Source organism: Saimiri boliviensis, chromosome 11, assembly GCF_048565385.1.
Source record: "Saimiri boliviensis isolate mSaiBol1 chromosome 11, mSaiBol1.pri, whole genome shotgun sequence".
NCBI lineage: Eukaryota > Metazoa > Chordata > Mammalia > Primates > Cebidae > Saimiri > Saimiri boliviensis.
In genome coordinates this window covers 85,074,425-85,218,603 of record NC_133459.1, presented here as the reverse complement: position 1 = coordinate 85,218,603, position 144,179 = coordinate 85,074,425, and the positions used below count along the sequence as shown (strand labels likewise).

The 144,179-nt window shown below is 39.0% G+C and overlaps 1 long non-coding RNA gene and 2 pseudogenes across 1 annotated transcript; 2 read left to right on the top strand and 1 right to left on the bottom strand.

Moving 5' to 3' along the window:
• The first annotated feature begins 7,230 nt into the window (after nucleotides 1-7,230).
• LOC101032287 (Y-box-binding protein 1-like) lies at nucleotides 7,231-40,895 on the top strand (annotated as a pseudogene).
• A 36,306-nt stretch (nucleotides 40,896-77,201) lies between these two features.
• Nucleotides 77,202-132,562, bottom strand: LOC141580410 (uncharacterized). The gene is made up of 3 exons (XR_012512619.1): nucleotides 132,511-132,562; nucleotides 80,745-80,848; nucleotides 77,202-77,798 (listed from the first exon to the last, which is right to left on the bottom strand). It is a non-coding gene; the product is annotated as an uncharacterized LOC141580410 (long non-coding RNA).
• LOC101051369 (glyceraldehyde-3-phosphate dehydrogenase pseudogene) lies at nucleotides 113,271-114,302 on the top strand (annotated as a pseudogene).
• Nucleotides 132,563-144,179: the final 11,617 nt, after the last annotated feature.

The window sequence follows — 144,179 nt, the reverse complement described above, 5'->3', positions numbered from 1 at the left end:
CCAGATGAGGCAAAGAGAGGTCATGGAACTTCTGGAAATTCCACAGCAGAGCCAGAATCTGAACCCAGATGTTCATGTTCTTAACCAATATGTAATGTTGCTTTTTAAACTCCCCAGAGTTTAACAGGCCAGCTCCACTGCCCAACCTGAGCATATATGAATTGCCCCCTCACATAAATGGTACACTGCTCCTTATAGTTGTCACTTCTTTTAGCTCAGCTCTTCCCTTTTCTAAAGATCCTCTTCCACCTTTTCCCAAGGGGTTATGCAGGCATCTATTCACCCTGCAAGATCCTGATCAAGTTCTATGTCCCTTGCAGCCACTTTCTGACTTTTATAACCCCTAACATAGCTGAGCTCTTTCTGAACACTCCCTGAATCCTTTATTCTGTAATCCTGACGTGTGTGTGTGTGTGTGTGTGTGTGTGTGTGTGTGTGTGTGTGTGTGTGTTTGTGTTTCCCCTGGGAGCAGATCCCATGTCCTTTCATTTTTTCATCCTCAAACTTGACATGCAGAAGGTGCTCAAGACATGCTTGTTGGAATAAATTGAATTGAATTAACTAGATGCTTCCTGAACTCCCTTCCAGTCTAAAGTGCTATAATTTTTATTTATTTATTTATTTATTTATTATTTGAGACACTCTTACTCTGTTACCCAAACTGGAGTGCCGTGGCATGATCTTGGCTCATTGCAACCTCTGCTTCACAGGTTCAAGCGATTATCATGCCTCACCCTCCCAAGTAGTTGGGATTACAGGCAGGTGCCACTAATCTCAGCTAATTTTTTGTATTTTTAGTAGAGATGGGGTTTCGCTATGTTGTCCAGGCTGGTCTCTGGCCTCAAGTCATCCACCTGCCTTGGCCTTCCAAAGTGCTGGGATTACAGGCATCAGCCACCGTGCCCATCCTAAAACTCTATAATTTTTAGATATACGTGTGTGTGAAGCATGTATGCCTGTGTTTGAAATGCTCTTATTCTGTGCAACTTTTATAATTTTTTTATCAATTCCTTTTAGTTTTAAGTTTTTCTTTACCCATGTTCATAATCAAGGAAATTGTTTTTCCGTCAGATGTGTTATTTATTTTCAGGGGTTGAGGAGAATTGAGGATGAAGATTGGCCTAAGAAGGAATGCTTTGTCTAGGTATTCTATCAGTCTAGAGGCTTGAGGTATCTGGAATTCTCTTTTTCACCTGAGTGGGATATTGCTTGTTCTTAATTTTTTCACATATCACTTCGGTCACTTTGAGGTTTTTTTTTTAACAACCCATAAAATAAAAACAGAAATTCGGAGCTGGTCTGAGTGGATGCAATCTTCACAGAGGCCTTTCTCAGTGAGCAGTATTATCTTGCAAAGCCCTTCACTGAATGCCTCCTTTTATAAATGGACTCTGCTTGGTTCAACAGCGTCAGTGTGCAAACCAGCCTGGGAAGGGTGCTGGGTTGAAAGGCATCATGTCAACACAGTGCTTTGCTGCCCTTGTCACCATGGGATACACGTGCCTCTCAGAAGTTGGGGATGAGCATATAATGAAAGGACAGAATTCAGTATCTGGGGAGGAGATAGGACGACAGAGAAAGGGAAAAATAAAAGATTTTTGCCATGTTTCAGCCATTTGTTTCTGCTTGACAAGTCCACCAAATGTCTCATCAGATAATAACTTGTGTTGGGTAGCAATGTATTTTTTCAGAGTACTACCATATACACTATCTGATTTCACCATCAGTGTAAGTTTTTATAAAGTATTACTATTCTTATTAACATCCTCATTTTATAGAATTTCAGAGGTTTGAAGACATGCCCAAGATCTCAGAGCCAATTGAAGAGTAAAGCCAGGATTTGAAGTCAGAGGATCTAACTTCAAATCCCATACTCTTCCCATGATACCAGTGTCTCAGATTTACCATGGTCAATTGATTGACATTTCATTGTCAGCTATTCCCGTTGGTCTCCTCTGACAGCAAGATGATCAAAAAGCAGGCCAACAGGAAGAGCATAAAAAAGATTCAGATGATTCCAAAACTAAAAATCCAGTGTCTGAGGAATCCAGAGCTACCTGGGTAATAATTAGGTTATAATGGTAGTGACAACCAGAGAATTTTCCATTACCATCATATTAATACTGATATCTCTACCTCTTTGAGAAGCCACCATTTGAATGATTCCTTTAATCTTAACCTGGTCACTGCACCTGGTGCTTTTATAGGATTCACAATGCTCATGACCATGTCTGACCATAAGTATGTATAAAATCCAGTTGGAATGTGGCACTGTGGAAAATGAAAGGTTGTCCTGAGTCAAATGATATGCCTGCAAGAAGTGTTAGACTTTCAATCTAGGCAAATTGGTTACTCAGTAGGCTCTGCCTGTGCACCCCTCCACCTGCTCTTTATATCTTGTTAGCTTTCACTACATTGTATTAAAACAAATATTTTAAAGCCTCTATGTTGCTTATGCAGCTTTTCTATCAGGGACTCTGTTATATTCATTCTTGTATTGCCATTATATAAATTTTGTCTGCTATTGGAAGAGCACTTATTCCTCCACTTCTCCTGTTCCCACATAGCGATGTTTAACGAATGCAACTCTCCAGGCTTCTCTGCGGCCCTTCGTTCACTGCTCTTCCTCTCCCAGGCTTCCCTGGAAGAAGAGAAACTTCTCTAGTTGACAGGCTGGGCAGAATGAACCCAGAACACATCAGAAGGAGTCAGCCTGCCTTCAGGAACCTGCATTCTCTTTCCACTGTACTGAAAGCTTAGTAAGTGAGTTGGGAGAGAAATTTAATTCAGAGACTGCTGATTATCTTAGCAAGTCTATATGGCCATTTCTCCAATCAGCTTTATTGGTAAAGTTGACATTTTGATCTGCGTATCTCTGACTATGCATTTATCTTTGAAATGGTCCTAAGTATGAGTCAGGGAAGGGTGGTGTTATTTATTGAAACTTTAAAACCCTAATGAACGTGTTTAAGAAGGGTTTGTGGATGGAAGAAATTAATGAATATATAGCAGAATGTCTGACCAACACCCTTTATAATGGTACAGCTTTCACAGGGAAGATGGTTTAGTGCTTTTCCATAGGAATTGAATCTAATGGTCAGAAACTTGCATGCTTGAGTCTCAAAAATGTATATGCAGAATGTTGATCTTAAAAAAAAAAAAACCTTAGCAGTATGAATAATTAGAGCAGCCTCTAATCTTTAATGGGCAAATATTATATGTGATTCCATAGGCATCCACATCTTTAAATTTCCATATGCATCAATACTTGACTGATAGCTAATCTTACTCCTTTGTAATGGCCAGCCTGACATACTACCTGTGCTTCTCTATGACTGTGCTGTGGCTCAGTGACCCTATTTTTTCTGTATATATGTTTATGCGCAGGGAAAGTGGAAAATGAGAGAAAGAAAGAAAGTGTATGTGCATGTGATTAGAAAAACGTGAGAATTTCCTGATTAATTGGTGGAAGGAGCTTGGTAATTTACCCTGAGGTACAATCACAGTAATTCCCCTTATCTGTCAGTTTCATTACAAAAAGAATTAGAACAGTGACCAACATGAAGTGACAAGAATCCCCCCACACTCAAAAAAAAAAATTTCCAGAATATGAGAGCTAAAGGACATTAATGCCCCCAAGAAGCCAGTAAGAGCAAGTCACTCTAATAAGTTCACTCTCGTTTACATTATCTGACCAGTAGGGAAAAGGAGGGAGGACGGGAGAAACGAACAGAGAGAGGAAGGGAGGAGAAAGCTACACAAAACATCCAGGTTACACGTAAAATCACTTTGGGTTATGAACAATTTACTTCCAGTTATTGAAATGGAATTTCAAGGGTGATCATTAATTATGATGACTCAAGAGCAAAACTTCTTTCCCTCCTTCATTGTGCAGAAATCCAGTATTCTATTCCAGCAAGGCGCCTATTCAGGGGCCTACCCCCTAGCACTGCCGCTAATGATAACTTCCTTGCCGGGAGAAGCGCTGCTACTACAGCCGCTGCCAGAAATGTCTGGCACCAGACTCCTCTCCAACTCAACGCCTAATGCTATTACATGTTCTGCAACAGCTGCACAGATACCTCAGTGAGCCATCTGAGCATTTCAGAACGGATGAAGAACTGCCATTTACTTATGCCCAACACTAATCCAAACATGGTCTTTCACAAGATGATCTAAATAAAATGGCCAACTGGGCTGATCGCAGAAAGTTTATAAATGAAGCTTTCAGGCAGAACTTCTTCCCACCCCCTTGTAAAACTACGTGCTACAGATATCACACGTATAGAGGACAGAGAGCAAAGACATCATTCTAGTTTCTCCCCCAGGCATAATACAGTGCTTTGCTTTCTTTCTTGTCTATATGATCACTTTTAGCTGGCTTCCTTCTAGTGGATAATCTGTTTAATCAAGTGGTCACACAGTCATAAACTATCATCCACAAGCAGTCATTATGCACCTGCTTAGCAAATACCTAGTGTACAGAAACAATCAGTAACATCCCCCTTCCTCCTCCTCAACAGCCTACTCAGTGATACAGATATTTAAACAGAGATGTGCAAACATGCTTTAGGTACTACGCCGATGTCTGCTTGGAGGACAATGGGGTTCAAAAGAGAAAGTGACTGATTGTCTTTGGGAAGAGGGACAGAAGGGAGTAGCTCAGAGAGGGTTCCACCTTAAAGATGATCTCGTCCAGTAGTTTCCATCAGGTTCTTCTGAGCGCTTAAGTGCCTCAGAAAGTGAAGTGTGCTCCTTCTGCAGTTCCAAACAGAAAGCTTCACTCTTGATCCATTCTATACATTGAAATGTGAAATGACGTGTTGTTAAAAAAATTTTTGTTAACACCGGCTGCCCAAATTCTTCAAGATAGATATTTTATCTGGGAGAAAAAGAAAAAAGAATCCATGATGTTCAGAGAGAAAAAGAAGGAGAAGGGGGAAGGAATGAGGGGAGAAAGGGCAACAACCAGAGGCTACAGTCCAAGTTTCTAAAATGGACAAAAATGTCTAGCAGCACCTGATAGAATTTTTAATTTAATTGCTTGTAAATTCCGCCATCTTCTCAAAAATATTTGGCAAATCCTTCTACACACAAAGACTTGCATGCATGTCAATCCATACTCAGTGGAAGTGAGCCCATAAGATGAGAGTCCCCAGAATTGCACTTTCACCAGGTGGAGGCTGAGGCTTGACTCAGCTTTCCTAGAACTTAAAGGTCAAGGAGGCCCTAACACCTGGGCCGGATGACTAAAATTCATTTGAAAAATACAAGTGGGTTAGAGCTGCAGCTAAAGCTGGTTTGAAAGCCATTTGTTTAATCCAAGGCCTTCATTTTATTGATGAAAAACCCAGGCTCCAGAAAAGTGAAAGGATCTATGTGAGGTCATCTCTCTACTTTTAAAGGGCAGAGTCAGGACTGGAACCCAATTCCCCTCACCCAGGAGAAGCCAGGCCTCTACCCACTCTGCAAAGGTCTGTTCAGCAATCTGCGATAACCATGGTACTTGGTGGGAGCAGATAGGTTACACGCCAAGTCCCAGTTTCAATCCCACAGCATAGCATGGTGCAGCAAGAAGACTATGGACCCTGGAATCAGAGAAAATCCATGGACTTTGCTGCATAACATTGGGTAAGAGATTTAATCTCACTGAGCCTCAGGTTATCATCTATAAATGGAACAATAACAATGCAGGATTTTTTAAAACTCTAATAAAGCAATGTATGTAAAGTATATGCCACAGATACTTTACATATATCCATATGCAATGGATAAACCGGAGCAATCATTGTTGCTGTCAAATGGAGATCTTGATATGTCCCACAGATTTATTTTAAAACGCTTTTTAATTATAAGATTAATACATTTTCATTAGCAATAATTGAGGAACTATAAAGAAAAAAAAAACTTTTTAAGGATTTCTCACATTTCTACTACCCTAAAACAACCACTGTTAACATGTTGATGTATTTCAACAAGAATGATTTAGAATGTGTCATTTCTTGTGCCTTGTAACCTTCCAATAGCACTCAATTTAGAGTAAAAAATGGGCGGGAATGCAGTCCGTTCTAAAACCAATTTCTTGTTTGTTTTGTATTTTAGGGGATAGTGGTATAAACTATGTCAATACAAACATTATCATATTCTAAAATCATATTTTCATCCTTTTTAACAGTTGTATTTGCAGAGTGCTTTATGGTCCTTTAAAAACATTCCCATGTACTATCCTTTTTTCTCTTAACAGCCCAGGGTACTAAGTACTATTATTATACACATTTTACAGATGAGGAAATTGAGGATCAGAACAGTTAAATGCTTTCCTGCAGGTCTTTCAGGTAGTGAGAGTTTGGACTGAAGCCTAGGATTTCTGATTCAAAGCTGGTACCTCTCTGCTAATTATCCTTACCAAGGAGAACTCTCTCTAATTAGCCTAATAATTTGAACAACCTCAAAGATATATTAGGAAAGAGCACACTGAGCTTGTGAAAGCACCAGAGTGCGAGTCAGGAGATCTAGGCTGAATGCCTGGTTTTGGTGTTGGCAAATTATTCACTCTCTCTGGGTTTAAGGGTTCTTCATTTGTTAATTGAGAGGAGACGGTCCCTTGGGGAAAGGAGCATACCTTCTAAGACTAAATCTTATCATTCTAAATCAAATAAAAAATCTTTAACATGTGAAACATTTCTGATATGATGCTTTTTAAAAATAGCCTCTAAAACACTTTTTAAAATCTACAGTGAGATACCTTCCACCTAAAATGTCAAGAATCTCCAATCTGGCCTAGGCCTGGACCACCAGTTGCCCCCAAGAGAATCTACTTTCGAGAATCTACTGCTCTGTAGGACTCCATTTGGCAGACAGAACTCAGCCAAATATGAATATCTGAAGTGGAATTCCAAATATGGATATCTTTTTCTAAGAGCATAGCGTTCACCCAGTTGAATCCTGATAACTGTTTTATGATGTGCTACCTTGTTATTAGCTAGATGTCATTTGGGGATTTTCAGAACACATATATCTTTTAAATCAGATTTTATGAGAGATTCTAAGAGATTGTCTAAATACTGTTTTGCAAGAGAAGGGAAAAGAATCACTGAAATTAGCTGAATTCTCTGATTCCAATATGGGAGACTCAGTTCTTAATCCAAGAAATGCATGTGTTATAGTCACCAGTATCTAGGACTACCAGCCAAGTAAACTCAGGGCCCAGCCCCTGCTAACTAGAGATGAATGGCTGCTCATATCCTCCTGATCTTTAGACTTTGCAGGCCTCAGAAGTCTCAGGAAGGACATGGGACCAGCAGCTGTGTTGCAGAGGAAAGGTGAGTATAGCTCTTTCCCATGCTAAAACAGGAAGGCCCTTCTTCTGAACACTGCATTTCCTAGATTGTTGAACAAATTTGAAAAAGATGATTTTCCAAGCCATACATTTAACCAGATCATCATAATTTTTCTTTTTCTTTGAGACAGAGTCTCACTCTGTCACCTACGCTGTAGTGCAGTGGTGCAATCTCGGCTCACGACAACCTCTGCCTCCCAGGTTCAAGCGATTCTCCTGTCTCAGCCTCCCAAGTAGCTGGTACTATAGGCGCGTACCACCACGCCCTGCTAATTTTTGTATTTTTAGTGGAGATGGGGCTTCACCATGTTGGCCAGGACGGTCTCAATCTCTTGACCTTGTGATCCACCCGCCTCTGCCTCCCAAAGTGCTGGGATTACAGGCGTGAGCCATGGCACCTGGCCCTGATTTTTCTTTGAGTTCTATTTCTATTTCTCAGCCTGGCTTTCAAGGCCCCTGCCTCCCTAGATGACTTGTCCTACCGTTCTTCTGTCCAGGTTTCCCTATGCTGCCAGGATGAGTGCTGTCCTTCTTTCCTCCTTCCCCACAATAGAAATAACTCCCATTTCCTTGCCACCTATCCAAGGCTTTTACATTCTTGAAATCTCAGAAACAGTGACATTTCTGAGAAGTCTTCCCAGGTTAGCATGCTAACATACATTGATAGCTGCCATTTTAGATGCTTCTAGCAACTATTATCCCTGACATACCTTTAGTTCTTAATCACATCGTCCTTTATTACACAGCTGTGTCACATGTGAACTGTAGAGCTCATCAGCTCAACTAAGTTTTAATTTTTTTAAGAACAGGAACTCTGTCACAGACTCACTTGGTGCACATTTAGAGAAACAGAAGAACATGGGGTTGAGAGGCTGGACTTTGTTGACAGATGCCTTCATGTGAATCCAGCCACATTCTTTACTAGTGTGTGACCTTGGCCAGCGGCCTAATATCTCTGTTTTCTCATCTGCAAAATGGGGACTATGATGGTACTTACCGTTTCAGGTTGTTGGGAGGATTTTAGTAGTGTTTTCAGGTAACATGTTCAGAATATGATCTGGTGTGTCTTAAAGCACCCAATAGGTGTTGGCTACAACCACGTAGGAAGGGCTCAATCTCCCGTGTGCTCTGTACTATGGGCTACAGAATACACATATATGCAAATTAGCCTGTACCATCAAGGAATGGGGATTGGGGAGTGGGGGACAGATCTGGACTCAAATATGTGATAAAACTATACTGTGGTCAGCGGGATCATAGAGGAAAGCACAGAGAACGGCACAAACCCCGCAGCGCCTGACACCCGGCATTGCTAAACGAGAACTAGGTACACAGTCCATGAGGAATGATGATTTAATTTGAGTGGTGTTGGTTGAAATCTATTAAGTTAGTAATCACATACACAGTACCTCAAAAGAGTCCTTTAGTAGCTTTATAATGCAGAAACCACAGACGGGTTCAATTTGGCAGTGTTATTAAGCAAATAAATGGATTTTAGATGTTTAACTTCTAATCATATGTGAACTTCAGGAAGCTAAATGCTCCAATGACACCGCTAAATACCTCTTTGTTATAAAGCCATGGTTTGACTTTTGAGGCAAAGTCGAGAGCCTAAATTCAACCCCATTAGTTCATATTTTGTCCAAAATGCAGTTATAACGAAACCAGCAAATTAGGTCCCTTGATCATAAACCTCACAGAAGGAAAGCAAACAGAGCATGAATCAAAAAGTCTTTAGACAGAAGTTAGCTATCAGTAACATATAAATTAAGTGTAAAATCAAAGTTGGGTGGGGGATTAAGTTCGGTGGTTATGGTCTGTCTCAATGTAACCTAACAAAGGCAACCTGAGCACAAATAAAAGTAATTATAAACATACTGTAAACTCTTTCATTATGTTCTTACAAAATAACAAGCTCCAAAAATTAGAGTAAGCCTCATTTTTAACTCACTGCCACCATCCTTAACTTGTCACGTTGTACCAAGTTCTTATAGTCCACATGGTGTCAAAACATCACAAGCTTTTCCCAGACCTCATCTGTATTTTTGAACAATGGAGTGAGTCACTGTTAGCCACAAGTGTGACTCTGTTACCACTGGCAGTTTGTACACCAAGCTTGCACAACTCTGGCTTAATCACATTAAGTTTTGAGTGCTGCTATTTAAAGTTATTTAATTCTCCCCTAGCATTACATAGAGTGGGATCTTGGCCCATTGTTTTCAAAGGAGTTTGAAAACTTCGACACGGGCCCAATTGTTTTCCTACATATTTAGAGAATGTTAGAACACACTGCAGCTGCTCCAAGAACTATGGAAGCTTTTCCCAGTCTCTGCGGTCTATTGGCCAAATTTATATTGACGGATACCTCAGAGCATGGATTATTGAGCTAATAGACCACAACGACTCACTATTGTGTACATCAGAACTGTCACACCCATTTATAAGGAAGATCTGTTCCATGTGACTGAAGAGAAAGAGATATAACAGAAAAGACTCCTTTGAAAAGTCAGCTCATAAGCACTGATGACGTGAGTCTTAGAAAATCATCTGTCTAGAAAACCTGTAGTACTCCAAGAACATTCATGCCCCATAATGGCCTATAAATGTTTTCGTAAGAGTTCCAGAAAAGTATACAACCTGTACATTTCTGTTTTCTATTTTTGTGCCTTCAATAAATAAATAAATAAATGAAAATAGCCAAAGGATTGGGTTTTTTGCTTTGACAATTTGTGAAACAGCAAAAAAAAAGTTCGCTTTAAGGCTGAAACTTTGTTTGCCAAGTTTTTGTTTGGAACTAATTTTTATGGCTGAGTTACAAAGCCCCTGAAAAAGGGGGTTTCTAGTGGAAATGCTGACACAGCTTTACCCGTAGTGGCAAGAAGGGTGGGGGTTCTTTGCTGCCTCTTTATACCTTGTTTGCATTTTTGTGGTTTTAGAAAGAGAAATCTTGACGCTCAACCCTGGGCACTATACACTATGCTTAAAAGCATGTGTCTGTTCATATATTCTGTCTGTGGTTTGCCAAGAAGCTAGCACTGAAGCCTTCTCTGAAATGAACCTAGTAACCCATTGTGAAAGAGGACAGACTTATTTCCTGACTTTCAATAGATTTCATGATACCAGAGACTCACCTTCCCCTGGATTTAACAACAGTAACTACTCACAGAAAGCAGGGAACAGTCCGAGCTTCCTCTTTAATAGTTCTTTAAATCTTAATTTTCAACAATTGTCTGCTGATAAAACTAGAAAAGCTAATGATGAGCTGTTTGTGCAGATTAAACGATAATGTGAATTACTTGGACACAAGGATGTATGAGGATCTGAATTACTTTTAGTCTACATCAGCATTACAGTTTTAAGGTGGATATCTAATGAACTTACTCAGATTTAAAGTAGAAAGGCTGTAGTGGGGAAAGCTTTTGAGAGAAGCATGATTCTTTTCATTTCTTCCTCCTGAGGGATGCTCTCCAAAAAACACTCCGTTACAGCTATAAACAGACTGAACTTTAGAACAGTGCAGCCTGCTCATAGTCCAAAACAACAACAACAAATAACTATTCATTTATGTCGAGAAAACCCATCAAATCTATGGAAACTATTCTCCAATGTTCCTGTGGATTCCACATTATCATTCAAAATTCCTAGGTGTGGACAGTATAGCTTTGCACTGTATGGTTGTTGCTGAACTAAAGGAGCCCATTGAGCTTCTTGGACCTGGGGTACACTCTAACTTTGGTGGTTATGTTAAAATTACCAAACTACAGTTCACAAAGGCATCGTATTTTTATAAGGGGGACAAAACTTGCTTCATTTAATTTTTCCAGAGAGGCTTTATTCCATTAAATAAAAGAAAAAAGGCTTTTCTGAACTTCAGTGTTTTGTAGCTTGGGCTTTATTTCCACCTTAAAATCTTTACCTGGCCGTGATCTGTTGTTCCATTACTGGAGGGCAAAAATGGGAGGAATTTTCTGGGCTAAATTGCAATTAGGCAGCCCTGAGTGCGGCTGGCACCAGTTAACTTAGGATATTGGAGTGAAAAGGCCCGTAATCAGCCTTCGGTCATGTAGAACAATGCATAAAATTAAATTGACATTAATGAATAATTGTGTAATGAAAATGGAAGAGGAGAGTTAATTGCATGTTACAGTGAGTGTAATGCCTAGATAACCTTGCATTTAATGCTATTCTTAGCCCTGCTGCCAAGACTGCTACAGAACCTCTCTCAGCAGGAAGTCATTAAAGCTGTGAGTAGATAATGCAGGCTCAGTGAAACCTAAGTGGCAACAATATAACAAGAGTTTCTTTCAGACCTTAGTGTTTTCTGAAAAAAGGGGCATGTTGAGGTAATTTGTACACATCTGAATGAAAACAGGAAACTCCTAGCAATCTATTTGCAGTTTGTCCAGTCCCACAGATTGCCCAGCTCTTGTAGAGACCAAGGTCAGCGCCTATAATCAAAGACAACCCTAAACCACCAGGGCTTACAAGGCAATAAGCACCCAGCTGTCTACCAGCTACAACTTAGTTTTGTTAATCACTTAGTGTGGCAGAGTCTGTGAAATGTTTGACCTCAGACTTAAAAGACCAGGGGAATATGTCCTCAGGACCAGTTCATGGGCACCACCTGCTCAAACAGATAATCATTTCAGGAGCCCCAACGTTCTAAATACCCACCCTGAAACTTTCATTTAAAGCTATGTGTACTTTGATCGTGGCCAACAGTAAGATCTTTCTAGACCTGCATCTTAAGAAAAGGTTTCTCAAAATTTGCAAGAAGAAAATACACAATATTCTTCTCCTGACCATATTTCTTTTCACCATGATTGTTTCTTTCAGTCATTGCAAGGTTTTTTTTAGTCATTTTGGAGTTTTGTGTTTCTCTTTAATCTATGGACTGTCCAGAGGGAGTCTACTCTGACAAAAGGGCACCTTTTTCAGCCTGAAGGACAAGAGGTAAACAGCATGCTGCTCGATTGATCACTGTGGAATCGCCCCTGGCCAGTGGTCCTGGGTGGAATGTACATATAGCATGCATGTAGTTAAAAAGACCAGATAAAAACAGATCCTAGGGAAAGTGCTTGAAGGAGGTGGAGGAGTTTAAATACCTGTCATTTTGCATTTTTACAAAATACAGCTTTAAACCTCATTTGGAAAACAAAACTCAGTGCTACCAACAGTAGCCAAGATTTATTAATTGAAAGGAGACTCTAATTCTTTTTCAGTCTCTCTTTTTTTTTTTTTTTTTTTTTTTTGGCAAATCCAGGTGGCAGTACATATTTCAGCCAAAGTGATTTTTGATTGAGGAATTATTTCATCCTGAGGGCTTCATTTTGTTTTTGATTTGTGCAGAATGTGTTTCTCTCACATCATTCAGGATGGATCTTCAGTGTTGCTAGTTGGATGCCCTGTGCTTTGCAGTCCGTCACTCATATTCCCTAGTTCTGCTGTGCATGGGGGCTATGTGGAGCCCATGCTCACAGGTCCCAAACGATAAAAAGATGCTTCTTCCATCAAGAAATTCTCGGAAATAACATATCTCTGAGAAGAAGATAACCAGCCCAAAACAGGTAAGTCCCGGGTATTGGGAAATGTGTCTAGAATACAGTCCATAACATTGCCTACTATTGACCAAGTTAATACTCAAACAATTGGAATTCTCAGATTAAAAATATTAATAACAAAGAGGAGGAAGAGGAGGGAACAAAGGAAAAGGGCCAGAACTTTTTCTTACAGCAGAGTCAAGCCACTGGCATTTTTTGCTCCCAGAGCTTAATCTGTCAGATGGTTCTGTTCCTTACTTACACTGTCATTTTGGCAAATTCTTGTCCTCTCTGAGCCCTCAGATTTTAGACAGCAATGGTACTCACCTCCAGAAGTGTTGTGCAGGCTAAGTGTGATCATGCTTGTAAGTGCTGCAAAAATACTGCTTTTATTGTTTATCATTGCCTTCATCAATTCTAAGAACCTTGCTCTGCCCAGGCCACCTTCCTTCTTGACCACCGCAGAGACCACACCTATCTCTGAATAGCTTTGATACCTGTAAACTTTGAACCTCTTGTCAGAACAATTCAACCCATCCTGGAATCTCCCTATACCATTCTTATTTGAAATGATCTTTCCCTGACTAATTTCCATTGACTTGCATGTCTCATCCTGGAAACATTTTATTTCCTGATATTCAGGGTTAAGCCTTGTTTTATAACATTCCACTTGTGTTCTTACGAGATTTGAGTAAATAGTAGGGCTTCATATATGTCTTGTTTTCAATGTGCCTTACCTCTAAAATCAAAGTGCAAGTTATAAAAAATATTCACACATGAAAAAAGAAACACAATAGTTCAAACCATACTTAACTAGAATTTTCAGGCTGAGTGTGGTGACTCACACCTGTAATTCCAACACTTTGGAAGGCCAAGGTGGGAGGATCACTTGAGGCCAGGAGTTCAAGACAAGCCTGAGCAACATACTAGGATCTCATCTCTATATTTAAAAAAGAAAAGTAAAAAGAAAAAATAAACAAAAATAGAATTTAATGGGCTGGGTGCAGTGACTCATGCTTGTAATTCCAGCACTTTGGGAGGCCGAGGCAGGCAGATTGCCTGAGCCCAGGAGTTTGAGACCAGCCTGGGCAACACAGTGAAACTCCATCTCTACTAAAATATAAAAAATTAGCCACACATGGTGGCACACACCTGTAATCCCAGCCACTCAGGAGGCTGAGACAGGAGAATTTTTTGAACCCAGGCTGCAAAGGTTGCAGTGAGCTGAGATTGCACCACTGCACTCTTGCCTGGGCAGCAGAGTGAGACTCCATCTCAGAAAAAAAAAAAAAAAAAAAAAAAAAAAAAAAAGGAGAATTTGCAGAGAATATAGAATTTTGATTAATAGAATTTCTAACTACATGGAAAAATTATTTCAAAGCTTTCTATAAAGACTTTAAAAATGTACAAATTTCTTATCTTTAGTTAAGGATAACAGTGATATATAGTGATATATCAATGTTTATTTGAGGAATAGGGATTTTTAAAATGCATATGGCCATATGCTAATCAATTATTATTATTATTTTGAGATGAGGTCTTGCTCTGTTGCCCAGGCTGGAGTGCAATGAAGTCATCTTGCCTCATTGCAGCCTCCACCTCCCAGGTTCATGCAGTTCTCCCACCTCAGCCTCCCAAGTAGCTGGGATTACAGGGGTGCACCACCTCACCCAGCTAATTTTTTTTTTTTTTTTTTTTTTTTTTTTTTTTTTTTTTTTTTTTTTTAGTAGGAACAGAGTTTCACTATGGTGTCCAGGCTGGTCTCAAACTCCTCACCTCAGGTGATCCACCTGCCTCAGCCTCCCAAAGTGCAAAATGCTGGGATTACAGGCGTGAAACATGGTACTGGGCCAATGCTAAACAATTATAAATACAGGATAGATTGAGACAGAAAGAGTAGGTGAAGTATATTCTAACTTTTAAACAGATTTTCACTGGTATGAGTAATTTTTTTGTATTTTCTTTTTTAGGGAGATAGAAGTATTTTACTGGAAGAGAAGGAATGGTTAATCAGTTTTACTATTAGATACAATCACTTAGGAAAAAAGAGGTTTTGCTACATGTAGATAAAGAGGCTTCAAAGTTTATTGTTAAAACTGATAAAAGACAATGATCAGAGGAATATTTCATTTGTTTCTTGTGAGTCCCTTTGAAAATATGGAAAGAATTCAAAGTTAAGAGGTAACATGACGTAGAAAAAAAGAGCTCCACTTTATCAGTGCTGCCACTTCCAAGCCACAAAACCTAGGGGAGAAAAGTTATCTCACTTTGCCTTACTTTCCTCACCTGCAGAGTGAAGGGTTTTCAAAGTCTTCTCCAGGACGATAGTCTAAGAATACTTTGCAAAATTAAATATGCATTTATTGATAATTTACTATGTGGTATAGGGTAGAGAAATGCAAAAACAGTAAGTGCTTTCAAAAAACACTTATAATCAGGAGCCAGTGTATGGACCTCCAAAAAGTTTTTAAGTCGTAAACTGTTTCCCTTCACAAGTGGCCATTCTGATGCAGGCGGGGGGGGGCTCCCAAACTGGGGCTTATCCTGGGAGGGTTATTGGCTTCACTCAGAAAGAATTCAAGGTGAGCTGGTGGTATCAGACAGCAGCTTTTATTGAAGCAGCAGTGTACGGCAGCAGCAGAGGTATTGCTCCTTGCAGAGCAGGCCTAACCCACAGGCAGTGTGCCCAGAATAACAGCTCTGAAGCAATTCTGTAGTCATATTTATACTCACTTTTAATTATATGCAAATTAAGGAGCAAGTTATGCACAAATTCCTAGTCAAAAAGTGGTAACTTCCAGATTGATATAGTATGGCTCTGTGTCCCCACCCAAATCTCACCTTGAATTGTAATAATTGCCATGTGTCATGGGAGGGACCCTGTCGGAGATAACTGAATCATGTGGGTGGGTCTTTTCTGTGCTGTTTTCATGGTAATGAGTACGTCTCATAAGATCTGAGGGTTTTATAATGGGGAGTTCCCCTGTACAAGTTCTCTTGCTTTCCTCCATGTAAGATGTTAACTTTGCTCTTCCTTCATCTTCCGCTAAGATTGTGAGGTCTCCCCAGCCATGTGGAACTGTGAGTCTATTAAACCTCCTTTATAAATTACCCAGTCTTGTGTATGTCTTCATTAGCAGTGTGAGAACAGACTAATACGCAGATCTTTGAGTCATTGCCATGGCAAGGGATGGTAACTTCCAGGTGTTGCCATGGCAATGGTAAACGGACATGGCAAACTGGTGTCCAGGTCTTACAGAAAGGTGCTTTCTCTTCTTCCCTGTTTTAGTTAGTCCTCAATCTGGTCTGGTGCCCAAACCTTGCTTCTGGAGTCAAGTCTCACCTTCTACCTCAATTCCATATGATGCTAATCTGTTGATGAGCAATAGTAACATGCCTTTACCCTGGAGGAATGAACCACCAATCCCTGTACAGGTCTTCAAACAGTGAGCATTTTCTTCTCTTTCCTGTGCATTTGCTTTGGATTCCTCTAAGCAGTTGGAAAGCAAAAAACAATTAATCTATATTTGGTTAAAAATCACAGTTTAATTGCTGATAATAATCATGGTAATGAGAACAGTAACAAAAAGGGAATCCACCTGTGAGTTATTTGAATTCACGTATAAATTTAAACTAAAAATCACCTTTGAAACTAAGCATGGAATAATGTGTTCTGGATATTCTTTATAAAGGGTGATGACCTGTTAACCATCTAGACACAGATCTGCAAAGATGCATATGGGAAGTAAAAAATAAATATGGGAAGTAAAAAATAAAGCTTAAGACTTTTTTTCTTTTAACTGATGTTTTGCCAGTGTGTTATGGGCTTCATCAGAGAATGCAAACACAAACTTTTGTTTGGACTTCAAAGCATTTTTCAATTCCAGCTTAAGTAATGAAATAAATGTGTAAAGTCACAGATCCAGGGACTGCTTTGTGTAGCTGGTTGTTTTATCACAACATTGTTTTTTAAAAAGATAGCTCTGTAGATTTAACTTTAATACCTGAAAAAAAATTGGAAAGCCATCAAGAGATTGATTTGCAAACAAAGAGAAGATACTAGCTAGTGCTTAGCATGGCTTATTGAGAATAAATTCCACTGGATTAATCTGATCTCATGAGACAGTGACATACTTGACAAATGTCGGGCTGTGGGTATATGAGAAAAGGAGGCAAAGATAGAGTATGTAAGTTTATGCCAATGATCAGTGTACATTTAGAACTAGCTTCATGTTAGTTTATTCTAGACACATGAACATATACCACTTTTCAAAATCATTCTCTTTGTAGCCTGGCTGGAGGTTCAGTTGTCTCATCTGTAATGAGTGATAAATCGGTTCAGTGTTTTTCAAAGCATGGCATGGCTTTTCTAAGGGTCATGAGATTAATCTATTACAGTAGGTAACAACTAGCAAATTTTGAAAACATATAGTAGAATAAATTAGAATAGAAACCATCAGAGTTCATTGCATGTAGAAAGGGTAGGTCCTGTTTTGTATAACTTTTGCTTCAGTTATGTACTCTGTGTGTGTGTGCGCACATGGGGTGTGTGTGTGTGTGTATGTGTGTGTGTGTGTGTGTGTGTGTGTGTAGTGGGACATAATATGAAATGTATTTCTTACTGTGAGTTGAAATCGAAAACAGTCAAAAGCCTCTGGACTTGATATCTGTGGTCCCATCTTATCTTTTTCTTTCCCTCAGCAAACATTTAGTGCACCTATCATGTGTTTGTAGTCCATTCTGGCTCTAACATTTTATACTCTTAAGGAAAGTCAAGGCACCTAACAACACGTAAATATTGAGATTAGCAGTTGGATAGATTATAATTCTATCTTGACTCTTCTTATAACAATAAAGTATGGATGAATTACACTACATATGCACTTAACTTATGTGGGTTCACCTATACATGTTTAGCAAACACAAAATAAAAAACATATTTATTTAAAATGCTTTGGCTCCTAAATGCAAACCAAAAAAAAAAAAAAATCATTTGGTGGTCTCCTGGAAAGCAAAACAAAAACAGTAATCTTTTCCAACACTGCAAGGAAAACAGACTATTTAGAACTGATTAAGAGTGGGTAAGTAAACCCAAAGCCATATAGATGGTTATTAAGAACAATTGGAAATACAATTTTGCATAATCGACCTTAGAAACTAAGCCCTGTGTGGAACTCCATGATAAATGGGAACTTAGGTGACTTTCCTTCTCCTCTTCCTTCTGAACAGTAGAAATTGTCTTTCTCTTTTCCTCTTCCTTTTTCTTCCTCTTCCCCTTCCTCTTCTGTCTCTATCCACAACTGAACTTTAACCATTTTTATGTAATGTTAATGTATTTAAAAGATCCTATATTCATATATATATATATAAGTTTTAAAGCACAGTAATAAACCTATCACCAATTTAACAGCAAGAAACAACATGGGTTCTGCCCTACCCAGTCCTACCCACCTCTCTCTAGAAATAACCAGGAGTCTAAATTTTACATTATTTCTTTATTTCTTCTTGCCTGTTTCATTACATATACGTATCTCTAAGCAACATTGTGTTTTGCTTTGATTTGTAATGACATTTGTAAAAATGGTACTGGCGTGCATCTTTTTTTGCAACTTGATTTTATCACTGAAGTACATTTGACAATTCATCAATGTAGCTAGAATTTATCCATGTGCTACAAAAGTGCTGGGTAGAGAAGAGTGTGGTCCCTTTAAGTGACAGAGAAGTGGTGCAGGGAAGTACTGAGTGGAAGAGGGTGTGGTCCCTGGCGAGGGCTCCCTCATAGACCTAGGTGAAGACAGGCATTTTTGTTTTCCTGCCCAAATGTTGCATTTCCCAAGACCACCCTGGCCTGCCACGCCCCCACCCTGTGCCTATAAACCGCCTTCAGCAGGCACAGCAGACAGCCGGCTGGACGTGGAGAGGAAAGCCAATAGGCATCGGCATGCTGGCCGGCCACCAACTGGCAGAAGCAGAACAACGCAGAATTTGGCCAAAGGAAAGCCCAGGCCTCTGAGCAGCCGGACACCAGACTCCAGGTGTCAACATCCTTACTACATCCCCTTCTGACTTCCACATTCAATAAAACCTTGCACTTATTCTCCAAGTCCATATGTGATCCGATTCTTCTGGTACACCAAGACAAGAACGCAGAATACAGAAAGCCTTCTGTTCTTGAGAGAAGGTAGGGGATCTAATTGAGCCAGTTAACACAAGCCACCTATAGATGGCAAACAGAGCACACGATAGCACACGCCCACCGGGGCTTCAGGAGCCTTAAACATTCACCAGTAGACTCTGCCATGGGGTCAGAGCCCCATAACCTGCCCGTCTGTATGCTCCCTAGAGGTTTGAGAAGCAGGACACTGAAGAAGCAAGCCACACCCCCATTGCACACCCTGCGAGGAGGACAAGGGAACTTTTCCAGTTTCACATTTTCAATGCTGTGTAATATTCCAGTCTATGACTATACCACCATTTTTATTTAATTCTCCTTTTTCTAGTGAGCTGCTTTGCATGTCCTTTGAAGATCTCCTCCTGTACACATGCCAGGAATTCACTCAGGTGAAGCTTCCCAGTCTGTTTGACATTACAGCACTGTCAGACCTGCATTAATCTGAACTGCAGCTGGTCCCAGCCCTACTCAGCAGACCCAACAGCACACTATGGCTTCTTGACACATCATTTCACCACTGTGCACAGGTTAAAACTTACTCTGCTGTAAGGAGTACCTTATCTAGGTGAAGAATTACCAGATCCTCAGGTATAAGAATGTTTGATTTCACTATGTGGTTTCCTAAAGTGGTCATGCCAGTTTTTAGTTTGAATAGCAAAATATGTCTATTTTCCCATATCCTCACTTATAGTTGATATTATCAGAACTCATAGTTTTTGCCGATCTAGTGTATATGAATTCTATTTCATCATGATCATAATTTGCATTTCCCTGATTACTAATGATTTTGAGTATTTTTTTCTTTTCTTTTTTTTTTTTTTTTTTTCAGATGGAGTTTTGCTTTTATTGCCCAGGCTGTAGTGCAATGGTGTGATCTTGACTCACTGCAACCTCTGCCTCCTTGGTTGAAGCAATTCTCCTGCCTCAGCCTCCCCAGTAGCTGGGATTGCAAGTGCACACCACTATACCCAGGTAATTTTTGTAGTTTTAGTAGAGATGGAGTTTCACCATGTTGGCCAGCCTGGTCTTGAATTCCTGACCTCAAGTGATCTGCCAGCCTCAGCTTCTCAAAGTGAAGGGATTAGAGGTATGCGTGACCGCCCATGGCCCTAGCATTTTTTCTTAAATTTCCCAGATGTATTTCCTCTTCTGTGATATGCCTGTTCAAATACTTTACCTATTTTTCAGATTGGAAGGGTTTTTTTTTTTTTTCTGATTTACTTTGCAAGAGTTCTTTATGAATACAGGATATTAATACTTTGTGGTTATATGTTGTCTTAATCAGCTCAGGCTACCATAATAAAATGCCATAAACTGGGTGGCTTAAACAGAAAATTTATTTCTGAAAGTTCTAGAAGCTCGAAGTCCAAGATCAGGATGCCAGCATGGTCAGTTTCCAGTGAAGGTTCTTTTCTTGACTTGCAAACAGCTGACTTCGCTATGTGTCCTCCTATGATAGAGCCACCCGTCTGCTGTGTCTTCCCATGAAGGCACTAATCCCATGTGAGTGTCCCACCCTCGTGACCTCAGCCAACCCTGATTACTTTCCAAAGGCCTCATCCCCAAATACCATCACATTGGAAGTTAAGCCTGCCACAAATGAATTTGAGGGCAGACATCATTCAGCCCATAGTATATGTATTACAAATATCTTCTAGCTTGTTATCCTTTTACTTTTGTTATGGTGCTTTTGGATGAGCAACGAATCTTGTTTTTGTAGCAAAAAAATTTTTATATTTTCTTGAACATATATACATTCTTCTAAAGGTTTTATAGTTATGTCTTTACTATTTTCATTTTTATACATCTGGAATTTGCTTTTGTGAATACAACAGAGATTCAATTTCATTTTTCCATATGGATAATTAATAATGCAAGTAGCATTTGTTGTGTGATCCATACTTCCCAGTGAGCTGCTAGGAAACCTGATCATCAAATAATTTATGGCAGGCCAACTGTCAGATTCCACTGCACGTTCCCTATTCTGTTGCATGGATCAACTTGATTATCCCTGTGCCAGTACATTATCTGAGAAACTATGTATTCATAATATATCTTGACATATGAAAGAACAAGCTCCTTTAGCTTATTATTCTACAGAAGGGTTTGGGTTTTTTCTTGTTGTAGTGATGGGTATTTTTTTTTTTTTTTGCTTTGTTTTGTTTTGTGATGGAGTCTTGCTCTGTCTTTCAGTTTCGAGTGCACTGCACCCTCCACCTTCTGTTTTCAAGTAATTTTCTTACAGGCTTGAGCCACTGTGCTCAGCTAATTTTTGTATTTTTAATAGAGATGGGTTTTCGCCATGTTGGCCAGGCTGGTCTCAAACTTCTGACCTCAAGTGATCTGCCTGCTTCAGTCTCCCAAAGGGCTGGAATTAGAGGCGTGAGCCACTGCATCTGGCCAGAAGGGTCTTAAAAATTCTTGGGCCTTTGTTCTTACATGTAAATTGCATAATTTATACGTTATCAAGTTTTTTTGGAATTTTGTTTGATGTAATATAATGGAATAAATCTATAGTTAAAACTGGAAATAATTAAAATTCTTATATTATTGAGATTTTCTGTCCAAGATCATGGTTTACTTCTCCCTTATTAGATCTTTCAATAAAGCTTTAAAATTTTTCCCAAATAGATCTTGAAATGTTTGTTATTCCTAGGCATCTTATATTTTCAGTTGAAATTATATATTATATAAATGCTTACATAGATATATATATCTATATCTATATAGAGATATATATGTAGAGAGAGAGAGAAAGAGAGAGTATGTTTTCTTGTTTTGTTGCCAGGGTATAAATAGTAATTTATTTTTATGTGTTGATTTTATTGATATATTAATTGTATATCCAGCAATCTTGCCAAACTCTAATATTAGTTCCAAATATCTCTATAAGATTATTTTATATTTCCAATGTAGAAAATAATAATTCAAGAATAATGGCAGTTCTTAATTTTACTAACTTTTGTAAGGTGAAGGGATTATTGCACTGGCTGGATCCTCCAGTAGAATGTGGAATAGATCTGGTAATAGTGGGCACCTTTTCCCTTTTTCTGATTTAAAAAAGTATGCTTCTAATTTTTTATAATTAAAATTTGTAGTTATTACAGGTTTTTCTACAAACAAATTATTACATTAAGAAGTTCATTTTACTTCTAGTTTGCTAAGGTTTTTGTTTGCATTTTAAAGCATGTGTGTTGAATTTTACCAAGTGCTTTTTCTGCATCTACTGAAAAATTTTATACTGATTTTTCTCCTTCGCTGTATTACTGAAGTAATTATATTGATCAAGTTTCCAAACCTACCTGAACCTTCTTTGAATTACTTGGATAAACTAAACTTGGTCATGCTGAATAATTTTTCTTACATACTTAGTATATGCAGTGTTCTAATATTTTGTTTAGGATAGTCAAACTCCTAAGTGGAACTAGACTAATTTACCTTTGCTATTTTGTTTTTGCCTATTTTTAAAATTAGGGAAAATACCAGCATTATATATTCCTTTTATTCTGTTTCACAGAAAAATTTATAAGATTGAAATAATCCATCCTTTGAATATTCTACAGAACTTGCCTGAAACCATTGATCCCTAGATTTTTCTAGATGAGATTTTTAACTAAATGTGCTGATAATTTAGTTGGTAATTGTCTATTTTTTGTCCGATTTTGTAATTCAGATTTTTCTAGATATTTATCATTTCTGTGTTTAGTTTAAAATTAGCATAAAATGTTTTATATTTTTCTCTTATGTTGTAAGTCTTTGGCATATTTTTAGTCCCCTTTTATCATTATAATTATTGCTTATAAGTATCCTTTAATTTTTTTAGTCAATCTCGCCTCACTGCAACCTCTGCCTCCTGGGTTCAAGCAATTCTTGTGCCTCAGCCTCCTGAATAACTGGGATTACAGGCACCCACTGTCTTGCCCAGCTCATTGTTTTGTATTTTTAGTAGAGACAGGGTTTCAGTGTGTTGGCCAGGCTGGTCTTGAACTCCTGACCTCTAACAATCCACCTGCCTTGGCTTCCCAAAATGCTGGGATTACCGGCATGAGCTACTGTGCCTGGCCCTGTCAGAGATTTTTGTATTTTGTTAGTCTTCTTCTCGAAGAATTACTATTTGTCTTTATTCATCGTTTCTATCACATACCATTTTCTTTTCACATTAACTTCTGATCTTTATTATCTCCTTCAAGTACATCTGTTGGATTTATTCTGTTGATACAGCGTAATTCAGGCATTGGCAGACTTTTCTGTGAAGTAGTCAATATTTTAGGCTTTGTGGACCATACAATGTCTGTTACAACTAATCAACCTATGCCATTATAACATGAAAGCAACCATAGACAATATGTACATTAATGGGCATGGTGTGTTCCAGTAAAACTTTATTTACAAAAACAGGAGCAAGATTTGACTCTTGGCTTGAACCAGTTTACTCTTGGCTTTCTTGGATTCTCAATACATGGTCTATAAACTTCTGTGGGGTCCCTAGGAACTTTTTAGGAGGTAAAATCAAAATTAGTTTCATTACAATGCTAGATGTTACTTTTTTACCGTGTTACATTGAACTGGCAGTACAATAACTAGAGTGGATAAAATCACCGGCACCTTAGCACAAATCAAGTTGGTGATAATTCCATCACTGTGCCCTCACTATAAAAATGAATATCAGTTCACCTAGGAATGTCTTTAACAAAACACTAAAACTTATTTAATTTTATTAAAACTTGATCCTTGATTACGTATCTTCTTAGAATTCTGTCTGATGAATTGGGATTTACACATAAAGCACTTCTGCTGCATTTTAAAGTATGATGCCTTTCTCAAAAAAAGAACTTACATGATTTGTTGGAGTTGCAAGCTAACTAGCCATTTTCATCACAGGACAGAATTTTTACCTCAGAGAACTAAGCAAACTGTGAGTACTTAGCTTTGGGTATTTGTCAGACATTTTCTCACAAATGAATGAAGTGAGACTGTCACTTCACAGAAAACATTGAAAATATGTATTACCAATGTTAAAATTTGAACTTTCATATAAAAATTAGAATATCTGGCTGGGTGCAGCGGCTCACGCCTGTAATCCCAGCACTTTGGGAGGCTGAGGCAGGCTGATCACAGGTCAAGAGATCAAGACCATCCTGGCCAACATGGTGAAATCCCATCTCTACTAAAAATACAAAAATTTGCTGGTTGTGGTGGTGCACACCTGTGGCCTGAGCTACTCGGGAGGCTGAGGCAGGAGAATTGCTTGAACCCAGGAGGCAGAGTTTGCAGTGAGCCAAGATTGCACCACTGCACTCCAGCCTGGCGCCTGACAACAGAGCAAGACTGTGTCTCAAAAACAAACAAACAAACAAACAAACAAACAAAATAGAATATCTGTCGCTGTGAGTTTAACAGCTTCCCAATGCTTAAACACCATTTTGATGAAACTGGTGGTGAAATTAACAAGTGTTTTTTTTCCATTAATACATTGAAATAAACATTCAGGAGATCTGTGTCAGTCGGTGTATGAATATTTTTAGATGATCAATAAATGATGCTACAAAATTATGCCTGGGTAAAAGATTCATTCAAAGTGCAAGACATACCAATAGATCTTAATGTAACAGACTATGAAACATTCATTGATGTGGTTAAATCCACATTGCAATTAACCTTTAAGAGACTACCATTAGTGGAGATTTGACATAGTATCAAAGAAGAATATTCACAATTATATGAAAAGCCTATTAAAATACTCTCCTTTTCCCAGTACATGTCTGTGTGAGACCAGGTATCCTACATATACTTCAACCAAACTAACATATTCTAGGAAATTAGATGTAGAAGCAAATATGAGAATCCAGTTCTTTTCTATTAAGGTAGACATTAAAGAAATTTGTAATAGTGTAAAAGAATTTTATGTGTATCACTAAATTATTTTGTTTGGGAGAATATTTTTATTAAAATATAAGGTTAATATAAAATGGGTTTATTATTTTTAAATGAATTAATAAATGTTTTAAATGTTAAAGTTCTAACTCTGTATGATAGTTATAACCCACATAAATAAAAGCCTTTTGGGGCCCCTGATAATTTTTAAGAGTATCACATGGTCCTGAGACAAACATTTAAGAATAACTGGTCTAGATTACTCAGTTGGATACTTACCTCATTCATTTTTTTTTTTTTTTTTTTAGCCTTTCCTTTTTTCGAATGTAACCATTTTAGGTTATAAAGGGCCTTCAGAACCTGTTTTCAACCACATCATGGAAGTTTTGATATGTAATGTTATCATCATTACTTAGTTATAAGTGAGTTTTATATTTTAATTTTGATGTTTGCTTTGATTCATGAGAAATTTAGAAGTGTTTTTAATTTTCAAAAATTAAATTATCTTTATTATTGATTTCTAATTTAATTGTACTTCAGTTAGACAAAATGATCTATGTAATAACAATTCCTAGAAATTTGTTGTGACTTACTGTGCATATTAATATCGTGGTAAATTTATAAGGATCACATATGTATTTGAATATATGTATTGTCTGTTTTGAGGTGATTCTACAGATGTCCATTTTATTATACTTGCTAATAACAGAGCTAAATTCTTCTATATCTTTACTAATGTGTTGTCTATTGATTTATCAATAGTTACGGGAGTTAAAGTATTAAGCATGTTACAATCTGCTGCTGCAACCTTGATTTTGTACTTTCCCCCTTATAACTCTATAATTATTCCTTTTCATGTTTTTAGGGCCATTTTACTAGTCAGCTCACACCTGGAAGAGTTAAATATTCCTGGGAATTGAAATTATTGTAATTTTATAAGCAGTCCTCCCAGAAATGCTTCTTTTTTGTCTTAAAGCCTCTTGTTGGATTTAATACAGTAGCCCTACATTTATTATGGTTAGCATTTGCCTATTATTTTTCATGCTTTTAATTTCAACCTTTCTATGTCTTTCAACTTTGGTTGTGTTTCTTGTAGTAGTATATCACTGGATTGTGTCTTTATCCAATATGACAAACTCTGATTTAATTTATATATATTGTTTGTTTTTATTTCTTATAAGTAATGATATTTTTATATTTATTTCTGCCATTCTGTCTCTTTCTTGTTCTTTTTTCTTGTTTCTTGTAATTGACTGAGAATTTGTTATAATATTACATTATACCTTTTACTGGTTTCAAAGTTATGCATCCTATTTCTATAATTTAGAGATCACTCTTGAAATTTTCACCATGTATGCTAACCTACCAAAAGTATAAGCTTTAATAATGTCTTACCCTGAATAACATGAAGGTCTTAGAACACTTTTCCTATGACCCACCCACTCCTAATTTATATGCTAGTATTGCCCAGCATTTTAATCCCACTCTTTTAAGCTCCATAAATTAAACTTTATTTTTAAATTAATTTATTTAGACAACATAATTGTTTAAAGTATCTCTGAGTTTAATAAGGTATTTGTATACCTTTTTAGTTCACATTGCAACCGTCCTGCCTGAGCTCATTTTTAAGTCTATTCGTCAGAAATTCCTTAATGAAAATTAATTAAATGATACATATGATTAAAAAGTTTCATTTATCCTAAAAATTGTGTATTTCCTCCTCATTTTTTAAAAGATATTTTGCTAGGTACACAAGTCTAGGTGTATTTTCTTTCAACACATGGATTCTTTTTTTCCTGTTTTTTGTTGTGTCCATTATCACTGATGCAAAGTCTGTTGCTAGTCAAATTGCCATTGCTTTGCACGTCACCTTTTCTCTCTGGCTGCTGCTAAGATGTTTTTTTCTGTCTCCAGTGATCTGTAATATGACACTGTAATATGTCTAGTTGTGGATATCTTAGTTATAGTGCTTGGCAAATTGTGTTTGTTGTGTCTGGATTCATCTATTTTGTCAATCCCAGAAAATTCTGAGCTATAGACTCTTTGATTATTACAACTCTCTTAATTGCTATATTTTTCTTTACAACTCTTCCTACATGTCTGTTAGAAGTCTCATTTTGTATTCAATGTCTCTTACACTTGGGTTATAAATGCCTTCAGAGCCTGTTTTCAACCACATCATGGAAGTTTTGATATGTAATGTTATCATCATTACTTAGTTATAAGTGAGTTTTATATTTTAATTTTGATGTTTGCTTTGATTCATGAGAAATTTAGAAGTGTTTTTAATTTTCAAAAATTAAATTATCTTTATTATTAATTTCTAATTTAATTGCACTCCAGTTAGAGTGCAACTTCCTATTTTCTATCTTGTCTCTCTGGATGGCATTCTTTTCTTTTCTTTCTTTTTCTTTTTTTTTTTTTTTTTTTGCGATGGAATTTCACTTGTTGCCCAGGCTGGAGTACAATGGTGCAATCTCAGCTCACTGCAACCTCTGTCTCCTGGGTTCAAGCAATTCTCCTACCTCAGCCTCCCCAGTAGCTGGGATTACAGGCATGTGCCACCACGCCCAGCTAATTTTTTGTATTTTTAGTGCAAACGTGGTTTCACCACATTGGCCAGACTGGTCTCGAACTCCTGACTTCAGGTGATCCATTTGCCTTGGCCTCCCAAAGCGGTGGGATTACAGGCATGAGCCACTGCACCTGGCTGGCATTCTTAATAATTTATGCAGATCTACGTTTTAGTTTATAAATTTTATCTCCATTAGTATCTGTTTCTAATTAGAGTATTTTTATCCACACATACTCAGTTTGGGCTTTTACCCCTCCCAAAACTTTCAAGGATTTTTTAAGGTTTCTTGGAAAGTTACTTACTTCTATGCCCTCTTATTTCCTTAAACATTATATGAGTATTTATTTTATATTTTATGTGTAACAAATTAATATATGAAGTCCTTGTGAGTCTAGATCTATGTTGTTTCAGCTGCTGTTCATTCACGGTGGTTTGTTTCCTTGTCTATTTGGAGGGGTTTCTTTTGTAAGTTATGGGCTCATATTTATGTGATTTCATCTATGAAAATAACAAAGCTCCAAATTGAAGATGCTTTCCTCTAAAGAAATTTTTTATTTGCCCCTGCTAGAAAACTCCTAAGAGGAGCGCACTCACTCCCATTTGAGGATAGTAGATTAATGTGAAAATACCAAGTTTAGTATTCTCTGTTGTAGCTATGACTTTTTTATACACATTTCTAAACGCCAATGAGGAACTACTGAAGTATTTGACCAAGGAATTGCTTTCCTCACTTACGTTTTAAAAAGGTCACTTTGACTGTAGGAGAGCTGCTGGAGATGGGCAAGAGAGGTAGAGCCATAAGCTAGGGAATGATTATAGTAACTGAACTTGGAATTGAAGCTAGGAAGTGAAGGAAGTGAGGTCACCAGAAGTAAAGGGACACTGAAAACATGGATCAATGGATTGGCGATCCCAGTAGGGTTAAGCATTGATGGAGATAGAGTACAGCAGGGAGTAAGCTGCATAGGTAAGAAGACTTCCTAAATTCCATTTGCAGAAGATAATTTCAGAATCTCCTGGGAGATGACAATTATTCACCTTTTCATGGGTTATTTTTTTCATTTAATGTTATCTTCCTCCTAAAGCTGGTTCCCACTGTCAGAAAGGTCATTTTTGTTTCCTAAAATCCAGCCTAAGTGTTACCTAGCCAAAGTTTAGCTCTTTTTCCTTAACAATGCTATTTTACACCAGGTTAATTTTATTCCTGTCCCCGGTTAATTTTCTTTGTCCTCATCCCAAACACTTGAAGACTTCTGCCAAATACCAAATCAAGACCCCTGCCATCATTCAATACAATTGCACAGACTTTTCTTTAATCTCTTCATGGTAAATTTTTTCCATTAACCATTTGGAATAGTTCTACTCTGAATCCAGTCTGTGTTTTCCTTTTCCTTATAGTGTTGAGGTGGATGCAAATATAGTAGCCTCTCCTTTTAAGAGATAGAGATCTCTGAGTCCTATATTGAGTTCCGGGAACTGTAGGTTTGTTTCGAATAGTCTCTAAGGCTATTTTTTTCCACCTCATCAATTTGACCTACGATAGGTCTAAGAAAATGACCACCTATTTGAAGCACTTTATGTTCTTTTTAAACTACAGCTTACAATTTAGACCACAATTTACTCTCACTTTTATCTGGTTTGCTTCATTTCCCAAATTACTAATGAAGGCAAATGAATAAACAAATGAGGACTTAATACTTACCTGGAAACTCATCTGTTAAAAAACTTCCTCTCCCACCCCAAGTCAGGTTCTAGTTTACAAACACTGAATGACATTTTGCTGTTGGACAAGCTGTGTGCTGGATGCTTTAATAACGGTCTTACACCAACTTTTTGAAGATGTTTTGTTTTTCGTGTTTTAAAACTGAGGCTCAGGGAAATAAACTACATAAGCTCACACAGCTAATAAACAGCAGAAACATGATTTGAACTCAGTTTTTCCAGTTCCAAGTCTCCTTTTTAATCCCACTATATCATCTACACATGTTAATTTAATTGCTTATTTCACTTTTATTTTAGCCCTTTTAAGTAGTCATAAATTCTGGTTTAATTTTTCTTTATAGAAAATAGACCAATTATTGTTTTAGCATATGATGCATAAAAATTTTTAATCACTTATCATATACTAAATAGAAGCAAATGAGCTTAGGTTAGATTGTTTGATTTTCCATTTTTTATAGAAATTATTTTTATTATTTATAGAATGCTCTACTTACCTGATAAGGTATAATTTTAGAAATGATTTCAGCTGTTTCTCTGCCTACAGATGAAAACCTCAAATACTCCTGGGGCAGATTGATTTTTATCATTATGATAGGCTTCACTTGAATGGACCCCTCTTGTTAAGAAGGTATGAGTGGAGGCTGGGCATGGTGGCTCACACCTGTAATCCCACCACTTTGGGAGGCCGATCTGATCTCTTAATGACTTTGTTTCCCTTCTGTCCTTCTCTTGTCCAATTTTTTCTCCATATATATCAAGTTAATCCTAAAATATCAACTTAGCCCCAGAAGTCTACAACAGCTTATTATTGCCAACAAAATAGAATCAGCTTCCTCGTCCTGTGATTAGATACTTTCCATAATCTGACTCCTAAATCCTGAAGGATGTAAAAAGAAATAAATATTTATATTTTTTCTTTTTTAATTTCCTCTTCAATTGTATTTTCTGATACCTCCATTTAAATTGAGGTGTAAATTACACACAATTAAGGGCACAAATCTTAAGTGTAAAGATCAGGAAATGTTTACATATGCATCCACCCAAGAAACCATTACTGAATCCAAGTTACAGAACATTACTAATCCCCCAGAAAGCTCTCTCATTCCCCTTCCAGATTATATTCCCAAAGGTGACCACTATTCTAACCATAATCAACAAGATTGGTTTTTCCTGTTTTGAATTTCATATGAATGCAGTTATACAACATGTACTCTTATATCTGGCTTCATTTATTCAACACTATTCTTTCATTGAGCATAAGATATCATTATGTAGAGTTGTTCCTTTTCAATACTCATAGTACTGTATCTTATGTAGATACCAGAATTTACTTATTCTCTTATTTTTGAACAAATGATTTCCTCTTTTGGGGCTACTATGAAAAAGCTGCTATGAGGATGTGTGTGTGTGTGTGTGTGTGTGTGAGAGAGAGAGAGAGAGAGAGAGAGAGAGAGAGAGAATGTGTGAGCATAAGCACTCATTTCTGTTGGGTGTATTCCTAGAAGTAGAATTTCTGGTAAAGTATATACGTTTTTGGCTTCATAGAAACTACCAAATAGTTTCCAAAGGAGTTTAAGCAATTTTTACTCCAACCAGCAAGTAATACATGAGAATTCCATTTGTTCCACATCTTTGCCAACATTTGGTATTGTAAGTCCTTTAATTTTCACCATTGTAGTAGTGAAATGGGAAAGGTTCCCTTACCCCCCTTGCAGGGCATGTGAGGGGTATAGCTTGCTACTTCAGTGCCTCCCTGCTCAGGCCTCTAGAAGAGCATACAGACGGGGAGGCGGTGGGGCTCCAACCCAATGGCAGTGTTTAGAGGTGAATGTTTACAGCTGGAACCCCAGTGGGCATGTGTTACAGGTTGCTCTCTTAGTTCGTCATCTATAGGCAGCTTGTGTTAAACACCTCAGTTAGACCCTCTACCTCCTCGAAAGGACAGAGGGCTTTCTGTATCCTGGGTTCCTGCCTTGGTGTACTGGAAGAATCAGATCACATAGGGGCTTGGAGAATGAGTGCAAAGTTTTATTGAGTGGAAGTAGCTCTTTGCCCATGGGGGAAGCCAGAAGGGAGACGGTTTTCCCCCGGAGTTGGGCAGCTTGGTGGCCCTGGCTCTCCTCTGACTGCCTGGGCTAAACTCCACCTCATCCCACTGGTTGATGGCCTGCTAGCCTGTAGGCCTGCAGGGATGCCAGCGTCTGTGGTGTACTCTTCTTCCAGTGTGCTTCCATGATGTTCTCTTGCCATCCAGCTGCTTCTGTCTTCTTCCACTGATGTGCTTCTCTTGATGTCTGGCCGCCTGTGTGTCTGCCTGCTAGGGTGTTGGGTTTTTATAGGCATAGGATGGGGGTGTGTTGGGCCAGGGTGGTCTTGGAAAATGTAACATTTGAGCACAAAAGCAGAAGTGCCTGTCCTCACTAGGTCCATGGGGGTGGAGCCCTAGCCAGGGACCTGCCCTTCTCTACCCAGCACTTTCCTGCTCCCCTCCCATATCAGTAGGTGTGTAGTAACATCTCATTATGATTTTAATTTTCATTTTTCTGATGACTAATTGCATTACTTTTTCCTATGCTTATTAGCCATTTGATATCATTTTTATGAAGTGCCTGTTCAAGTCTTTTGCCCATTTTTAAAAATTTGGCAACTTTCTTTTTTTTATATAGAAGCTCTTTATATATTCTATATATAAGTTGTTTGCCAGACATTTAACATATATTTTTAAATATATGTACACATATAAAAATACATGTGTATGTATATATATATATGACGTGTGTGTGTGTGTTGATAACATAGATATATAGATAGCAATTACCTTCTCTCAGTCTTTGGCTTGCTTTTTTATTCTCTTAATGGCTGCTTTTGATTAAAAGAAGGTCTTCATTTTAATGTAGTTTAATTAATGTGTATCTTATTTTATGTTTAGTGGTTTATTATATCTTATTTTAAAACTCTTTCCCTTCCCTGAGATCATTACAATATGACAATATTTTCTTATTTTTTTCTTCTAGATGTTTGCATTTCACTTTCAGGTTTATAATCCCTCAATTAATTGCTTATGTTTGGTGAGTTGGTGAGATCTCAGTTGCCACTTTGAATTCTTCTACTCCAGGTAGACTGATAAACCAATTGCCTTCTCCTAACTCCACCTTTAAAAAAAAGTAACGTTGGATAATTCTGCCTTTTCACTCCTGCCTAGAATTCTGCAGTCTTCTATATCTGAATTCTAAACTCAGGTCTCAGCTGTACTGTATTCTCCTGAGCCTAAAGCGCAATTAGCCTATACTGCTTTATGCTAGTAACTATTTTTATAACTATTTTATACACTTAGCCTTTACTGCTTTATGCTAGTATTACCTTGTTTTCAGGTAGCCTCATACTACTTGAAGGTAGGCATTGCTCATTAAGGTTAACCAGTGCTCTGCACATCATGACTGTTCCATAAATATGAGATGCCAGCTGACTGACATGTATACTTACTTAACTCACAGGCCATCAGGTGAACCTGCTCAGGACTATCTGCTGTACAGCCATTTCTGTGAGTGGTGCTGCTATTATGCTCACAGATGTGTCAGAGAGTGGGACAATTTTTCATTTCATTAAAGTGGTATTGTCAGGCTTTTCAAGGGGTATTTTCCAGGTTTATTTCTGTTGTCCTGCTAATAGTCACTACCTTCTTTTCACAATCACATTTTCGCTTGTTAACATTCCTCAGTTTTCATTTACGGCTCAGTCTGTTTTGCTTTATTTTATTTTAATTACTATATAATGTACTGGTAACTTTCTGATGTAGTTCCTTTTTTAAAAAAAATAGAATTAAAAGGAAGGAAAAGAATCAAACAGATGCAAAGCCTTCTCCACACTCCCTTTCCCACTCTGAAGGGAGAGAAAAAAATCGTTGGGTCTAAATTTGTCATCTGTCTTATTTAACAGCTACCCTGTGTCTGTCGTCTAGATCTGTTGATTTCCAAATATGTCAGTGTACCTGTTCAAAATTATTTTTTTCTGCTTTGTGACTTTAACAGAGGTGTCAGTATATTTTTTCTAAGTTTCTTTGTTCCCCCCCCCCCCCGTGGCTCATTTTTAAAGAGTTTAAAAACACAATATTGCTTCATATGTTCTCATTTGTATTAGTGGCCTTGCTTGCTTTGCTTCCCTGTATGAGGCACAAATGCCTCTCCTTTCACGTAGCTACTTTATTCAGCTTTTTCATTCTGGTTTTTGTCATAATTATCATTTCCTCTTTAAAAAAAAAAAAGAAAAAGAAAAAGAATAGGTATTATGAAAAATTTCTCTAGGGTTCCCTCCCAATTTCCTCACTGCCATTACAGAGCCTTCGTCCCATCAGTCTCGACGGGCGCACTGGATATTCTAACTCTTTGCGTCCCTCTTTTCTCAGAGCAATTGTAATCTGCTTTAATTATGGTGGATATTCCAGCAGCCTGCCCTTCTCCTGGGCTTTAGTATTCCCTCCTTCAATACCATACTCACTCGATTTTTTTTTAATTCCCCCAAATTAGCTCTCTTGAATTCTAATGCCCTGATAGGACTGCTCCCGTTCTGGTTATGAACTCAATCCCATCAGGTTTCAGAGACGCCGACGAAGGCACCGCGTTGTGCATTTCTGCATCCCTGGGAATGCTTCCCTTCATTTCTCAGGCTCCTCTCGGGCCGCCAGCACCCCGCTTTCTCTCTGCTTAAATCACCATGGCAGACCCTTCCCTCAGAAAAGGGGGAAGACGTGTTTTCGATACCCGACATAAGCCGTGACATTTTAACCCTTGTCTTTTTAAAAAATCTCTCCAGTGAAAGAGTTTTTAAGACAACTGTTTATCTTTAAATATAACTTTTAAACATTCTTACTCCACATGCTAGTTTCTGCTCAACTCTGCAGCGTCACCCAGATCCCGGGCAGCTGATCTGAAACCTCTGGCCAAGGCAGTAGCCTTCTGCGCTGCTTCTCTGCTGCCTGTTGAGATTTCACACATTCTCCAGATGAGGAAGGAGCCCAATGGCATGTGTTTTCTCCAGCTAACCCTGCCTTCTCCATCAGCATTTGCGCACACATACCACCCATCAGTGAACTGAGGTATCTCTCTTTCCCACAAAAATATTGGACTTAATCATTTCAGTATAACAAAACAAAGAAATATTTGTCCTCATTTGTTTGAGGGTAAAGGTTTCAGAGACTCGGTGTTTGTCTCTGAGAGTACGGGTTTAGGATATCTGCCCTCAGGTGAAGGAGATATACCTAGTTACTCTCGGGTCCATGGTAAAGCGACATTTGGCCCCCAGACCCCACCTTTATCCTGTAATCACTCTGCTCTCTCATTATTCCTCTCTCAGTTGGAACGGATTCAACTGCAGTGAAAGAAAACACAATTCCAACTGATTTAAACAATAAAGAGGGATATAAGGCCTTCTGTAAGTGAAAAATCCAGAAATATCAAATGAGGTTTGATCAAGCCACCCAACATTGTTACCAAGTATCTAGTTCTTTCTTTCTTTCTTTTATTTTTTGAGACGGAGTCTCACTCTGTCACCAGGATGAAGTGCAGTGGTATGATCTTGGCTAACTGCAACCTCCACCTCGCGGGTTCAAGCGATTCTCCTGCCTCAGCCTCCTGAGTAGCTGGGACTACAGGCATGCGCCACCATGCCCAGCTAATTTTTGTATTTTTAGTACAGACTAGCTTTCACCATGTTGGCCAGGATGGTCTCAACTTCTTGACCTCGTGATCTGCCTGCTTTGGCATCCCAAAGTGCTGGGATCACAGGCATGAGCCACTGTGCCCAGCCTGTATCTAGTTCTTTTTCTTTGCTCTGCCTTTGAGGCTGTCACTTCATCCTGAAGATGACTCCTGCTGTGGTGCTCAAATGACCAACTTCCTGGAGCTGTGTGCTTCTCACAGCCAAGAAGGAAACATGCATTATTTCAGTGCTGCTAGTGAGTCCTGACATTCCTCTGGTGGGAGCAGCTTTGGTCACAGGGACCCTCTGTCTGAGGCTCACGGAAAAAATGCATTCATTGGTCTGATCTGGGTTGCATGCTCTCGTACATCAGGAAAGGAGTCTGTTGCCAAGAAGCACGTGCTTTACAAAATGGAAAAGTTAGCTACCAGGGATGGGGGAAGAGGAGGATGTATCTGGGGACAACACAGAGTTGAACTCTATAAAAATCCTGTTCTTTCCCCATGTGAGAGAAAAAAAAACTCTGCCAAAAACTACGTTGAGTTTACCTGATTCATACTGCAGCCCTGATATGATACTCACTTAAGAAAAGACTTCCTAATGGCTGCTGTCACCTTAAAATGAGCAAACACACATGCAAACAGGGCAAAGATGCCCCTGGCTTCTGCCAGGAAGCAGCTTGGGTGCTTAGGCAAGTGACTTCAAGTCTTTCTGCTCTTATTTTTCTAAGACTGAATGTTGTTTGAGACAAGTCCAGATGACTGAAAGTTGTCCGATTGTGAGCCCTGTTTTGGTCAGAATTTGTTCTTTTTAATAACTTCTGGCCAGACGAAGTGGTTTACGATTATACTCCCAATGCTTGGGAAGCTGAAGCAGGAGAATCACTTGAGGCTAGGAATTTGAGACAAGCTGGGGCAACATAGCAAGACCCTATCTTTCCAAAAAATTTAATAAAATAAGTAGCAGGGTATGGCAGCACCAGCCTGTAGTCCTAGCTATTAGGAAAGCTGAGGCAGGAGGATCACTTGAGCCCAGGAGTTCAAGGTTATGGTGAGCTATAATCGTCCCTGTGCACTGTAGGCTGGGCAACAGAGCAAGACCCTGTCCCTAAAATAAATAAAATTGAAACTTAAAAATACTTCTAAATGGGGAATGTTGGCTCATGCCTGTAATCCCAACACTTTGGGAGGCCTTGACCGGTGGATCACATAAGCTGGGAAGTTCAAGACCAGCCTGGGCAACAAGGGTAAAACCCTGTCTCAAAAAAAAAAAAAAAAAAAAAAATTAGAAAATTAGCTGGGCATGGTTGCACACACCTGTAGTCTCAGCTACTCAGGAGGATGAGGCAGGATAGCTTCAGGCCCGGAGGCAGAGGTTGCAGTGAGCCAAGATGGTGCCTCTGCACTCCAATGTGGGTGACAGAGTGAGACCCGTCTCAAAAAACAAAAACTTCTACACTACAAAAAGATAAAGATTTCTAAATATTTTGATCATATTAAAATACTATACACAGCAATGGAGGTGAATGTTTCTCTGCCATAGTGAGCAAACATTCTCTTTGAGATAATACATTTATTTAAATGCATAGTATTAAAGGGGTTAAGAATCAGAACCTGGCCTGTCTGAGTTTGCCTTGGATTGTTAGGGTTTTTGTTTGTTTGTTTTGGTTTGGTTTTCCTCAGTGATCCTTGTTCTGAGGATTGTTAATTTTTTAAGTCCAGTTACGGGAGATGGATCCCCAGGGGTCCCTGCCAAATAAGAATGGGCGAGCTCAGGTGAGAAGCAGGGTGGAAGAGCTGAGCTGCCCCGAGTGTCTGTTGCTCTTTCCTCCCTAAAATTACTGCTGGGAAAATAGGTACCACGTGTAGCCCAGGGGAGTCTATAAATTAGCAACTCAGGCTGGGCGCGGTGACTCAGGCCTATAATCCCAGCACTTTGGGAGGCCGGCGGATCACAAGGTCAAGAGATCGAGACCATCCTGGCGAACATGGTGAAACCCCATCTCTACTAAAAAATTCAAAAATTAGCTGGGCATGGTGGCACACACCTGTAGTTCCAGCTACTCGGAAGGCTGAGGCAGGAGAATTGCTTGAACCTGGGAGGCGGAGGTTGCAGTAAGCCAAGATCATGCCACTGCACTCCAGCATGGTGCCTGGCGACAGAGTCTCAGAATAAAAAATAGCAACCCACCCTTCCTTCCTTTCTTTCTTTCTCCCTCCCTCTGTTCCTCCCTCTCCCTCCCTCCCTTCCTTCCTTCCTTCCCTCCCTCCCTTTCTTCCTTCTTTAACTGGCAAAGAGTTAAACTTTTTATTTCTATGTCTTAACTCAAATGTTTTGAATCTAGGCAGAAAGTATGACAATCCAAGGTAGATATTAAGCTGAAATGGGCCATTGAAGACACTTTCTAGACTCAACTGAGGTTCAGGGAAGTGAAGCGACTTGCCCGGGCCACTCCAATAGGAATTGAGCTCTCTAAACTCCTTCCTTCGGATACTGGTCCTGTCCAAGGAGCAGCACCTGTGAGTTTTCATTGACATCATGATATCTGCTGAAACTGAAGAGATAGATGACAGAAAAAAAATGACCAGCACTTAGCACATAGCTTCTCTAGGAATGACATTAGTTTTTCTGAGTGTTTCTTAAAATTAAAAGTGACACCTGTGTCTCACTGCTTTTTTTTTTTCCCCAGTTTGGTATGCATAATTGACTATAAAATTGACAAGACGCTTTGTATATTTGCCCAGCAAACAGAAGGAAACCAGGGAAATGGTTTCTTTGGTTTTGTGACTTCTCTGAAATCTCTTGTTGGAAAGCATGATTGCCAATATTTGCTCCTCCCCAAAAGCTTATTATGGAGTTTTCCTATCTGGGGCTGGGGCTCTAAAGGACACAATAAAGGCAACTAATGGTTTTAAGAAATTACTTACATTTTCTGCATGTATTATAAGTCATTCACAATCACTTTTCAATGTCAGCCTAAAGAAAGCTCATATTCTTCTGCTTCTTTCAAATGTATACAAATAAGAAAGATTTCCTTTGGCTTCTCATCTTGTTTCCTAAGGTATACTAGCCAAAAGCCTGCCACCCTCTTTTCTGTCTTGAAACTAAAAATAAAAGGTATTTTCTTAGTTTGTTACACATGACTGGGTTGACTAATAAATATTTCTTCTAAATATATTGTAATTTATTATTCAGAGTGCAATGTGTACAATCTTCACACGTCACAAGACCAGTTGTGGTCTACCTGTTGCTAACAATCACTAGCAAATTCTTTGTCAGAGAGTCTAGTTTCCAAAAAGTTAAGTGTGGCTTGGACATTTTTTGAAGAATTTTGGGCGAAGTCTTAGAATAGAGGTTTTGTCAATAAAAAACTTCCTGGTTAAAAAAAAGAAAATCAAAGATTTCTGAAAAATAATCTGGTAGCATTTTTGAAAGGAGTGGTTAGTCATGTGATCTTGCTGCCAATTAACCTTGGCTCTAAGGTCAGAGGTCAGAGCTATTCCTATACCTTAGTCCTCCAGGTGTAGGTTGGGGGGAAAGGTGGGAATTTGGAGGACAATTTACAAGCCAGATAGAATCATCTGAAATGTTGATTCTGTGTCATCCTAAGAATTTATGGCAGCCGGAAGGCAGGCAAATACGTTGTGCTAATTCAACCAGTTATAGCTTCCTTCCCTGTTTGTACAGGAAAACTTCTGTAGAAGTTGTAAATCTCACCTTTCTGCAAAACTAATGAGATGGTGTCACTGAGTAGGAGGAATAACCTGAGGTCCCTAGAAGCAGGAGGCAGCATTAAAAGGGGCTTCTGAGAGTTTCACCTAGAAACAGAAGAACTAACCAGGAAGCTAGAACCAACCCATGTAAAGGAGATCATCCTTCATCAGTGGAGGTGATGAAAAGTTGGTTGATTTTCACACTACTGGTCTGTCTAATAATCATGTCTTGAACCAGGGACGGCTTTTTTTGGTCTTCTTTGACTTTTATTAATTCACTCAGTAAACAATTATTGATCATCTAAACACTGTATTAGGCTCTAGAAAAACAAAAATGAGTATACACATATGCAAGAAATTGGTAGGTCAGTAAATAAAGGAGCCATGAAAACAAATGAAAGCAAGGCAATGAGACAAGTACTATAAAACAGAAATCATAGCCATGTGACCAGTGGCAGGATTTACAAAATGGCTAATTGAAGTTCAGAACTGAAACTATGGCCATGAATCTAAATAATGTCATGGACCCCAAAACTGATTGAACTACAGAACATGATCTCATGCCTACAATAATTAACTGATGATAGAGGAAACCATTTAGGTGGTAAAAGTCTCCAGACACGCTTCTCTGGCCTAGGCCATGCTTTTCGAGGTTGCCTCGATTGTAGTTGAACTACGTTGTTAAAACCACTTGACTAGCTGTAAGCTACTTACTTTACATTAATATTGAACCCCTGGGTTTCCTTGCACATACTCTTAATTAATTAATTTCTTCTTTCAGTAAGCAGTAGATCATAGAGAATGACTTCAGGATAAGTGTAGAATGAGACTCCTGTATCAATTACAAACTATCAATTTGGGATGCCAAGTTACTCAGTCTCAGTGTCCTGAAGCCATCTCACTCCCCTGCTCTTATCAACATATACAACTCCAGTGACAACTGTGTTCCTTCTAGACTCAAGTTCATTCCTATAGAAAGTTTAACTGCTGGTCCGATCGGTAGCAGGAGCGAGAGCGGACCCCAGAGAGCCCTGAGCAGCCCTGCCACTGCCGGCCTAGTTACCATCACAACCCGGGAGGAGCCGTAGCTGCCGCAGCCGGCCCCAGTCACCGTCACCACAACCGTGAGCAGCCACCCGCCGCTCCTGCCTTCCCCAATCCCCCATCACCCCTCCCTCATCGCCCCCTCCCCCATTCCCCATCTCCCCGCCCTCCACCCCCCCGACCCCCGCAACCCTCAGGCCACCAACACCAAGTCCAGCACTACGGGCAGGCAGCAAGGAAGGAGCAGTGGTCCGGGGGGCCTCACATCCAAGGTGCCTGTTGGCGGGGACAAGAAGATCATCACAATGAAGGTTTTGGGAACAGTAAAATGGTTCAATGTAAGGAACGGGTATGGTTTCATCAACAGGAATGACACCAAGGAAGATGTATTTGTACAGCAGACTGCCATAAAGAAGAATAACCCCAGGAAGTAACTTCGCAGTGTAGGAGATGGAGAGACTGTGGAGTTTGATGTTGAAGGAGAAAAGGTAAAACACAAGGTTTTTTTGCTGCGGAGGCAGCAAATGTTATAGGTCCTGGTGGCGTTCCAATTCAAGGCAGTAAATATGCAGCAGACCATAACCATTATAGAAGCTATCCACGTCTTAGGGGTCCTCCACGCAATTACCAGCAAAATTACCAGAACAGTGAGAGGGGAAAAGAACCAGGGATCACAGGGTGCTCCCGAAGGCCAGGCCCCACAACGCCGGCCCTACTGCAGGTGAAGGTTCCCACCTGACTACATGCGGAGACCCGATGGGCGTGGACCACAATATTCCAACCCTCCTGTGCAGGGAGAAGTGATGGAGGGTGCTGACGACCAGGGTGCAGGAGAACAAGGGAGACCAGTGAGGCAGAATATGTATCGGGGATATAGACCACGATTCCGCAGGGGCCCTCCTCGCCAAAGCCTAGAGAGGACAGCAATGAAGAGGATAAAGAAAATCAAGGAGATGAGACCCAAGGTCAGCAGCCACCTCAACGTCGGGACCGCCGCGACTTCAGTTACCGACGCAGACGCCCAGAAAACCCTAAACCACAAGATGGCAAAGAGACAAAAGCAGCCGATCCACCAGCTGAGAATTCGTCCGCTCCCGAGGCTGAGCAGGGCGGGGCTGAGTAAATGCCGGCTTACCATCTCTACCATCATCCGGTTTAGTCACCCAACAAGAAGAAATAAGAAATTCCAGCAATAAGAAATGAACAAAAGATTGGAGCTGAAGACCTTCAGTGCTTGCTTTTTGTCCATTGACCAGATAAGTAGAACTATCTGCATTATCTATGCAGCATGGCGTTTTTATTATTTTTACCTAAAGACGTCTCTTTTTGGTAATAACAAACGTGTTTTTTTTAAAAAAGCCTGTTTTTCTCAATATGCCTTTAAAGATTTTTGAATTGTTTCATATCTGGTCAAGCTGAGATTTTTAAGAACTTCATTTTTAATTTGTAATAAAAGTTAACTTGATTTTTTCCAAACAGTCAACAAATTGCAAGCACCTGTTAATAAAGGTCTTAAATAATTAAAAAAGAAAAGGAAAAAAAAAAAAGTTTGCTGAGAAAAATCACTGCAGTATTTTCCTACAGGTAAAAGCAGGTAGAAATTACTGTTAGGGATAATATTGAAGTGTGAAGGTTGATGTGGGTGAAATGGGAGTGGGTTGCCATTACCTTGACAAAGATAACACAGCTCCTGGCACAGAGAAGGACCTAAACAAATATTGATGAATGAAAACAACAAATGTCCACAGGAGCTAAGGTGGAGTGAAAGAGCTGCCTTTTTAAATTACTTATGTTTTACCTGGAAAGCTAAAAGGGAAACTGTAAGAGTGCTTTGCATGCGTTATCTCATTTAATACTGCCTATTTTGTACAGATGAGGAAACCGATGTTGAAAGAAGTTGGAAACTGTCTAGCTTTCCTCAAGCAACACAGCTAGTAGATACCATGGCAAGAATTCAAATTCCTGTCTGAATTGATCGTTTTCTTCATATTCTGCTAATACCTCATCATTTATATGTGTCCTGTAGATAAAATGGCATTACATTTGAGCCACCTTTTCTGTTTGATATTAATGCATGAAGAATGAAAAGGCATACATGAGGGAGGGGATATTGGTGTGTGAGGAAGAAAGAAGGCCTCATTGTAGATAATTGTGGCAAATAACCAGTTCTTCCCTACATCACCCTCCGTAAGTAAAATACCTCCATTCCCTAAGGAGAAGTTCCCTGAGGGTCACACTACACTTTCCACATCCTCAGGTTTTGGTAGGAAGAAATCAGCACAGTGGACATTCATTGATTGCTCATTGGTGAAAGCTATGCTGTTTAAATTGTTCCCAACTGTCCATAACTCTTAAGGAAAATATTGAGAAATTTAAGGTGTTCTGCAAGTGTATGGATTGTAACAATATTAGGGGCTAGAGCACAGACACAACAGGGAGCTGGAGACCCCCTCTGCACACCTTTTCTGGGGTAGTCATGATCTTACCTTTGCCTTTGAGTTTTCCTGTGGTATTTGTGTTTCCTATAAAGTAGTCCCTCCATTCCTCCTTTATCAATGGAAGTCAGTGTGATGGTAGAAGCCCTAATCAAGGATAATGCTAAAAATACTTATCAACCAATATACATTGGTTCCAATTAAAATGGGTCGCAGATATGAAAATCCAGTACCACTGTACCAGGCATGCCTAATGAATATCAGCTCTTCCTGAACTTAGATTCAGATCAGTGTTTCTCTCATTTCTACAGAATGAAGATTAATCATGATGTAATAAGACACACACACAAACACACACACACACACACACACACACACACACACACGCTCTTCAGTCTGAACAGACACCTAAATTCTGTCCTTCAAATGAGGCAATCACCTCAGGAGGATAATACATTTATTTAATGTGCTGTCATTGCTCAAAACACTTTTAAAACTCCTCTTGGAATTGCCTTCGGGGTCAGTTTATGAACCACCAAAGATACTTTGTCTCTCTTTTTTACAGTCACACCTCACTTTTGACAAATTTATAATACCTAACCTTCATTATCCTTAATCAGAAATGTCTAAGTAACTTCAAGCTATTTCCAAAAATCAACTATACTTTCAAAAGACAAAGATTTTTTTTCTAATTAAATATATGGAAACAAATATAATACAGGCTATGGAAAAAACTCAAAGAGTGAAATTATAATTTTTATGGAAAATGTGGCTGCTTTTTAAATAGACATATACCTGTATAGCAAAAGGTGATACAGAGCATTGTTTTATTGCTCAATCTTTGATTTGGTGTGCCTCATCAATGTTCCTGTCCACAGGAAATGTCCTGCCCACTGGATGCTTGATAGAGTTTAAATGTTTGTGTTCTTCCAAAATTCATGCTGAAACTAAATCCCAACACAGTAGTACTGAGAGGTGTGACCTTTAGGAGGTGATTAGGTCATGAAGGCTCCTCCCTTGTGAATGGATTACTGCCTTATAAAAGGGCTGGAGGGTGCTGGCTAGGCCTTTTGCCCTTCTGCCCTTCAGCCATGTGATGACATAGTGTTTGTACCCTCCAGAGGATGCTACAGCAAGGTGCCATCTTGAAAGCAGAGAACAACCACTGAATCTGCTGGCACCAGGACTGGACTTCCAGCCTCCGGAACTGTGAAAAATAAATTCCTGCTCTTTATAATAATTACCAGTCTCAGGTATTTTGTTATAGCAGCACTAAGGGACTAAAACATCCAGGCTGCCACACTTCGAATCATGTGACTGGACTCCCCTACACCCTACCCCTCTTTTAAAGATTATGGGAACAGGAGTGGATGACTAATTCAAGACAACCATCCTCAAGCTGGCCAATACATGTGGCCTGGTCAAAAAGATGAACTGGACCTATCAGAATCTCAGTTTTGAGATATGAATTAAGAGATAAAATAACTTTCCATTCCTCTGTTGGACTTTCTATTTATGTCCAACAGAGCTTAAGGAAAAAAAATAATTTTCCATTCCTATGAGCGCTTAAACTGAAAAGTCACAGTTTGATAAGTTGAAGTGGGATGTGAGCAGAGAGAAGCCATCATTGCCAAGTATAAATTGAAGTTATAAAAAAAATGGAAATTATTATAAACAGGAGAAACAGGCCAGTGGAGACAGGGAAGTGGAGCAGATGGCTGAGGAAAAGCAGAGATGCTTGGTGAGACCACAGTGAACACTCTTAGTCTGCCTCCCCTGCATTAGTTCTCTTCTGAGAAACTCCAGTTTTTGTTTGGGCAGCCATGTGACTTTGAGTATGTGATTCCACCCACGCCATCATGTTTCACCAGAGCAAAACAATGACCCAGGCTAAGCCAACAAACTCTTGTGTCCACTGGCCACGGGATTGGCTCAAGGTTGTTAATGTTATTCAAGCACTCATAGTGCATATCAAGACTTCTGTCAGGTATGCTAGAAAAGATTCTTTCTCTCTCTTTGCTGATCACATAGAAAAGTATATTTCTGAGAGCTACTGGTAACCATTTCGACATCACAAAATTAGCTAACCTTAGAATGAAGCTGATACCATGGAAGAACCAGCAGACACAGAAAAAAAGAAACTACATCTTTGATGGTATTTTGGACCTGCTGGATCAAGGCAAATTGTAGATTTGCCTCTAACTTTTTTTCTTTTTTCATTTAAGTTAAACCTCTCAGTCTGCTTTATTGTTTAAGCCAGTTTCATTGGCTTTTTCTTACTTGCAAACAAATGCACACTGACACAGCAGAGGACAAAAGCCTGTCTCCAGAAACTCCTCAATTTCTATAATCCCATTTAAGTTGCAGTTTGTTTAGCACCCCAAATAAACCCTCTTTATAAAGGTAACCTAAGTGAATTTCTGCTTGTTTAACCCCAGTAGCCAATCTACATAAACGGATTGTGATTTGATAAATCATTGATTTAAAAATGATTGTTTTTTATCAGTAATGATTGATAAATCATTATTTAAAACATTACTTTTATGTTTTCTAGATGGACTCTGTTCTGATATTCATTTTAATCTAGAATCCAATCATCAAAATGTCTTTTAATTATTAGCTAATTTGTTTATTACTTAAAATGGAATGTCCTACGGAAAATGATTTTTGAGATTTTAAAACTGTAGGTTCCCAATAAATTTATTCATTGAATTCTAAAAACATTTTTGAAAATAAACAAAATTATATAATATAAAGTAATTCAAGGACATAAATTCAAAAGTGAAATTGACCCCTCAGACTTTCCATACCCACTTCCCAGGCATCATTGTAAAGGCAAGCTTATGTCCTTCTAGGTTTTTGTCAATACACATGCATATATTTCAGACTAACAATGGAAACAAACTACATGCAGTTCTTTAAGTTACTTTTCTTTCTTTATTCATCAGCGTATTGTGTGCATCTTCCTACAACATTCTCATTTATTTTTATGGCTGCCTTATATGCCATGGCTGCACCATAATGTATTTTAACTATTCTGTTGATAAAATTTGCCCTCATTTTTTATAATATTATAATTAGCATGCTTTTATACATTTTCTTACATACTTGTACAGATACTTTTGCAGAATATTTTTTAGAGAGTGAAATGTTGGTTCAAACTAGATACTTATTTTCAATTTTGATGGATTATGCCTAATCGCACTCCAAAAAATTGCACCAATTTACACTACACTCTCACCAAAGGATATGAGAGTGTCCACTTTGTTGCTCTCTTATCAACACCAGGTCTCTTTTTCTTTTTTTATGGAGTCTTGCTCTGTCGCCTAGGCTGGAGTGCAGTGGCATGATCTCTGTTCACTGCAACCTGCACCTCCCAGGTTCAATCAGTTCTCCTGCCTCAGCCTCCCGAGTAGCTGAGACTACAGACACACACCACCATGCCCAGCTAATTTTTGTATTTTTAGTAGAGACAGGTTTTCACCATGTTGTCCAGGATGGTCTCTATCTCTTGCCCTCATGATCCACCCACTTCAGTCTCCCAAAGTGCTGGCATTACAGGTGTGAGCCACCGTGCCTGGCCTATCCAGCTACTCTTTCGTTCGTCACCATTAGATCTCAATCTTAAACTGTAATTGAGTAACAGCTTGAAGTGCAGGAAGATTCCCATAACAATACAGTATTAACCAAATAATTTTTTCAGCGAAGTAGGAGTAACATAATTGTTATTTTTAGAAATCCTGGACAAGATTTTTAATAAAAAGTCAGTTTGGGATACTTAACAATGCCATGATAAAAATTAGATAAGGTTAAAATAAGGTATGGCTTTATAAGAGACATTTGTCATTCCCTCTATAGATCGATGAGGCCTGGACTCTACTATCAGTGCAAAACCAAAGGGAATATAGTACTGAAAGGCCTAGGCAAGGCAAGTACGTAAGATAGAGAAATAAAAGACACCCAAATCAAAAAAGAAGAAGTTAAATTGACTCTTTGCAGATGACATGATCTTGTGTATAAAAAAACAAAAAAAGCCCATGTCTAGATGGGTTCACAGGTGAATTCTACCAGATGTACAAAGAGGAGCTGGTACCAATCATTCTGAAACTATTCCAAACAATACAAAAAGAGGGAATCCTCCCCAACTCATTTTATAAGACCAACATCATCCTGATACCAAAACCCGGCAGAGACTCAACAGAAAAGGAAAACTTCAGGCCAATCTCCATGATGAATATAGATGCAAAAATCTTTAATAAAATACTGGCAAACCGATTGCAACAGCACATCAAAAAGCTTATCCATCATGATCAAGTAAGCCTCATCCCAGGGATGCAAGGCTGGTTCAACATACACAAGTCCATAAATGTAATCCACCACATAAATAGAACCAAAGACAAAACCACATGATTATCTCAATTGATGCAGAGAAGGCCTTCAACAAAATTCAACAGCCCTTTATGTTAAAAACTCTCAATAAACTAGGTATTGATGGAACCTATGACAAAATAATAAAAGCTACTTATGACAAACCCACTGCCAATATCACACTGAATGGGCAAAAACTGGAAGCATTCCCTTTGAAATCTGGCACTAGACAAGGATGTCCTCTCTCTCCACTCTTATTCAATATAGTATTGGAAGTTTTAACCAGAGCAATCAGGCAAGAAAAAGAAATAAAGGATATTCAATTAGGAAAGAAGGAAGTCAAATTGTCTCTATTTGCAGATGACATGATTGTATATTTAGAAGACCCCATCATCTCAGCCCAAACTCTCCTTAAGCTGATAAGCAACTTCAGCAAAGTCTCAGGATACAAAATCAATGTGCAGAAATCACAAGCATTCCTATACACCAATAACAGACAGAGAGCCAAATCAAGAGCAAACTCCCATTCACAATTGCTACAAGAAGAATAAAATACCTAGGACTACAACTAACAAAGGATGTAAAGGACCTCTTCAAGGAGAACTACAAACCGCTGCTTAAGGAAATAAGAGAAAACACAAACAGATGGAAAAACATTCCATGCTCACGGTTGGGAACAATAAATATTGTGAAAATGGCCATACTGCCCAAAGTAATTTATAGATTTAACGCTATCCTCATCAAACTACCAATAACCTTCTTCACAGAACTGAAAAAAACCACTTTAAACTTCATATGGAACCAAAAAAGAGCCTGCATAGCCAAGACAATGCTAAGCAAAAAGAACAAAGCTGGCGGCATCACGCTGCTGGACTTCAAGCTATAGTACAAGGCAACAGTAATCAAAACAGCACGGTACTGGTACCAAAACAGAGACATAGACCAAAGGAACAGAACAGAGGCCTTGGAAGCAACACCACACATCTACAACCATCTGATCTTTGACAAACCTGACAAAAACAAGCAATAGGGAAAAGATCCCATGTTTAATAAATGGTGTTGGGAAAATTGGCTAGCAATGTGCAGAAAGCAGAAACTGGACCCCTTCCTGACACTTTACACTAAAATTAACTCCAGATGGATTAAGGACTTAAGCAGAAGACCTAGCCGGGCGCGGTGGCTCAAGCCTGTAATCCCAGCACTTTGGGAGGCGGAGGCGGGTGGATCACAAGGTCAAGAGATTGAGACCATCCTGGTCAATATGGTGAAACCCCGTCTCTACTAAGAATACAAAAAATTGGCTGGGCGTGGTGGCACATGCCTGTAATCCCAGCTACTGAGGAGGCTGAGGCAGGAGAATTGCCTGAACCCCGGAGGCGGAGGTTGCGGTGAGCCGAGATCGCACCATTGCACTCCAGCCTGGGTAACAAGAGCGAAACTCTGCCTCAAAAAAAAAAACAAACAAACAAAAAATAAAATAAATAAGACCTAACACCATAAAAACCCTAGAGGAAAACCTAGGCAAATCCATTCAGGACATAGGCATAGGCAAGGACTTCATGACTAAAACACCAAAAGCAATAGCAACAAAAGCTAAAATAGACAAATGGGATATAATTAAATTTCAAAGCTTCTGCACAGCAAAAGGAACAATCATTAGAGCAAACTGGCAACCAACAGAATGGGAAAAGCATTATGCAATCTACCTGTCTAATATCCAGAATCTACAAAGAACTGAAAAAGATTTACAGGAAAAAAACAAACAAACCCATCCAAAAGTGGGCAAAGGATATGACCAGACACTTTTCAAAAGAAGAATATATATGAAGCCAACAAACATATGAAAAAGTGCTCATCATCACTGGTCATTGGAGAAACGCAAATCAAAACCACACTGAGATACCATCTGATGCCAGTTAGAATGGCGATCATTAAAAAAATCTAGAGACGACAGATGCTGGAGAGGATGTGGAGAAATAGGAACACTTTTACACTGTTGGTGGGAGTGTAAATTAGTTCAACCATTGTGGAAGACAGTGTGGCAATTTTTCAAGGATCCAGAAATAGAAATTCCATCTGACCTAGCAATCCCATACTGGGTATATATCCAAAGGACTATAAGTCGTTCTATTATAAAGACACAGGCACACACATGTTCATCACAGCGCTGTTTACAATAGCAAAGACCTGGAAGCAACCCAAATGCCCATCAATGGTAGACTGGACAAAGAAAATGTGGCACATATACATCATGGAATACTATGCAGCCATAAAAAATGATGAGTTTGTGTCCTTTGTAGGGACATGGATGAACCTGGAAACCATCATTCTCAGCAAACAAGAACAGAAAATCACACACCGCATGTTCTCACTCATAGGCAGGTGTTGAACAATGAGAACACTTGGACACAAACAGCGGAGCATCACATACTGGGATCAGTTGTAGGGGGCTATGGGAGGATAGTGGGAGGGATAACGTGGGGAGAAATGTCAGGTATAGGTGATGGGGGGATGGTGACAATAAACCATCTTGCCATGAATGTACCTATGCAACAATCTTGTATAATCTGTACATGTACCCCAGAATCTAAAGTGCAATTAAAAAAAAAAATAGAGTGTCATAAAATTCAAAATTGCTAAGTAATTTCAAATGTTCTCACTAAAAATGTTAATTATTTGAGGTGATGGATATGTTAACCAGCTTGATTTAATTATTCCACATTATATTCATAAAGCATAACATCACTTTGTACCCCATAAATATATACAATTTTAAATTGTCAATTTACAATTTAAAACAAATTTTTAAAAAATAGAACTGCCATACAACCCAACAATCCCACTTACTAGTTCTATGTCCAAAGGAAATAAAATCAGTATGTCAGAGAGATAATTTGCACTCCCATGTTCATTGAAGCATTGTTCACAATAGCCTAGCTACAAAATCAGTGGATGAAAGGATAAAGAAAATGTGGTATATGTACACAATGGAATACTATTCAGCCTTATAAAAAGAAAGAAACCCTGCCATCTGTGACAACATAGATGCATGGAGAGGACATTACATTAAGTGAAATAAGCTAGGTAGAAAAAAAAAAAAATCACATGATTTCTCTTGAATGTGGAATCTAAAGGTGAATTCGCAGAAGCAGAGTAGAATGGTGGTTACTGGGGAATGAGCAGTGCTTGGGGGGCAGGTAGCAGGGGGTGAAGCAGATTAGAGAGATATTGGTCAGAGGATACAAAGTTTCAGGAAAAATTAGTTCAAGCTACAAGAAGGAGACTCTAGTTAATAACACTATTGTATAGTTGAGCATTGCTAAGAGAGTTGATTTGACGTGTTCTCACCACATACGCACACAAAATGGTAAGTCTGTGAGGTAATGCGTATGTTGATTAGCTCGATTTAGCCATTCCACAACGTATACATATTTCAAAACATCATACCAAGCACAATAAATATATACAAATTTTATCGTCAGTTAAAAAATAAGTAAAAGCAAATAAAATAAAACCAAGGGAAATTATTTTAAATTCTAATTTCTTCTTTTGAAAAGTGTAAGAGTTCTAGTAGAAAAACATTGCACATAAGGTATTTCTTTCTAAAGTAGGTGTACTGATTAATGTTAAAAAAAAAATCGGTAGGCCAGGCGCGGTGGCTCATGCCTGTAATTCCAGCACTTTGGGAGGCCGAGGCAGGTGGATCACGAGGTCAAGAGGTCGAGACCATCCTGAAACCACATCTCTACTAAAAATACAAAAATTAGCTGGGCATGGTGGTGTGTGCCTGTAGTCCCAGCTACTCGGGAAGCTGAGGCAGAAGAATTGCTTGAACCGGGGAGGCAGAGGTTGCAGTGAGCCGAGATCGCACCACTGTACTCCAGGCTGGCGCCTGGCGACAGAGCAAGACTCTGTCTCAAACAAACAAACAAACAAAAAAAATCAGTAACACTCAAATGCAGCAAATATTTGTTAGAAGCGTTTTAGAAGCACAAAGCACTGTGATAGGAGCTCCAAACTGGGAGCAACTCTAGGTCACCAATTCTCAAGGCAGAAATAAGAGATATCACAAAGATATTATTTTGCCTCTAAGCAAGGATTATGCTATTTACTCCAGTGCCTTCAGTTTGCAAATAAAATAACTAATTGTGAATAGATTCTCTCTTGAAATCTTTAAAAAGTTTCTTCCCCACCCCTGGCTTCCAATAACTGTGGAATCCCGGTATTTGGGGGAGTGGGCAATTGGAAAGCAGAAGCCTATCTAATGCTGTAATTTGATAAGATAACCAGAAGTTACAGCACTAATGTACCACTTTCTCTGAGTACCTACTGAGGCTGTCTTAATCATTTCTTCCTGCTAAAAGGTTTAAAGCCAATCTTCATGTCTTAAGAATAAAAATGTCAGAACATTACCAATTTACTTGTCTTCTTTGATGCCCTGGCTTGAAAGACCTGAATCTCATCAAATGTTGGTCACTTATTATAGATACCTGGGTGGTACTATTTCACATAAATAAAGGAGGCCAGATGCCCTGGAGTTTAGAAACCAGAAGAAACAAACTAGAAACCACAGGATCCAACCCATGGTATAAAAATCTTAGTGGAAAAACTACTCTGGCAAATCTCTGTTTACTTTTGACTCAAGGGGTCATTTTTTTTTTTTTTTTTTTTTTTTTGGGTCTCACTCAGAGAATATACAAATCTGCAGAATACAACATGCTAAGGTTCTTAACCTCCAAGGTAGAAACTTGCTTATATATGCTGGTGGCAACCCCTTGCAATTTTTTGGTGGAACCTTGCTGTTTTAAATGGAAAGCTGAAGATAAAACCATTCAAATCCTCCTCAATGACCCAGATTATCTTACATTTCACATGTAGTACATTTTATAGAGGGGCTTATCAAAAATCTAAGTTCTTTATATTTAAATTCTAACTTTACATAGATAAATGCAAATAAAAATAGTTGTTAAGCTCTAGCAATAGTAGTTAATTCTTGTTTCTCAAAAATTTTAAGTATCTGAAAAGGGACTGTCCCATTTTGATTTGAATCCCAAATACGTAGCTTTGTCTTTTCCTCTTTATAGACGAGTAGAAAAATATCTACTGTGATAGAACATTCCAAATTATAATGAGACAGTCATGGGCTGGCAATATGGAAGGAAATAAAGAAAGAAAGGATTAGCATGATATAAACTTGGGTTTTGAGTCTTACATCCTTTCTAATGGCAGAGACCCAGGAGTCCTATTGAAACAATTCCCTTAAACTGCCAACAGGAAAAAAATCTCTCTGGCTACTCCACTCCCCTCACCCTGGGTCCCAGGCCTCAACTTGCTCACACTTAACCTCATCCCACCCCTGTCATCTACATACAGCCAGACAGCAATGAGGTGGGCACAGCAACAGAACCATGAGCACTGATAATGATATCTGGTCCTACGGAGGACACTGCACCCTGAAACAAAGCCACAAGTGGGTGCAATGTGAAAATAAAGGGAGGTGTGTCATTCAGAAAGACATAGTTTAGATAAAAACCCATTTGAAATGTCCCAGTAGAACAACTATGGAGGAAAATTAATGAAAACATGTTTCCTTGCTCTATTAAATCAGTAAATCCCAGAAATGTGTAATCTTTTTTGTGTATTGCATATGGTCATATGTACTATGGAAGAATATTTATTTCCTAGACAAGCTATCCTCTTACTAGGTGTTATATATTACAATGCAGTGAAATTTTAATATAGGTGGAAGTTGACCCTTTAAAGAAAACGTTAAGTAAAATCAAAATTGATAGGATTATTACTTTTAATAAAACACATTTATTTTATTAAGGAAGTTTAATTATACAGTCATGTATCTTTTAATGACGGTGATACATTCTGAGAAATTCATCCTTAAATGATTCCGTCATTGTGTAATCATAAACCTAGGCTGACATTACACAAACCTAGATATAAGGTATAGCCTGCTACACAACTAGCCTATACGGTTTATCCTATGGCTTCTAGCTTACAAACCTGTACAGAATGTTACTGTGCTGAATATTGTAGGCAATTGTAACATGACGGTAAGTATTTATGCATCTAAACGTAGGAAAAGTACAATAAAAAGTACAATAAAAAAGTACGATATTATAACTTTATGAGACCACCGTCATAGATGTGTTGTTGGCGAAAACGTCATGCTGCAACACATAACTGTATTTTCACATCACAATGTTCAAAGTGTTAGTAGACTTTCCTTACTAGTCATTTAGTCATTTGAGAAAAATAAAATACATAACGTGCAGTATTTTCGTTTTCGCTAAGCAAATTTTAAAGGCACCAGAATTTGAATTTGATATGTTTTGAGTGTTATATTATGTGGAGAAAAAAAAAAGTTTCAGTTTAGTATGAAACTGCATGCAAATTTTGAAGACTTTTCCAAATTATCTGAACTTTGAAGGCAAGGAAACATAATAGGATCCAACTTTCTTGTAAGACTTTTGGTATTTTCTTTTTGGGGCGTTGGTTTTGGGAAGAAAGGAGGTAGGAGATTAGGTTTATTGGATGGTAACTGAGCTCAAAGGAATTTTTGTACATTAGTGGTCTTGCTGTCTGGCTTTGATGAAAACAAGGTCTCTAGCATTGTTTTTTTAATATTATGTTTATGCATCTTGCTTGTCCTTCAGAAACACTGAAAGTGAGAGTAGCGAGTCATGTATGTCTCATGTTCTAGTGGGTCTGAACCATTTCTCTACCTACCTAATCACACTTGCTCAGAGTCCCCAAAACTTGACCACCTGAATGATGATGTTGCTGGGCTTACGATAATCTCTTATTTTGCTTCGTTTCCTCCAAAGAAGCCATTTAGAGCAAATATTCGAAGGACTTAAAACAAATTTTATTCTCCCAAACTTGTCCTCTCTTAAAAAATAAATAATAAAATGCATCCAAAGCAAGAGGAAAGGGGAGCAGTGTAGGAGAGCAAATGAAACACTCCATGCAGAGGTTTTATTGAAAGATCTTTGTGGTATTTTGCTTTTGAAATGTGTTTAGCACAGACTTTAAGGATTGGCAATTTGTTTAAAGAAATGGGTAAAATATTTAAAACCACCACTTTATTTAAACTATTGTGCCTCCTTCAGTAAACGTTCAGTACATGACTGAACCCTGTATGAACTTGTGCTTTTGCTGGTTAAATAGAATCTAAGCTTAAAATGAAAGGGGCCTGCTATTGAGAAGGGGACAAAAAACTTACATGTGCATTTTTTTTTATTTTGCCCACACACAAGTGCTTACGCCCCAAAAAAAACCATGTGAGTGCGATCCTTTATTAAAATGCCCCAAGTTTTTTTTTGTTGTTTTTTTTCCCCTTGGCCTCAAAGTGCTAAACTGAAAGCAAGCTGTTAACAGAAATGAGTAATTATTGAAGCTCTAACAGGCAGCTTTCATTGAAGTTGATTACAGCAGCCATATAATCACTTTTACGGATGCTGTAATCACAGTAGCAGGGAATGCTTCACTTGGTTCTTATTGTTTTCGCTCAGGGTGGAGGTAGGGGGCCTGCACGAAGCCCGTTTTACCACCTCGGTACAATTTCTGCTGCAAAAGAAATCTACGCAGCCCTGAATGGAGTCGAGAATCATTTATTCTTTCTTTATTAGCATTTTTTCCTCCCTCACATAAGAGTCTGTTGGAGTCAGGAAATTGCTGTTATTCAATATGCAAGCCAGAGGTTGTAATGACCACTTGGAAGGGTATGACCAACAATTACAGCCCTTAATGAATTGGGGTAATCTAGTTGAGACTAAACACTAGTAGCAACTCTGGGCTGTCTCTGGTTAAATTAAAAGAACAGCAATGCAAAGGAAGTTAACAAGAATTAATTAGTTAGATCGAACTGAAAACCTACTCATTAGAGATGTTATAGGCAAAGTAAAAGCCTATCTTCAGTGCAATTAGGTAGACAAATGAATTGTACAACTGACTGACTCACACCTGCTAACAGCTAAGGGCTATAGCACTATGTATGGGATCCACTTTTTCCAGTTCATGCATACTTGCATAGTTTAATGGATCTTACATTCTTGAATTAGCCTCCATTCCTTCAAATTTTTACTTGGATGTTTGATCTAAATATGGGCAGTCTCATTGCTGCAGGATGTTAACAAGCACTGGCTGAAGAGGGCAAAGGATGTGTTTTAAACCCCCTAGAGAGGAGTTGTCTTGTTTAAAAACAGCCCAGAGCAGGTTCCCCCAACCATTTCCTCAAAGAAAGAAACTGCATCTTAAAGGGTATCTGTTTTCAGATATGTCTATTACCTAATTATTCAATCTTAAATCATTAAAAGACAGTTTATGGTGCCTGCATGTTAGAGGCAAATAAATATTAAAAATAGAAAGGTAGTTTTAGGAAGATTTATAAAGCAGTTGTCTTCTTTAATGACACAGAGAGGGTTGGAAGTGATCCGTGGTTGTGGGGAGACGCGGGGGCAAGGAGGTCTGCTTTGCTTTTGTGGGCGTGTGTACAATAGGTAAGGAAAAGAGAATCCCTAGAAATCTTAAACTGGAACCTTTCTGGGAGCTGTTACCATAATAATGAGCTGTAGTATTTTTTTTTCCAGATGTTTCTCTGGTCTTTTTCTACCTATCACGTTTGTCCTCTTTGCCTTCTTGCAGAGTCCGCAAACGCTCTCACTGTCTAACATATTTGCTCCTGCTCTCTAGTTTGGGATGGACGGTTTTGTTAAAGAGGGAGGAATAGGCCAAAGAGTTCCGGAGGTGGACCTGTCTACCTGTACTTAGGAATGGAGTGACAAGCTAGGGGAAACGTGGTTCTCCCAGAGTGGTGTCGTAGAACAGGAATCAGGAGTCAGAAGTTTATTTTCCAGCACTGCCCCTGGTGTCTCAGAATGAACTTGGAATAACCTCTCTGTGGCCCATATTTTTGCCTTTTTAATAGGGGTGATCACCAGGGTTTCTAAAATTTATGGGTCAGTCACAGGGGGAAAATTTCTACTAGTCCCCCTTTCACCACCTCTTAATCACTTCCCCACTACCAGTCAGACTGCTCTTTGCAGTGGCACCAAGAAGTTGTTCTGGCACCAGCCTGCCTTTCCATTTTCTTTCTTGTCAGTAGGGGCAGAGGAGAGACCAGACAAGCAGGAGTCCAGCACCAGTTCTCAACTCTGCTCCTCTCACCACTTTTGTCCCCACCGGGATGCCTCATACTGGTGTGAGAGAAGGAAGGGGCCCCTAGACAGGCTCTTAGAAGGCAAGTGTTCAGCAACTGCTAAAAGCAACTGGGTGAGTGGGTTTCTAAGCCAGGTTTCATGGCGTAGCTTCTAATCACCTTCGGAGAAGGCCAGAACCAGATGAATCCACTGCTTTTCAGTCTCCAGAAGGGGAGGGTGATGACTGCATAAGCTATGGCCTTCCACTCACATTATATTGTGCTAAGAGCAGTTACAAAATCCAGTCTAACTCAAGTGCCCTCCAAGGCCGCCATCCCTCTAACCCCTAGAGTGAAAGCCATGGAGTAAAAGCATTTTAGAAATTTTAGCCACTTCTGCTAATACACAGTAAGACGCAAGTAATTAGAGAAAGAGTCTGTTTCAGTCAACACTACTTCTCCTTGCTCTGAGCCAAAGAAAGCCCTTGTGATGCTGCCCAGTAGCTTGGAAATAAATGACTAAGGCAACAATATAGGGGAAAGGTTATGGAGAAACAAAGGAAAAAAATGCCCTCTTCAACCAAGAGCAAAGAGGACGAACCGTGAACATGCTCAGAGGGGCCAGAATACAAAGCGAGCTTGGAAATATTCTCAGTCATATTTGCGAGCCAGGCAGCAGGGGTCAGACAATCAAGAACATTCAGGGCTCTCACCCACAGGCCACTTGGCGACCCATGGGAGAATCCCCATAGGACAGGAGTAGCATTGAGGGGGTCCCCGCCCATATCTCTGCCCAGTCATGTCTTTTCCCTTTTCATTGCTTTTGGACTGCTGATGGCCCTGGCCCTTTCAATGAGGTTAATTCAGTGCAGTTTATCTAGGGGATAATGACACAGAGAGGGTTGGGAGTGATACGTGGTTGTGATCCTCTTGTGAACCTCCTCCCATTTTCCAAGAGCAGTCCCTGCAAGAACGGCCACATTTCCATGGATGATAGGTGGAGGCACTTGGTTCTGAGAGTCTTGGTTCTGGTTTACCGACTGGACTTGTGTTTGTTTCCTAGGGCTGCTGTAACAAGTTACTACAACCTTGGTGGCTTCAAAGAACAAAAATTTATTCTTGCACTTCTAGAAGCTAGAAGTCTGAAATGATGCCTTAGATTAGAGAACCAGTTCTGGGGGCTAAAGTCCAGAAGCGCTAGTGGAGGGTGTTTTCTTGCCTCGCCCAGCTTCTGTTGGCTCCTGGTCTGCCTTGGCTTGTGGCAACATGTCTCCAATCTCTGCTTCTATCATACATGGCCCTCTTATCTATGTGTCTCTGTGTCTCAAATCTCTCTCTCCTTTCTCTTATAACGAGATTGGCCAATGGATTTAAGGCTTACTCTAAAGTTTTTAAATCCAGGATAGTCTCATCTTGAGCTCCTTAATAAATGACATCTACATTTGGATGCTTATTTCAAATACAGCCAAGTTCTGAGGTTCTGGTAGACATAAATTTTCAGGGCCACAATTCAACTCACTACAGGTCTATAATCAATGATGTCGGCTCTTCAATCCAAGGTATCATTTTTCAAAGCATGTTCTGTGGAGCACTAGCCCCTTGAGAGTCTTTGGAGGAAAAAAAAGATTAGATGTTCTGTGGTCAAGTAAGTTTTAAAAAGCTACACACCCCTTTCAGGAATCACAAATCACGGAGGCTCATTAAAGGTTTGAGATGTCCCAAAGTTGTTTAACTTTATCAAAGTCACTGTTTCCCCGAACTTAATTGACCAAAAAGAGCTGCTGCTTCTTTTTTAAAGTAACACATTATTAACAACCCATGGAATGCACTGAGAAATGCAGGACCCGTAATATTATTTCAGTAAACAATTTAAATATGAGCCTCAAACCTCAAGTCTTTTATCTAGTCTTCCCTGAAATTTTGCTTAGTACTGAATAGCGATCCATGGCTAAACGTTTCCATCTTTGGTCTATCAAGTTGTAAACAAGCCCAATTATAGCACAACCTCATATCACGATTCAGCCAGACTATAGGAGTGGTCTCCTCAAGCAAAGTAAGTTTTATAAAAACATGATCTTTTAAAATTTTTGCAGAGACTGTTGGTTTGGCCCAATCCTAGAATTATGAAAAAAGAAGAAAAAAAAAGCCTCATTTCACAATATTGCCTTTATTTTGGGCCAAGGTTTCCCTCCACTTAAACTTTGTGATAGCTGACATCCTTTTACTCAAAACAGGATTAAGCATCAAGAGAATGAAATTGTGATCCTAGTTCTACCAATAAAGACCTATAAAGCTTTACGAAAATCAGTTAACCTTACAGTGGAGCCTTAGTTCCTTAATCTGAAAAATGGGTTTATTTTAGCCTAACAACTTCATCCAATTATTTTAAAGATCTCATTTGAAAATAGATATGAAAACATTTTACGAGTTTTAGAAAATCATCTCTTAAGTGTTTTGTTATTAAACAGCATTTTTGAGTCAATAATGCTTAATAACAGTGCTTTAGAAACAGCAACAAACATTCTTATTATACCTGGAGAATACTAAAAAGAAAGAAAGCAGGAAGGAAAAAGAAAGAAAAGAAAACAAAGAAAGAAAGAAGAAAAGAAAGGGAGAAAGGGAGGAAGGGAGGGAGGAAGGGAGGGAGGGAGGGAGGGAGGGAGGAAGGAGCGGGGAGGTAGGGAGGGGAGGAGGCTCCAGGCAGAGATGAGAGGGGAGGGGAAGGGAGGGGAGGGGAGAGGAAGAAAAAGAAAGGGAAAGAGGAAAGAAGGGAGGGAAGAGGGGAGAGAAGAAAAGGAAAGGAGAGAGGGAGGGAGGTGGGGAAAAGGTCCCATTAGGGCTAGTTTCATGGGCATACAATCCCTGCAGTCTCCTGGGGTTCCACACTTAGGCCTCGCACTCAATTTAATTATCTGCTGTCACTGTCTTGAGTCTTTTTTTTAACAAGGAGCCCCACATTTTAACTTTGCACTGGGGCCCCCAAATTATGTAGCATGGCCTAGGCCCAGCCATTCTTCCCTCATAACCCTGTGAGGACGTTATTGAGGGACCGCGTTCCAGTGAAAGCTGGACGGCATTCTAACTAATTTGATCCTTGAATTTCATTTCTGCAAGAAAAGCTTACCATTAAGGAACTTCATTCCAGTTCAACAAACACTAAAAACCAATCTTTGGAACTGCTCCAAGTCCTGAGTCCCTTCATATTTTCAGTTTACACATTTTGAAAAAGCCCAGGCCGCAAAGCCAGCTAGAACATTTTAAATTATGGGTGTGGCCCAAGTGTTATTTTTAAGCCATTAAATGAATTCTTTCAAAGTTTGAACTCTTGCAAAGTTACTTCTGTGCCGAAAGCTTTTTAATGACCAGAAAATGGGAATTTGCAATAAAAATGTTGACACAAGCCCACTCCAGCAGCAGAGTTTCTCTGCTGTACGCGTAGTACGTGGGCAATATGGTAATAAGGGCAACATCGCGTAACTGACAAGAAGCAGAGTCTCTGAGCAGGCAAGAAGGTCAGAGTTTGTCCGTTGTAAAGCGGGGTGGATTCGTCATTGGATCTCACTGAATATTCTCTCCAATTCTGTTGGTCGGTATTGCCTCATGTGTATAATAACCAGGTATTTTCAGATTTTACTTGTCTGATTATACTTGCTCAACATGAAAAAGAGAATGATGTTGGGCTCTGTAACCTCTGCTTTCTCAGAGAAAAAGTTTCCAAAAGGATACTGACTGGACAGGCTCTGAGCTTGAGAAATTGTCATCATCTTGGTGATAGCATTTGTCGCATTATTTTTAGGAACTCTTGCGTTCTCTTTCTCGCTCTTATATTTCTTACTTGTTTTTTTCTACTGCCTTGGAAATTTGGAACTACTTTAATATTTTTTCACTATTTTGTTCTTTAAAATTCAGAAAGCAAGTGCTGGGTAGTCTCCTTCCATCTTCAGTTGTGTGCAAAGCTGAAGTGGCATTGGTGCTTTTCCTTAACAGCAATGACAATGGCTTCATTTATGTGAGGCTGCATATTGCTAAGCCATCTCAGTTTGTACCCCATCCATATCACCAATGGTGGCACATCTCACAAACAATTCTTGTTAGTGGCTGGGACCGATTCAACAGATGGAGTCCAAAACAGTGTTTACACAAGTTCTATAAAAATAGTGGTTTTAAAAACACATTGGCAATTTTATGGTAGATTGAAGAAGAAAAAAGAAACTACTTATCATTTAGATTAGTTTTTCCCATAAGATTGTGAAAATGTTAAGGGATATTAATCTCAGACCAGAAAAAAAGAAAGAAAGAAATACCTGGTAGTGATTTGAAAAAATGGGTATTCAAATGGAGGACAACCTTTGAGACAGATACTGAAGGTTGAATGTGAGAACTTGGTTTAACCAAACTGCTTAGCATTTACAATAAAATCAACACTTCCGGCAACAACTGGTATCCATGTCATCCATCAGAGTTAAATAATTATCATCACCATACAGATTTAAGAGACAGCTGAAGGACTGTTTTATAACTTCACTGTTTTGAAGCCACACCATGACTCAGAAGCTAAGCAGGACTACATGTAACCAAAAACTACTGGAATTTTAAAATTCAAAAAAACCTTTAGAAATCATCTAATCTAGCATTATGTGATAGAACTTTCTGCAATGTTGGATGTGGTCTAAATATGTGTGGTCCAGTATGATTATCATTAGTCACATGTGGCTGTTAGGCATTTAAAATGTGGCAAGTGTAACTAAAATATTAAATTTTAAATTGTATTTAATTTAATTTAAATTTAAATGACTACATGTGGCTAGAGCCCATGGTATTAGGCTGCACAGATTCTAGTCCAACCCCTATTTTGCAAAGGAGAAAATGGAGCCTATAGAGTTTCAGGGCCTTGCGCAGAGTCTCACAGCGACTTCATGAAAAACAGATAGTATCAGAGCAAGGGAGCCGACTCCCAGTCAGGTGTTCCATGTACTCACCCAGTAGCACCCACTTCCTGGTCCATAAAAGTGCAGAGTGGCTCAAAGTAAAGTGAGAAAGATGAGGGCAATAGCTTATATTTTTCATAAAGTTCCCATGAGTCAAGTTTTAACTTTTTATACACTTCTAATGGTGTTATAGTTCTCTATGCTATCATATACAAATTCCAAATATGAGTCTTAAACTCTTGAATAGATGAGAAAAGTTTAAAATTGGCAAACCAATGTTGATCTACCTTTTTTTTTTTTTTTCATTTTTAATTTTACTGGTCTAAGATACCTGGTTCCAAAGTCTTGGGACCATGTATTAAATCCCAGGTTGGGCAGCTCACTAGAGTCTGGAGTAGCCTCTTCTAATTATGTCATATTTCTTAGAAAGCAGCCACTTTTTCTACCTGTCTCAAAGCCTCCACAATGTATATAAAATTGCAAGACACATAATAGACATTTAGTAATTTCTCACTGAATAGAATTAGATTTTTTAAATGATATCCTTATAATGCAAACATACAAGTTATCTAAGAAGAGTAATAGTTTAAGCTATTGTCAGTCATTAACTCAAACTGGTTATACCATAAGAAGTACTCTAAACATATATCTGTTTCTATTTCATAAAACTCTTTTGCCAATATGCTGTCATTTAATCTTAACAATATTATGAGACATAAAACAGAAAACTGCTGTAATTTTTCTGTTGCAGTCAGAAACTGAATTCAGAAAGGTTAAGCAAATTGCCCATGGATTCACAGGTAGTAAAGATGAAACCAGGACCACTGCAGCTGCAGTATTCCAATTCTGTGATGTATACTAGAACTCTAAAGAAAAAGTGAGGTGATAACAGCAGTGTAATTTCAACAACCTCAATATTAACAAACACATGTATTAAGTACCTTCAGTTTCCCTGGTACTGGGTAGTGTAGGGAACACAAAGACAAAGGATTGAGAACCCAATCCTCAAAACTAATTCACCTGAAAGAGCAGGCACTATGGAAAGAGGACACAGATCGATGAGTTTGAATGACAGAAGGAAGGGGATAGGTGATGAGTGAATCACCTTGGCTGTCCCAAGAGGAAAAGCCACCGTGATGGGGAGGAAAGTGGGCCTGATTTGTCCAAAGAAGCAGGAAGGCACTGGATTCTTGTGAGTAGAGAGCGACAGCAGAAGGGCCCAGGGGCACTAATGGAAGAATGAAACACTGAAAACCAGCATCTCCTGTTGCCCAGGTGCTCCCTCCATTCCCCGTTGCTCAACTCTGCAAACAAACAATGGAAGCAATCTATTTTGCCTCTGGTGGGTGGATCCATTGACTTGATTGTCTGAGTTGGTAGAAGTCCCTTTCTGGCGAGTGGCCCAGAGCCACTCCCTGCTGGTTGGAGTAAGCTGCCTTCTGCTCTGCCAGCCCCCTCTGGGCTGCACCTGCCAAAGCCCAACCCAGTGTTGTTCTCCAGCTCCAGGCTGAGCAGGTTCTTTGAAGCGTATTTCACAAGCTCCATCACCAGCGGCTGCTGTCAGGGCATAGCTAGACCAGTTGCCACATTTCCCAAAACAGCTACCATAGAGAAAGAAGTCTGGGAACACTTAAGAGTCATGGTGAGAAAGAAACAGAAGGTCAGAGACACAGCTGTTATTGAGAAGGGAAGAAGGAGGAGAAAGAGCAGGAAATAAAGGTAAGGTGGAGAGGAAGGAGGCAAGGGACAAGAAACCATAGGATGAATGAGAGTGATCTCAGAGGTCTGGAAAAACGTCTCAATTCTAGATGGAGTGCACCAGAGTCCTGCCTCCAGGCTAAGAAGACAACACACTCTTCAGAATCAATGAGGTCTTTTATCCTTTTCAGTGTATTTGTAGACAGTGAGCACCAGCTCTCTCAGTAGCCAATTTCTATGTTTTATCAGACGAATGGCAAAGAGTGCTTCCTGGTACTAGTCAAAAGGTTTCTGCTTTACTGTTTTGTTTTCTCTGGCTTAGTCACCAGGGGCATTTAGGGCCGCTGGCTGATAGGTGATAAAAGCCACTACCACCCTAAGATTATTGGGCTCATCTTAGCAGACACATACAAACTTTGCCATGATTCATACATTCTTTCAACAAACATTCAATAATTGACTATGATATTCAAGTCACTCCTACTCAAAGTTGATGAATACTTCTCTCTTAGGTCAGTTGTTTGTAATATAACAAAATATATTACAAACAGGAGGATTTCTAACAGAACCAGTGTTATACATATAAATAACTATCAGGTGACTAGTGCAAACACAGACTATCGTCAACTGAGTTTTTGTTTTGTTTTGTTGAGACGGAGTCTAGCTCTGTCACCAGGCTGGAGTGCAGTGGTGTGATCTTGGCTCACTGCAAACTCTGCCTCCCAGGTTCAAGTGATTCTACTGCCTCAGCCTCCCCAGTAGCTGAGACTACAGGCATGCGCCATCATGCCCAGCTAATTTTTATATTTTTAGTAGAGATAGGGTTTCACCGTGTTGTCCAGGATGTTCTCCATCTCTTGACCTTGTGATCCGCCTGCCTCAGCCTCCCAAAATGCTGGGATTACAGGCATGAACCACTGTGCCTGGTCAATTGAGTGTTATTTTTAAAGACACTGTGTTCTAAATTATTTGTTACTGTCCCCATGAGTCTAGCTTGTCCCTGGCCCAAACATGTCTTTCCTCAAGTTTGTGACTCCACTACACTATTCCCTACTCAAACTCAGCTTTCCTGTGAACTCTACAGGGGACCTAAGGAAAAGAGAGGCATGGATGTTTTCTTCTGCTTTCCACTCTGCCACCTCCCAAAAGTCCCATGTTCTGTTTCAACTGAACCCTACTCTTTTCTGAAGTGCCTTGACATCTCAAACAAGATGCCATTTCTGGTCCCAGCTCCTACAGAACTAATTCTCTTTGTTTCTGTAGCTGGCCTCTGTATCCCACAGAAATCCCAGGGAATCTATTTTCTTTTCTCTTTGGTATCATCTAGAACTTAGAGCCAGCCAGTCTTGTGACGGAATGAGAGGCCTCTCTTGCTTATCTCTTGCCTATCAGCTCTTAGACAGCCAGAGCTAGTCGGTTTGCAATTGTTCATTCATTCATTCAAAAACATTTATTGATTACTTACCAATACCATATACTCTAGATGCCAGAAGAAAGGAAAGCATAGAAGAAAGGAAGGAAAGGAGAGAGAAATAGTGAGCTCTCTGGAAGGTTATAGTCCAGGGGAGGGCTAAGACAAATAAGCAAATACTATAATACAATGTAATCAGTGTTGTGATAAGAGAAAACAGCTTGCCAAACAAAGGCAAAGACCATCCAGGCTACACACAGACCCCATCAAAGAAATACCACACAAAGATCTGTGGGGTTGAAATGTCAACATTGATAGTCTTTTAATCCCATGGTACTTTTTAAAAAATAGTGCCAATTTTCTTTCTCTTGTGTAAGGGCTGTCACGAAGCACATAGGCACAAAATCATCACATCCATTAATAACTCACCCCCTCCCTGATTCCCCACGGCCTCTCCTGCCCAGGCCACACTGTCCCCTTCCTGAGGCATCACCAGTCCTTTGCTCCATAAGCCAATACCTGTCACAGTGCAGACTCCAGCTCCTCTCCCATACTTGTTATTCAACAGCAACCTTTGTCCTGTCATAGTTATCGCTCTTTTCTGCATCTTTCTGCATTAGTGACAAAGAAAATGCTGAAAAAATACCAATAAAGAGAGAGATCCAAAAACGGCTTATTAACTTGAGAGTAATTTTAAATTTATATCACAGATTCTACAAAAGAGGGATTTCACACTGAATGTGATGTTCTAATATGTGAAGGATTGCTCATCTCCAAACAGTATATAAAATGCGACTTGCTAAACCTCCCTTTGTCTAACACAAACATACTTAGTCCATTTCACATGTGTAATTCTGGTTTCAGTGGCAGATGGAAAGGAAATTGAGAGGTATTCTTCTTCAGGCATTGTTGCCTTATCATGAAAAAAGTTGCCAAAGATGCTGCTTGTTGTCTTTCTGCTGGGCACTCTGGGAAGTGGGTTTGGGGTGCTCATGGCTCACCACCACTTAACCCCTGAGTGTACCTCAGGAAAATTGTCAAGATGGGATAATTAATGCAAATTTGCGTTTGATGTAAAGACCTGTCAGTGTTAGTGTAGCTGGTCCTTAGACCCTGTATCTACATATATAGAACCTTTATCCTGGCCTTTATCCAAAGACTTAAACCTGAAGAAGATCCCATTGGTTTGGCTCTCCATACAGTTAGGTTACCCCATGAGTCCTGCTTGATGCTGGTAACAGTGCTTCCCAAACTTTAACTGGGTCAGAATTACCTGGAAGATTTGCTAAAATGAAAATTGCTGGGCCTCCTTCCCAGAGTTACTGACTTAGTAGGCCTGGGCTGGGCCCAAGGAACTGCATTTCTAATACATCCCCAGGTGCTGATACTCTTGGGACCGCACTTTGCTGCTTTACAAAAAGCACAATATAACTCATTGCCAATTTACAATTCCCATCATTTTTATCATTGTTTCATATTGAACTCCTCTGGACTGCATAGAACTTTCCTGAGTAAATGAAGGAGAAAATATAGTTTGGCAATGACACAATTACTGAAAGGTTTACGATTCTATACATCATTCCAACAGCTGTGTTCTGTATCCACTTTCTTCCCAATGGATTTGAAAAGCCCCATAAATGTTCTTCAGGTCCTACTTGTCCCTACTCTTTGTAGGGACCTCACCACCCCATGCTTCTCATGGTCACCCGGGCCTAAGCTACCACTTCCTCTAATTCCTATCAGAATCAAAGGGCACAAGTATCAGCTTTGCAAGAGACTAACTCAGAATTTCTTAGTTAATACAGGTTTTCCAATGAAAAGAAAACTAAGAGAAACAAAGCATAACATGTCTTTTGGTGGATTGTCTAATTCTCTTTAAGCTCAGCATAACTTTTTTCAGCCTGGGGTCCATGAAAATCTGCCTACTTTCATGATTTTGTTGGGCAAGTTTTTTAAAGTACATTCCTTCTGACAAAGCCACTCTTCTGTGTCTCATTTCTTACCTTGTAAGTGATTGCTCTCAGTAAAATTAAAAATACTTACCAAACTTTATACTTTCACTGTCTCTAAGGGTTAGAGGCACTTTTGCATTTTGCATATGCTTGTTTATTAATTATAGGGTAATTTTTATTTGATCATGAGCTCTCTGCCTACACAACAACGAACATGTACATTCATTGTTATCATTGTTTGCATCAGAGAGCTATTAATCAATCATTTAAAGTTGCTTCATATCATGCACAGAAGATTATTAATGTCTTATTGTGAAAAGCTTACCTAAGCTGATGCTTTCAAAACTGGAGATATTTTGGTTTTTGTTTAGTATACAAGCCTAGCTTGTCCAAATGAAAGTCTCAAATGACCAAGATCACTCTGGGAATATACTGATGGAGAGATAGATGCACAATGTGTCTGGCTGAAAACATCTGAATATGTTTTCATTGATGAGAATCAGTAATGAAGACATGTATTTAAAAGAAACTGGGGTGGTTTCATTTTCAAATTTACCATTTAGACCAAGATATTCCTATTTTTAAAAATTCCTATGAATATTTTCATTTCCTATTTTGTTGTTGGTTAATAGTTTCACAGCTTTTCAGTGTCTTGAATTGTTACAGGTGGGAGATATTTTCAGGCTCTAACAATATACATCATTCAACCTTCTAAGTAAGACTTCTTATTAATTTTTTTCAACTCCCTGTCTCTTCAGCACTCTCTGTGCCTTAAAAATAAAATAAACCGTCATTTTAAAAGACGTCAGCCCCATCCACAGCCTCAGAGGAAGTCTTATCTAGTTGTTAGAACTGGAGTCTGGCTCTCGAGAGCCCTGGGTACAATTCTGTGCTTCATCACACGCTCTGAATTTGTCTCTTATATTCTCCGTGCCCCAGTTTTCCCATTAGCAAAATGAGGACAATATTACTTCTTATAAGTGTGATGGGAATGAATTGGTATTGGCAAAGTGTTTTGAAATTCTTAGATAAAAGCAGACAACATGGAACCAGGTATTTGGCCAGATCTACATTCCCTTGAGCCAAGTAGGGATTAAAGAAATATCTACTCTTGGGAAAATTTGAAGGTGAAGGCCCTGGCCTCTTACTATGATACTTATTCTGCAAAAGGAAATAGGCCCTTAAGTCTTTGTGTTGTGATGTGTTGATTTTGGTTTTTTCCCACCAACAAAAAGGAAAATGTTTTAAGGTGGATAAACTTTGATCGTATAATCTCTGATCAAAAAAATGAAGCAGCTAACATGTGATCTTCTGCCACTCTGTGCGAGAACTTCTAGGTCTGGTCCTACGTAAATTTTTTAACATGGTAACATGTAAAGAATTAGGCAGAATAAAAAAAGTCTGGAAGAATTAAGTTGGAAAAAATATCCTATCCATTTCCCCATTGAGAATATTGGAGCTTTGAAAATATGCTCAAGGGAGAAGGAAATTGGAGAGCATGTAGGTTATTTTAAATATATATACACACATATTTATTTATACCCATGTAAGTAGAGGAAATAAAATAGAGAAAAAGGAAGAACTCTCACTGTGAAAATCTGTTTTCTATGATGTTTTTGGATATAGAGAAGGCAAGGACCTTCAGGAAACATTTTAATGTTAAACAATATCCCATCTATTGTCCAGAGGCAATTTGACAGCAGGGAGTTGAAAAGACCCAAGTTCAATTCCTCACTCACTGTCCTCACAATGACAGCCAGTAAGCTTCATGACCCAGTTTATCCTGCAAGCCTAAGATTGTAATGATTTAATGAGTAGATATCGGCAAAAGTGGTATGCTTGTTAACCTTTATGCCACAAAAAATAGTCAGTGAGGAGCATTGGAAAGAGAGTAAATCTTTAAAAGCCCTAGTTTACAGTGAAAATAAAAGGCAATAACTTTTATCAAACACTCACAAAAGCCTTATAATCTGAAAAACGTAATAGCTATATCGTAGAATGTAAGTAACATACTAAACATTAACTTGGTCTTCTTCTAATTGTAGCTGATCATAGGAACAGGGAAACAAAAAAAAATAGTCAGTGAATAATGGAATGTTATTTGGATGAAACCCTAGCAATCAACGAATCGAATGTTCCAATTTTACTGATTAGAAAAATACAAAGCCCAGAGAATGACTTGTCCAAGGTCACTCAAGCAATTTGTAGCAGAGGGGGATAAACAATTCAGATCTTATAATCTGGGTCCTTTGCTTTTTGTTTTCTTTTATCATCCATGCCACCTTTGAAGAAGCATTTCTTCTAAGAGAGTCAGAAAACATAACCAAATAGGCTTAGCTCTGAAATTCTGGTGTGACCAGAGATAGAGAAATGTTCACCCTCCTGTTTTCTATTAAAGTTGTTTTTATTAAAGAGTTCCAGTTAAGTTTTTAAATTTGATATAACAAGAAATTAACACAACTATCTTTAATGATAAACATGTCCGTGTTCTCCCAGGCAAAAGGCTAGATGACATTTCCCATCCCCTTGCAGTTACATGTGCCCACGTGACTGATTCCAGCCAATGAAATGTGGGCAAAAGTGATACATGCCCGCTGCCAGCCAGGCCTGTAAAAACCTTCCATGTAGTATTCCTCATATTATTTCCACACTCACCAGCTTAATGCAAATGAGCACGGCAACTTTAACAATGACAAGTTGAAGATGATAGAGCTACAAGATGAAAGGAGTCTGGATCCCATTTAGAGTAGAGCTGCCGCACTGGACATGAACACTCAGTTTAGACCTCATGTAGGAGAGAAATAAACCCCCTTCATGACCAGCCACTGTGATATACAGGCTTTTGCATTATGTCGACCGATGGTACGTTCACTAATGTACAAGCTCAAGCACAACATATTTACCCAGTTTTGCGAATGGTCATGTGGCTTTCTTCCATCAGCAGTGGGCATGTGACATTCTTCATGTAAACTTTGGTAAAAGCTATAAAGATGTGACATTGTTTAAGAGAGCTCAGCACAACATGAGAATGAGTCTATTGTTGATGGCAATGAAATACATATTTAAATAGAAGACATGGATGATTCAAATGAAAAGGAGTAAAAGTTTTAGGATGTGTAGATAGTTTTAACTCAGCTAGAGCTGCCGTATGGTTGCCTCATGCCTTGTATTTCTAATTACATTTACAAGGAAATTTGGTCATCAAATTAGGCTTTAATCTGACAATTCCAGAATCACATATATTTGTGGGCTAAGTGAGGTCTCGTATTATCTGGACGATTTGAAATGATGTATATTACAAATGAAAACATATCGTTTGCAAATGCCCATTTGAATAAAAAGCTCTATAGCTTCTACAATCAAAGATATTGCAAAGATAAGCCTAAATATAGAAATACAGAGACATATGTGTGACTTCAGACACAGGAGGGTGGATTTTTGTGACATGTGTGAATTGTCTGTTGGAAGCTTTTTTGTTTTCTTTTTCTTACTTTTATCTTCTGCCTTCCCTGTGGCGGCTCTGCTGTTGGGATATGAAGAGTAGCCATGTTTCTCACTCTCTGGGCAGGTTTTCTTTGGGCCCAAGGTGCATTCTTCAGTCTTAATAACTGGGAAGAGAATTCTTAACCTAGACTATAAAACTGTATTATTATCCTATGAGGCCAAAAGCCTTTTGTAACTATGCACAGTTAACTTCTGACCTTAAAGAGATTTTACATATGTAAAACTCTCGACAGGGGAGTCTGAAATCATCCTCAAACTAATCTATGCTGTATTGGCAAATTGGAATGGCTATTTAGAAAGTACAATGGCAAAATTTCAACTCTGTGTTTATTAAACCTAATTTTCTCTAAACCCCTGCTGATGAAATTATGTCTCCTGTCTCTTAGGAATCAAAAGCTTCTCTAGAGGATAAACTAAAAGAAGCTAAATAAACATCACCAGACTTGAATGGATGGCTTATTGCAATTCTGCCTTTACTGAGGTATCTAGTAACAATATAATCTCTGAGAATGAAAAGTGAATCACTGAGTATTACTTCATAGAATAGCATAATAAATTCTCTGTGGTGTGCCCATATAGATATTTTATGATGGGAAGAATCACATTATACAATTAAACAGTAAAGAATGAGAATCTTTAGTATTTAGTGGGACACTTTATTTGAGGATATAAGGTCGGTTCACCTAAACAGGAGAGTGTATCAAATGGATGAAAATTTCAAGGATTGAATTTTCAGTGCTTTTGTTCAGTATCTCCAAGGAAGGCATAGGGGTTTATTCAGGAAAACCCCAATTGCTCCTAACTTTGGTCTTTTGCAGTGTAAGTACATGATTACACTTCAGAGGAGAATGTGGCAACAAAATTCAAACATGTTTGGAATGACAATTTCACTTTCTTACCGAGAGGTTTATATTCCAAAAGAAAGAAGACTTTTGAAAGTTCAGGTGTCTTTGAGGCATACACCTGTAAACAATAGGTTTTCTTCTAGAAGGAGTTCCAAAGTTATACAAAGTAAGATTTATACAAAGTTATACAAAGTTATACAAAGTCATTAAGTACCATGATCACACAGTTAAATATTTCATAAAGTGTTTTAGGATTTTTTTTTAGAATTTCCTCTTTATTGTGGTTCATTTTTTATCCCATCCGCATTTAATCAACTTAAGAAATTAAAAAGTGGGCAGGTGCAATGGCTCATACCTGTAATCCCAGCACTTTGGGAGGCCGAGGCGGGGGGATCACGAGGTCAGGAGATCGAAACCAACCTGACCAACACGGGGAAACCCCATCTCTACTAAAAATGCAAAAGTTAGCTGGGCGTGGTGGTATGCAGCTGTAGTCCCGGCTACTCAGGAGGCTGAGGCAGGAGAATCGCTTGAACCCGGGAATCGGAGATTGCAGTGAACTGAGATCACGCCACTGCACTCCGGCCTGGTGACAGAGTGAGACTTCGTTCCCCTCTCCCCGCCAAAAAAAAAAAAAAAGAAGGTAAAAAGCATAGCTGCGTACTCTGGCCTCCCAGAAACTTTATATCCACTTCTAGATGTGTGCTAGAATAGTTTCAAATGATTATGTGCAGTGTGCTTCCTAATGTGTCACAAAAACATGCAGTACCACAGTGGCATCTTTGGTTAAGGAACTAGACCACTGGACTGCATGGTGTCTTACATGGACAGTTACATGTGACTAATGAAAGCACAGCCTTCTTTTTGTCCTAAGTGTTTATGAGAAACAGAAACTCGAACAGGAGCTTCCTGAAAGTAGAAGTCAGAGAAGACACTGGCTGCTCTGGGGAAAGGGGAAGATGCTGGCTTCACCTAACAAAAGTCATCTCCATTCTTTGTGTTTAGGATTTATAATGTTAAGAATCATGTTGCTATTTCAGACTACTTCCAAGTTGTAAGATCAAATGGACTTTTTTCTCATTTGCTACTTAAATTCTTCTAAGTCACATTTTCACAAGCAAGTCCACTTTCAAGAATGCCCCTTAACAGAAGAAATATCCAATAAGTATTTATATGTACTAGAAGCAAAAACTAGAAAATCAAATTTTAAAGTCACTTTTAAAATAACATTAAAACCTACATATGTAGGAATAAATTTCACAAAAGATGTGTAAGACCACTATATTGCAAATTACAAAATATGGCTGAGAGAAACTAAAGAAGACAAATGAAGACATATCACATAATCTTGTATTTAAAAATTCAATATTATTATCAGTACTACCAATATTATTATTATATTTAGATAGAGTTTTGCTCTATTGCCCAGACTGGGTCGAGGATCACTTGAGCCAGAGAAATCAAGGTTGCAGTGAGCTATAGCCACTCCTTTGTGACCTCGACCTCCGTGGCTCAAGCAGCCCTACACATATGGCCTGCCCAGCTAATTTTTAAATTTTGTGTAAAGACAGGGTCTCCCTGTGTTGCTCTGGCTGGTCTAGAAATCCTGGACTCAACCAGTCCTCCCATCTGGACCTCCCAAAGTGCCGGGATTATAGGCATGAGCCACTGTGCCTGACCAATACTATTAATATTACTATACTGAATATTAATGTTATTAAGATGTTAATTCTCCTTCGAACTGATGTAGAGATTCAATAAAAACACAGTCAAATATGTCTTCATTGGCAAGAAAAGGCTGTTTTTTTCAGAAGTTGACATGTTGTTTCTAAAATGTATATGAGAATAGAACCTAAAAGAGACAAAACAATCTTGAAAAAGAAAATAAAGGATTTGGCTTGTCTGCTGATTTGAAGATTTACTCTAAAGCTACAGTAATCAAGACTGTGTGATAATGATGAAAGGACAGACAAATAGGTCAAGGCAACAGAATGAAGAGTTCCAAAAAGAGTCCCGCACATACCTGCTCAATTGTTTGTTGACAAAGATGCCAAGGCAATTCAGTGGGAAAGGGAAAGTCTTTTCAAAAATGGGTGTTGAAACACCTAAATATCCATATGAAAAAGTAAAATGAACATTGACCACTACCTTACACGACACACAAATAGTAATGTGAGATGGATCATAAACATAGCCATGAAAGCTGAAACTATAAATTTCTAAATTAAAATGTAGGAGAATATCTTCACGACTTTCATGCCCAGAAAATCATATTTCAGAGAGGATACAAAAGCAGTAATCATAAAAGAAATATGATACATTCAACTTTATAAAAAGTAAAAACATCTGCTCATCAAAAGGCACTGTTAAAATAATTGTCTCAATATTCTATCCTTCCTGCACTGCGTGTGTGTGTGTGTGTGTGTGTGTGTGTGTGTGTGTGTGCACGCATGCATCTGGAAAAGGACTTGTATCCAGCATATATAAAATAGTTTTACAATTTAATAATAAGACAAATCATGCATTAAAAATACCAGAAAGATTTGAACACACACTGCAAAAGTTCAGTAAGTACCTGAAAAGGTGTTTAACATCACTAGTCATGAAGGACATAAAAGTTGAACCTCTGTGAGATGCCCCTTTACACCCACTAAAATGGCTAAAATTAAAAAGACTGATGATACTATATGTTAGCAAGAATATAGTATAACTGGAATTCTAATATATCGCTGATGAGAATGTAAAATGGTACAATCATTTTGGAAAAATGTTTGGAGTTCTTACAATGTTAAACATACACCTACCTAGCAATATCATTTCTAGAGATTTACCAAAGAAAATGAAAGCATGTGTATGCAAAAAGACTTACACATGAGTGTTTATAGCTGCTTTACTCATAATAACCCCAAACTGTAAACAACCCACATGCCATTAAATAGGAGAATGGATAAACAAATTGTGGTGTGTTCAGGCAATGTAATATTACTCAGCAATTAAAAGGAACAAACTCCTGATACACACAATATGGGTGCATCTCCTATCATTATGTTGAGTCACAAGCTAGATGCAAATGAATACATACTGTACAGTTCCATTTATGTGAAGTTGAAGAACAGACAAAACAAATCTATGGCATTACAAATTAGAACAGTGATTGCCTGTGGAGGATGGGGATTGACTGAAGGAGAGCACAGGGGAAATTTCAAGGGTGTGGGAAATGTTCTATTTCTTAATAAGGATGTTTGCTATATGTGTGTATGTATTCATCAAAATTTGTAGACTTGTACAACCTGAGATCTGTGAATTCTAATGCATGTACACTTTATCTTTTTTTTTTTTTTGAGATGGTGTTTCATTCTTGTTGCCCAGGCTGGAGTGCAATGGCACGATCTCAGCTCACTGCAACCTCTGCCTCCTGGGTTCAAGTGATTCTCCTCCCTCAGGCTCCCTAGTAGCTGGGATTATAGGCACAAGCCACCACGCCCAACTAATTTTGTATTTTTAGTAGAGATGGGGTCTCCATGTTGGTCAGGCTGATATCGAACTCCTGACCTCAGGTGATCTACCCGCCTCAGCCTCCCAAAGTGCTGGGATTACAGGCATGAGCCACTGCACCCGGCCTATACCTTATCTTAAAAGAAGTATAAAAATAAAAATAGTGAAGGAAAAGTACACTAAGGAAGACCTGAGCTGCTATAGACTTTGTAAAATACCTCACTTTTGCCCTCTAAATGTTCTCCAGGCTCACTAAGCATTTCTTGTCTCCCACTTCTCCCCCTCCCCACCTCTTCATCCATTTCAGGAGTCTGCCTGGCCTCCAGAATGTGAACTTTTGAAACATGAAGTCTATGAAAAGTTAAAGTTACAGAGGAATAGCTACAAAGGCCAGAAAAAGTCAGAATAATTTATTCTAATATTGGTCCGCCCTCATTCCAAATATTTAACACTTTTTTCAGATTTTAGTTAACTGTATCTCTTACCAGGTGATAATGACTAACTACAATGATGATAAGCCAGTAATATTTGTATAGTGATTTATAGTTGACACAATGTTCCTAATACGTGAAGAGGTATGCCTTGGTACTCTGTTAAAATCCCTACCCTATATTTGTTGATTTTCTTCTCTAGATGTTTTAGTCTCGTTGTACCATTTTTATTTTCAAGAAATAAATGAACCTTAAGGAATGACTTGATCGGCCAGATGCGGTGGTTCACACCTATAATCCGGGCACGTTGGGGGGCCGAGCTGGGCAGATCACGAGGTCAAGAGACCAAGATTAACCTGGCCAACATGGTGAAACCCGATCTCTTCTAAAAACACAAAAATTAGGAGGACATGGTAGCATGCGCTTGTAGTCCCAGCTACTCAGGAGGCTGAGGCAGAAGAATCACTTGAACCCGGGAGGCAGAAGTTGCAGTGAGTCGAGATCACACCATTGCACTCCAGCCTGGTGACAGAGTGAGACTCAGTCTAAAAAAAAAAAAGAGAATGACTTGATCATCTGTATACTTGTACCTGAGAATCAGAAGACTCGCTTCCACTCAGCTTTTAAAATTATGAAAATCAATTCTGTTTTATTCCTTGGCTTCTAAAGTTTTAGAATCCAGTGAGTTGGAGTCCTACTGGGTGGTTAGGTACTTTAGCCTTCTTTTTGTCATTCATTTTTTTCATTAAGCAATTATGTGTTCACCAAGTACTATGTACCTGGCATTGTCTAGATGCTGGAATTTCATAGTAAATAAATCCAGAGTCCTTGATCTCAAGGACAATATTGTATCAGAAATTTAAAATAATACAATCCAAGGAGGACAATGTGAATAAAGACATTTCAAAGTGTTATGAGAGTCTAAATGAATTAAGTGTTAACTGTGTAGGGTTCCTACCTTGAATCTCTTTGGAATAAAATAAGGCCTAAATAAAGACAATAAAGCAGACCTGAATAAGGTGTCATAGAAAGCATCAGAGATGTTATATGCAATTAATTCTTGAAAACAAGGAGAATATTTAGCCAAGAAAAGGAGTATATAAGATGGAAAGAAGATTCAGGTAAAAAAATCGTAGGCAAAAGAAAGAACGTGAGCAAAGGCATGGCAGCAGGAAGGACTGAAGTGGGTCTTTTTTCCAAAGCACTGGACAGGCAGGGTCAAAGTGCTCATGTCAAGAGGGAGTAAGCCTGGGAAAAAAGTTGGGTCCAATCATGATTCCCTTAGTGTGTCAGGCTACATAGCCCTAAAGTTATTCTGCATCTAAGAAGAGCTGCTGCCAGTGTAAGCAGGACACAGATGCAACAGTGCTGAGCCACAGTGTATATGCATTGGGTGGAAGTTGTATATAAAGCAATTTTTTTATTAATAGCAGTTAAATGGATGCAGTTTTGAGTGACATGTTATTTTTACCTGTATTTAAATAGACTTAAGATGATCACTTGATCCTTGTCTTTCATTCATTCACCTTATAACACAGATGCCAAAATATTCCATGTGCCTCCCCACATCTGTTTCCATCCTTCTCCACGTTGCCCTGTCCCCTACAAGGTGATCTTCATGGACCGTAGACCAAATTCATGTGCTCCCTTGTGGTCTTGGCTTCCAACTAGGTTAGGGCAATGAGGGAGGGCAGGAAATTGGAAAGCAAGATGACAGTGAAGTCAGGACACTTTCCTCTCACTGTCTCTGCTGGATTGATTCCCAAAGCACGTTGGCTTTTTTCCTCTACTACAGGCCACAGCTCCGGTCATGTGCTTCTCTTATCAGCTTTTTCTCCGAGTTCCAATATTGCTCCAGACTTCTCTATGATTCCCTCCCTCACCCCTTCAGGCAAGGGGTAGAAGTACTCCTGGTTGTTACCAGCCTAGAGACCACCTGACATTTTGTGTCTTTGCCTAAACTCTGTCCATACCTTGGAAAATGGCCCCCTATTCAATCTTTAATTGTCCAGTTTAAGTGTGCTGTTTCTGCAGGGATGCCAACTAATACGTATTTCTCTCATACTTCCTATGAGCTAGGAACTATTCTCAGTCCTGAGAAACAGTACTGAAGATGACAAGATTCCTCAGGTCTTAAATCTTAATATGGAGGAGATATCCATTAAAGAACAAAGTCGTACATATAAGATAATGCTTAGAGGTATTGTGTGCTAAAAAGCAAGGTAAAAAAGGATAAGCAGTTATGAACCACAGCAGTTGGGTTTAGGGGCTGGCTTGGGGTCATGCTTTGGATAGAAAAGTCTCTGCACAGAGACTTCATCAAGATGATGATGTCTTTCCCACTCATGTTAGGCTTCTCCATGCTCCTGATATGCTTTCTTCATTGCGGGTAGAAAATCAAAAAGTAGCTTGTGTTTGAGGACTCAGGCATAACCTGTGGCCTCTTTTCTGTGCATCAGTTAGATTGACTGAATGAGCATATACTACAGGGTAACTGATTAAATTCAGGCAGAAGCAGCCAGGACCTGAACTAAAGGAACTTTAGCAGGGATGAAGAGGAAGGGACAAACACCAGATATATTTAGAGTATAGATCCAATAGCGCTTGGTGAGTCACCTTTGCTGAAGGTTGATTTCTGGCTGAGTATTGCTGGATGGTGGCACTGTTAGCTAAGGTAAGAAGCAGATGGAAAAGTGGATTTGGTGGGGAGGATGTTAAGTTTAGTTTGGGATATAACTGAGTTTGAGTTGCTTGTTTGATATTTAAATGAATATATCCAGTTAGCAGACGAAACTGTAGACATGAAGCTAAGTGGAGTAATCTGGACTAGAAGAATGAATGTACATTCACCTTCAGTAAATAAGCATTAGTTGACTCTTTGGGAGGAGAGAAGATTGTAAAGGAAGTGTACTTAAATGAAAAATGGCCAAAATACATTAACATTTAAATGTATAAAAAAAGAAGGATAAACCCTCAAAGAGAGTGAGAAACAATGACCTGAGATAGACGAGGAGAAAAAGGACAGAAAATAGTCTCTGAAAACACAGAAGAAATTTCACGTGTAGTCCTGGACGCTGAAGTTGTCCAGACATCAGGTGAGGTAAAGATTAAAAAGTGTCCATTGGAATGAATAATTTGGAAAGTTAGGATTGTATTAATCAGATAGATTTCAATAGAAATATGGAGAAAGAAGCTGGGTTAATTTTTAACCCAGAAGAACAAGAATCTCAAAGAAGTGTGTGCCTGTAATTGGACAAACCAGCCACAGCTGCAGAGTCAGAGGAACTGGGTTTGAGTTCTGTTCCTTTCCTCTTCTCTCTGTGTGTGGCTTAAGCAAGTCCCGTAATCTCTCAGAATCCAAATTCTTTCCTCAAGAGAAAAACAGAAATAAGACCTTTTTTCCACCCAATCCCACGCAGTTGTTTTGAGAGTCAGATAAGTTAGGTAGGCAAATATATTGTCAGCCATAAGTGGTATTCTATAAGGTGAGGTATTACTGAACTAATAATAGAGATGGCTCACTTTATGCAGTGAGTGATGTCCTGAAAAGTTTCACAAATGTACCCAATGCTTAAAATTAGCTTGCTAGCTTAAGAAATCTACAGGGAATCTTTTAGAAAGTGACCAACCTTTTTTAATGTGAAGGGTCATTCTACAATTTTTTCTTGCTTGCTTGCTTGCTTCCTCTTTCATGTTCTTTTCTTTCTTCCTTCCTTTCTCTGATTTTTTTTTCATTTTTACCTGCATGATATTTTAACCCATAAATTAAGAAAGAGCTTACCTTAGGATATATAATACACAAATAAAGCAGACTTGATGCCTTCTTATGATGAAAGTTGTGATCAATTGGGTTGCAATGGGGCAAAGAATATGCAAACTGAGGCAGGCTTGGAAAAAGAGAGAACACCTAAACAAAAAAGAAAAATAAATTGTTTCCGAAATCACCATATCTACCAATGCTGTAATTACACAAAAGGTCTGCAGTCTTTTGATCCTAAAGGCCATTAATTGGCTACAAAATGCTTGTGGGCATGGTAGGAGACCTCAGACATGGAAAGGGAAAAGCATAAAGATTAAGAAAAGAATCTGAACAAGAAAATCATAACACAGACACATAAAAGGTAGGGAAAAAAAAGGAGAGAGGAAGAGTAAGGAAAAAAACACAAAGAGATTAGAGAAGGAAGCCATAAACTTTGGGCGCTCAGTCGGCTTTGGAATTGGGACTCTAGCGTCCCCCATCTTTTTGGCTTTCAAAAATTGCTTAACCATTCTGAGCCTATTTCCTCATATATCAATATAGATAATTATACATACTTAATGTTGTGAGGATTAAATTTTAAAATAAGTGCTAAGGAGATTGTCTGATATACCGTTAGTATTCACAAATAAATGGATGTTACTATTGTTTACTAGGGGCCTTTGTCTTCCCAATCTGACTTTGCACACTAAACAGACAGAGCAGAATAAAAGAAGTCTTCTGGAAGCAACTCTGCAAGGAGTGTGCCTTGCATTATGACTCTCGGGATATTTGCCCAGCCATGAGGGTAGACTCATTCAAACATCCTCATGTTCACTTTCTTCTATGGCTTCTCTGCCTTTTCTAGAAATTAGCAACTCTTTCCACTGCATCTGGGTTAGAGGTTCTGAATACCGTATGCACTAAAAGCTGCATTCATAAACTGCTAAAAATTACCACATTATTTATTGAGAATCGTCAGCTTTCCTTCCTCTGATGACCCCATATTATCACACTCTGAAATTAGAAACCCTGCATTTGCAATTTGACTATGTTGGATCTGGGTTTCACAACATGTAGTTTGCACAGTAATAATACTTATAGATCTTTCATTTTTCTACAGAAATTAATTGCCTAAACCACAATGATTTATAGTCATACTGAACATGATTATTAATTTTCCTGATGATTATACCTGTGGGCGGCAACAAATCTACTTGTGATAGACCTGGCTTTGAATTGCTGCTAAAACTAAAATGTCCATAAGGTAATAACAACTAATTTTTACCTTAATCAACTTACACTTAAAAGAATTTAATATAGGGCACTTGTGCCTTGTGGGAAAACTTGTTTGAAATATAAGGTGCTGAGTTATTTATGAGAATAATTATATATTTGCTACTCTAGTTTGTACTGGGAAATCAGGATCTGAAATGAATCTGAGATACATTAAAAAATATAATGAACTCAGTGGAGTTGTGCATGATAAAGAATTTTTGCACTAAGGTAAATATAAAACGGAGCATAGGTACTTTCATTATGGGAGGGAAAAAGGTTGTTAAAGCTCACTAAACCATGCTTTTTGTTTTCCTTCCCTTATCCTGCTATTGCCTCAAAGTGCTATCATTAACAAGAAAGGTAAGGCATTGATACCTAAGAGAATGGCCGTGTCCTTCCTTCCTTATTACTCACCCTACAATTATTTTCAAAAGACCTTGCTCTGCTCTTATATTCTAATAAGCAGGTCCCTATTAGTTGCTCATTATGCAGGAAAGAACAGTGGTTTGGAGAAATTGAACCCAGATTCTGTCATTTTATGTCTTCCAAGCATACCCAGCTTCACTTTTTGGTGCCGTGGTGGTTCATTCACTTCTGTAGAAGATTTTTTTCTCCCTATTGGGATACACGTTACAAAAAAGAGAAGCCTCTGATTATTGGTTGATATGCATACCTTCTATAATTCTGTATGTTCACATCCCAGAAATATTTAAGGCTTTTTTCCCTGATTAGTGGCATTATGCAGTTATGCAAATAATCTGTTATATCTAGGCACATTATGCCGTTATGTAAATGATCTATTTCATTTATATTTCCCACAGAGTAATGGGGTAGGGAAGAAATACGCGTCTGCATTTCCCCCGTTTTTAATGAGTTGTTCAGATATATTCAGCTGGTGATCAGTCTGGATTTCTGGGCCGGGTTTAAGTTAGTCTTTCTGTTCTACAGCCACTACCTGTATTGAACTTTCCCACTCAATTCAGCAAATATTTATTGAGTGCTTACTATGTGCAAGTTGTGTGTGTAAGTGAAGACTACCCGGTGGGGCTCGGATCCTGCTCAGGTAGACTCTAGGAGAGATGTTATTTACCTTGGGATCTTCACTTTCTGACCACCTGGATACACAATGAATGTCAGTTCAGCTCCATCCATTTTAGAACTTATAAGCTATACCAGAAACAATCTTTAAAGTTCAGATAATTTTTTAAGAAGGAGAACAATTTAGAATGGCTAGTATAATGAAATATACTGAGTAAGCTAAATAATTTACATATAGATATGGCATAGACAACAGACTACAATTAATATACAAATCAAAGTACAATATGGATCTGGAATAAACTAAAATTTCTTTGCACTTGGAAGCTGAGTTAAATCTATGCTCATTCTCCTGGTACCTGACTTCTGGTCCCCTGGAATACTGCACATGCAACTCTACAGCCCATAAGCATTTAGACCAGGTTGGTCATTTCCTTTGACTTAAACACCAACATACAGAATTCTCACCCTCCATGTCAGCAACTGCTCAACATTTATTGAGTCACTTAACAAATATTTATTGAGCATCTACCCTGTATCAGGGTCTCAGTCTTCATGGAGTCTGGTAGAGGAGAAAGATTAATTCAAGAACACATAGGTAAACTGCTCAGTACTGAGAAAGACAGGCAATTGGTCTAGAAAGTGTCCTTGTCAGGAAAGTCAGAGAAATTCCAAATGTTCAGATCCTGAGTCTTTTTCAACCAAGTTTATCTCTAACAATATATTTTATCAGCTGCCACACATATCTGTGCAAAAGCTGGTGCATGTTCCTTGGATAGACAATGTATAAAGTCATGTTACCTTCCCTCTGTGACAATTGTAGTAAACAGGGTTCCAACAGACTCCTCAGAATTTAGAGTAGAGCAATATCCAGCCTGAGGCCTTCACCAAAAATCTTTCTGATTCTAAAAAAAACAAACAAAAAAATTCTATAATTTCCCCATGTGGTATTATCTTTGTTCTTTAACCATTTCATGATCACTGATATATTCATTGAATTAGTGCTAAGTACTCAATCAGATAATATTACTAAACTCTTCTTATAAATGGAGGATGATACAGTATGGCTTTGTGTCTCAACCCAAATCTCATTTTGAATTGTAATTCTCATAATCCCTGCGTGTCATTGGCCATAACAGGTGGAGGTAATCGGATCATGCTTCCTCCTTGCTGTTCTTGTGATAGTGAGTGAGCTCTCACGAGATCTGATGGTTTTATAAGCATCTGGCATTTCCTTTGCTGGCAATCATTCTCTTTCCTGCTGCCCTGTGAAGATGTGCCTTCTGCTATGATTGTAAGTTTCCTGAGGCCTCCCTAGCCATGCAGAACTACGAGTCAATTAAACCTCTTTTCTTTATAAATTACCCAGTCTTGGGTATTTCTTCAAAGCAGTAGGAAAACAGAGGATCTTGCTGCAGAAGGTAAACAAAGCAATAATCGTTATTCTTCGTTTTTTTTTTTTTTTAGACGGAGTCTCACTCCTTCGCCAGGCTAGAGTGCAGTGGTGTGATCTCCGCTCACTGCAACCTCCACCTCCCAGGTTCAGGCAATTCTCCTACCTCACCCTCCAGAGTAGCTGAGATTACAGGCACGCACCACCATGCCTGGCTAATTTTTGCATTTTTAGTAGAGATGGGGTTTCACCATGTTGGCCAATATGGTCTGGATCTCCTGACCTCATGATCTGCCCAACTCAGCAGAAAAAAATTGTTCTTAACACTCTCATGTGTCTACAAGTTCTCAATAGAATATACTGGTCATTTAACTGCTTCTGATTATAATTCAATTCAATAGCATTTATTGTGTGTGGAAATCATATTTTTGTTCCCAGTAATGCACTCCCTTTCCCTTAAGACTATCCATGTCCAACCTGTTGCCATGTGATGTATATGCTTCCCTTAGAGGAAGTGTAATCTGCCCATCCAGGCTCAGGCTTGGTCATGTTACTTGCTTTGGCCAATGAAATAAAAGCAGATGTCAGGTATACCTGGTCTGAGTAAAAGCTTTATGAGCCAATATGTGTGTTTTCTCATCTTTCTATTGTTCCTTTTTTCTGTTAGAAGATTGCAATATCCCAGCTAGGGGCTGCTACTTCTCAGGATTCTGAAATGAGAAAGTCTTATGGAGCATTCATGTGTCTCAAAACCAAAGCAGAGTGAGAAACAAGCTTGTGTCGTGAGAGCCTCCTCTGGTGAAAGCTGACTGACATGCCAACTACCAAAGGGACACACCTGGCTCCAAACTAAGAACTAGGAGAGGGACTATGACCCATGTACCCAAGGCATCCACAGTCTGGACTTCTCATTAGTTTTTGCATAAAGGTTTATAAACCAAGGGAGTGTCAGAGGCCACAATGAGTTTGAGTAAACTTCACAGTCAGACGCAATAGCTCATGCCTGTAATTTCAGCACTTTGAAAGGCTGAGACGGGAGGATTGCTTGACCCTACACAACATGATGAAACAGCGTCTCTACAAAAAAAATTTTTTTTTTTTGAGACGGAGTTTCGCTCTTGTTACCCAGGCTGGAGTGCAATGGCGCAATCTCGGCTCACCGCAACCTCCGCCTCCTGGGTTCAAGCATTTCTCCTGCCTCAGCCTCTTGAGTAGCTGGGATTACAGGCACACGCCACCATGTCCAGCTAATTTTTGTATTTTTAGTAGAGACGGGGTTTCACCATGTTGACCAGGATGGTCTCGATCTCTCGACCTTGTGATCCACCTGCCTCAGCCTCTCAAAGTGCTGGGATTACAGGCTTGAGACACCGCGCCCAGCCCCAAAATTTTAAAAATTAGCCAGGCATGGTGGTGAGTGCTTGTAGTCCCAGTTCCTCGGGATGCTGAGGTGGAAGGATCATTTGAACTCAGGAGTTCAAGATTACAGTGAGCTATGACTGTGCCACATTGCACTCCAGCCTGAGTGATGGAGTGAGACTCTGACTCTGAAGAGAAAAAATAATACTAATTAAAGTAACCTTCAATACATGCATGTGCACACACATACACACACACTCTACATGCTAAGACATACTTCCCAACTTCTTTGTCCCCAAAATAAAGTATAAAAAGATTCAATACAGTAGATCTATCAACTCAACTTTAGGCAAATGAGACAAAAGAAATCTAGTAGTTTATCCTTGATTTAGCAATCTCTGTTCCCCCTACTACATTATTTTAATGCTAAAATTTAGCAATTAGGCATAGTGGCTTTTTGATTGCCCTCATCTCTGCACCACAAATAAATAAAAAAAAAAACCCACACAATTTGCTCAATTCCTCTGTTAATGCCTTGAGTGGGGTCCGATTTTAGACTACAGGGTTGACATCAAGTATTCCCAGTGTTCACTCTACATCTAAGCTAACTTCACAGCTCTACCATATAGCTGACTTCAATATGTGCCCGTGGTGTCTGAAGACCAGCAGGCCATCAGCAGCCAAATAGAAAGGTTTCAAATTCATACAGCACAATATTTTGTGAATGTAAGTACATTTAATAAATTTATGATAGTTGGCAGATTCTAAGAGCATTCTTCGATATTTATAGATCGAGACAAAATGACATGTTTAGAAGCTAAGAATTCCTGGAAGAAGTACAGTTTCGTGGTCCAGTATCTGTGCATTTTTAGAAGATGGTGATCATTGCAATTCAAAGCTTTGTTCTAATATTGCATAATGTATTTCTTGCTGGTATAATATTATTTTCACAAATTATAACTGCCTTGTACTTTTCCATGTTCTCGTTATTCCAAAGAAAAAAACACAAGTTATGTTTGTAGCATTTCCAGGTTAATCTCTGCAGTAGAGTAGATTTTAAGGAAAATAAATAGAAAAGGAAGTAGTAGAGATAAACTGGTAGAAAGAAGGGAAAAAAAGGAAGAAGGAAAGGGAGAAGAGAGTCAGGGAGGGAGAAAGGAAGGAAATGAAGAGGAAGCTGATGAAAGAAGTGGAGAGGAAAAGGCATAATCAAGTGTGTGCTTTGAAGGCATGCAGCGAAAGTGGAGAAAAAACTAAAGATAAAGTCAAAAAATATGAAAAAGTGAAGATTTAACAATGGAAAAGTAATAAAGCAATGCAATGAGAAGAAAAAATAGAAGTGAAGGCAAAAAGAGAAAGGATTTAAAACAATCAACTGTTGTTACCCACTAGAAGAACTGCTGCAGAATGAAAAGTTAGAAATAAAAAGCTTTTAGAAAAGCATTGATTTTTTTTTGTTTACTATTATCATCACATTTTGTCCTTTTAACTTTTTATTATTGTAAATGGATAGTGCCAACAATCCCAGTATTGCATACTGTATATCATTTTCTAGATTATATTACATATATAAATCTGGAACAGTATTGGATGAAAGTGCACCCAAAAGGGAAAGCACACATAAAAGTCAGAGATAAACTATAACTTGACAATGTGCACAAAAAAAATCATCTATTCCAAATTATATACCCTTAGCTTTCTAATGCCAACTTTAAATTATGTTTGCCTTTCTTGTGCATTTTCAGACTTGTTAAGCAGAATTACAACCTAATATTTGTTTTGCTATCTATTTGGTGGAAAATCATCTCTCACTGTGGTTAAGTCAGTGAAGGTAGCAGAATCATACAACCGCACACTTGGACAGATGGAGATGATGTCCGCACATTCGGATTAGAGCCTTCAGACATCTCCGCGTGGACTTTCCCTGACATCATCTGAAGAAGTGCTCGTCTTGCTTGCACATCATTTCCTTTGGTAGGTTTTTCACACTCATCTCACAAATTAAGTTCTTTCCTTTGGGATTACATGTCATTTTAGCGAAGACAAGGACTGAGGCATCAGTATCCTTCATGCAAGAAAGAAAAATAAAATAAAAGATTCCTTTGCAGTATTTTGGCTTGATCTTTGCCTGGCCAGGCTGAAGTTTGCTGTCTTCAAAAGCAGAAAGTCTGTTGCAGAATAGGCTGCTTGCCAGATTTAGTCTAGGCCTCATGGGCCTGAGATTTACTGTTTTTAATCTTTTTTCTGATGGGCATTCTAAATACCTGTTTCATGCAATGTTTAATTTCAGCACAGCAGGTATTAGTGTATCCAAAAATGGGAATAAGCCTCCTGTTTCCTTGTATGATGAAATACCTAAAACACAGCTAGGTTTTAACTGCACCTAGTCCTTTATCCCCGTAATAGTCAATGTCTGTTCCTTAAAAAAAATGGTACTTTTTATCAATTCCCCTGATAATTTCTAAGATAATTTTCTATAGCCCATATTCTCCACTAAGAATGTGAAACTCCACATCTGTATTCAGTCGGACAGTTTTTGAACTGAGACTAACACACAAAAGAAAGATTTGGGGCTGCTTCCCTTTAACAAAATGGCAGCCTAAAGACATCAAAGAAAAACAATCTCTTTAAATTTCCCTGCACAGATGTTGATGACACAAAGAGAAATTATCTTCAAAATAATCAGCAACACCATTAGCAATACCTTTGTTAATATTTACATAATCTAATGAAATGTTTGATCCTCAGTGCTCAATGAAGAATTTACCTCAATGGGATATAACTTATGAAGTTAATGCAATAACAGTCTAATATGCTCCACACAAATTTTAAAAAAGAAGGTAATTATTTTTAATTGCTCCAGGAAAGCAGGCCAAAGGAACTGACCATGCAATTGTATAAACTTGCCGCATGCGCGCGCGCGCACACACACACACACACACACACACACACACTGCAAAGGAGCGGGGATGAAACGGGTATTTTCATATCAGAAAAAAAGTCAGTCATCGATGCTTGAAAAGTAAGTTATTCAAGAGTGAGAAGGTCCAACAAATTAAAAGAAAAACTATGTCAGTTAACAAGTATTTATGAAGTACATGTACCTAACCAGCTCAGTGTAAAATGCTTTCCCCTCGAAATATGTGGTTCTCTGCAAAGAAAGCTCTTCAATAACACTTCTCCAACTCACTCATTTCTGTTTCCCCCAGGGTTCCCTCTTGCCACTTACCACTTAATCCACTTCAATCATAAATAAATACATAGAAAAATTTAAAATTACAGCCAGTTCCCAACTTACAATAATTCAATTTAGGATTTTTCAACTTTACCATGGTGCAAAAATGATACTCATCCAGTTCATTCCTTGACTTACAATGGGGTTACATCAGGGGTTACATTCTGATAAACCTGTCATAAGTTAAAAACGGCACTTTCGACTTGTGGTATTTTCAACTTACAAGTTTATTAGGACATAGCATCTAAGTCAAGGAGCATGTGTGTATAAAAGTCTTTAAAAGAGAAAGCATAGAATGAAATAGAACTGGGAAAATCTCAGGAAGAGAAGAAATTTTTAAGAACAAAGGGATCAGCTAACATGTCTTATCCCTTCAATCTATTTGCCAAATTGCAACTAAAAGAATCACTCCACGAATCAAATCTGATAATAGTGATGAAAAATCAAATTTGATAATGATAGTGATATTGAGAAGAATGCTCATCAGAGCTTACACTTACTGAGTGCTCAGCATGTGCCAGGCATCATCATAAATACTACCTATACTCAATGTTTTCTAATCATATCTGCCCTGCATTGACCTGTCTTCATTGGCTTTCCATTGCCCTCAGGATAAAGTTCCCACTTTAACAGATCATATAAGACTTTGCTTGATTGAACCTCTTTTTTAACCTTTAAAGTCTAATATCCCACTCTCTACATTCCAAACATCAGCCATCAAGGGCATTTTTGCTCCCTTTCATCTTAGGATCAATCCTACTTATTTTGAGGGTCTCAACTCCAATATCACTTTATAACTTTCTCTAAGGAGCTTTTCCTGTTCTTACATATCCTGGTGAGTTGTCCCTGCTGTGCCAGAGCACCTGTGCTTGCCGCCATCAGTGCACTTATTCCAACATGCAATTCCCTGGGTACATATTCTCCATTACGCCACACATTCCAGATGGACAGAGACACTGAATGCTATGCTTACAGATTGTTCCCAGTAAATATTTATGGAATTAATAAATGGATAAATAAATTCTTGTATATATTACATAAAGGGAGAGGAAGCAAAGGTGACTCTTTTTATCTGTTCGAAGCCCACCTTCCCTTAGCTGGGAGTATGGAATTCAGTCTCAATGGTGTTCATGTCAGATGAAGTCATCCTAGAGAACAGTTGGGTGTTTTACCTGTAGTCTAGCACACTGGTCTGCAAAATAGGCTATATAGAATAACATTTAGTTATGCAGGAAGAAATATTTGTATGTTCATTTATGGTTATATTTCTATAAAAATAAGTCATACGAGCATTTGCTGTGTGGATTGATGCTGGTGCCCACCCCAGACGTGTGTGTCAGACAGCCTTGAGTGGTGTGGTAACACTAGATCCTGGACAGGAAGTGGTAATACACACAGCACACAATTACCACGGGTTACAGGACCAATATAATGGACTTATAGAGCCTGTTACCTAACTTGAATGATACTAACTTCACAGTGTACATAAACTTACAATAATTTAATGTTTTTAAATTGCTGCAAAAACCACAGATTGAAATGAATACAGATTGCAAAAATGTCACAGATCCATGATGATAACAGTAATGTATAAGCTGGTTACTCTTCCTAACAGAGTTCTTCAATAGCCAAATTCTTAACAAAATTAAGGACAATGTAATTTTACATGACAATAAGTTGGCTGAAAGTAATCAAAACCATTTGGTAACAACTACATTCATTATCATCAATGATAAATTTTGTGTGAGTGTTGCACCTTGATTTGTTAACTAATGAGAGTAACACATGTATATAATTTGTAAACAAACATGTATAGGTGAATACTTGAAGGATTTTTTTTTTTAATTGAGGGGTGTTCAGTCAAAAGAGCCTTAAAGAACACTGATGCAGAAGGAAAAAATATCTTCCTTCTCCCCCATGCCACTTTCCACCCTGTCCCTGCCAACACTCTCAAAGCCTGAAGCTTGCTACTGCTTTCAATGCTGCTTTATGGTCCATCCGATTCTGTGATGCCTGCCAGTTTTTAATGCATCTGATCCAGGCCAACCCTCTGCTCCCTGCAACCCTGTTGCAGAAGTCAAGATGAATTAATGGAAAGCAGCATTTAAGTCCAAACTTTAAGACGTTTGAGAAATATCTCCATTGGTTTGAGAAATATCTCCTTCATATCTTTATTACAGGAAAGAATACACTAGAAATTCCTGAATACAATAAAATCTGAGCTATGATCCTGCTCTCTAGGAGCTGGTTTAAAAAGATAATAAACAAACTAATGTGTAGTTGTAAACGACTGACTCAGGTCACGAGTGTCCAAGTCTTCCTTCTTTTTCCTGACTTTAGGACAAGTAAGCAGGGCCCCTTCAGTGGTCTGGCGACTGGAGGTGAGTGTGGGCTCAAGAACATAACCCTGTATTTTTCACTGTGATATTCATTAGTGCCACTTCAAGGGCTTTCACTTCATCATAGAAAGGGTGTCATCAAATTTCTCAAAAGCCAAAACTATCATTAGTTAATGCATTACATTTTATAGGATCTGGAATGAAACTGCTGAAGCTATCAATATACAAGGTTTTGATGATTTTACTGGAAATCATAGAAATGGAACAGTTGTCAAAGAATAGAAACATTCTTTGAGAGTTGTCCTCCAGGAGATTTTTAAGAGCTCCCCCTAAAATCTGACATATTAATGATCTACTATTCAACCCAACATTCCTTGCTATGAAAATGTTTTAAGGAATTCACTCACCATTGTCCTTGTTAGTTGGAAATGAATGCTTATTGATCACAGGTATTGATCTACTACTTTAGATAAAAACAATACTTTTCAAAGTATACTCGAAAGAGTTTAAGGACTAAAGCAAAAATGTAACTCACACTGGTTACTGTGTGATTGATCACAACTGATTTTGCTGCCATAGAGCATAACTTACTATGACATTGCTTATCTGGGCTCCAGAGCCGGCCTTCATTGAACTGTGCATTATGTATGAATGATTGATGTGGGTTTGAATATTTTGTTAGATTCACCTTTCAATCTATTTTACATAGCTGACTTACATAAAAGATGAGTGCTACTCAAAATTCTTCAGGAGAAATGTAATAATTATGAATGTAAGTGATCTCTGGTGATTTTGTTCACTTGATAAGGCTAATGCCTGCTGTTTAGTCTGGCTCATTTAGGAGGGAGTATTTTTCCAAATGAAATATCTTTGTTTTCCATGTCGGAAATTAAAAAAGAAAAACTAGTTAAAATCTTGCAAAGGTCAGGAAATGGGAACAGCCAGGTATATGTGAGTAGAGAGAAACTGTAAAAGATTTGTCCCTTGAGAACTGTAACATTTGAACTTTATATCCTGACCTACCTTAATTCGACTTCATTTATTCATTTCATTGTAACTAACTAAAATATATATTTTTAACATTTGCAGGAGATTAGATGAAAGCCCATAGAAATGGCAGTGGACATACAGTGATATAATGCCTCTCCATCACATTACAGGACATGAATTCATGATCTCTTTGTCCACGTAAGAACAGGGATTGATGATATAAAATGACAGCTGTTTTCATCTAGCTTTTCTTCCCAGTCAGTCTATTTCACACAACAGTCCATCATTAAAGATCATTACTGTATTACCATTGTTAACAAGGAAGAATAAAGCCTACGCCTTTGTCTTTCTTAGATATAATAAGTCTTATGGAACAAGAGTACCCTAAAGGCCCTTTGCTTCTAAAAATGATTAAACTTCATTCAAATCACAGCCTGTAACCCACTTCTGGGCATAGTATCAAAGTCAGCTCCATAGGTGTGATCTAAGGCAGTATACTATTCCTGCCTCAGGTTTTGCACAAGAGTAGTTTGCATGCATTATCCTCAAAGAACAGATTGCCTTTTACCAAAATCCTATGCATTTTGGCACTTGGTGAGTGTCTTAGATGGCATTAACTGTAAAACATTTCTTTTTACATAATTATGGCTTTGTTTTGAGTGTGTGCTAAGATGGTTGTAAAAGTTTTAAATGTGAAGGGCTTAGAGAATAAGAGAAAATCTTTGAGCAAAAATGAAAGCCTGTTGTTAACAATTAAAGTTTAAAAATTTTCTGACAGTCTTTCAAAACTTAAAAAAAGCTCTATGTGATTATTTTAATAATTGTTCCCCAAATTATACCATTATTGGAAATGTATATAAAATACAAGTTGTGATGATTGCAAAACACCTGGAGAATTAGAGCTATTGTTTTCTGGGCATATTTATGTTGCAATAAGACAATCTTTGTCAATAACTGATAAAAATAAATGGAGAGAGACCTGGTGTTCATTCTAATAATGAGAAATCCTTCCCAGTACTCAGAAAAGGTCTTTGCCTCAAGGCATTTACTCAGATTCCTGAATCCACCATCCTTGCCATGAATGTGTTAATTCACATGCTTGTATAAATTTTAGTAAAGCCATAATATTTTTGCATGGCAACTATTAAAAATATTTTTTCTCTTAATTTCACCAGGGAGGCTGAGACTGAATTTTTCCCCCTTGCAGGAGGGAATAATTTAGATTTTCTTCCATCCCTGTCAGAAGTTGAACAGACGAACAAAACAGATTCTTCAGAGACAATTTTACACAGAGTTACATCCATCCAATTCAATTATAAATTAAATTGACTAACGAACCATAGCTCATTATGGGAATCAATTACTCAGAACTGTCTTTGGACCAAAAATGTGGAAAATAAAAAATAATGGTCATACTTCAATATACCAGATTGTCAACGTTTGAAAGCTCTGTTTTTCTCTAGCTTGGCATAGTCCAACGCCAAAAAGAAATGATAATCATTTGTTTTACTGCTCCTAGAGATGTTCTCATTTTATGAAGACTAGTTAATTCTTGAGTTTTGATCTCTTTGGGACGAGTACCTCAGGCTTTTCTGAGATGACAGGCCAACCCTGGAGTCATGTAATCACATGGGGATCTTTCAGATCAACTTATGCAAATGTGTTATTAAAAGGAGCCCCATTTTAGCCTCTAGTGCCACCCAAGCAATAAGAGTCAAAAAATCTTGGGAGGTCATGTTAGAAGCATTTTATTAATAAAATGATTCTGGTAACAGGGTAGGGGAGGCCATAACTCTCTGGAGTACTTTCGGTCCAATTGTTTGGTAAAAGTAAACCCATTGATAACTCAATGGCTGCCTTATTTACCGAGCACTAGGGGCTAATGAAAGAACGGTATTAAGGTAGTAACACTTTAAAGTCTTTCTCCTTTTGAAGTCCACAGCCCAGAAATTTTCCATCTGCTACAATGAACAAAAAATTGTTCTGTTTTGAACATGTATAAATAAAGGTGACATGCATGAACACATACATGTACCAAGATAGGGGACATGTCTTACACAGTGCAGAAGTCTGTTGCCCACTTATCATGTCATGATAAGGTGGCCAAAGAACTGGGCTAAAACATTTTTGGGGGGAATTCAACTACCAAGAATGCCTTAATTTTACTTTTCCACTTCTACTTTGTATTCACTCGTATTTGGAGAGTAGTGAGAATAAATATTTCCAACTCAAGTGCTCACCTAAAGAAGTGAGATCTCTTAAAAAAAAAAATACTACATATATTTTTCTCATCCCATGGAGTCAAAAGGAAATTGTTTACTCAGGAAAGCTGTACTATACATGAAAACAAGTTAATCCCCATAAATATATAATTTGAAATCATTTTACTTAGAACCTCATACTTTAAAAACATCAGTTTCTTAAAATGGATTAAATTTGACTTTGTTTCACTAAAACTTTTTTTTCTGAAACATCAGACATAAAAGAAAGTGGTTGGAAAATTTCAAATGTGTTTTTTGGCTGATAATGAAGAGAGGGACAGAGCCTTCCTCATTTATTTACTTTTTAACCATTAGAACAAGGGAAAATAATAATTGCATTCCCCACTATGTTCAACAATAAGGGAATAAGGAGGAACGAATCTGTAATTAGAAACATAAGCATATAATAAAAGGTCTCTTCAAACAATAATTTCAATTAATCGGACCATAGTTCAGGAACTTGGGTTCAGGATTCAGAACTAAGAGTTCAAAGATTACATGTGTTCTAGTTTGAATAATTTAAAAGGAAGTTTGGTTACTTTCTACAGTAAATAACAAAACTCAACTCATTTTTTAATGGCTTTCTCTTTTGTTAACAGCTCAAGACTTGGGTCAGGCCTGGATTCAAACCCTGATTCTGTTCTTAAATATATGGAAGACAATGAGCAAGTCAGCTTCTCGAATCCCAGTTTCTTAACCTTTAAAACTGGAATAATAACAGTACTTACTTTCTAATGTCCTTAAGAGAATCAAGTAACATAGTACATGCGGAGTTCTTAGCACAATGCCTGGCACACAGTAAGACTCAATACATGTTAGCTATTATTCCTGCTATGGTTATTTTTATTTATAATTCCAGAATACACAACAGCACAATTCACAACCCAAATGGAAAAGAATATTCTCTCTTTTCACTCTATTCTCAGGCACTTTGTTAAAACTGCACCATGCCCTATTTCTCAAATGGCTAGCCAATGCCATGAGTGGCGTTTAAGGCTGTGTGCCTGTACTGGAGTTGGGACCCAGCACTTGTGGCTGGTCTTCGGCAGACTCCTGTGGAGCACACAGTGCAGTGCCTTTTTTCGGGCCCCTCACCTTCCAAGAAGCTCCTTTACTACCCAGTCCTTGGCCACATCCCCAGACTAAACTGTGCTCAGCAGGTCACCCCTCAAGCATAGGACCATGACACAGAATCACTACCAGCTGTGGGATAGCTTCTCTGTAGTCTATAAACACCCAGGACTGGGAAATCAGATGAACCCTTCTGATAATTTGTCAGAATTTTGAAGACATGCCTCTTAAAGGTCTCAAGCATCATCTAACAGTGCTTGCATGAATATTTTGCTTGTGAGCCTACATATGACAGAATATTAGTGTTATCAGAAGTAAATACCTTTCTCTTTACTCCTTCATGTAGCGATAGGCAAAGAATCCAAGTTTGAGAGGCTGAAATCAGACTTGCATTATTTTGCAGTCCTTCTTGGCAAAGCCTTCTGCTGTTTTAATTTTAACCAATTAGAAGAGCCAATCTTCTTTTATTTCAGCAATGTATTAAAAGATATCACATTCAAAGGCTGGACATGCCCGCAATTAATTACTGGTGTCCGGCTAAAGGTCTACCATGAGCTATTGCCATGACAACCTTTAGAAGGCCTTGGCCCACCTGTTGCAAGATAGAAACAGCATTAGGCAGTTGGTTCCTGCACTTGGCCTCCCTCTGGCCTATGGGGAATTCGTACTAATTAGAATTAGTTGTCCTTCTGTAGTCCAGCTCCTGACACAAATTGCATTCTGTAGCTTTTTGTTCCACTTGAGTTCACAGACAAAATAGCCCATGCCATGTTTGAAATGAAGCAAGGCAATATAAAAGGATTTTATGTAATTGGCTAATATACTTTAACATTTTAACTAATATCTTCAGTGTTGATTTCTTGGAAGGAGCTTGTTTGCTTTCTTCTCCTTTGACTCAATAGTTGTTTATGATCATACAGGATATAATTTTAACGTGGCTTATTAGGGTGTCATTAACCCATTGTCAGGCTCAACTTCACACAGAACAAAACAAGTGACCTTTTAAAAATGATAGTTTGAAATGGCCCCATGGTGATGGTGAAGACAAGTACAAACAACAGAGAAAACGAAAGGACACTTTCTCACGTCTCACTGAGGAAAAACTTTATGGAAAACCAGAGCCCATGGAGGAAGAGTCTTAATGAAATGGAAAAGCCTAACAATGAAAGAAATTATTAGGATGTTAGCATGTGCAGCCTTGCTGGGAAGACAGGTCCACAGACACTGCGAGATTCAGCAGGATTCAACACAGGACGCACAAAGGGAGACTTGAGAACACTCACTGGCACTTCCTCGGTAGGACTGACTTCTAAGATATGCTCTCAGGTTAACATTAAGCAGGAAGTGAGGAAATGCCACAAGTGCTTCACCTTACTACATCTTACTATGCAGAGGAAGACACGAGCTTCGGCAGTGGAACAATGTGATCTAAGAAGCATTTTTTTTTTTTTTTGAGACGGAATCTTGCTCTGTTGCCAGCCTGGAGGGCAGTGCTGTGATCTCGGCTCACTGCAACCTCGCCTCCAGGGTTCCAGTGATTCTCCTGTGTGTCATCCTGCATAGCTGGGATTTCAGGCATGTGCCACCATGCCCAGCTAATTTCTTGTATTTTTAGTAAAGATGGGGTTTCACCGTGTTAGCCAGAATGGTCTCCATCTCCTGACCTCGCGATCCGCCTGCTTTTGCTTCCCAAAGTGCTGGGATTACAGGTGCGAGCCACCGTGCCAGGCCCCCAAATGTATAATCTTTCCATAGAATCACTTTAGTTATTTCTAGAAATGGTAAAACTCCAAAATACAGAGCCAAATTGGTAATGTTAAGAATTCCTGTTAGATTTTTCAGAGATGAAGGAGCCTGGCAGCCTCAACGTGCCCAGCGCATTTTAGTTCTGACCTGGAAACAGGACTTGAAGCTGTGCTTCCCGTCTCCAGATTTCCAACTTGCCAAGTAGTCCTGAGACAAATGGTCTCATGTGTTTTACTGAGTGTCTCTCTATACAAGAAGATTTCTAAGCCAAGTATCTTAATATTTCTCACAAACAAGCAAGATGCCATTTTATTTTATTAAAAGAGACCAGTAAGATGTAAGAGAGTGTTTCTTTCAGGATAGATGTGTTCTTAGTTGAGGACTGTTGCAAAACCACCATTTGCTTGTTCACGATAAAGGAAATGTAAGTAAATGTAAGTCGTTTTAAAATAAAATCTATACACATCCCGAATTCATTCTCTAAGCTTCCATATCAACCTCATATTGTTCAGAATGGGACTGAAGCCAAGAACAAATATCTCTCTTCCTTTCTCTGACTTTGAATCTGAATTCTGAAATGATAAGAGGTACTTTAAAATTCTTAAAATAGATGGATTTAGGAATGTCGGAGCCAAGGTAGATCCTAGTTACTCATAGATAAGCCAGAACTGCCTTCGTGAGTATATTAAATGTAAAATGTATAAAATGTGCAAGAAAAAATCACTAAAAAGTCCAAGGAAATTTTAAAGTCTCATTTTAACTGAGAAAATTACCTATCTTTTCAGTCTTTTGTGTGATACTGTAAAGCATTGTAGAACTACTTGGGAATGACACGAAAGCCATTCTTTAGAAAACAAGAATCTTCCATATGAAAATGCCAACATGTTTATCAGGGAACAGGCCTTTCTACATTTTCTGGGTGCCACGCAATTTAAAGTTTTATTCTTTGTTTGTAAAATTCTCTTTTGTCTTGAGCCATTAGGGAGGAAAGGAAAACAGTTTTTCACTCAGGCATCTACAACAGAGAACACTAATAATTATAATAAACATAGAAATGAAAACTAACCACAAAACACAATATAAATCACTTTCTACCCCCATTTGAATAGGCCAGATTCGTTCATTGGCTTGCCAGCATGGCCAAGTTGAACAGTCTAACGAAAATTCTCCATGGGATTGCCAGAGTATAAAATGGGCAACCCTGAAACATGTTTCAGTTCATTCTAACCTCTTAATCATAGAGTTGCTCAATAAAAACAGAGGTTCCATGAAGATGCAGCACTGGTCTCTCTCTAACATTCTCTGTGTTAGCGGTACTGCTTTGGAAATCAATTCACATTTATATTAGGATTTATTCCCAGAGTCACCTCTCTCAGCCAGCCTTTTCTGCTCTTTCCTCCTGCTACTCCCAAATATGGATGAAGTGCCTTTGATGTTCTCTTGTGGCAACATAGGATGGCCCCAGCATATCTTTTTATGTTTTCATGGGCATTCCCTCCAACCTATAGGTTTCCAAAGCAAACTATATCCATTTTCCCATGAATACCAAGTAAGTCACAGAAAGTAGTTTTACTAAAAGGGAGCCATTAAGAGCTGAAAAAGAATGTTCTTACCAATGTTCTGTAATCTTCTGTTTTTGTACCAGCTTCCCCTAACGGTCTTGAGGGAATGTGTTCTCTTTCCGGGTCCATGAGGGGACGTAGTTTTAAGGGCAAGAATTTCCCAGCGCCATGCCCCCCTCCCATCTCTCTCCATCCGGGAGATTTTACGGTTTATGTTTTAATTTCACGGGTGCAGGAAGAAACTAAAAGTCAATCATTCCAGCGGAAGTTCTAAGGAACTCCTTTCATTGGCCCAGGGTCTTGAAGACGGTGGGGGTACCACGAGGTCAAGAGATCGAGACCATCCTGGTCAACATGGTGAAACCCCGTCTCTACTAAAAATCCAAAAAATCAGCTGGGCATGGTGGTGCGTGCCTGTAATCCCAGCTACTCAAGAGGCTGAGGCAGGAGAATTGCCTGAACCCAGGAGGCGGAGGTTGCGGTGAGCCGAGATCGTGCCATTGCACTCCAGCCTGGGTAAACAAGAGCGAAACTCCGTCTCAAAAAAAAAAAAAAAAAAAAAAAAAAAAGTCTGTGTCCACACACCTGGCCGGATTTCCCCTCTGGAATCCCCTTCCACACTCTTCGTGGAAGTCTTTCTCTTCTTCTCCTTTTCTCTTTTCTCTACCTAAATAAAATCATCTTTCTGCAACACTTCATGGGTCCAATATTTACTTTTACAAGTGTACGGCACACCTGCAGTGGTACCATCACTTATTCTTAAGAAATCAGAGACCAGGAACCTACAGAATTCTCTCAGGGGAGCCATGCCTCACCAGCACCCAAGAAAAAACCCAGTACAGTCTGAGTGTATTGCCAGGCAAAATGTGGATGCCCCTAATATCTACCATCATGCCCAGCACACAGTAGATGCCTAATAACTGTTTGATGAGTAAATAAATGCATGCATGAATATGTTTCCTTATATTCCGAGCAGCTAGCTTGACATTTACCTTTACTCTACCTGCTTCACAAATTGGGTAGAGCAAGCCCATTTCAGAGGATTAGCATTTTAGTGAAGAATTTGTTCTTTGGCAAAATGCTGTCAGCAGTCAACTTCTCAGAGAAGTCATGCCTACCTGGATAAGAAAGTGTTTACATTAACCAACAGTATCTTTCCTTCTGGTCCTGACAGAGTTCATGGCTCTTTCTCTCATCCAAGCTCTTCGCCTTCTGAAGATACCAGAAGAGGAAGGTGAAGGATGGTCTGTAAAGCCCAAGAGAGGAACAATGGTAGAGTCAGGGAGGTCTGAGGTCCCTGTGAAAACTGGTGGAGATTTGCGTGAACAAAAAAGCACCAACGTTATTCCTAGGGTTGATTGTTCATGGTGACCTGAAAATTTTCTTCTGCTTACTTAAGAATGGGTGTTAACTGTTGTGTAACATCAGGAAAAACTTAAGCCTTAGCCAAAAGTCACATTTGCAGTAACCCTGGTGGAAAACTCCTTAACCAAACACAATGACCTTAATTTTTGCTTCCAGCATGCCTGAGTTCTGTAAAACGCTTAGACCCTGATATGGTTCACTCCAAGTCAGAGTGAAAGGCAAGGAAAAATGAGACTTCTTGTCATTGGCAGGCAGTTCCAAGGCCTGGTGTCTCTCCATGTAGCTAGTCTTTTTGATATGACCTTTCTTAGAATTTCTTTACTTTTAAATCACCAAGGCATTTCTCTGAAAAGTCATGTACTGCAAAAGGCCCCAAAGCAAATGTAAAGGAGAGAATAAAATCATTTATCAAAATCGTAAGAATTTGTAATTCATAATAGGCAAGAGGCAATTTAAGGAGATAGTTTTCTATCCCTGACACTGCTGTCAAAATAAATGTGGGAAGGATGATTATAGCAATGAACAAAATAGTTCATTTTATTTTGTCATGAGATAAGGTTCATTCTGATTTCTGATTAAGAGAAGATCAATACCAAATGCTTTTCCTTCATAGCTGTTTCTGATTATAAATTTTGACTAGGTGTACATATTAGCTTCCTTACTATTGACTTGCATTGGGGAAAAAGTGTATCAACATTCACATGCTTCACCTACAATTCTCAGTCTCAGCTCTTTCCTGCCAACCTCCAGTCCATGGTTCTTTTACCTATTCAGCAAAGATTGTTTCTGTTATGTTCTACTAAGTCATACACAAAAGTGTTAGGGCCCAGAATATCTTTCAGATGAAGGTCTTAGCTTTCTTACTAAAAAATAACGATCCTTGAAGAGGTCCTGGGCTTGAGTTCTGTTTGATTTTGGTCACCCAAGAACCACATGATCCAGTAGCAAATGAAATTCCTCTGGCAAACAAACCAGGACTGATGATGACCTCCAAGTCAGAGTTTAATTATCATTTGGCCAATCAAGGAACTGATGTTGTGTTATGCTAATAAGCTTGGAAATGAGCAGGCATATGGGTGCACAAATCTGTCCATTGAGGAAGTTTTGGCACCAGTGTAGACTGCAGTGAGGATCCAAAAGCACCATAAATGGGAAGAAGAAAATATACATGCTGAATTTCTTTAGAAATGGAGTAATTTGATAACCTCATGCTTACATGCTTATGACATCTATGACTATGTTTATGAACAGTTTGTGCCAACTGCACCTTTAAAAAAAAGAGAATAGATGAAAGACTTTAGAGATCAAAGCTTGGTGGGAAGTGAGAAATGTGCCATAGCAGCGGAAGCCAATGGTTCTCCTCTGGTACCCTATCAAAATAAGCTGTGATAGAATCCACTTCTTAAGTGACTGGGCAAATCTGAGCAACTTACATCAATTCTTCTGACTCAGTTTACTTTTCAAGAATTGCCTTAAGATGACAAATAGATCATTGACAGCTTAAATATTCAGTAGGTTTGTGATTTTTATGAGGGCCAAGATTGGCAGTGGCTAACCTAAGAAAGACAAAGACTTGAATGCTTTTCCCCATGTGAAATGCTAAGCTTTATAGTCAAGATTATACAAAATCTTTTTTTTTTAAGTAGAAAGAGGGGGAAAAAAAAAAAGAAAATTACAAAAAGAAAAATCACTGTACTAGTTAGCTATTGCTGCATAACAAATCACACCAAAACTGACTTCAAACAATAAGCATTTATTATTTTTCATGAGTTTACAGATCAACCAGATAGTTGGCTAATCTGTACCAGGCTCAGCATATCTTATTGGGGCATTCTTATTTGTTTGTGTCCATCTGGTGAGTTGACTAAGAGCTGCTAGCTTAGAATGGCCTTACTCATTTGGCTGGATGTTAACTGGGGAAACAAAGGTAACCAAGCTGTGGATCGCTCACCATCCCCCAGGCTAGATCAAACTTGCTCCTTTTTGAGGTGTAGGCTCAGAATTTGGCACACTATCACTTTTGCTATCTCTTTTTTTTTTTTTTTTTTTGAGACAGAGACTCATTCTGTCGCCAGGCTGGAGTGCAGTGGCGCGATCTCAGCTCACTACAATCTCTGCCTCCCAGGTTCAAGCCATTCTCCTTCCTCAGTCTCCCAAGTAGCTGGAATTACAGGCACGTGCCACCACACCCAGCTAATTTTTGTATTTTTAGTAGAGATGGAGTTTCACCATGTTGTCCAGGATGGTCTCGATCTGCTGACCTTGTGATCTGCCCACCTTGTGATCTTTCCACCTCAGCCTCCCAAAGTGCTGGTATTACAGGCATAAGCCACCATGCCCGGCCCACTTTTGTCATCTTCTATTGGCCAGAACATGTCACAAGACCACCCCAGATGCCAGAAGTGGGAAAATAAAGCTCTACTCTTGCAGAAGGAGCTACCAGGTCATATGACAAGGCCATGGCTGCAGGGAGAGGTGAATAATCATGGTCATTTTTCATGGAATCAACCCAAATGCCTACCAATGGTGGACTAGATAAAGAAAATGTGGTACACATACCCCATAGAATACTACGCAACCACAAGAAAGAATGAAATCATGCCCTTTGCAGCAACATGGATGGAGCTGGAGGCCATTATTCTAAGCAAATTAACACAGGAACAGAAAACCAAGTACCACATGTTCTCACTTATAAGTAGGAGCTATACACTGAGTATAAATGGAAACAAAGAAGGGAACAACAGACAGGGCCTACTTGAGGGTGAGGGGTAAAAGGAGAGTAAAGACTGAAAAACTACCTACTGGGTATGATGCTGATTACCTGGGTTACAAAATTATCTTACATCAAACCCCCATGACACACAATTTGCCCATGTAACAAACCTGTACATGTACCCCTTGAACCTAAAATAAAAGTTGGAAAGAAAAAAAAAATGTTGGTCATCTTGACAATCAACCTACCACAATCACCAGTAATGTTCTGATGGGTTGCTATACGTAGACTTGTTTTCAGGTGTGAGGATACAGTGATAACCAAGATCCACTCTTCACTTTGAAGAAAACCACAGTTTAGAGTTGGGGAAAGAACCAGACATTGCGAATTAAAATGCAATGTAATAAATATTATAACAAATTAAAATGGGGCAACTCCTGCCCAAGAAACTCAGGGAAAGCTTCCCAGAGGTGGTGATATTTGAGCCAGGTCTAGTTCAGAGCGCTATCCCAGTTCCTTACACAGTTCCTGGCTTACACTAAGCACTCAATAAATATTTGATGAATAAATAACGATGAAGGAGTTGGCATAAAAAGAATGAGAAGATCATCTCAAGGAGTAGAAACAGCATGTGGTATGAAAAAAAGACTTAACATTTCATCTCTAAGAATATTTGTGTTTTAACAAATGTTGAATGCTTGCTGTGGGCTAGACAATGGGGTTAAGGAATATGGATTCTTGAGGGAGCAGGAGAGATGATATCCCTATATTTATACTCTCCCTAGTGGGAAAAAATATCCTTACCTCTTTCAACTCCCTGTGTCCTACCCACACCGAAGCTATCACCTTCCATGTGATCAAATCAGTGTGGACGAGCTCAGTGAGGGTATGAGCCAGCTGCATCTGCTGGGCTGCTTGGGAACGCGTGCTCGAACTTCACAATGCACTGATTCAATAGCAGCCAGGTTGATCCCTAGTTACCTCATCAGAGGTTATTGTTTGTATTCCTCTTTCAATATAAAATGCTCAAGGTACATAATCTGTGAGTAATGCTACTGGTTGGGATCCTAGACTGTCTTGGAATACTGTCTAGATTTTATGGAAACCCTATGTATGTCCCGGGACATGTACAGGCCTGAGATAGTTTTTTTCAGATCTTGTAAATACGTCAATGCTCTTCTAAATGGTGTGGACAGGTTCAACCTTAATTCTTTTGGTCTACTGCATATTTTTAGAGTTAGTTGTCAAAATCTAAATGCCATAAAAAGGGTTGCAGGATGTTTAGCTCATTAAGGATCTTTGTCAGTGGGTGCCAAAATCCTATGATTAGGGTTTTCTCCATGTATATAATACCCATTCAAAGTGTTAAGCTTATGAGTCCTTATCATACACACCGAGAGTAGCCCATAAAATACACAGACTGAAAGTATTAAATGTCCCTAAGTTTGCCTTTGTGGATTCTATTAGGCTTATCTCAACTTCTTTTAAAGGCAACAGACTAAAGTTCATTTCCATAGGCCAAAATACAGATGACTGTTCTTTGTACTTAACTTTGTAATACTAAATAGATATCCATGATGTTCCTATAATTAATAACAAGTAGGAAACAGGTAATGACCAATCAGAATGGACACATGGAGACCCCAAGTGTGCCCATCATTAACCTTTAGTTGTTGGGTGGCAGGAGCTCTGGAGGAAGAATGGGGTGCTCCAGTGGCCAGGATGGTGTGGGGAGGGGGAGTGTTTTGGTGGTTCCTGGCTTCTGCTCTTGACTCAGCATCACAGTTGACATTGTGTCACAGGGGCACACCCCTCTGCCCCTCTGACAAATACCTATTTCTTTGGTTTCCTGGGCCCCTCTGTTGAATACCTACCTCTCTGGTTGTGACCAGTCATATTCAAACTATACTTTAAGATTGCTAATTTCTCAAATTTAGGGATAAGGCTAGTGGTAGTTGTGCACAAAGTAACAGAAAATTCTTTGCCTTTATTTCAAGTAACACCAACAACCAATCTTTTTTATTGCAGGGAAAAAATTATACATTCAAGACCAGGATGGGTAACAAATAGTTATATGAAGTCAGCTTTCTAAATGTGTCCTTAAAATGAAACCACTGCCAAACAAATGTAAAACCAGACTTTGCATTGGGGTTAACAATATCAATATTTCCTTTTCTCATCCTTCCATTTCTCCCCTATATCCTCTGATTCTCTCAGCCCAGCTCTCATTAACTTGTATGACTTGAGGTCTGGAAGTTTGAGCTCTAGAAATGCCAGCATGTAGTAAAGAACTTGTGAAAAACAATCAAGGATCCAGTCTGGTGCAGGCATTGGGCTTCATTTCCATGTTGTTGTTTTCCTGGTCTTTAAAGGCAAATTCTTTGCTGATGCAGTAAGACTGGAGACAGATAAACAGAACAAATGCTATTTTAAACACCGTAATGATAATAATTTAATCAAATGTGATTTGTTCTAAATAAATTCTTTATTGGCCCTTTCATTTTGAAAAGTGGCCATGGGCATGGTTTTCTTTTTTGTTTTTAATGAGAGAGGAGATAAATGATCTTACTTGCAGGAGCAGAAGACTAATGATGCTTATTCCCACACTCTTTGTTTCATGGAACTGTCAGCCTACCCTGCCATTACAACTGACTGGCCTGAAACTCCAACTTCCTTGATAAAGCCAATGACAGCATTGGACCTGGTCTTTCCCCTTAACCTTGAGATGTGGCATTTGCTATGGTTTGTAAATGGTTTGTTTGTCCCCCCTCAAACTCAGGTTGAATTTGATCCCCAATGTTGTACCGTTGAGAGGTGGGGTTTGTGGGAGCTGTTTGGGTCATGGGGTAGATCCCTCATCAATGATTTTGTGCCCTTCTCCAGGTAGTGAGTGAGTTCTCAACCTGATGAGACTGAGTTAGTTCCCTCAATAATGGATTTGTTTCCTCGAGAGTGAGTTGTTAGAAAACCAGAACCCTTTGGGTTTTCTTTCTTTGCACATGTCCACCACCCCTTTGACCTTCTCAGTCATGTTTTGACTTAGCACATGGCCCTCACCAGAAGCTGAGCAGATGCTGAAACTATGTTTCTTGCACTTCCCAGGCTTACCAGAATGGTAAGCCAAATAACCTCTTTTCTTTATTAATTACCCAGCCTCAGGTATTCTTTTACAGCAACATAAAACAGACTAAGACAGTTTTTACCAGCCAGATAAATGTTAACATTTAAACAGTGCCTAATTGTTTGGAATACACTGTCACTACCACACTTTCCTTCATAATGTATTAGTCCCATTTCACAGATTAAACATTTACTCTAAGTGTCTCAGTTACCACTGAGTTTTGGTAACACTGAGGCTTGAACACTGCCCTTCCATCTTCATGTTCAAGCTCGCTCCTCCACACCATGGCGGATAGTGTGTTAATATAACTAGCTTAGGCAGTCCAGGTTGTAATTGTGAAAAGAACTGAATCTTGTTCATTCCTAAACCCAGCCTTCTCATACCACAGACCATCCGAAAAAGAAAATATAAATAAATAAACAAGTCACCATTAAACCTGCAAACTTGCTTAGTGAACAGACTTTGTCAGGACATTGAGTTGAAATTATCTGAATTAGAAAACTTCATTTACTCATACCTAAGGGTCTCTGTAATTTTATACGGTAGAAATGCCTATTGCTACTTCTCCAACAAGGGAAATATTGTTTCCAAACAACGTACAAATACGGGCCTGGGCCATCATGAAAGCATGTGTAGGCTGTTAAAGAACTTTCATTCTGCTGGAACCCAAGGCTCATGGAACTAAGTGTCCATATTTTATTCTTACCTTTATTTGAAAGACTTGCTTTCCCAAAAACAAACCCTTCACGCTAACTTAATATTGTGAATTCCAGACACTCAACCCACCGACCCAATCAAGAGGGCCATAGATTGGTGAAATGTGTTAATAATGCCAGATTACATTCGTGATTCCTTAAAACTGATTACTAAACAAAGAACAGTGTTAGGAAAGCGACTAGGATAAGGGTAGGAAATAGAAGAGGGCATAAGTTGTAACAGATTCTGCCTACCCACCCACCTCCAGCAGCCCCTTAAAAACTGCTTTGAAAAAGAAAAAGGTGACTAGTAAATTTATTTATGCTTTTTAAAAGGCACTGCCAATCCCAATTTATCAGTTACCGTCTTGTGACAATTTATTCATTGTTCACTGTTAGAAGCCAGAAGTTACATAGAAATGCATCATTGGTGATAGCTTCTCTATTTCAATATGGAATAATAGAGATAACACAGTGCCCAAAAGCTCTGCAGCCGACTTTTTGTCTGCTTTGTCTCTTTTCATTACTCTATCAGAATCTTCATTTAATATAATCCAAAAAAGCAAGGTAATTGCTTCACTTATCGGTTATCATCGCTCTTGCATACTTATCATGTCAAAATTATTTATGTGGATAGGCCAGGTTGATCTTGCTGCATTCAGAAGCTTAAAATTTGAATAACTGTTCTGCCAGTTAGGTTATCAAAATTGCAGCATAAGCAATGAGCTTCTCTTTTCTGGATATTGGAGTAAGAAAAAGGCACAGCCTCCTAGATGTGCTGGTGGGAAGGGGAGGCCTAGGCTGGGGAAACGCTCAGAACCAGCTTTTCCGGGAAAAGGAGAGAAGACATGCACCCAGAATGAAGAGAGCAACTGGAAGATTCACTGTGCAGGTCTTTAAAAAAGTAAATGAGAAATGAAGCCAGCTGGACTCTGTCTTTCAGTGTTTTTCCTCCATTGTCCCCAAAATAATTAATACCATTATCCTGAAAGTCAAGACAAACAGTTCATCCTGGTTCTTTATCTATCTACTCTTCCCCTTTTAAAATCTCCACAGATGATTGTTTCAGTACACTTTTTTTTTCTTGTTAATCATTTGTCAATTGTCAAGTGTTTTGTCACTTTGAAGACATATTAGGCTAACATGAAATGTGGAAGGTTTTCAGCCTAGAAGCAAACATGTATTTCTACAAAATAATTTTTGTTAGATAAGCCTTGTTTTGAGGCATCTGAGTCTCTCTCTCACACACAAATGTTGATGGTAAAAAGAAATTACTTTAGAGTATTTATTTCCAACATCAACATCAGAGACTACAGCTCTATTGGCAGAGAATGGTTAAGTAAATGTAAATTTTGATTCTTGCCAAAGTTTGCAAGAGCTCTTGGTGAGCGTTTCAGAACCAATGGGAACTTTCTATCCCACTTCTTCCAGAGTCACTAACCCTCTCCCAGATTTTCTATTTTGAAATAGTGTTTGAGAAAGTCATCTTGGCACGCAGAGTGGGACCTTCTCATATTCAGTCAGTCATTCTCATACCCAGTCAAGGAATGCCTAGAGTTGATGAATACTATTATCGTGATTACCTGAACACTGTTGTGGGCTACCTAGTAGGTACTTTGTAACATTTTTGAAATTCTATCAATGTGATAAATCTTTTAAAAATTATTTACCAAATCCTGACATATCAGTAGCTAAGATCAATAACAAAAATTTCTCTGAACTAATTGTCAATTTATTTCTTAATATACAGCTGTTCAATCATTTGTTACAGCTTTAATTCCTTACTTATGGCGGGTTGTCAGGAGCTGGAACCATGAGAGCACCTAGGTTATATTTGTGTTTTCCTTTATTGCTGTTTTGATAAATTTTCTAAAAATAAGGTAAAGAATATATGCTTAAAATCTAATGTTTATATTAAACCCCTGGTAGTTACCAGTATTACAGATATTAGAACTAAAGCTGAGGTAGTTCTTAAGATCTTTAAAATTCCTTTCCAACTCTGAGATTCTAGTAGCCCATTCAAAAGTGGGCAAAGGATATGAACAGACACTTTACAAAAGAAGACATACATGAGGCCAACAAACACATGAAAAAATGCTCATCATCACTGGTCATTAGAGAAATGCAAATCAAAACTACATTGAAATACCATCTCACGGCAGTTAGAATGGTGATCATTAAAAAGTCTGGAGACAACAGATGCTGGAGAGGATGTGGAGAAATAGGAACACTTTTACACTGTTGGTGGGAGTGTAAATTAGTTCAACCATTGTGGAAGACAGCGTGGCAATTCCTCAAGGACCTAGAAATAGAAATCCCATTTGACCCAGCAATCCCATTACTGGGTATATATCCAAAGGATTATAAATCATTCTACCATAAGGACACAGGCACACGAATGTTCATTGCAGCACAGTTTACAATAGCAAAGACCTCGAACCAACCCAAATGCCCATCGATGATAGACTGGACAGGGAAAATGTGGCAAATATACACCATGGAATATTACGCAGCCATCAAAAACGATGAGTTCATGTCCTTTGTAGGGACATGGATGAACCTGGAAGTCATCATTCTCAGCAAACTGACACAGGAGTAGAAAGTCAAACACCACACGTTCTCACTCATAGGCGGGTGTTGAACAATGAGAACACATGGACACAGGGAAGTGAGCACTACACACTGGGGTCTGTTGGAGGGAAATAGGGGAGGGACAGCGGGGGGTGGGGAGTTGAGGGGGGATGACATGGGGAGAAATGCCAGATATAGGTGAGGGGAAGGAAGGCAGCAAATCACACTGCCACATGTGTACCTATGCAACAATCTTGCATGTCCTTCACATGTACCCCCAAACCTAAAATGCAATAAAAAAAAAAAAAAAAGAATATAATGCAGCCATACATGGTGGCTCATGCCTGTAATCTCAGCATGTGGGTGGCCAAGATAAGAGCATCGTTAAGCTAGGAGTTCAAGATCAGCCTGGGCAATATAGCAAGATCCTTTCTCTCCAAAACATTTAAACATTAAGGAAGAGGATGCAGAGAAAGACAGCCAAATAGAAGCCTCCACCAATCATCCTCCCTACAGAAACACCAAATTGAACAACTATCCACTCTCAGCTGAGTGATCACAGTACCTGGTTTTAAGTTCATATCATTGAAGTAAGTACTGCAGAGAGTAGGAAAGTCTTGCACTGCTGACCCCACCGTTTCCCTATCCCCCAGCGGGAGTTGTGTGGTATGGACAGAGAATCTGTGTGCTTGGAGGAGGGAGAGGACAGTGACTGTGGGACTTTGCATTGGAACCCAGTGCTGCCTGTCACAGTAGAAAGCAATATCAGGCAGAACTCAGCCAGTACCATGGAGGGAACATTTAGAGTCATCCTAGCCAGAGGGTAATCACTCATCCCAATAGTTGGAGTCTGAATTGTGGCAAGCCTCATCACTGAAGGCTAAAGTGTTCTGGGGCCCTATAAAAACTTGGAAGGCAGTCTAGGCCAGAAGGATTGCAATTCTGGGGCAACTACTGATGCTGAGCTGAGCTCAGAGGCACTTTACTTGACTGACACATAAGCTAGTGAGACCCCAGCCAGGGTGGCCAAAGGGGTGCTTGCACCACCCCTCCCCACAGCCAAGACAGCACAGCTTATAGCTGTGGGTGAGACGCCTTCCCTCCATTTGAGGAGAGGAGATGGGAAAGCAAAGAGAACTTTGTCTTGCAACTTGTATACCAGCTCAGCTATAGCAGGAAAGGGCACCATTCCAGACCCTAGCCCCCAGATGACATTACTAGACACTCTGGTCCAGAAAAGAACCAGTTACCTTGAAGGGGTGGACCCAGTCCTGGCAGGATTCATTACCTGTTAACTAAAAAACCCTTGGGCCCTTAATACTCAGCAGTAGTTCCAGGCAGTACTTGCCATGGGCCTTGGGTGAGATGCAGGCCCATCCTGGCTTCAGGTGTGGCCAGGTGCATTCCCAGCTGTAGTGGCTATGGGGAGGGACTCTTGCTTGAGGAAAGGGGAGGGAAGAATAAAGGGACCTCTGTCTTGCAGCTTAGGTATTAAGTTGGGTAGAGCACTGTGCCGGTTCTTGGAGTCCCTGAGTCCAGGCCTTGGCTTGTAGATGTCATTTCTGCACCAGCTCCGGGCAAGAAGGGAGCCCACTGCCATGAAAGGAGAGTCCCAGGCCTGGCAGCATTCACCACAAGCTGATTGAAGAGCCTTTGGGCCTTGAATGAACATTGGAGGTAAACAGGAAGTACCCGTCACAGGTCTAGGGCAGTGGTGGCCACGGGAAGAGACTCCTCTGCTTGTGGAGAGGGGAGGGAAGAGTGGGAAGGACTTTGTCTTGTGACTTGGGTGCCAGCTCAGCCACAGTAAAATGGAGCACCAAATGGAATTCTAAGGTTTTCAACTCCAGGCCCTGGCTTCTAGATGACATCTCTGGACCTTCCCAGGACTGGGGGTAACCTGCCTCCTTAAAGGGAAGGACAAAAGCCTGGCTGGCTTTACCACCTGATGATTGTAGAGCATTAGGGCCTTAAGTAAATTTAATAGCTAGGCAGTGATTACTACAGGACTTGGGTAAGACCCAGTGCTGTGCTGACTTCAAGTCTGCTCCAGCATAGCCTCAGTGTCCACAGGGGCACCTGTGTTACCCCTCCCCCTGCTCCAGGAAGCTCGGCACAGAGAGAGAGACTTCATTTGCCTGGGAGAAAAGGAAAAGAACAAGACTCTCTGCCTAGTAACCCAGAGAATTCTTCCAAATCTTATCCAAGACCACCAAGGTGATAACTCTACAAATGTGCAAGAGACACAGCATTACTGGGCTTGGAGTGCCCCCTAATGCAGACACACCTGCAGTGACTAAAAACTTAGATCACAACAGCCAAGTCCTGTTGAATACCTGGAAAACCTTCCCAAGAAGATGAGGTACAAACAAGTCCAAACAGTGAAGACTAATAAAAATCTAACTCTTCAATTCCTAGACACTGAAGAATATCCACAAGCATCAAGACCATCCAGGAAAACAGGACCTCACAAAATGAAATAAATAAGATCAATCCTGGAGAGACAGAGATATGTGACCCTTCAGACAAAGAATTCAAACTAGCTATTTGGGGAACTTAACAAAATTCAAGAAAAGAAATTCAGAATCCTATCAGGTAAATGTAACAAAGATATTGAGATAATTAAAAGGAATCAAGCAGAAATTCTTGAGTTGAAAAATGCAACTGACACACTGAAGAATGCATCAGAGTCTTTTAAGAGCAGAATTGATCATGCAGAAGAAAGAGTTTGTGAGCTTGAAGATAGGCTATTTGAAAATACACAGAGGAGACAAAGAAAAAAGAATAAAAAAGAATGAAGCCTGACTACAAGACCTAGAAAACAACCCCCAAAGGGCAAACCTAAGATTTATTGTCCTTAAAGACGGTAGAAAGTTTATTCAAAGGGATAATAACAGAGAACTTCCCAAGCCTAGAGAAAGATATAAATATTCAAATACAAGAAGGTTATAGAATGCCAAGGAGATTTAACCCAAATAAGGCTACCTCAAGATATTAGGCAATCAAACTCCCACAGATAAAATATAAAGAAAGAATTCTAAAGACATCAAGAGAAAAGAAACAAATAACATACAAAGAGGCTCCAATATACCTGGCAGCAGACATTTCTGTGGAAACCTTACAAGCAAGGAGAGAGTGGCATAACATAGTTAAAGTGCTGAAGGGAAAACACTTTTAACCTGGAATAGTATATCCAGTGAAAATATCCATCAAATATAGAGGAGAAATAAAGACTTTCTCAGACAAACCAAAGCGAGAAATTTCATCAACACCAGGCCTGTTCTACAAGAAATTGTAAAGACAATTCTTCAATATGAAAGAAAAGGACATTAATGAGCAAAAAAAAAATCATCTGAAGGTACAAAGCTCACTTGTAAGAGTAAGTGCACAGAAAAACACAGAATATTATAGTGCTATAACTGTGGTATGTAAACTACTTTTATTCTAAGTAGAAAGACTAAATGATGAGCCAATCAAAAATAATAACTACTTTTCAAGACATAAACAGTACAATAAAATATAAATAAGAAAAAATAACAAGTTAAAAAGCAGGGGGACAAAGTTAAAGTGTAAAGTGTTTAGTAGTTTTCTCTGTTTATTTGTTTTTTTATGCAATCAGTGTGTCATCAGGTTAAAATAATGGGTATAACATATCATTTGCAAGCCTCTTGTTCACCTCAAATAGAAAAATATACAAGAGATACACAAAAAAATAAAAAGCACAAAATTAAAACCTACCACCAGAAAAAAATCATCTTCACTAAAAGGAAGACAGGAAGGAAGGAAGGAAGGAAGGAAGGTAGGTAGGAAGGAAAGAAAGGAAAACGAGAAGACTACAAAACAACCAGAAAACAAATAACAAAATGGCAGGAGTAGGTCCTTACTTACCAATAATAACATTGAATATAAACGGTGGATTAAATTCACCAATTAAAAAAAAGAATGGCTGAATGGATTTAAAAAAACAAGACCCAGTGATCTATTGCCTACAAGAAACACCATTTTACCTCTAAAGACACACGTTGACTGAAAATAACAGGATGGAAAATATTCCATGCAGATGGAAACCAAAAAGAGCAGGAGTAGCTATACTTATAAGAAAGTAGATTTCAAGACAAAAACTATGAGAACAGATGACAAAGAAAAAAGAAGAAAAAAAGAAAACAGATGAAGAAGGTTATTACATAATGAAAAAGGTGTCAATTCAGCAAGAAGCTATAATGATTGTAAATATATGTGCACCCAATACTGAAGCACTCAGATATAAAAAATGAACACTGTTAGAGCAGAAGAGAAAGACTGACGCCAATGCAATCATAATTGCATACTTCAGCTGGGTGTGGTGGCTCATGCCTGTAATCCCAGCACTTTGGGAGGCCGAGGTGGGAGGATCACCTGAGGTCAGGAATTCCAGACCAGCCTGACCAACATGGTGAAACCCCATCTCTACTAAAAATACAAAAATTAGCTGGACGTAATGGTGGATGCCTATAATCCCAGCTACTTGGGAGGCTGAGGCAGGAGAATCACTTGAATCCAGGAGGCGGAGGTTGCAGTGGACCAAATTAAGCCATTGCACTTCAGCCTGGGTGACAGAGTGAGACATCGTCTCAAAAATAAATAACATAACATAACAGAACAGAACAGAACAGAACAGAACATAAAAATAACTGCATACCTAAACACCCCACTTTCAGCATCAGAAAGATTATCCAGACAGAAAACCAACAAAGAAACGTTGGACTTCGTCTGAACTATGGATCAAATGGACCTAATAGACATTTACAGAACATTTTATCAAATGGCTGTAGAATACATATTTTTCTCAGCACATGGATCATTCTCAAGGCCACAGAAGAAGTCCTAAAAAATTCAATAAAATTAAAATCATATCAAATATCTTCTGGGACCACAAATGGAATAAAACTAGAAATCAATAACATGAGGAATTTTGGAAACCATACAAATATATGAAAATTAAACAATATGCTCTTGAATGACCAGTGGGTCAATGAAGAAATTAAGAAAGAAATTGAAAATTTTTTTGAAACAAATTATAATGGAAACACAACATACCAAGACCTATGGGATACAGCAAAAGCAGTACTAAAAGGAAAGTTTTTAGCTACAAGGGCCTATAACAAAAAAGTACAAAAAATTCAAATAAGTAGCCTAACAATGCATCTTAAAGAATCAGAAAAGCAAAAGCCAACCAAATCCAAAATTAGTAGAAGAAAAGAATTAATGAAGATCAGAGCAGAAGTAAGTGAAATTGAAATAAAAAAATGCAAAAGATCCAGGAACTGAAAGTGGTTTTTTTAAAAGATAAAATTGACAAATCTTTAGCAGACTAAGAAAAAAAGAGAGAAGACCCAACAAATAAAAACAGACAAAAAAAGGAGCCATTAAAACTGATATAACAGAAATTCAAAGGATCATTAGTGGCTACTATGAGTAACTCTATGCTAATAACTTGGAAAACCTAGAAGAAATGGATCAATTGCTAGACACATACAACCTACCAAGATTGAACTGTGAGGAAATCCAAAACCTGAACAGACCAATAACAAGTAATGAGATTGAAAGAGTACTAAAAAAAAATCTCCAAGCAAAGAAAACCCAGGACCTGATGGTTTCAATCCTAAATTTGACCAAACATTTGAAGAACTAATACCAACCCGACTCAAACTACTTCAATAAATAGAGGAAGGAATACTTCCAAACTCATTCTGTAAGGCCATTACTCTGACACCAAAACCAGAAAAAGACACATCAAAAAAAGAAAACTACAGGTCAATATCTCTGAAGAATATTGATGCAAACATCCTTAAAAAAAATAACTAGCAAACCAAATTCAACAATATATTTGAAAGATCATTCATCATGACCAAGTGGGATTTATTCCAGGGATGCCTCATCCTGATGACCTTATCTAATCTTAATTACCTCCCAAAGGCCACACCTCCAAATGCCATCAACATATGAATTTGATGATTAAGATTCCAACACATCAAATTAGGAGGACACATTCAAATGGTAGCATTCCACCCCTGGCCCCCTAAATTCATGTTCTTCTCACATGTAAAATACATGTATTCCATCTCAACAGCCCTAAAGTTTTAACTCATTCCAGCACCAACTCCCAAGTTAAAAGTCTTATCTAAATTAGTTAAGGGTGAGATTCAAGGTATGATTCATCCTGAGGCAAATTCCATTCAGGTGTAAGCCTATAAAATCAACAAGTCATCTACTTCCAAAATACAATGCTGGCACAGTCATTCCAAAAAGGGAGAAATAGGCAAGACCTAAGCAAAAACACACCCCCAAGCAAGTCCAAAACCCAACAGAGCAAACATTAAATCTTAAGACTCCAGAATAATCTTTTACCTCCTGGACACACAGCTGTTGGGGTTGGGGTCACAAGGCCTCAGGCAGCCTTACCTATATAGCTTTGCTGGGCTTAGCCTATGCTTCAGTTCTTCCAGGCTAGTGTTGCATGTTGGTAGCTCTACAGCTCTGGGGTCTCAGTAGTGGTCCTATTCCCATGGCTCAAATAGGCCTTGCCCTAGTGGGACTTTCTGCAGCAGCTTCAACCTCATATTTCATTTGACATTGCCCCAACAGGGGCTCTCAGCAGTGGTTCCACCCCATGACAAAGCTCTTCCTGGGCCCCCAGGCAGTCTGATACATCCTTTGAAATCTAAGAGAAGGTTGTTGTGCCTCCACAGCTCTTGCTTTCTGTGAACCTACAGAACTGGCACCACATGGATGCCACCAAGGCTTATGGCTTGTATCTCCTGGAGCAGCAGGTTGAGCCACACCTAGAGCCACTGAGCCACAACTGGGGCAGCTTAAAAATACTCTGCCCAGGCTCTCTGTTCCTCCTGTTCGACAGCCACATCTTGTCTCCCATCGCCAGCCACATCCCTGAGACACCATGGGGAAGGTGAAGGTCGGAGTCAACGGATTTGGTCGTATTGGGCGCCTGGTCACCAGGGCTGCTTTTAACTCTGGTAAAGTGGATATTGTCGCCATCCCTTCATTGACCTCAACTACATGGTCTACATGTTCCAGTATGAATCCACCCATGGCAAATTCCATGGCACTGTCAAGGCTGAGAACGGGAAGCTTATCATCAGTGGAAATCCCATCACCATCTTCCAGGAGCGAGATCCCTCCAAAATCAAATGGGGCGATGCTGGCACTGAGTGCATGGTGGAGTCCACTGGCATCTTCACCACCATGGAGAAGGCTGGGGTTCACTTGCAGAGGGGAGCCAAAAGGGTCATCATATCTGCCCCCTCTGCTGATGCCCCCATGTTCGTGATGGGCGTGGACCATGAGAAGTATGACAACAGCCTCAAGATCATCAGCAATGCCTCCTGCACCACCAACTGCTTAGCACCCCTGGCCAAGGTCATCCATGACAACTTGTATATCACGGAAGGACTCATGACCACTGTCCACACCATCACTGCCACCCAGAAGACCGTGGATGGCCCCTCCAGGAAACTGTGGCATGATGGCTGTGGGGCTCTCCAGAACGTCATCCCTGCATCTACTGGCGCTGCCAAGGCCGTGGACAAGGTCATCCCTGAGCTGAACGGGAAGCTCACTGGCATGGCCTTCCATGTCCCCACTGCCAACATGCCAGTGGTGGACCTGACCTGTCGTCTGGAAAAACCTGCCAAATATGATGACATCAAGAAGGTGGTGAAGCAGGCGTCAGAGGGCCCCCTCAAGGGCATCCTGGGCTACACTGAGCACCAGGTGGTGTCCTCTGACTTCAACAGCGATACCCATTCTTCCACCTTCGATGCTGGGGCTGTCATTGCCCTCGACGACCACTTCATCAAGCTCATTTCCTGGTATGACAATAAATTTGGCTACAGCAACAGGGTGGTAGACCTCATGTCCCACACGGCCTCCAAGGAGTAAGACCCCTGGACCACCAGCCCCAGTGAGAGAACAAGAGGAAGAGAGGCCCTCACTGCTGGGGAGTTCCTGCCACACTGAGTCCCCCACCACACTGAATTGCCCCTCCTCAGTTTCCATGCAGACCCCTTAAAGAGGGAGGGGCCTAGGGAGCCCCACCTTGTCGTGTACCATCAATAAAGTTCCCTGTGCTCAGCCCAAAAAAAAAAAAAAGTACTGTGCCCAAATGTGTGTGGGGACCATAAGCCCTGATGTGGCCCTGGGAAGCAGCCTGTCCTCCAAAATCATTCTGCCTTCTTAGGGCTCTGGGTCTGAGATGGAAGGGGTGGTCTCAAGGGTCTCTGAAATGCCTTCAGGGTTTTTCTCCCCATTGTCTTGATTATCCTCTTTGATTTCCTCTCCTGAAAATCCTCTTTGATTCTCTGCCACACAGCCAGGCTGATAATTTTCCAAGTCTTTCCACTTAGTTTCCCTTTTAATTATAAATTCTATCTTTCAGTCATCATTTTGCTCTCTTATTTCACTGTAAGCAGTTAGAAGTAGCCAAGTAGAAGCCTGAATGCTTTGCTGCTTAGAAATTTTTTCCAGCAGATATTCTAGTTCATTGACCTTAAATTCTGCATTCCACAAAATTCTAAGGCATGGACACAATGTAGCAATGTTTTACCACTTTACAACAAACTTGGTCTTTATTTTATTTTCTGATGTCTTGTGCCTCAGTTCCATTTGAAATATCATCAGAATGGCCTTTACTCTTTACATTTCAGTAGAAGTAGGATACTGGTCATGCCTACTTAGGTAATCTCTGAAAAGCCCCAGACTTTTCCTTAGTCTTCTTCTAAGCCCTCCACCAGAATTGCCCTTTATAGCAATCAGGCTTTTTTCTAGCATTCAACAAACCTGTTCCAGTTTCTATCCATTATCCAGTTATAAAGCTCATATACAAATTATCAGCCACAGACCTACCTGTTAGTACCAATTTACTATTTTAGTCTATTTTCTGTTGCTGTCCAAGAATACTTGAGACTAGGTAATTTATAAAAAAAAAATAGAAGGTTCTGGAGGCTGGGAAGTCCAAGATCACAGCACTGGCATCTGCTGACAACCTTCTTGCTGAACTATAACATAGTAGAAGGCATCATATGACAAGAGCAACCAGCATACCAGTTCAGCTCTCTCTTCTTATAAAGTCACTGGTCTCAGTACAAAGGCCCCATCCTGATGACCTTATCTAATCCTAAATATTTCCCAAAGGCCCCATCTCCAAATGCTAACAACACATGGATTTAAGGATTTAAGGATTAAATTTCCGGCACGTAAAATTGGGGGGACACTTTCAAACTAAACTTCAACATTCAAAATGCCATACATTTAACAGATATTATGCACTCACTGCCTGATAGGCCCTGTCTAAGGCCCATGTCATATCTAAACACTTCACAGAATCTTTTCTCATGGTACACTGTTTTATGACTCCAGTCATACCTTATCTTGTCATTACGAACACATATATCTTATATCCTGTCTTATGCAGAAGTTACAAACTTGAAGTAAGGGGCTGTGTCTATATACTTTACAACCCACATGATAACTGATGAAGTGCCTTATGCATATTAAATATGATTATTTTTCAACATTGTCTGGGGCTTGAACCAAACCATCAGCATGGTGCTTCTACCTTAAGCACACCCAGTTCTTTTAACTGCTTCTATTGTCCATACTTTCATCACCACTCGTTATGCTTCTACCTAAATCAAAATCTGGTAAAGCATGGAGGTGGGAATGTTCATGAATGTCTACTGAATGCCAACTTTTTAAGAAATGAGAAAAGTAAATTATTTATACTTTACTGCAGTGTAGTTTGCCTTTAATGCAAGTTCACAACATTGTTTATTCATTAATGTATTTATTCAGCAAATATTTTTTGACCATGTGCCAGGCATTGTGCAGCTACTAGGATCAAGGGATGAATAAGATGTTTTTCTGCCTTTGAAGAGTTAAAAGGTCAGTGATGGAGAAAGAACTATAAACAATTATGTAATGTAAATCTTTATCTGTATTTGCTACTTCCTAGTTGTATAACTTTGGGCAATTCATGTACCTTCTTGGGACTTGGGCTTCCTCAGCTGGTTAAATAAGGGTCATCATAACGAGGTTGTACTCCTACAATATAATTATAATTTCACTACCTGGTAAATAATAGGCACATAAATGTGGGTTGCATCTGAGGGTACAAAATACCAAAGAAACAAGAACACAGAGAAATTAACTCAAAATGTGAACTAAGGAAGTCTTCACAGGGTTCAGACTTGAAGGATGAGTAGATAATTTGCAGGACACAGATAGAAAAAAAGAAGTAGATCCCAGCTGGGGTACAGTGACTGACACCTGTAATCCCAGCACTTTGGAAGCCCAAGACAGGTGGATCACAAGGTCAGGAGTTTGAGATCAGCCTGGCCAAAATGGTGAAACCCCATCTCTACTAAAAATACAAAAATTAGTCGGGTGTGGTGGCGGGTGCTTATAAGCCCAGGTACTTGGGAGGCGTAGGCAGGAGAATTGCTTGAACCCAGGAGGAGGTGGAGGTTACAGTGAGCTGAGATCATGCCACTGTACTCTAGCTTAGGTGACAGAGCAAGATTCCATCTCAAAAAAAAAAAGTAGATCCCAGCAGTGAAATCTTTATATGTAAAGATCAGAGGTATGAAAGATCCATGAAATTATAGTCAGCGGATAGTAATGCTAAGGGACTCTGGGGGACTTCTGATTACCTAATAGTTCTCCCCAACTTGTAATTTATGGACATACTTTTTTCCTTCTTAATTAAAACATCTTATATCAGCACTTGTTCCATTTGATTTGATTTGATTTTAGAACAATTACTTAGTCTATTGAATTCATTTTAAATTTAATTTTAAATTCTAGAGTAAGACAGCCACCACCAGGTTTCAGTCATATATGCAAATTTTTAACATATATCCTGCATACATATCAAGAGAGAAATTGGCATCTGAACAATTACTCAAAATTTTCAATTTAACACCATCCTTCTGTGTTATTAGAAGCATCTAAATGACAACATATAATTTGGACAAAAATGAAGAAATGTGGCCAAAATTCAGATGTCTTAAATTATCTAGATGCTTATCAAGATATGAATTAAAATCCTAATTAAATTGTGATAATAAATAAATAAATAATATTTTTTATTTAAAAACTTATTCAGTTTTGGATATTTGATGTTATGTTGATATCATACATTTTTATGTAAATGTATATTCATATAAAAATGAATACATTTTTCCTCTACTCATTACTGCCATTACTCTATAAGACTGTCTAAAACTTATTCGACTTAAAGTAATCAGTATGCACTGCTTTTTCTCTACGTAAAAGGTCATTTATTCTCAAACAACTTTCTGTTGCCTTTTAAAAATAGGTACTCCTTTGACTTTTTCCCAGTGATCTGGGGTCCTGCCAATCCTCCACAGATCTTCGCATGTTATCATTCTTGGCTTTGTGATCACATCAATTATTTTCTTGGCAAATCCAAGATAGAGTTGGTCAAGCCCAACTAGCATAAAAATATGTAACACCCCAAAGTAAATTCCAAGTCGGTTCAAAATCTGCTTTAACTTTAGTTTCTGTGTTAGCTTTCTTCATTTATGTACATCTCTATAGTTACTTTGTTTTATTATCACACTCTTCTATACACATATGAAACTGCCAAGAGGTTCAGAGAACAATTTAGAATTATCTAAATCCCTTAACATTATAAAATCCTACTTGATCCATGAAGAATAATTATCAAGGTCTGGAGAAATTGTATGAGAATTTACCTATTTACAGTTAGGTCTATTTATGAGCAGCCAGAAGAGTTTTAGCGAAGTTCAAATAACCATTGAGAGCAATTCTAAGACAGCTATATAGTTTCCTAGTTTGAGATGGTGGACAGACCTGCATTTGCCTCTTCTTCATTCTAAATACGCATTGAAATGACAATATCCATATAAAAATAAATAAATAAATACTTAGCAGGGCTTGAAGCAAACCCAGAAAAAGGGAGGGGAAAGAAGGTGACATTAGCAAACCTGAAAGTTTGATGAAGTCTCGGAAAACAGGAGGCAGATTGGATTATATTGCTAAATAAACTCCAGAGGAGGAAATTACACCTCAAGAAAACATATACTGGAGTTGGGAATCATTTTCCTTAAAAGATTTCTGGTGAGTAACCAAGCACATACAGACATGTGTGGCTAAGGGGCAGCCATAAGAATTTGCAACTGGAAGACTGTCCTCAGAAAACTGTATTTAGGTAGCCTCTTTTCTTCCTTCGTGTGTGAAGCATTTGACTTATTCGGCACTGTGGTGCCCCAAGCCTGATCATATATTAAAAATAAAAAGTCACTGATGAATAAGGTTCACCCTTTGACACAGGGCCTAAAGACAGTCCTCCCATTCAGGATGGTAGACTTTTGGGTGAAATGGTCTGTTACACTTCAAAAGTTACCCATGCCAGCTCTCCACATTGATAAATGTAGTCCTTTATTAGTGCACAAAAATTAGTAGTCAGCTAAGACCAGATGTTTAAGGGGAACCAAGTAGAAGAAAAAGTGAATAAATAGAAAAACTGACCCCGGGAAAATCAGTAATAATGCAAGGAATGAAATAAAGCATTAAAAATCTTAATTAGTATCCTCAGAAATTAAAGAATATATTGTATTCATAATTTTAAAAGAGGCTGTTATGAGTTCTTAGAAATAAAAAATAAGTTTCTGTTTTTTAATGTATTAACATTTGAAAAGCAATGATCTAGAGCACAGATTCAGAATATCCTATTCCTATCTGTAGAGGTGTTTTATTAGGACACAATATAAATAATAAAAGAGTTGAAATAATCAAAGAAATAACAAAAGAAAATAGATTAAAATTTCCATCAGCCAGAAAACATATAAATTCAGTAATTGACAAACCCTACCAAATGTTCAGTGCAAAATATACGCACTAAATATATCATTGTAAACTTTCAGAACACCAAGAACAAAGAAAAAAATTGTAGAAACTTTCAGAGAAGGAAAAAAGTGATTACCCCAAAAGAAATGAGCATCATGTCCTATCAACCACACAGTGTACTAAAAGACTATAAAGCAAGTAAAACATATAATTCCATATGAAGTGTAACCATATACAAAATTTACATGAACAAATAAAAGCATTTTCAGACATGAAAGAACATAAAAAGTTTACTTCTCATCTCTTTTCTAAAGAAAATATTTTGAGGATGTACTCTAGCAATGTGAAAAAATAACCAGGAAGAAGAAAAGGAATACAAGAACAGTGTAACCTGACCCAGAGGTACAATAAAAGACATCTCAGAATGAACAGTACACCAAGAAAGTAATCAGTTTATGAAAAAAATCAATTTTTTCATAAACTCATTACTTTATGAAAAAAATCATTTTATATTAATTGGAGGTGAACTGGGAATGTTGAGGATAGTAATGTACATGAGAAAATGGATATAAAATAAATTCATGGTGAAATATAAAGCAAAGTAAAATATGACATTTTGAGCAATTCTTGATGTATATATACATAAATATACAGATAGCATATGTATACAAACATATATAAAAATATATAATCCTTTTTAGATGGTGTTTGGAATGATAGGAAATTATATTGCTTTCTCCATGTGCCTAATCATATGACATGGTTTTAGAGAGAGTAATATTTATATAATTATAATTTTAAAATATATTTCAGATTTTTATGTATTTAAATCAAACTATAGATAATATGTGAAAGACTTTCTTATACTTTCAAAACCAAACTATAAATGGCACAAATACAAACATATCAATATGTAAGTTATTATAATTCTGTTTACATGTAAATTGCTTTAAACTTTTAAAAATGTAAAGTGTAACGATACTGCTGACAAAAGTATGCAGGGGGAAAGAAAAGAAGAAAGAAAGGTTAGGTGAACTGATTTTCTCATCTCACCTAGTATGGGGAAAATAGAGGCAGTCTAAAACTGGTGGTTGAAAAACATAGGTTAAGGATATTAAGTGATAAAGGGAGCCAACAGAAAACCCAAAACACTGCATCCATAAATAGCCAACAAAAAGATCAGAACTTAGAAGGGAAATGAGAAGAAGGAAAAGCGTGTAAGTACATAAAACTTATACGATTTCAAGTCTTAAGAAAATCAAGAATATAACATACGATGTGGAGATAGGATAGTAAATGTCAGAATACTTAAAAAAAAAAAAAAGCAGTTGAAATCATTATCTTTTGAAATCTTTACAGATCAGTAGGAGGCGGTAAAGATAAATTTTACTTTTCTTTCATTCCCCTTCTGTACAATTTGAATATTTTAACCAATACATATTGGTTAGAGGCTGGGAAAAGTAGGGGACAGAGGGGGATGAGGAGAGGTTGATTAATGGGTACAAATACACAGTTAGATAAAAGAAGTAAGACTTAGTGTTCAATAAATTGGTAGAGTGACTATAGTTAATATTAATCAATTGTACATTCTAAAATAGCTAGAAGAATATAATTTGAATGTACCTAGCTTAAAGAAAAGATAAATGTTTAAGGTGATGGGTATCCCAGTTACCTTAATTTGATTATTTAAATGTATCAAGTTATCACATGTACCCTAAAAATATATACATAGAGTATATTTCAATAAAAAAATAAATAAAATTGAAAAAAAGTTAAGAATTTTAAATAAAAAAGAATTCCAATGAGATTTATATGATATAGATATTTAATTATTATGAAGTGGAATAAGCACAAAATATTTACTAGTGATCTGTTTTTTATTAAACAAATTTTCTGAACACCTACTATTTGTGTGATCCTTGGTCTCTACTGAACCAAACATGCTCCTATTATGAGAAAGCTTATTGTCTATCTATAAAGACAGATATTAAACACATAATTACACAAATAAGTTGTTGAGTTATACTTGTGTCGAGTGTTGGGAAGGATAAATGTATAAGGAGAGAATATAACAGAGGAACATAAGCCTGGGAGATTGTTTTGGGAGATTTGGGTAGTATGCAAGTGTAACGAAATTTGATTTCTTGGTACTAACATAAAACAGCCATTAGACAAAAAGGGAATACATAATAATAAAGTGGTCCCCAACCTTTTTGGCACCAGGAACCAGTTTCGTGGAAGACAATTTTTCCACAGACCCAGGGGCAGGAAGGATGGTTTCAGGATGATTCAAGCACATTACATTTATTGTGCCCTTTATTTCTACTATTACTACATTGTAATATATTATGAAATAATTATACAATTCATCATAAAGTAGAATCAGTGGGAGCCCTGAGCAACTAAATGGTCCCCTTCTGGGGGTGATGGGAGACAGTGACAGATCATCAGGCATTAGATTCTCATAAGGAGCACATAACCTAGATCCCTCACATGTGCAGTTCACAATAAGGTTTGCACTTCTATGAGAATCTAATGCTGTTGCTGGTCTGACAGGAGGTGGAGCTCATCATATGAGTGATGGGGAGTGGCTGTAACTACAGAGGTAGCTTTGCTAGCTTGCCCGCCACTCACCTCCTGCTATGCAGCCTCGTTTGTAATAGGTACCCATCCATGGCCTGGGATTGAAGATCATTGCAGTAAGAGACAGTTGTTTAACTAAAGGCAACTAAATTAGCTCCCACTTAAACAAAGTTCTGTCCCTTATTCTATATAACTCAAGTCAGAAATAAAAGCATTAATAGATTTTCATGGTTTTAAGTTTTCTGAACTTGAGAAATTTTCCCCCAAAATGAATCAAATCACTTAAATTTTTTTTTCAAAAAATAATACACTGAAAGCTGACAATTTGGCAATCTGCTGTGAGACTAGGTAAAGATCACCCTACTTTAACATTTGAAAAAAGCATAGTATTTCCAGAACTGTCAAGAACTTCAAGTTGTGAAGGAGGTAATTTGATCTCCTGCACTTAAAAACTATTTACTTATGCATTTCCATCAGCGTTCACTCACATAAACTAAGTGTCAGAAGCAGAAAGCATATTTTCACTTAACCTGTATCCAACCAAGATATGGGTTAGAGTGTGCCATAGTTGAAGGTCTTATGACACAACCAGAGGGCTGGCCAGACAAGGAGACCTGTTCTGAGTGGAAGAGGAGTTTCAGGGAACACAAAAGAATACACTGAATAATTAGGAGACCGTTTATGATCGTTTATTTTTATTATTGCATTTTAGGTTTTGGGGTACATGTGAAGAACATGCAAGATTGTTGCATAGGTACACACATGGCAGTGTGATTTGCTGCCTTCCTCCCCATCACCTATATCTGGCATTTCTCCCCATGCTCTCTCTCCCCACTTCCCCACCCCTCGCTGTCCCTCCCCTATTTCCCCCCAACAGACCCCAGTGTGTAGTGCTCCCCTCCCTGTGTCCTTGTGTTCTCATTGTTCAACAACTGCCTATGAGTGAGAACATGTGGTGTTTGATTTTCTGCTCTTGTGTCAGTTTTCTGAGAATGATGGTTTATGATCTTTAAAAAGTGACCTTTCTGGCCCTTACAACAGTCTGGGCCTTCTCATGTGCCATGTAAGGACTGACACGATTTAGCCAGCTGCCAACTGCAGGATCCCAGAGGGGCCTCCCTCAGCCATGGCCAGCCTGTGTGCTTCCTCCCATTCACCCAACTCAGCTTCCTAGGGCCATGCTCGTTACACACACTCCCAAACCTTCAGGCTGATTTTTGATATTTCTGGTTTGGCAACCTGATTTATGCAATCATTTCATCAGACTAGGAGAGCAAATGTGGACACCTTGTAACTGGTTATTCCTTTGGAAAGCATCAATTAATGTCCATTTCCAGCTGAAAGCTATATATAAAGTAGAGATAGCGAATAGAATACACACAGAACGAGTCCATTCTTGTGTGAGCCAAGTGAAATTAACCAAGCAAGAGGTTTTCTTTCCCACAAATAAGAATGTTTTATTTCAACCCGTGCCCTATTGTTCTTAAGATGACGGATGTAATAATAGGTGAATCAAAGCCCTTTAACATAGAAAAATCAACAGATACTAGATTGCTGACTGCCTCTCTGTACTTCTCAAACTTAAAAATTTTGTCAAACTCCTAGAAAACTAAAGTTAGAACAATAATTTTAAAGAAAGTTAAACTTCAGATTAGCTTCCTTGGAAACTTAATGAGAAAGAAGAATTTATTTCTCAATATTTTTTGTTTGTTTTTTCTTTTGGGGGCTAGAAAATATTTTGCTTTTGTGAAATTATTTCCAGTCTTATGATGTGCTAATAATCTTTGCTTTGGTAAATAACAGATATTTTGTAATAGCTTTTCCAGAATCACCTTAGAAACATGCATAGCAATTACTATGTGCCAGATCACAGTTTAAATGTTTTATATATATATATATATATATATATATATATATATATATATATATGTAAACTCATGTAATCGTTATACAACCCTAGAAGGCTGGTATTCAGAGAGGTTGTGTAATCTATCCAAGGTCACATACCTAAACAGGTGGAGTGCTAGCATTTGAACCCAAATAAGTGTGCCTCCAACAGCTCTAATATATAAATCATGCCTTGTAAGTAAAGATCCTACTTTTTGCTTTGACTTTCATGATTGTTTTATCAATGTTTATTTAGAGATTTGATGATCCTCAAGTGTCAGCTTTTCCTCTGCCACTTGAATTCTCTTTCCCGTGACTCTCTGGCTCTCTCTACCTGCATTGCCAGCCTGCCTGTCAAATAGTTAATGATCTGCATACAAACACTTACATGAACTAGTGGAGCTCAGCCTTTCAAACAATACTCGGGGAATTCTTTACAGACTCTTTTACAATATGACTAATCATCCCTTCGTTTATTCCTCTGTAAATTTTTGGTTTCACATAGTAGATTTTCTTCAGGCTGGGCCAACCACATTGCTTTTTTAACTCTTCTCAGATGTATCACTTTGATTTGTCATTTTGTGATCCAAGAAAGCCAATTATTTTAACGTCCACATCAACCACTCTTCTTTTAGAACATACGAAAGTGAAAAATCTGTAGCCCCAAAACTTTGTTAGAGAATATTTCGCATGAAATGGGAATTTCAGCCCTTCTTCTTACTAGTACTTATTTGTTCAGTCACAAGACAATGAAAATAAAATTTAAGTGTCCAAAATATTATTTCTATCATTTAATTGTATCAGGCCAGACCAACTTTTCTCAGCAGATCAAATTAAATTTTTATATCAACTTTTCACTTTCATGTCAAGAAAATTTGCTATTCTATATCCATAGACTTTGAGCAAATATCACCCAGCTCTGATTGCTGTAATCCCCTCGGGCTGATCCACCAGCTCTAAGAAACCCACTTTCTAGCAGGTTCAGTTTTTTGAGATCAGGACAAAAGCCAAACTAAAGCACACTTTTAAGTACTTTGAGCAAAAATTAAAGAGCCATAAGGACAGACATTTCATAGCTGCCACCAAGTCCATCAATGATATGAATGTATAACTTCATATTGAAGCATGTCATGGTTTTTGTCTCAGTTACCGAACCCCAACATTTTGATTTGGAGTACTCTCTTCAGAAGAGTTCAAGGTTCAAACTGAGGTCTTCTGTTGTCATGCCACAACTTTCTCAATTAATGGCAAGTGGTGGAGATAAGCGTTAATGGGAATACCCTATTCACTTTCCTCCGAGGCCTCTGAAGCAGATTTTCTAAACTCCTCCATGTGATCCAGACCATGTTATGGGTTTGCTAATTTTGCAGTACATTGAATTGAAATATCGTAATTCTTTCCATGACAACAGTGTCTGATGTTACAGATGCACAAGCAATGAGGTCAACAGTTGACAGATGGACGTCGAAGCCATGCAATTACACCTCCCAAACCATTATGAAGAATGCAGCAGAAGAAAGGTGGAACCCAGACGAAACACACCAAACAATAAAAAGCACTAAAATAATTGCTTCACATCTAATGAATCTACCTTTGATATGACAACCAGTCCAAGAATCTTCAAATTCCCTTTCCCTGGTAAAAGTCAAAACATTTTTGAGGCAATGGCAGTTTATCTACATTATTGTTTTTCCTCCATCAGTCTTTGGGCTAATCTCATTTGCTTTTATGGATATGGTAACCCTTTTGAATAGCTTTTAACCTCTTAAAAGTCGCCTTGACCCAAACAGCCTAAAAAATTTTTAACATAATATTGAATGATAAAAATTGAACAATTGAGTGCTTCTCTGACTCAGTCTGCATGCAGCGCTCTGGGTCCGAGAGCAGAATTTCTGGCTGAATGAAAAAAATTAAAATACCTGTATATAGCTTGCTGCTAGCAGAAACCTTCAGCTTTGACCTCCATTTCATTGGCTCCATTGTTCCTTATGCCCCACAGTATCTTGGCTTTCCTCTTTTCCAGAGAAAGACTGTGTTTTATCCTACAGCATGTCAGCTTCAAAGGGCTCTTACTTCAAGTGTCCAGCACATCATTCTGGTAAATTAAGAAATCCTCGGCTTAAGATCGTCTCTTTCAATCACATATAATGTAGGTAACTTCATGACTAAACATTATAAACCAAGCCTTTTGTTTGCTTTGCTTTTTTTCTCACCACAGTCTCTGGGGCATTTTCTATTTGTGTTTAGTAAGATGTAGAACAAGAGGATGATCTGCAGATACAACTCCTCTTTTTTTTTTTTAACCTTAGTGTTTGTGGAATTTAATTACAAAAACTAAAAGGAGCGGAAACAAGACGGCATTGCTGCTAGCCTGTGAGAAGTGATGGGGGCCCGCCAGCTGAATGCTAGCCCCCTGGTGGGCTCTTGGTAACAGCAGAGGGGAGCTTTCTCTGGGAAGAGCTGCCTCCTGCCCCAACCCGGCAGACCAGGCTGGGATCCACAGATCCACACTCCAGCATCCTGAGCCAAGAAAGACCTATTGCTGAGAATGTCAGTCAGCTGACATTTTGCCTCCTACTCTCTCTATCTGAGAGGGGAATCTCCATTTTCTAAGCCAGTTGGCAGCATGCACCACAAACAGCAACGCACTGCAGGCCCCCGGTATAGACTGTCACCCTGTGATAAGTGTGCCAGCTCAGTGGTGCAAAGGTTTTCAGATACCCTCCCTTGGGCTATCATTCCAGTCGGCAGCTCCTCCTCCTCCTCCTTCTCCCCTCCCTCGCACACACTGAGCATCAGGCTCTCCAGGCTCAGTTCTCAACATAGTTAAAATAACCCATCCCGGGCAGTGATGCTTAAAATTGAACCATGGTTCAGGGGAGCAGTAGGCTCTCCCTGTGAGCACCCTAATGTGTTAAAACGGCCATGCCAGGTAGCTGTCTCCTTTCTTGGAATCAACTACTTACAGAGACCCTCTGTCAACGGAAGTTAGTTTTTATGCAAGTCCTCTAACCCAGCATTTGAAGGATAAACAAACTTGCACTTATATAATTTTCTTTAAGAGCATGTCCCCCTAAATGTTCACTCTAGCTGTCTGCTAAAGAGTGCAGGTTCGGAGCCCCTCTGGTGACTGAGCGTGTACCTCCAACATGACTACGTTTGTACAGCTGAGAGTCAACATGCAAGGCTCTTTAGGTGGTTGGAATTATTTCATTTGGCACCGTGATTGCCTCAAATAATACATATTTTCAGAGAGAGAAACACTGCAAAAGTAAACTCGAACCAATAGGGACATTTATTCTTCAGGTTTAAAATTAATTTCCTGTATTTCTCTGGCTTAAGAAAAAATTGTATTGGAACTGCAACCTTATGAGAAGAAAAATTCGAAACTATTTCTTTTACAGTGAGCCCAGTATCAGATGAAATGGAAATGTGAGGGCTTCCTTAGCGTTAACCCACTGGAACTTTCCAGCTGAGAACTGAGGTCTGCAGACTGCTTTAGGTTAAGACCCTGCTCCGCTCCATGTTAGGTAATCAGATGTCATTTAGGCAAAATAAATGGGAGGTACTCAAGGAATCAGAAGAGGTGAAAGAGCAGAATCTGGTTTGGATAAAAGTTTAATTCTTCAGTTCCAAGAGGCATAGCCCTTCGAAGATGCTGAGCAAAGTCAGACAGGAGTGGCCGAGTAATGAAGATGGATGCATCTTGTTATCAGCAAGCCGTTTACTAGGGCTTGATGTAACCTTAAACATTGCAGATAGCTCAATGGCACTTGCCACTAAACCCCTAATTAATGAATAGCAGGCCCTAAATTAACAATGTGCATTTACAGATGAATTCTAGGCACTCATTAAATGATGTTCAAATACCAAGCAGCAACTGTTAGCTTATTCCTGCTGAATTAGTCGGTCCACTGTGAGTGTGGGAGGACTCTCCACCAGGGCTCTCCTGCCTTTCAGGGCTGGAGACTAGCCGTGGAGCAGAAAGGGACATTGTTCTCAGGAGATATGTTGTGGGTAAAGAGTTGTGAACTCAGTGACACCTGTGTCACCAGTTAAAGGGAATCAGAAACAATCCCAGATTTAGCTGATGCTGTCAATAAAGATAAAAAACAAGAAGTTTGAATCCCAACCAACTCTGCCAAGAATGGAAGAAGACGTTTCAAAGTGCAGCCCCACGCTGCACTTTTGTGGGTGGGCTGGAATTCACCCTGGGGGCGGAAGGTTTAGACAGTGTGTAGATTTGTTTGGCAAAAGCTTAATTCATAAACAATTACGGGCTGTGGTGAGGTAGCTGAGGTCTGGCTCCGGCAGGCCGCCGTCATTCTGACTGCCCCCTCCACCGAGGCCTGAACGCCGAAGCCGACCAAAAATGTATTCCGCAGCAATCGGTAGCCAAGCTAATTATCTAGCACGTTCTGTTGGGGGTTTTCCTCTTGATTTCGAGGAATAAAATGAGCTGCGGGCTTGTAATGTAACAAGGATGTAGCCCCTGTGTGGGAAGGTGTATATATGGCTATTAAATAATGTTATTACCTTCAACTTTCACAGAAGTAAAATAAAGACAGAAGCCAAGTATGAGTAAGACACTGGAAAGTAAATTAAGTGGAAAAGAAAATTTTTTAAACTTCTGTAGAGGCTGTCGTAAAAGAGGTGCTTGCAAAGCTATGGTGAGGAATAGAAATGGATTTCAAGGTAGAGAATGTTCAGAAACATCTCGCTTTGGGTCATTTCTGCTCTGGCTAAAATCCTGGGGCAGGGCCTTTCTGTCATGAGGGAAAGTATGTGAGGTTTTTGAGCAGTCAGTCTCTAAAAGCACCCATGCTAAAGAAAGCACAGCTGCCTCCCCATTGAGGGCACAGGGCAGAGGCTGTGTAACAGACCAGGAAAATTCCCCATACACAGTGCCAAGATCCATGTATGGTCAAAAGCAAAGGCATTCTCTTGTTTCTATGGATCATTTCCACATCAGGCTTTTCAAAAGGGTTTGTGTACATTCAGGGACAGAGCACTCCCATGGCCCCGTGGAAGCAGCATAAAAGAAAACTGGTCTGTCAAAGAAGAAAATATAACTCTTAATTTGAAATGCTGAAGGGACTTGTGTTGGGGAGAGGTTAAGGGAAGCAGGGTGCTGTACTGTTGATGGCTGCCACCTAAATATTCCTGAGGAATTAACTGGTAGGAATTGAACAGAGTGGGGGGGAAAACAGGTGTTTCCCTTTTCCCAAGGGCATTTCTCATTTATTATATATCTAGTCAAAATTTTCTTTTTGAGCAGATTTTATCACATTCAGATAGACAGAGGCTATGAGAAAAAAGCACCCTAAGCAATCATTTTAAGAGCTGCCCTCATTCCACATTGTGTGACTGAATACAAATCCTTTATTCTTCCCAGTTTGATGATGAGATGGGGATTTAACCTCTGCTTGCCATCATTATCAGTTCACTGAGTTTCTGAGTATAAACCACAAAGCTCTTGGAAATGTAAGTTCCTGGATGTTTGCCCTCACCCTACTCCCCCCACATCCGAAGCAATCCAAATACAGAGCTTACTGGGAGGGGGAGATCAATAGGAAGCAGCTTCTTATTACAGCATTCCCCTGGATTGCTCAGAACTCCATCCATGGGGTCTCTAGTCCCAGTGGTCATACGATTAGGGAAAAAGTGGACTTCAGACAATGAAAGAGAATGAGCAAAGAATAGATGCGAATCACAGCATCTTTTTCTGCCTCCATTATAAGCTGCATAACCCAGCTCATCATAGCATATGTATAGGCCACATTTCCTCAGGTTTCAAAAGCCTGATGGTTCAATCAGAAATGTATGTCACAATAAAGCAACAAAAGAGGTGCCCCTTACGTAACCCTCACTGGCACAATCTCGAGAATCCCTAGCCCATATCTCTCTGATTCAAGGGGTCCCTGGTGTGTCTCACATGTGTCCCAAATCACTGCAAGTGTCCTCTGCTCCCACCTCATAGCATTTTCTCAACTTTCTCTGACATTCCTGACTCCCAGAATGACTCTCCAGATGTTAAAACTGACATCAATCCTCTAGCCAGATATTTCCATCCTGACATAGTCTCTTTTAAGAGTCTGACCTTGGCCTAGAGAAGCTTTCCTGGACCTACATAAAAGGAATCCATTGTTCCTCAGTCTAACGTATTAGCTAGGAAGTTAAAGGCTAGTCATTTGTTCTTGGGAGTGTCTTCTCCTCGGGGAACAACTCAGTCATCAGCCCCAACCTGACAACTGTGAATTCTCCTCTATCCAGAAAGAGTTTTACCAGATCGTTATACCAGCCCAGATAGACATGTCCATGTATGCCTAAATAGGCTGACTATATAGCAGAGCTCCTTACTGAGAGATCCCCAAATGCACATGATTCAGGGAAATAATTTTACCAAAAGTGTTACTACTACATACAGGATCATGTATTGAGCAGATGTTAGTCTTATCATGTAGTACCAGTGCTTTCATTAGACTATCAATGTCTTTTGTATTAGGGTAATCCTATCTGGTCTAACAAAATGCCTTAATGGATAAATTACAACAAAAGTTTACTTCTCACTCAAAAACACCAAAATAGTTGTTCTTCCAAGTGTTATCCAGGCTCTCAGACTCCTTCTATCTTGTACCTTGACTATCTTCAAACACACAGCTCCCAAAGTCAACATGCTCTTTTGCATCAAAATGAGAAATGAAGAAAGAGAAACACACTTATTTCTTAACTTCTTTGACTTAGCATCAACACAGCACTTAAAATACATTGGTGAAAACCAGTTTGATGATCCCTTAGATATAAGAGCTATGAAGCTGAAGATATAATCTAAGCTGAAAAATAATTTCCTTTCAACAACTCTATACTCTACAAGAGGAAGCAAAATGTTGAGGAGAGCTAGGCCTCTCTGTCAGCACACTAGACTGATACATATCTTAACAAAAGTACTCTGATGACAACTATACACCAGCTACAAGTGACGTACTTTAGATTCAAAGATGAAAACAGATTTAAAGTAAAACCACGTAAAAAACACAGTATGCAAATAGTAAACAGAAGAGAACTAGAGTAGCTTATACTAGTGTCAGTCAAAATTAACTTTAAGTTAGAAGTTGTTACTATAGACAAAGCACACTTTCGAATATTAACAGTGTCAGTCTACCAAGATGATATAATAATTATAAACATATATGTACCTAACAACTGAAAAATAAAATCCATAAAGCAAAAGGCACTTCATTCCTTTTTATGAGTAAATAATATTCATAGAACAGATGTAACATATTTTGTTTAATGTATAATAAATGAAACTTGAAAACATTAAGCCAAATTAAAGAAGCAGACAAAAAAAAAAAAAGCCACATATTCTATGATTCCATTTATATTAACTATCCAGAATAGGCAAATCATAGCAATAGAAAGTACATAAGTGTTTGCAGGCATTAGGCAGAAGGAGAAGTGGAAAATGATTGCTAAGGGGTTGAAAGTTTCTTTTGGGGGTGATTAAAGTATTCTGAAACCACATAGTTATGATAGGTACACAGCCTTGTGAATATACTAAAAATTAGTGAACTGTATACTTTAAAAGAATTAATTTAGGGATATGTAAATTACATCTGATTTTTTAAAAAATTTAGCTTATCAATATTATGTCTGCATGCACACACACACACACACACACACACACACACACACCCCTGTGGGTTAGAAATGAATGGAGATTTGGATGCAACTCTGTCTAAACTTGAGACTTTTTTTTTACCATGAGGTTCTTTTTCGCCTAGAATTTTTAAGTCTTTTTTTTTTTTTTTTTTAAAGCACTGACATTGTTCCAAGATTTTTGCCTTTTATTAGCCATTGTCCTAGAAAATCTTTATTTTTATTTTGGGAATGAACTTGTTTTTTGTTTTGTTTTGTTTTTACTGATATGTAACAAATTACCACAGACTTTGAGGCCTGAAAAACTACAACTTTATTATCTCACAGTTCCCATGGGTCAGGAGTCCAGGCACTGGCTATTGGGGTTCTCTGCTCAATGTCTCAGAGGCTGAAATCAAGATGTCAACCAGAGCTTCTGTTCTCATCTGAGTCTCAGAGTCGTTTTCCAAGTTCACTGATTCTGTAAAATTCTATTTCTTGAGGTTGTAGGACTGAAGACTTCAGCTCCTAGAGGCCACCTGTCCTTCCTAAGCATGTGACTCTACCCACAACATAGTAGTTTGTTTATTCACAGCCAACAGGTCAACATCTCTGTTGCTTTCTCTGACTCTGTAGATCCTCTTTTAAATGGCTCATCTAGTTAAGTAAGACCCACTCACAATAATTTTCATTCTGATTAAATTGAAGTCAACTAATTGGAGGCCTCAGTCAAATTGGCAAAATTCATTGATCTTTGTTATTCACGTAACCCAATCAAGAGATTATGTCACTGTCATATTCACAGGTTTAACCCACACTAAAGGGGAGAGGAATATACAGGACATGGGTTATTAGAGGCCATTACAAAATTCTGCCTACTAGAGGTAGGTTGTTCTATGTATGCCAGCCAAATACGGGCCTTGGTAAGCTAAGAGCCTGATCATTGTTTGGATATCATTTGGAGAGACGTAGTGAAGGCATACATCAAAGCTAAACTCTGCTTAAGTACCATACTTAATAGTAGTTTCCAAACCTGGTTGCCAGTTGCAACCCCCTACACATACACACACACACACACACACACACACACACACACACACACAGGCACATGCATATGTACATAGACACACATATACACACACACACATACCTGTGTTTTTGAGAAGTTCCAGATATGCAGCAAGGTTGAAAACTGTTAACCTAAGGGTTTGCAAGTTACAATTAGTTGAGAAAGACAAAAATAATATTGTGAGTAAACTTCATGCTGTCTGTCAATCTTAATTAAATTTACACACGTACGTAACTACTTACCAAGTTTAATTTAACCACCAATTCCTCCTCACTTTTTATTCATTGGGGAAATACCGTAGCATAGAAAAAGAAACCTGTGGCTCAAATGCCAGATAGTTGAATTCAATTCTCCACTTCACTTGTAACTCAATTCGTAATCTCTACAGAGCCTTTTAAGATCTGGGTTTCAGTTTTCTCATCTGTAACGTGGGGCTAACAGTACCTCACCCTATCCTCCACTCTCAGGATGATGGTAAGGATAAACGGGACTAAGAAACTTCTAAATGCATATTGCTGGGGGAAATCAGCAGTCTTACTGATTTTGGACTGCAGGGATTTCTTGGGTCTGTCCTGAGAGCATCCAAGGAGGAGTACTCCTCCTTCCCCTGCATTTTGGGAAAAGGAGAAAGAACTTCCCCACAGAGGACTGCAAAGAAACCTGCCCTCTTCCTTTCTGGCTGCCTTCCATTCTCACTGTTCAGCCTTCCTTTGGTAGAATCTGCTTGACAGGAAAAAGCCATACATCTGTGCACATTAAAGGTTATCCGTAGGTGGAAGGGAAAAAATGTTCACTAGAAATGTTTAATATCTTGTAACACTCCCCCACATTGCATGACACATAAATTGGGCATGCATGGACAATTACAGCATGAAATGCCACTCCAGCACCCCCCAGACCATACTTCCCATTACACCCACTTGGTTAGCCATGATTAGAAACCCCTCACAGCCAGCTCACTGCCACTGGCTTACCCAGCCTCTTACACGCAATACTTTAGTCTCTCACTAGTGAGGAGAGGTTAGGAAAGTCGGGGCATGTGGACTGACATGAAACAGAAAGAGAAATACAGAATTCTGCATTTTCTCAAAGGTACCATTCACATTTGAGCACTTATATTCTCAAATTTGCAAACAATAATGCCTGCTTTATCTAAGATAAGTGTTTAGGGAATGCAGTCAAATGCAGTTTATGATCCATTAGGCATTATATAATCATATGGTTTAAGGGCAAGAGCTCAAAGTAGGGGGTCAAAATTAGGAGGGAGTAATTCTCATTCTCTCGAATATTTTCCCATGTGCTATATTGTCCTTTTATCATTGTACATGCATAAATCACCTTATTGGACTCTGAGCTTCTTCAGGGAAGGTATTGTCTTGTTTGTTCAGAATTTTGGCTTTTAATAGAATAGTAGCTATAATTTGAAGAATGATGCTTATTTGTCTGTGACGGGTAGCCCAGAGCCATGACATATCATAGGAATGGAAGCCCCAGGGGGGGCAAGGAATTTTGCCTGTTTGATTTACTGCTATATGCCCAGCACAATAGAACATTACCTGACATATAGTAAGCACTCGATAAATATTTGTTGAGTAAATGGATGAGCAAATGTTTGTGGTTTGAATTTTTTAAAAAAGGAAAACTTGATTTGGCAGAGTGAAATGGTGGATGTTTTAATCTCCAGAAGAAGAGCAAGCAGAGTTCACTCCACACAAAATTCAGTCTTGGGATGCTCTTTCTGCACATGCTTCTCTTATCCTCCCAGGACAGCTCTCCCTCACCCCCTCTTCCTCTCTACATTGATCTTCTTCCCTTACTCCAGTACATTTCATATGTTCTATGACTGCTTAAGACTCTTGGCTTGGCATTTGGCCCAGGCCAGATTCCAGGCTCCCAAGTTGCCTTTACTCTCTAGCTCCTCTCTTTTACCACCTCTTTATCAACACTTCCTGCCCTGATAGGTCATGTCAAAGTTGAGAAACAACACCCACACACTGTATTGAGAGTACAGGAGTTTTTTGCATTTTTATGTCCTGTTTCTTGAATATCCCCTCTGCCAGTACACCCATGCCCGTCCCCTAAACCACCACAGTATACCCATTACTATCACATGTCCCTTTTTGACACTTACCATCTATATTATTGGAGGAATGTTATATCAGTCAGGAGTCTCCAGAAAAACAGAACCAACAGGATATATATACATACCCACACATACACATACATGCACACTGAGAGAGATAGAGGGTTTTTTAAAATAAGGAATTGGCTTACATGTGAGCCAGTGGTGTAGTTCCAGTCCAAAAGCCAGCAGGTATGAGACCCAAGAACTAATGTTTCTGTTCAGTTTTTCAGGAAAAAAATTAATGCTCCAGCCTAAGAAGTCAGGCAGAAAGGGTTCCCTCTTACTTTTGGGAAGGTCAGCCTTTTGGTTCTATTCAGGTCCTCAACTAATTGGATGTGGCCCACCCACATTAGGGAGGGCAATCTGCTTTACTCAGTATACAAATTTAAGAGTTAACCTCATCCAAAAACACCTTCACAAAAACATCTAAAATACTATCTTATCAGATATCTGAGCAGCCTATGCCCAATCAAGTTGACATACAAAACTAATCATCACAGATATAAACTTATCACCTTAGTCATCTATTACTAACATCTACTAACCCCTAAACTAAGCTTCTCTTAGAATCTACTTTCTTTTTGTCTCTAGAATTGAAGAATGTTCCCCTAAAGCAAGTGCTGTGAAAGAGAAAAAAATCAAATGACCCAGCCTCTGCCTTGCCCCACTTCCCAAGCCTGGAGCCACAGAACTGGCTAGAGGCAGGACAGCCTTTTCCCTACCCCAGCCTCCTGACGTCCATAAGAAAGAACTGCTGGGGGCCACAGTCTCTTCTTTTTTCTCCTTCTGCTGTCTCCACATGCAATCCTACAAATGTTGACTTTCCCTGTGCCTACAACACATTCACTTTTTTCATTTAGGTAACTTACCATGGATGCCTAATGACCAGACAGCCCATTATGCATGTCATTAAATGTGTGTCAAATAAACATCAGTTTAAGTTTTCTTCAGCACCAGGTACTGTGGTGGAGTTGAAAAGACATGGGATAAGTAATCAGAGGACTTGACTTTGAATACCGGCACCATCACTTGCCAGAAATATAAATTTGGACAAAACGCTGACATTCACTGAGCCCCAGTTTTCTGATCTTTCCCCTTGCCTACCTCACAGCATTGTTGTGAGCATAAATGAAATAAGAGCTGATCTTGGTGATGGAAGCACTTTGTAAATGAGGAGGTGCAGTTCCAAATGCTTTTCATAGTTACCTTATTTTAAATCTTCAAAATGTGCTTATATATGCCTCCACTCATTATTTGAAGACACACACACACACACACACACACACACATTTTTTAAAAATCTCTGAAACACAGGGGCCTCAAACTCTTTTGTAACACCCCAGGAATCAAATAGAAAATGAGGGAAAGAAATGTACCCAAACTTTGAGAAAGGCAAAAATCAAAGAGCAGAAATGATTGTGTAACAGCTTCAACAAATAGAAACTGCATTGTCCTTGGAGGAGGCATTTTGTTCCCCATAGCAGGCAGAGATACCGTACTTGAAGAAAGGCCTTCATTTATCATAAAAATGATACTGGGTATCATGCAGACCAGCAGTGAGGCTCTCCAAGGGTGAAAGAGACAGGACAAATTGTGTCCAAGTATCGAGGGAGAGAGGGTCACAGCTCTTCCACTGCAGCAGCATAGCCCACTGGGCAGCAACAACGAAACGGCCCCAATTCAAATGTCAGCAAAGCAAAGGTGGGTCATGTCAGATGGTATATCCAGGGAAAAATTCATATCTCTGCTTTATAATAGATGTTCTCTTGTACTCAAAAAGCGTCAGTGAATTATGAAAGACATTTATCAGGCATTAGAAAAATTCCAGTGTTGGAAAAAAATTGACCATCATTTATCAAAGGCTTGGAGTTACAATGTATTTTTCATTATGTGATATGGAAACACATGTGCATTGAGTGGGTAGGTTTCTGGTTCACCACTAAAACACCCACACTATCTTCCTAGCAATTGGATTCAGCCAAGTACAGGATACTGCACTCTGGGTCATAGAGCATCTTAAACTAGAAGCAAAAATCCTTTCAAGGAGTACTTAAACGCAAGAAGGACAATTGAGACAGCCGTATCATATAACTTAATCTTTGATCTCACATTGTGATGAGGACCATAGGCTTGAACATGACCAAGTCAAATGCACCTAATGGCCAACTGTAAGCATGATAAACTCCATCTTATACCTGTTCTCTCAATCTAAATGCACTGAGGCTTTTCACTCTTAATCACTCTGCTTTTCCTTGGCCTGATAGGTCTTTAATAGCATCTAATTGATCTCAATTTGTACCTTTAAGTTGGTAAATCACAATCTAATTTAGAAATGCAATGGTGCTCTACGTATCACTGTCTCCTTTGAACCTCCCAATAGCCTCATGGGGTATCAAGAGAAATGCTTTTATTCTCATCTTACATATAAAACAAAACAAAACAAAGAAACAAAAAAACAAAACAAAACAAAAAAAACCCCGAAGTCAAAGAATAGTTACCGCAAGGTCTAACCACTACTAAATATCTGAATTGATAGGGGAGCCGAGATTTCATGACTCCCTAGTCCAACGCTCCTCAAATATGGAAAAGAACTTCTTGGCACTTAAGGCTGTGAGACCCTCAGTGTGCCCCTCTGGGACATCTTGTAATTTCCTCTTCAGGAGCTCCTAAAGAATAGCATAAAGGCACATCCAGCTGGAACCATTTACACAAACTGTACAGCCTGGAGGCAGGGGATGGACTTAATGACCCTGGGCTAATCAATTCCTGCTTCCTAACACAAGGAGTGATTGCAAAGTAATGATCCACCAGGCCCAGACAAACATCACAGTTATACATTAAATGAAGTTTTTGATTCCTTATTCCATGATAAATGTATGGTTAATCCTGATTCCTGATCCATCATAAATTGTTCTTCTCTTCGGGGTCACTAAGTGACATTTGACTGTGAGTCGTAGAGGAAGTCGAGCTGGAGAGCTTCAGCTGGAGTGGGCGCAATATTGTAGGTATTGTAAGTGTTCACATTAATCTGTTGCCATCTGTCTTTATTTTGCTAACTCACTCAATCGGACACCATAAATGTTAACAGACATAAAAATGCTTTTCTTCAACATTAGGCACACATATCTTCTTGCTTCATCTCCTGAATCTCAGACAGCCCTTGATTATTGTAGGCAATGCCACAATGATACCCTAACTCCTTAAAGTGGCTCTGAACAATGATGCCATATAAGGCACTGTTCCAAATCCTCAACCAGTATTTGGATTCCATTTCAAGGCTCCAGTGCTCCCATACTTGGCAGCAGATTTCTCCACTTCTTACACAGAAAGATCCAGAATGCAGCTTTTAGCTCATCCTCTAAGAATGTGGACTCAAGCTGGAGTAGTGAAGCCTAAGCCAACCACTTTCTGTTCTTCCAAGCAAACTGTGATGGAGGCTGCTACACTCCTACCCCGTCCCCCACTATCCTAAAGCTCAAACACCAGAAGACCCCTGTATTCTTACTACTGTCTATTTTATGGAAAAGCTATTCATTTGATGACTTGAGTAGACAGGTTCCAAACAAAAGCCTCGCCTTACATTTTCTAAGCAATCTGCCATGTCTCTGGGCCACAGGTATTTTCTTTAAAGATACAATAGCGCTCTACATATCACTTTGCTTTATCTTTAAAGATAAAGAAAATTCCAATGGCCCAGAGATTACGCTGGCAACTTGGCACCCTGAGCTTACTTCGGCAATTTTTGAAAGGACTGAAAAATCTTAGAGTTTTGAATGATCTTAGATAATTTTGAATAATCCTGGAATTTTGCTGAGGCCCTTTATCTTAATGTAGTAGATGCTGTGGTGTGCTGCCCAAATCCACCTTATGGGACTAAGACTCATTCCCTCAGTCACCAGAAGGGTTGACCATATAGAGTTCTCAGCTGAGTCACTCTCTAGGAGTTGCCTTAGACAGCCACCTTACCCAGGATGAGACCCCAATCCCTAGGGCCACACACATCTCATGATGAGTCAGTGTGGTTCCCTGTTCCGAATACAGGGCAACTCTGCAGGGCTGTCGCAGCTCCAGAGGTCTCCAAAGGACCGAGGCCACAGGACACCAAGACCTTGGTTGTGACTGCATTACTATTTGACTTCTTCCTCTCGCTAGTCCTGTTCCCTTCCTTGCCTGCTAAGCCAGATAACTCACTACCCAATATGCCCTCCCAGAAACTGCTTCCCGAGGAACCTGACTTACAACATGGATATTTGAAAGATAATGGATTTCTAAACCAGAATCAAATACACAGCAGTGTGTGGATGTGTTTTTCTTCTTCTTTTCAACATGACCGATAATTTTAAGCTTTGGGCTAGAGGGAGCCTGCATTCTAGAAAATGGTTTTCAGAGGTGACAAGGGAACTTTGTTGAGCCAGGTAAAGAATATATAAACTTTGTTCTTTCAAACACACCTAATTTTACAGTATCGAACACTGTATCATCCTGAGCCCCTGCCAATTCTGCATCAGTTGAAATGTAAGGCCCTGTGTGAGAAAAGGTAAAGAAACTGCTAATACTCCCTAAGCACTTTTTCTACTCTTTCATACTTACTCTTTGAGCTTCTCATCTCCTCCGAAGGTCAGCCCTGGGGGTTTCACTCTCCCACTCTCCACTTGATATCTTTGGAGACAAAATCCTGACTGGTGGGGTCAAGTCATATAATCTTTTGTGCAGTAATGAAGCCAGGAGGGAGAGTAAGCACAACGCGTTTGATAAATCCAAGATGTAGCTCCTTCCTCCCTTCTCTCCTGGCTGGCACAGTTATATCTCAACAGCCAGCCCTCCTGCCAGCAGGTGTGAGCTCAGAGTGCCCATGTTCTCCTCCCTATGTTCTTCTATGCTGTACAATTCTTCATGCCTCTAAACCTGTGATTCTTGTTCTGGTTTTGCAATACCTGGGGTTGTCTCCACTTATCTCCAGGGATGTTATAAACAGGAAAATGATTGAGAGGATTTTAGTTTATTAACTGAAAAATGGGTACTTCCTATAACACTCTTAGAAGGGAGGGAAAGTGATATGAACTCAAGATAACAGCGCTACGTTTCACAACTCCAAAGCTATTATGAGTCATTTTATCAGTCTGACCCACAATTACTGTCTGTGTCTCTCTGATTCCATTTATGCATCCAGTGAAAAGACAGGAAGACTGCAGGACAATTCCAGAGTGGTATACTTTTGAAATCATTAACTAGATCGATGCTCTTTCCTCAATAAAGTGTGAAATACCCAAATAAAATTGTCACTCTTTAGCCAAAACACTTACATGTCTCTTTGGCGGCCATGGTATGTTACTTCATTTTTTGCAAATGGCTGCTTAGTTATAAGCCTGTAATTTTAATATCCATCCATAATGATCAGGTAAAACACATAATCTGACATAAATTTTGAACCAAAATGTAGGATTGTAACTATAAGAGAAAGAGGACTGAGGTGTAGGAAAGGTAATCATATAATGGCTCGACGTTCTCTATTTTCCAAAGGTCTTTACTGATGCATTTCTCTCAGTAATGCTGCTTTTGCAATTGCATAGCAACAAAGCATTTGAAATAACTTTTTTTGACACTCTAAGCATAAAAAAACTTAAACTGAGGGGAGGGGTTTACAGAAAGCAACTTTCTTCACATGTGTTCTGCTCAAATGCTAAATGCTGCTGCAAATAACAGGAAAATTACCTTCTCAAAGTTAGCATAGGCTGTGTCTTGGCTGGGAAAGGGTTAAATAAAGGGAACCCAATTCTGGCCAGTCAGAGACTGAACATCCAATGAGAAATTATTTAGATGATGTAATGCTTGAATCCTGATATCCTTTTGAAAAGAGCTTGTGGTTGAAGTTTCTATAAACCAGACTGAGCTGGAATTTCCTCCCATTCCAAGAGTCTTCTCTGCCTTCTGCACCATTTTCTTAGTAGTGTCTACATTTTCTTTTCTAATGTTTGACAAAAAGCACTTTTGTAACTGTGATTTGCATTTGTATCCTTTAAATGATGCTAGTCTGTGGCTCTCTGTAGGCCTCTTTAATCCTTACTTGGTAATGACACAGACTAAGAGCTTAATAGAAAATTCTGAAAGACACCATCCCATCTCTGCCACCTTACCGACTAAATGCTGGCTCTTTCCATTTATGTCCTTTCCGTGGATCTCCAGAGTAGGGAAGCTTGTGACAAATGAAGACAGAGACCAACACTTTCAGCTACATAGCAAGGTGGAAGTTCCTGAGGTCTGTGTGGCAGCTATTGTTGCATTATCTTCTTTTCCCCTAGGATGCTGTTGACAACCAAGTAAGTAGAACGTTTCCAGGTGACAGCTTGTCTGGTGAACTCAGGAAACCCACCCAAGAAAGCTCTGAAACTCTGTTCACTCTCTAAGAACCTTCAAACTATCAGTCACTGACCTGGGGACATACAGTAGTACACATGAAAAGACAAGGGTAATGTGCTCTGGGTTTTGTTTTAAGCCACCTTTTAAACTTAAATTTTGGAGGTATCAAAAGAGTTCAGTTCATGAAATGGCAGGAAAGTTGAAGATTCTTAGAGCATAGCAGAAATTGGCACATCTTCCAACTTGGCTGAGAAACAATGACCTTATAAGAACTATTTTTAGACTTAAAGAAACCTTTTTCTTGAAGAATTAATTCATTTGCCACCCCATGAAATCAAACCTCAAAATCTTGTGGTTAACCAAAAATCTCTTCCAACTTGTTTCATTTAGAATATACTAAAAAATAGCCATTAATTTTCAAGAGTTAATGTAAGCCACTGCCGGGCGCGGTGGCTCAAGCCTGTAATCCCAGCACTTTGGGAGGCCGAGGTGGGTGGATCACGAGGTCGAGAGATCAAGACCATCCTGGTCAAAATGGTGAAACCCCGTCTCTACTAAAAGTGCAAAAAATTAGCTGGGCATGGTGGCACGTGCCTGTAATCCCAGCTACTTAGTAGGAGGCTGAGACAGGAGAATTGCCTGAGCCCAGGAGGCGGAGGTTGCGGAGAGCCGAGATCGCGCCATTGCACTCCAGCCTGGGTAACGAGCGAAACTCTGTCTCAAAAAACAAAAACAAAAACAAAAACAAAAACAACAACAAAAAAGAGTTAATGTAAGCCAAACACAGCAATAAATGAGCTAATATATATAAACACCCTTTAGAGACAAAAAAACCTATAAAAATAGAAGATACTGCTATTTTAAAGATGGCTGCTTTCCTCATCATTATCGTCCACCTGTAGCATAGTTTCCAAGAGGGCAGGAACTACCTTCTTCTTGTATCCCTAACTATTAGCACAGTGGCTAGAACATTATAAATACTTGATAGAGATTTGATAAATTGAATTTGAATTTGTATTCACAAATATTTAGTAAGCATCTAGTGTAGAAAGCACAGTGTTAATAGGTGATGGCAAAAAGAAGTACAAAGACAAGTTTCCACCTTCTTTAGGAGAGGACTCAGTGTAATTAACCTCTAAGAACTTGTCAGCCCAAATCACAGGGATGATTATTGCAACCACAAATGCCTCCTGAATTGGCCTAGGCAGTGTTAGTAAGTGCAAGCAGGCTACTAATTTTAAGACAATAAAGTACCATAGGGATAGCAGAAAACTAAAGAGTGCAATGTTTGCTTAAAAGTATAGTTATTCAACTTCAAATACTTCATAATCACTGAACTAACAAAAATAGTTTTGTCAAATTTCTAGCAGATTATTGAACCATGAAGAGGAATGAAGTTCTGATACAGGCAACAAAGTAAATAAACCATGAAAACATTATGCTAAGTGAAATAAACCAGACAGAACAAATACTGGATGATTCCACTGAAAATACCTAAACAGGGACATAGAGACAAAAAGTGGATTTGAGGTTACCAGAGGTTAGGGGAAGGAGGTTTTCCTTAATGGTTACAGAGTTTCTGTTTGGTGTGATCCAAAAGCTTTGGAAATAGATGATGGTAATGCCTGCACAACATTGTAAATGTAATTAATGCCGCTTAATTATACACTTAAAAATTGTCAAAGTGGCAAGTGTTACATTATATATATTTTGCTATAATATTTTTTAAAATTCTGGCAGATTCTGTGCAATCTGACCGCCCAGTTGATACTTTTGATTCCTAGCACAAGGCTTTGTCCAATAATTATTTGCCAGACACAGTTGATCCTCCCTACCCATGAGTTCCACATGGGGGATTCATCAAAACTCAGATCAAAAATATTTGGGGGAAAAAAATGATTAAAAAATAACATTACAACAATACAAATAATAGAAATAAAAATACACTATAGCAATTATTTACATAACATTTCCATTGTATTAGGTATTACAAGTAATCTAGAGATGATTTAAAGTATCCAGGAGGATGTACATAGGTAATGCACAAATCTTAAGCCATTTTATACAAAGAACTTGTGCATCCTGAGGATTTTGGTATCCGTGGGCATCCTGGAATCAACTGATTAAGGAGCAACTGTAAAGAAAAGGTTCTCCCCACTCCCATGACATCACAGAGTTTAGTGAAAATAACACAATATGTTGATTCACACAGCTATTGTCTGGCTATTTAGCTATGTAACCCTGGGTAAATTACCTGATCTCCCCATACCTCAGCTTCCCTGTAAGTAACATGGAAATAATAATGGGACTTGCTTCCTAGGATTATAGTCAAGATTGTATGAGATAATGCTTTTGTAAAGCTCTTTTCACAGTGGCTGGCTTATTACTATTATTAGCCTGTTATTAGCATTAGATAGACTAATAGGAATTAGTTATTATTATTATTAGGAAAACTAGAAAAATAATGAGTTGCATTTTTACTCCTAAGATAATGATTTATTTATCTGACAATGGTTTTCTTAGAAACTACAGACACGCCAGCCGGGCATGGTGGCTCACACCTGTAATCTCAGCACTTTGGGAGGCTGAGGCAGGCAGATCACCTGAGGTCAGGAGTTTCAGACCAGCCTGGCCAACATGACAAACCCTGACTCTACTAAAAAATAGAAAAATTAGCCAGGCATGGTGGCAGGCACCTGTAATCTCAGCTACTTGGGAACCTGAGACTGGAGAATCACTTGTACCTGGGAGGTGGAGGTTGCAGTGAGCAAAGATTGTGTCACTGTACTCTCCACCCTGGGCAACAGAGTGAGAAAAAGGAGGGAAGGGAAGGGGAGGGGAGGGGAGGGGAGGAAGAAGGGAGGGGAGGAAGAAGAGAAGAAAGGAAGAAAGGAGGAAAGGAGGGAGGGAAAGAAAGAAAGGAAGAAAGAAAGAAACTACAGACACATCAAGGCAGAATTCACAATGACGTTTTTAAATAACCAATCCAAAGACATTGCTGACCTAGTGAAAATTCTTTAATGACTTCCTGTGGTTTTAAGAAGTCCCAAATCCCATAGCACATGCCTATCTTCAGCATTTCAGCCTTGCAGTGAACACTGTGACCTCCCCATCATCCATTCTGCACTTCCTAGCAGCCCTGATTTCTGTTTTGTAATCTCTGTGATTCCAGGGAAGTTGACGCTTCCCAAGGCTCCTGAGATAGACCATCTGGCCCAGGTCAGGCTAAGCAGGCCATTCCTGCCTCCTCAACATGGTGCATGGTTCA